Source organism: Drosophila subpulchrella, chromosome X (assembly GCF_014743375.2).
Source record: "Drosophila subpulchrella strain 33 F10 #4 breed RU33 chromosome X, RU_Dsub_v1.1 Primary Assembly, whole genome shotgun sequence".
Classification (NCBI taxonomy): Eukaryota; Metazoa; Arthropoda; class Insecta; order Diptera; family Drosophilidae; genus Drosophila; species Drosophila subpulchrella.
Window position 1 is genome coordinate 18,810,988 of NC_050613.1, and position 127,790 is coordinate 18,938,777.

General features: G+C 39.4%; 2 protein-coding genes across 3 annotated transcripts; one reads left to right on the forward strand and one right to left on the reverse strand.

Annotated features, from left to right (window-relative positions):
• Window positions 1-5,606: 5,606 nt before the first annotated feature.
• Window positions 5,607-112,313, reverse strand: LOC119555920 (rho guanine nucleotide exchange factor 10). Of its 2 annotated transcripts, XM_037867618.1 has the most exons (8): window positions 111,531-112,313; window positions 88,900-89,476; window positions 86,986-88,185; window positions 13,994-15,108; window positions 13,136-13,363; window positions 10,107-10,968; window positions 8,940-9,634; window positions 5,607-8,880 (listed from the first exon to the last, which is right to left on the reverse strand). In XM_037867618.1, the coding sequence occupies exons 2-8, from the start codon at window positions 89,438-89,440 to the stop codon at window positions 6,610-6,612; spliced, it is 6,912 nt and encodes a 2,303-aa protein (XP_037723546.1). In that variant the 5' UTR covers window positions 89,441-89,476; window positions 111,531-112,313; the 3' UTR covers window positions 5,607-6,609. The 2 variants fall into 2 exon arrangements, with proteins under 2 accessions (XP_037723546.1, XP_037723547.1); XM_037867619.1 differs by lacking the exons at window positions 86,986-88,185; window positions 88,900-89,476; window positions 111,531-112,313 and adding an exon at window positions 85,294-85,432.
• Window positions 11,875-13,020, forward strand: LOC119555921. The gene has a single exon (XM_037867620.1). The coding sequence runs from the start codon at window positions 11,967-11,969 to the stop codon at window positions 12,852-12,854; it is 888 nt and encodes a 295-aa protein (XP_037723548.1). The 5' UTR covers window positions 11,875-11,966; the 3' UTR covers window positions 12,855-13,020.
• Window positions 112,314-127,790: the final 15,477 nt, after the last annotated feature.

A 127,790-nucleotide genomic window follows, 5' to 3' on the forward strand; every position in this document is an offset into this window, starting at 1 on the left:
GATCGACGACAATTAAATATTAAAACGCTGAACGCGACGAGCGTTAGCTTAAAAATGAAATGGAAACCGCCGCCCGAAGAAGTCGGCAGAGGCAGAGGCAGAGGCAGCGACTGTGGCAGAGGCAGAGGCCAAAATGTTGCTGCTGGGAGACACGGCAGCAACAGCAGCAGCAACAGCAACACCAAGCAGCAGCAACAACTGCAACATCCAACGGCAGCAGCAACCTCGTTAAATTGTCGCTCGTTGCGGCTGTTTGCTGTTTTTGTTTTTGCGAGCAAACCATTTGTACACTATCACAAAATGGGGTATCATAAATAAATGAATACCTTTGGTATTTCAAGATTCCTCCAAGAATATATTCTGACATTTTTTAAGCTTTAAAATAGTTTCCATTTTAAATAAATATATATTATTATATATATATAATATTAAATATCATCCACAGAACCTGTTGAGTTTTGAGATTTTTTTAAGTTTTCAAAAACGTTTTTCCCAAGACTTGTTTACCATTGCATTTTGGCTTAAAAAGGTTCTATCAAAATAAAAATAATATTTTTGCTATCATCATATATCACTTTATAGACCTTTAATATGAATAGTTCCATTTTGAGTATGAAATGTAATTGATAGTAATGCCTCAACTTATTATTCCGCTTGGGAGTTTTCTACAACTATTATAAATTTCCAAAATTTAAGTCATTTTTTAAAAAACAATCCCTGAGTAGAGTATTTCGTATTCATCGGGAATTTGGCAACCGTTTTTTTTCTTATCAGCAGCGGCAAATCGCCAGTTGCTGTTGCTGCTGCAACATTTTTTTATTTTTGCTATTGTTGTTACTGTTTCTGTTACTGTTAGTGCTGCCGTTCGTGTTGTTGGAGTTTTTACTGTGACCGCCGCTTTGTTTATTTGTCTTTTAGGCCGATGTTGCTGCTGTGTCTGCAGCAGTTGCTGTTGCCGCTACTGCCACTGCTGCTGTTGCTGCTTTGCTTTGTTGCGTGTGCCGAGCGGTTTTTATTTCTCTTCTTTTTTCGGGTGACAGTGACAAGAAAATTGCGGCGATCGTGACTGGCTGGGAAAGCCAAAAACAACAAAAGTCCACACTCCCTACCGCTTTTCTTGGTGTTGTTGCTGTTGTTACGCAAATCACTTGGGGCAGGTCATGGCCTCATGGACAAACTATCAGCTCGCCGATTTTCGAACTGGGAACCATTACCACCACCGGGAGTTACGGTTATGGCCGCTGCTGTTGCCATAAACAAGCCTGATTTATCGATCCAATTGTCGCATCTGCCATTGTCACCCGCTTATTCTCTGGTACGCCCCTTCCCCAAATGGTCATTTTTTACATGTATCATTAAGCTTGTAAACAAACCCAATGGTCGTCCTTTTTAATAAATTCTCTAGGGAATAAAAAGATACACATTTTATAAGAAATGGCCTTAAGTGGTATATTCTTTAAATTCCTGCACTTTCAAATTCCATAACTTGAGTTATTTGATCCCGATTTAGAAGTGGGATATCTCAATGAGTTCGTGGTTTAATTCTTTTAAAATTTACATCTCAATTTTTAACTTAAAAGAGAGTCCAAGTTTTAGCCCATTTTCATGTTCTATTTTTCCGTGTTTCCAATGGATTTCAGAATGGGAACCAACAACTGGACTTCTAAATTCCATTACTCGATCTATTGCTGACCGATTTTAAAGTGGGATACCTCTATGAATTGGTGGTTAAATTCTCTAATGGTCTGCACTAAAATTGATTATTTAAGAGAGGGTCAAAATTTCAGCCCATTTTCATGTTCGATTTTTCCGTATTTCCAATGGATTTCAGAATGGGAACCAAAAACTGAGCTTTTAAATTCCATAACTTAATCTATTGGTCACCGATTTTAAAGTGGGATATCTCTATGAATTGGTGGTTAAATTCTCTAATAAGCTGCATTAAATCTGATTATTTAAGAGAGGGTCCAAATTTCAGCCCATTTTCATGTTCGATTTTTCCGAATTTCCAATGGATTTCAGAATGGGAACCAAAAACTGGACTTCTAAATTCCTTAACTTGATCTATTGTTGACCGATTTTAAAGTGGGATACCTCTATGAATTGGTGGTTACATTTTCTAATAATCTACATTAAACTTTTTCTTTTAAAAGAGGGTACACATTTCAGCCCATTTTCGTGTTCGATTTTTCCGTATTTCCACGGCTTTCAGAGTGAGAACCCCAAACGGCACTTCCAGATTCCATAAAATAGTTACTTCGCCGTAAATTTAAGTCTTAAACGATATCATTTGATTATTTTGTAATGCCTTTCTTTCTCACTTCAGGTTGGCAGAATCAACTATAAGTTTTCGGACTCTTTGGACACCATATCTTTTGGATGGCGGCGTATCTCGGCGGCTATTTCGGGTACCGGTCCCAATCGCCTTAGGGCCCTAGTATTGCATAATGTCTGGCCCAGACTCATCCGTCAGCCGGTGGCCAATGGCCGGCGGATGGGATGGCCAAGCTGCCATCGAGCTGCAATCTCGTTAAGCGTTAAGGGGGACAGACACACTTGCCAAGTTCGACGATTCAAAGGCGAGCGGTGGAATAAAGCGAAATGGAAATGAAAATGAAATTGAAATTGAAAATGGAAATAATAGTGTCGCCAACAATTAACACTAATAAGCTGGAGCATGATATGGAGCTGCGGTGCAATGTGCCGGCGTTTATGTAATGGACCAACTCGTCATTATCAGCCAACTTGCTTATTGGGCATTATAGTTCATTACTGATAGCATCGATTTGGCACGCCTGCGACTCTTTCTCCGTGACTTGCTAGTCGGACCTTACGCAAAACATGAATAACTCATTGCTCTATGTGGGGTCAATACACGAACTGGAGCTTCCAACGATTTTCAAATGCTTAATTTCCCGGCTCCGGCTCAGAACATCCCAAAAGCTTTCCACTCAAATAGGGCGAAAATAGACTAAGCAAAACTTTAAGCACAGAAAGAAAGTAAGGTACAGGTAGCATTACTTGCTAAATTCTTGTTGAAGAAAGCTTATAATTAATACAAAAAAGTTACTTGAACTTACTAAAGCTTAAAGATGGGATGAGTTTTAAAAAAAAAAGGTTTTAATACAAATTATACAACTAAACCTTGCTTGAATTCTTAAATCATAATTCAATCACAATTTCTTCTTTATAAAATCATCCAAGTTCCATCGAAACTTTCTGTATACCTAGAGAATCTGCAATTTCAAATGTATCCAATCCTCTGAAAGTACTTCCCTTTTAGCCCTGCATAGTCGCAATATTATAAATGCACTCACAAACTTTCGCTTTTTTGCCCTGCATGTGCATTGTCATTTAGGGTTACATAAAATGCAGAAATGCAACTAAAAGGTTTTGCTGTGCATAAAATAATAAGCAAAGTGAAAGCCTAGCTTCCGGAAGAAGTTAATATTAAAATATATAAACATCAATTACATCAATACTGTTTAAGACTACCATTCGTATAAATATGTTGTGTTTTGAATACTTTAATTTAGTCAGTAAAATAAAACAAAATTCTGATAATATACTTTGTGATAAAAAAAAACACGACTAAGAACCAAGAAAACAGCGAAAATGTGATTCCAGATTGTTGGCATTGTTTGTAGCTGTTCAAAACAGTCGGTCTTTTAGCTGTACGCCTTGATTTGTCCTAACTACGATGGGAAAACCGAAACCAATATGAATCTCAGTTTTTAAAAATGAGCCAGAAAGTGACGCTATCTTGACAGCTCATTTTCCTTGCTAATTTTGTGCCTGGGTGTGACGAAATGACAAAATCAATTTTTCAAAATGAGCCCGAAAGTGACGCTATCTTGACACCTGATTTTCTTCTCAAAATTTGTGCCTGGTTGTGACGATATCTTGACATACAATTCGATTTTCAAAATGAGTCCGAAAATGACGCTATCTTGACACCTGATTTTATCGCAAATTTTGTGCCTGGTTGTGACGATACCTTGACATCCAACTAATTTTACAAAATTGAGCCCGAAAGTGATGCTATCTTGACAGCTCATTTTCTTTCCAAAATTTGTCCCTGGTTGTGACGATATCTTAACATACAAATATTTTAAAACGAGCCCGAAAATGACGCTATCTTGACACCTCATTTTTATCGCAAATTTTGTGCCTGGTTGTGACGATATCTTGACATGCAATTCATTTTTTCAAAATTGAGCCCGAAAGTGACGCTATCTTGACACCTGATTTTTCGAAAAAAAATTGAGCCTGGTTGTGACGATATCTTGACATCACAGTGCATTTAAAACTGTAAATGCAACTTGGCGTTAAGCAGTGCTTCTCAAACTGTATTAATTTCAAGCGGAGCCGTGCCTCTCCAATATATCTTTGAACAGTGCTTGTCAAACTGTAAAGCCTGTTTAATGCACGCCCTAAAAGTATGCCGTAAAATTGTTTAAATTGCAGCCTGAAAGTATGCTCTAAAAGTATTAAAATTAAAGCCGCTCTTTTCAAATATAAGGTTATTCATTTTTTCAAGAACCCAAGAACTCTTACATAATAAAATAAAAACGCAGAATAAAAATATTTTTTTTTGTAATATTTTAATACATTTTCTTTGTTCTTGAATACATACAATGCTCTTATTTTTGTTTTCATCTTTTTTTTTGTTGTATAACACCGACAAAGCAACTGGTTTCGCTGTGGATAGATAATTCACAAACGATGCCGAATATTATGCCATCCAAGTACATGTACATGTGGGTTCCCCGGGGAACCCGTAAATATGTGTAGATATATAGGTAAATATATTATTTTCATATATGTAGATGAGTGCGTTAACGCGTATGTGTGTGTGTATGTGTTTCGTGTGTGTAAATATGCACAATGATATAAAAAGTTACATAATTGCATTATGCCTGACTTCTATATGTGTATCCAAAAGATATCGTTCACAAAAAATATCTTCGATAAAACATTTTGTTTCTTTTTCATTATTTTTAGCTAAATATTCTTGTTGTACACACGCACATGTATATTTTTATAAATGTAAATCGTATATAAGTATGTTTTTGTGTATATATAAGATGTTCCTTGTTCGCTTCATTACTCTTGTATATATATATATATCAATTTACGTGACAGACAAAAAAAAACGATTTGTTTTTTATTTCTTGAATGCTTGTTGTAAATGTTCACAAATACAGGCATTAGAGTACTACAAATTGGGGTTTTCCGCAAATGGGGGGTACGTTTAAGTCTAATTTCGTTATAATACATACATAAGGAAAGTGCTGCCAGCTGCTTCAGAGTTTTCACCTCGGAAAGGTTAGCAAAAACCCGAAAAGGAAGTGCCCTTCATGGTCGCAGAATGGGGCCAATTAGCCATCTGTATAACCATGTTATACACCATCCACAAAGTCCTGCTCTTTCGACAGATTCCCGGATACTTTAACAATGCTCTTTCGTTTTGTTTTAAATCTTATTGTACAGACAACATCATTCCCCTTAGCTTGTTGGCTTGGCCGCTCTCTTGTGTGTGTGCTCTACCGCTTATCGAAATACTAAATACTTATATCCTAAGTAACATAATGTGCTTACACAACTATCGAAAAAAAAACCACTTGTATATTTGGATATTCAGTTATGAACTACATACGACAAAAAAAAAACATTTCCCTAGGGCTAAGTTTCACTTCTTACGCGAGAGTCGAGAACGAAAAGAGATAGTTGGCTGTTCAAGTTTGAGAAAAAGCTGACTAAACACTAGGTTTCTCCAGAAACATTCGCTATATATACACCCCGGTGGCCGCTTCCGCTTCCAAATCGGAATCAAGCTTTTCCCAAAAGCCATCGATCGATTTTGACATCGGTTTTGAAAAAGTAATGGTAAATATGATTACAAAATTAAGAAAATGTAAGTTTCAGTTTTAAATGTGGCTTGGAAACTATCACAAATGATTTTCCAACGAAGAAAATTATGAGATTTAAAAAAATGAGAAATTTTTGAAGAAGCTAAATGCTTTTAACAAGAAAATGTAATTTGACTCACTTAAAAATAAATATTAATGATTTGATAGAATACATTTGATATGAAATCAGTACAGTTTATCCATAAATCCGTACATTTTGGAATATTTGGGTGCTTCGGGGCTGAGTATCCGATTTGGGTGGGAAACGCAACAACGAGGGCAGCTAATAAATATATTCGATATTCCCGCTTGCAGCAAACGCTAAAAGAATTCCACGGTTTTTGTGCCTAAACGTAAGCCTACGAGCTACAAACTAAATTTCGAAAACAATGTACACGCGAATCTAGAACTCCTTGAGGCTGCCGCCGCGCTTCAGTTTGGTCAGTCGCTTCAGACTGGCACCCAGCATGCCCCCCGATCCTCCAGCTGCTCCTGATCCTCCTCCTCCATCGTTGCCGGCACTGCGATCGCGCTGAATGAAGGATCCGCGGAAGCGGACTCGTCCGCGACCACGGCGCTGACCCTGCTGCAGCTGCTGTTGCTGCTGCTCGCCCACGCGGCGCCACAGCTCGGTGAGCGGCGGATGGTGCTGGTGGGGATGCTGCTGAAGGGTGCAGCAGCACACCAGCTCCTGCGATTATAACTTTTTCTCCCACACCACGATGTGGGCGTCATTGGAGTTGGCCGTGAGTGGCGAGCAGCTGGGGTTGCCCGACTGCATGGCCTGGCCACCGGAGCCGGAGGAGCCACTGCCTCCGCTGCCGCCGCCAGAGCTGCTGTTCTTATGGCTGGGCGAGCCACCTGCCCCGTTGTACCACATCTGGCGCCAGTAGCCGCGTCCGCCCATCAGGGTGATCACCGTTCTCGGTCCGTCGGCGCTCTGCTGCTGCTGCTGCTTGGTGTTCTGCTTCTGCTTCCGCTTCAGGGTGGCCACCGCGGCGGCCGGCTTGTCCAGTGAGCCCGGGTTCACTGCACCCAGTCTGCTCATTTCATCCGGCTTGGCCGAGCTGCTCAGCTGCAACTGCTGCTGCTGCTGTTGCTGGTGGTGGTGATGGATGTCCGCCGTGGTCATCAGCCCGTTCTCGGATATGTTGCCCAGATCGCTGCCTGTGCCGGAGGTCTTGTGGCTGGCACTGCTGCTGTTGCGGGACACGGATCGTCCGCCAAAGTGCCGGATGCCCATGCTCTCCTCGCTGCCCGACGAGGTGTACAGGCTGGAGGACTTGGAGTCCACGGACCAGTTGGACAGGTCCAGCGACCTCGGCCGCGAGGCCTTCATGCGCAATCGCCTATCCAGGGTGCACACCTTGCCCGGTATGGCCGCCAATTCTGGGTCGGAGCGCCGCATTCCCTCGTACATCATGTCCATCAGGTTGCCCTGGTTGCCCTCCTCCGCATCGTAGTCCTCCTTCACGAATATCAACTTGCCATACAGGCCGTAAACATCGCAGATGCCATGCTCGCCGTGCTGCGAGGTGTTTCCACTGCCAGTGCCCGAGCCCGATGCACTTCCTCCTCCACCTCCACTTCCTCCTCCGCCGCCGCCACCGGCTGCAGTGGCTCCCAGGCCACGGGGCAAGGTCTTAGACATCCGGTTCGGATCATCGCGGAATCGCTTGCGGTGGAACGCGGGCGAATTGGCCAGCGAGGCGCGTATTTTGGCCGAGAAGCTCTGGTCCAGCGAGTTCTGCTTGTCCAGCTTAGAGCTGCGCGGCGATGAGGCCGCCGAGTCCGCGCCGGGGGTGTTGGGCACCACCGCCTCCTCCGTCATGACCAGATCCCGTCGCAGCACCACCGCACCGTCGTCCAGCTCCTGGACGATCTTGGGATCCGCATCGATGGCCGGCAGCTGGAGATCGTCGCCCATGCTGGGCACCAGTGGAGCTGCTCCCACCGGCGGTGGCTTGTAGGCGGGATAGACCTTCGGAATCAGCGGCAACAAAAAGGTTATGGGTCCGAAGTGCGCGTGGCAGGACATGTTGATGCCACCGCTGATGATGGGCACGCCCTCCAGTCGGGGCAGTGGTATGGTCACGGCGATTCCCACATTGGTGCCCACCCAGAGCAGTCCCTTGCAGGCCATCAATGCGGTGACATACACGGAGCTGTTGTTCAGCGGCTGCTCCTTCTTGCCATCGTGTCGCAGGACACTGGAGGCTATGTTGATGTCCTGCAGGTGTTTGAATGTCTCCGTGTGGTACAAGCATAGCATCGTCGAGTTCTTCAGCGAGATCCACAGGCCGATGCCCGAGTGGGCCATCAGGTTCACCTGCTGACTCGCCCCGTGCTGCACCTCGAAGCTCCGCTGGATCTCGCCATTCAGGGCGTTCAGCACATACACCCGATTGCCGCACGAGGCGTAGATGCACATGTTGATGGGCAGCAGGCTGGGCACCACCAGGTCGGAGTCGCCCAGCCGAATGGTTTGCGGATCGCGCAACTGCCAGACGCCGTCGTTTCCGCGGCGGAAGATCAGCACCGTGGCCCCCGACAGCGCGACATAGACCGCATCGAAGTGGTAGAGGATCCGCTGCACGGCTCCCGGCACCGAGTAGCTGCCCAGCTGCTCCTCCTGCTCCGGATTCCTGGCCGAGTAGACCAGAATCTTGCGGCTATCGGTGCCCAGCCAAACCAGGTCGCCCAGCAGGCTGGCCGGCTCGTCGCGTGTCCGCAGCTGATCCAATCCCTTGACGAACTCCAGGGCAGAGACCTGCGTCTCGAAGAGATCGAAGGCACCCGCCTCGCGAAGATTGCCCGCCTGCTGGGGATGTTGGGCCAGGACGGTGATGTGCGAGGAGGTGCCATCGCTGCTGCACATCCACAGGTAGTTCAGCTGCTTGTGCCGGCGTCGCGCGTTTCCGCTTTGCTTGGTGTCATTGGCAATGCTATAGTAGCATCCACAGCGCACCTGGAAATTAGGATGGAAGTTATAGCTGGGACTCATAGGATTGGGACAAGGAAACCCACCTCGGTTTGATGCTGTGACTTGTAGACTGGCATCGCCTTGACAAAGAGCGGCATTTTGCGCGACTGCTTCTGCTGGACGGCCTCCTGCAGCTGCTGTTGCTCCTGCGTCTGCCGGGGATCGCCCGTTCCCGCGTGCGCATGCTGCAGCGGATGGTGGTGATGAAGGTGGTGAGCCGGCTGCGGATGGGAGCCGCCACGCTCCCAGGCCGGCGAATTGTTCGGATCGAGGGCCAGCTGGGCCAGACGCAGCTCCGTGATCCACTCCTTCTTCACCGCCGGCGTCTGCGTCTGGAATGTGAAGGTTTCCTCCTTGCCGGACTTGTGGCGTCCGGTGAGCTGTAGGCAACAGGAGTCCACCCAGGCCATCTCCTCGTCCTTGCGCTGAATGGAGCCCTGGATGAGATTGAGCACGTTGCGCGTGGTGTTGGCGTTCAGCTCCTTGTAGCTGCCCTTCAGGCTGCACACCAGGTCCTGGATGCGGGAGATCACCTCGTAGTCGTACATCAGCGTGCTCATCTCGCTGCACAGGTTGTCCGCCCCGTTGGTCAGCTGGGCGGCCGGCGAGCTGTGCGGGTCCCCGAAGCCGGGGAAACTCGAGGAGCCGCCTCCATGTCCCGGCAGGGTGCTGTTGGCATACGGACTGCCGTTGGCGCCACTGCTGCCGTTGGACTTCAGGCTGCCGCCGCGGTTGAGACCTGGAAAATAAATAAATAATGAAATAAATATATACATTTATACCCATTAATTAAATCTAATAACTTGGTTTACCATTGGAGCAACTCTAACCAACTCTTTTCTCTTCCCAAAAGTTACGCGAATTCTTTAGTTTGAGCGATCTTGAACCTCTTTTCTCATCACAAGGTTAAAAAAGGTTGTTAACGCGAATTCTTTAGTTTAAATCTTTTTTCTACATATAATGTGAACCATAAGTTCTCTTTTCTCAAGGTTCAATTAGCATGTTTGTTGGCGCGAATTCTTCAGATTGAATGATTTTACATTTAATTAAATATTTTATCTACATTCAATATGAGCTACAAATGCTCTTCAAAGAATTCCCCAAGTTTGTTACGCGAATTCTTCAGTTTAAATGATTATACATGATAACTATCTCTTGTTCAGGTATCTTAAGCCGATGACTGCTAGTATGATGGCTGTGAGAATCCTTACCGGCTGTGAGAATCCTCGAGAGCGTGGCCGATGTGCTGTTGTCCACGATCTCGACGTCGTTGACCGGAAACATCCACTTGAAGGTGAGCTTCTCGGTGGCCCCGAAGTCGTGCGACTGCTTGGGCGCCACCGACACGCAGATGACCTTGTCGTTGAGCAGGAGCAGGCGGCGCTGCTTGCACTTGACAATGAACCCGGCCTGGTTGAACTCCATGTGGGTGACGTTGTCCTCGCGGAGTAAGTACCTCGGCCGGTGGCCGCCGGCGGAGTCGCTGACGCTCACGCTGCTCAGGCTAAGGGATCGGGCATTGAATGTGCCCGAGATGTGGCCGAGCATCTCCTTGAAGGCCTGGTACTGCTCCGCCTCCCGCTTGCTCTCGTTGAGCAGCTCGGCCAGGAGTTCCAGCTGCGACAGGGCCAGCTGCAGCGACATCCGGTCGTGGTGGCCCTGCGGTGTGTACTTCAGCAGATCCTGCAGGAAGAGGATGAACTGGGGGAAACGCTGCACCGGCTTGACCATCAGCCCGAAAAACGACAATCGGTCGTGGGCGCTGATCTGCTTGACCTTGAAGAAGTCGGCCAACGCCGACTTGCGCTTCTCCTCCATCTTGGCCAGCTCCATGGCCGCCGAGAAGTTGTTAATGAAGCCCGAGTAGATCTCAAGGAGCTGCGGCTTGCCGAACGCGCTGACGAAACAATCGCCAATCTTCTCGTCGCGATCCCAATTTCGGACGCACTCCGCCAGCGAGATCCGGAACAGCTTATGCGAGTGCAGGATGTCCGGCAGGCAATGGAACAGGGTGGCTATCTTCACCGGGTTCAGCACCGGCGGACTGCACTCCTCCAGCGGTTTCTTGTAATCCTGCGGGGTTAGAACGGCACAAAGTGATTAGTTAGCTGATTTTGGGATAGCATTTCAAGGAGTTACACCAGCCTGCAGATTCATAAAATCCAATTCGCTGTTATTATTATGTTAAGGGTCTATAGTTCCTGAGAAATAGTACACAAGTCTATACATATCCTGAAGAATATTGTATTTAATGGATTTTTGTATATAATCTTTTTTATTTTCGTTTGTTTAGGATAGAAAACAAAATCTATCTTTAGGAATATTTACACCTAAGCTTTGAACTTGATATTAAGTTGCAAAGTACTTTGAAAATATAAGGATCCTATTTTAATTGATTTAATATATATACCTAATACATCATATTTGTATCGTTTTTTTCAGGATTGGTGCAACACCTTTCATTTGTCGGTTTACCAAGCTCTTTGCGTCGGATTTTCTATCGGTTTCTCACAGTTTCGCTTAGATTTAAATCGGGTTTTTGTTTAGCGAGTATTTACTTGTCTTGGTTTTTCTAATTTTGTAACTACATGTGGGTGAAATATGATTTTGGGTTCAAATTTGGGTGTGTATGTTAATTGGTTAGTGGGCCAGTTAGTGAGTGTGATTAGTTGGTTAGTTGGTTGTTTTATGACGGTGAAATCGGCAGTTATGGCATTTGGGAAGAGGATGGCATGTAAAGAGATCAAATGATTTGACATGAGATTAACATTAGTCGGTGGTTAAGTGGGGAAACTAAGGTTGTCTAACAACAAGGGCATGCAGTGGCATTACGTAACATACAATAATTTAATCTCAAAATCTTAATTTGGAAAAGTCTTTCACTTAGTTTTCAAATCTGTGGAGGCCCCATCCTGGTGTTTTATCTTTTTTCAGCTGTCACTCATATTTTCTCACCATCTAGTTAGTCCCTCTCCGAACTTCATCCCCATCATATCCCAACGTTACCCAGTCGTATCCACATCCTATATATATTTGAGATATATAAACTAGTTTCCTGATCATACATAACCATGTTGTCCCTTAAGTATCTCAACCTGACGAAGGACCAGATCCAAAAGCTTCAGCAGATGCTGAAGGAGGAGAGCAAGGATGCTCCCCAGCAGGATGCCAAGGAGCCATCGCCAAAGGACGACGATCCGCAGCCAAGTCAATCGAAGGCTGAGGCCATAGCCCAGGCCCTGGGGAATGTGCAGGTCTATGTGGAGGCCGGAAAGCCAGAGGCCTTCGTTCAGCTGAAGCAGCCCCTGTTGCACAAGTTCGAGGTGACGCCCCAGGGAGTGGCCACCGGATGCCCGGAATCGGACAAATTCATTCGGGCGGACTCGGAGGAAATCGCTCGCTGGCAGACGGACAAGGCGATCAACTTGGATCTTGTTACAAGAAAGGAAGCCGAGCAATTTGGCAAGATTCAAACAGACAATCGCACCGGGGAAACGTACATGATAGTGCCCATGGACATAAACATACTGTTCGATAAAACCACCCTAATGCCCGATGTGGCCACGAAGACCATCAGCGAGCACGATGCCTACAAGGAGGAGACGGGACCGGGACACACCTTCTATCTCTATCACGAACTCGAGGGGCATCCGTGCAAGCTGCCACAAGCTGCCCTGGATCAGAATCCCCACACCAGCCAGGTTGAGCCCGTTCCACCGGAGAATCGGATCGACTGGGACTACCACATGCTCGATTTCGAGGTGCCCCCCCTCAGTTTTCCCTTCGAACTCTCCTTTGACCCGGATATGGATCGCTTGGTGGGCGGCGAAACGGAAACGGAAATGGACATGGAGGAGGATAGAACGGACGAGGATTCAGAATGTCCAGAGCTAGACATGCAACTAGTTTCTGAGGATATCAATGATCTCGAGGAGTTCCTTGAGGATATGGAGATCTGAAATGCAGACTCCATCTCAGAAAATATGTTATTACTAACCAAATTAGATCTCAAGCACCACCCTTTAAAACCCCTCGATTACAAAGTTCGGTCCAACGCTGTAACTAAATCTTTGCCTTAAATTTGCCATGTTTCAAATTCAAATAAATTATATAGTTAAAAGTTAAGATCATAGTGATAATTCTAGATCTACTATATATCAAATAGTTGCTATGTATCTAAGCATGCAATGATCTAGGTAATCAGATTTTGTAACCGATTGAATAGGTACCATCCACTCACATTGACTAGTCGCTGCAGGGTGGCCACATACGAGTTCTCACTGTGGACAATGGCTGCCACGATGTGGCGCCTCTTCAGCTGCTGCTGGGACAATCCGGCGGGGGCGGGCGGCAACATGGGGACAATCAGCCGGTTGTGGGCGGTACGAGCGGTACCGTTGGCCCGGCTGCCCGGCGCCATCATTAGGTCCATGTCGAAGCGATTGGCGGTCGCCTCATCATCCTCCGACTGCAAGAAGATACACAGGGAGAAAATTGATAAGATATGATGATCATTTTGATGAAATTCAGTATAGATAGAATCTAGAGATTATTTTGGCTCTCATTTGCTATTTCGTAGTTTGGTATATTGCTGTCTTGCTCTCACTCAGAGTAATTTTAGGCGCTATCTCTTTCGATTTCAGAGAATTTTCTAAGAGGGCAAAATGGAACATACCATCCGAACTTCAAATTGATCCTTATGTGTTATTTATCTGTCTAGTTAGGTTAAGTTAAAAATTGAAAAGTATAATGTAGTTAGGATGCAATTGAAATTTCTTTTATATATATTTATTTTATATATTTGTTAAAATAAATTATAACTCAAATTGAGTTTTAAGTTTTACTCTAAATATTCACGTTTTCCATAGTAGATTCTGATCACAGGGACTGAGACTATGATAGTGATTCTGAGTTTTCTTACTACCAAAATAATCAAAGTGTTAAGGGTTACTTGAGCATTTTTTGTTTTATACTTCCATATTTATAATAAAAAACAAAAATAAATATATTATTTTAGACTTCAGTTGATACTTTGATTTTCAATATTTCCTTTTTAATTTGGCATATTTAAGAGTCGTTTCATTTAGAAATATCTCACCTCTGGCACTCCGGGCATCATTTTACTGGCTCCCAAGTTGGCCAGCTTCTGTGGCGAAGCGGCGTCCAGCGCTGCTCCTTGGGCCACTCCGCCAGTGGATCCAGCTGCCGATCCGGAGCCACCTTTTCCCGTGACCGGCGAGTTTCCCGAACCGGAATCGGGGGTGTCGAAACTGGAGGCCGTCGAGTGGCGTCCATCGCGGCCACCCACATCGTACTGATGCGAGGAGCCGCGCCTGATGGAGAACCAGCGGGACAGGCGTCCTCCAGGTGACTCACCCGGCGTGGTGGCCTCCTCCCTCTGGGAGGATCCACCCGATCCGCCTACGCCTCCTCCTCCTCCTCCTCCTCCTCCTCCGCCACTCGATGGCATGGTGCAGGCACTGGCCCTGCGCAAAATCATGTTACTGGTGGCGTTGTTGTTCTCAGTGGTCGAAGATCCTGGTCCGGATGCGGTTGTGGATGCAGATGCGGAACCTGTTGCGCTTCCGGTTGCGGCCGTGCGCCATTTGTCAAACGACAAATGCTGCTTGGCCTTGTTGAAGGTTGAACGCAATTGCGAATTGCGTTGATTGCCGGCACTTAGCGAACTCACGCTGCTGCTGGTCTGCTCCTCCTCGGTGAGTACGTCCTCCTCCTCCCTAGCACCTCCCTGCTCCTCCTTGTCCCTGTCCCGCTCTCGCTCCCTGTCCCGCTCGAGATTCCTGTCCCGCTCGCGGCAGGGCGATTTGGTGTCCCGCTCGCTGCTGCTGCCGCAGCTGCTGCTACTGCCAACGCCGACACCAACGGCAGCCTGGCCACCGTTGGCGCTGAAGCTTCCGCCGGCAATTGTGGCTGCGGTGCAGCCCGCTCCGTCCCGCTGCTCCCGCTGATCCCGCTCCCGCTGCTCGGCGATCCTCCGGCTAAACGCGCTGTGCAACTGGGCGGTGGTGATGCTCGCACTGGACGGCGGTGATCCAATGAACGAGGTCTGCTGCTGGTGCCGCTGGCTGAGGTGCGAGTGGTGCTGGTGGAGCTGGTGGTGCTGGTGGTGCTGGTGGTGCGAGTGGTGCGCTTGGTGGTGGTGCGGCTCGTCCAAGGTGTCCTCCCATGAGCCGGAGTTCAGTTTGTGTTCATCTGGAAGGGGGGAAAAGTAAATATTAATTTATTGTAAAACATATTTATCGGTATAATATACAAAAAAAAAGACTCTTGTTAATATAAATCTTAGAATGCAAACTAATTATTAAAAATAATTTACATTATCTTTTCGAGAAATCACTTTTTTTAAACGATTTTTAGAATATTTAGTACAAACTATATTCATCCAAATAACAAAAACTAGTCTAAGCTTTTTAAATATGCGTTAAAAGTATTTAAAATTGATTTCTAAAATGAAGTCGCTCTATAAAAAACTGAAATCTTTAGATATTGGTATGCTTCATTGAACAGTGTCAAGGGAAATACAAGTCTTAGCTATGTATAAGCACCCTTAAAAAGTAGATAAAATGACATTCAATATTCGGTAGTTCTCTGGGTGACGTCATTCCCCTTGAGCATTACCAATTATGTGGCGTTGGCCAAGTGAGTTAATTGCCAGCAATTGTGGGCCATATGCAGATGAAGTCGGCCGAAACGGCAGCACAAACAGGATTTGGCCATGGCCGTCATGTCTCTGTTCGCGATTACCGCCAATTTCTGCGGCGTGGGACTGGGATTGCGACTGGAAATCAGGGGACTGCAAAGGGACAGGGGGGGGGGGGAGGGGTTCGCATCAAAGCCAGAAAGCCGCCAATTCTGGCCAAGACTCATTCTGGCATCGTGTGGGTTACTTGCCAAGTGGCCATGGCCAGAAAGCCAGCAGCAACTCCCACACTGGGGCCACGTACTCCGGCACTCAGACTCAACAGAGCCACAACAACCACTCCGCCAGAGCCCCCAGAACCACTAGAACGGCATTAGAGAGACAACTGTCAGGCCCATGGAACACACTGAGAGAAACTGAGCCACACCTCTCGGCCATGTTGATAGGTTTTTATGTGCTATTCACCAATCTGGCCTTAAATAAGTAAGCTGTCATGCACGCACAGTTTCCAGCACCTAGCATGGCCACACTGCACTTAAAGTTATTGCATTAGTGTGACCAAATACACAAATGAAGCTTATTAATTTATTTGATTTTTGAAACTATTATTTCTATGTTTTTCTTCCAGTGCACCTAGAAGCCTAGCTCTAAACAAACATTAGGATGGCGATTTCGATTACGACTCCGATTGGGATTCAGATGGAGAAACACAACTACGGGCGCAGAAACAAAACAGATTCGAGACAAACTCGATGTCATGTTCACGACCATTAATCATCCAGTGGACGACGGCGTTGGAATGGGCATGTGGTGACAAGTCGGGTTCAGTTAGCTGTGATAATTGCAAATTCAGCTCAGTCCATCGCCCCCTCCACGTTCCCCGCCACCTTACGACTCTTTTAATCCCCTTTCAAATGTGTGGAAAAAGGAAAAACCAAAATAACAAACCAGAAGATAAAAAAAGGGAAGAGAAAATTGTGTAAATATTTTGCGCAAAATGTGAAAACATCTTCAAAATTACATTATATATACGGCCCAAAAAAGGGAGACAAATTTCGCTTTTACAAAATTGAGTTTGTGTAACTTTTTGAGGCGGCAGGAGGTGGGAAACTCGCTTCTCACATATTAAAAAGAGCAGTGGAAAATGGAGGGCGGAGGGGGCGTGGCAAGGCAGCGTTTAAGTTGATTGTTGGCAAACATATTTTCCTTCGTTTTTTGTTTTTTTTTTTGGCATACACTTGGTTTAACATAATCTGTAAGCACGCAAATGTGGCCGAGGGAGAGTTTATTAATTAATCTTAAATAACTTTCAAGGCGGGGATGGGGTGAGGGGGCAGAAATGGGAAGTATGAATTTGAATGCACTGGGAAAAATGTATATTAAATAATAATGCAACCTTTTACACTTTATGATGGTTTTTGGGTCTATAAATTATGTAAATAAATCAATTTTAACATATTCCTTTCAAAACAAATTATATGGGACCCTGACACACATTTCGTGAGGTTTTCCAAACCATTTTCCGATCCTTATTTTTGCCACCCCCACGCATGCGCTTGGAAATCTCCGTAGTTGCCGTTTATATAATTTATTTACCCGGCTTTCGGATTTCGATTTTGTTTGGCCTGTTACGACATCACGTATACGCACCGCTGGCTCATTAATTATCATCAAGGCGAAATGTGCAACAGTTAACGGAAACCGAAAAAACAAACTCCTGCCACGGCACGCAAATAGCAAAATAGAGACCCCTTTGGATGCATCTGAGCCACCTCCGCGACTTTTTGCATAATGGGAAATGATTGTGAAAAATTAATCATACGCCATGTGAGCCCGCGGGGGAGTCTCCCGAAAAAATCGCGATTCTCCCATGCAACATTTCGTTTACCTTACTTTGGCACAACTATTGCCTGTTTGGTCCATCAGTCAGTCAGTCAGTCAGTCACCGAGCTATTCATTCGCATTCAGATTCGCATTCGCTCGCTTATTCATTCCATTCGGTACCAATTGCCGCGAGTGATTAATGAGCCACTCATTAATGCCAATGCAGAATGCTCGAGCAACAAAGAAAAATCTCTGCAAATGCTAATGCTCACTTAAATTATACAAATTACACACATCCACACGTTGCCATATCTGTTTGTTCTTTATTGTTTTATTGTTTTGCCAACTCATTTCACGCCCACCGGGGCTCACAAGCCAAACCAGAATCAGAAACAGAAACAGACCCCAAACAGTCATAGAAACCAAGTCGGGGCGGAGTCGAGTCCATTGCTAATTGAAATGACAGCCACAAAGATTGTGTAGCCACTTTAAAAGCACAAATGGCACAGCCTTCGATGGGTCAAAGTCTCCGAATACCCTGGCCAAAGCCAAGCAAAAGCCACAAAATTAAACGTTCTTGTCTATATTGTGGCAAGACAAAGGTAACTTGAAGCAAATATGGCATCCTTTATGAGAAGAAAAGCCAATATAATAACCAAATTAAATGTTTTAGTCCACATTGGGTGTGAATTTAATTTCAAACACATAAGCCAGCAGCTCTGAAACAGTCTACCCACTGAACGGATTTATGAAAAGTTTCTCACCTGAAACTTTATAGAAAAACATTCGCACGGTGCAAGACAAAGTTTAGACATTTTAATACAATTATTCTAAACCTTTGGATAATTTACTTTACTAATATAATCAAGGACGTTGTAAATATTAAAGTTGTACAAGTTTGGAGATGTAATCGGAACTGGAAATGAATTAGTTTATAAAATAATAAATTAGCAATGAAAAACAAATCCCTTTCACTCACTATTATTTCTAAGCTAAAAATTATATCTAGACCTCTGGAGGCTATGGAACTTTTGGCCAAAATGAAAAGCCCCCATGTCGAGGGTATTACAACTGCAACTAAAAACTCGAGTCACACTTTGCGCTGCATTTGATGTGCCCTTCTTCTGCCCCGAGATGGTTCATAAATATTTCAGTCCAGCGCAGAATGCAGGCCAGAATGGTTAAGTAGCTGGAAACTAGTCACCTGCTGTTACGCCTCCTGTTCTACCGCCCCCCCCCCCCGATTCTCTGATTCTCCATTTCTCCAGAGGGGTTCTAATGAGGCCACAAGGCTTCGTGCGACTCTCAGCCACGAGTTGTAAAGTAATTTCGTGTGTGTCTGAAATTGAGCAGCGGGCAGCCAACGCCCCCCTTTTTCTCCCGCCCCTGTCCCCTCAGCAATTTCCCCTCCCCGCCCCTGCGTTTTCTCTGACTCAGAGGCAGAAATTCAGCAAAGTTAGCAAGTTTCCTAAGCCAGCTGCAGGGAAAAGCTGGTAGCCAGAGGAGTTTAAAAAGAGGCGAGGAACACAAAAGGGGTTACACAAAAAGAAAAATATCCCAAGGAAGTCAATATATCAGCTATAAACTCTAGTTGATTACTTAAAATATCAAATCAACAGCTTTTGCCATTTTATTAGCAGCACGCAAGGTCACACTGTACATTTTCTATGAAAAATGTGTGTGACCAGCTGCCAGAAAGAAGCAAATCCAAGTTGGTCTCAATCCTGCAGTGATTCTTAATTAAATTAGTAACTATCCTTAAAATTGCTTGAACCCATAATTTCTATGCCTTCTCCCTGTGTAAAAGTACAAGTGGAAGCTTGCGGAAGCTCATTACGCGCACCGCCAAAAAGGGAAAACCCAAAATCGTAGAATTTAAGGCAAGGGAATCTCACCCAGAAACCCCTTTGCTTTTCCCCCACACGTGGCCATAATAAGTGTGGAAATTGCTTTCTATTTGCAATTTTGATGGCCAGGACCAAGACGAAATCGAGAACAAGCTGAGTGAAAAGTAAGACGGGGAAAATAGAGGAGCACTCGGGAGGGAAAGTCAAAGTAGCGCGTGCCTTTGTCATAAACTAATTATTATAATGTAAATCATACACGCAGAGCCCACTTCTAACGGCGAAAACCAGCCTCCAATCCGAAAACATCGGACGGATGATAATGAGCTTATCCTGCATATTCATGAGCGGAAGCAGGTGATAATGAGGGGGCGGGAAAGGCGGAAGTGCCACAGAAATGCTGAGTTAAGCTGGAAAATTCTTCAGGTGCACTGCGCGAAACTGCACACAAAATGGGTCATCAATTTTTGTTTATATTTTTTTTTAATTTTTTCAACTCAACTAATAGTTTTTTAACTTCTTATTGCTTTTTAATGCCAAAAATTAATTACCGACTCTTAAAATTAAGTTATTAGTTGTAAAATCATTTTTAATTTTTTAGTTTTGGGGACGGATTAAAGATCTCTGCCTACTTTGATCACGCTCGATTCTTGGCCAAAACCATGCTGATGAGGAGAAACCCCAACCGATCGATCTATAGTCCCACCCCTCACTTTCTTTCCCCTTTTTCCCGGTTCTCAACTCGTTGGAGGATTGCGTGTTTGGGCCGAAAAAACAAAAACCGGGCCAGAAGAAACTGCAAACGCGGAATGGAAATGAAAATGGAAATGTAGGAAATGGAGATGGTCAAAATTAATGACATCTAAATTAGGCAGGCAGACAACAGAAACAGCGAAAGAAGAAAAAGATCGCGCAAGGCCTGGGTCTTTTTGGCTTTATCGGGCGAACCTGGCCAACAGCTGCACAAAATCGCAGCCGAGTGATAAACTTTGGCAACTTTACGACTTCATTAATAAAATTGAAAACTGTTAACTGGGCAACAGTCTGTACGCTGGCAATTAAAATTGCTCGAAAATTGGGTTAAAATGCCAAGTAGTCGGGGCAATTTTGGCCAAATGTTGTTGACTCAATCGCCGGTGAGCGGCGGAAAATGCTGTGGAAAATTGTTAGCTGTCTGTCTGTCTGTCTATTGGCCATAATAGATTTGCACTCACTCAACTAAAATCCAACTCACATCGAAGTGGAATTCTTTTCGGTGATTTGGTGTGAAAATTTAGTTTCCAGCCAAAGTGTTTTTTAGGTTCTTACAAATGAAAATACGAAACAAAGCTGAAAACTTGCCAGAGATTTTCGGAAAGGTGTTAATGTGCGAAGTTGTGGAAAAAATAAGGAAAATGGGCCAAACAGGCGAGGCGGTGGGTGGCGGTATGAGGTAAGACTTTCCCGGAAAAGCTGATGAAAAGCTGCAAAAAAAATAGAGCTGATGAACAGGTGATGCAAAAGAGTCTCAGGTTCGGAAAAGTTTAGAATTATTTTTCATTTCCTTATGGCAGAACCCTTTGCACAGTGAAGCATGTGGTAAATATTTTACAGAACTTTTTACCAAAAAAAAAAAAGTGGGGAACAACATTTTATTTCTTCACAAAACAAAAAATTATTTCATTGTTTTTACATTTACTTTAGACTTAAGGGAAACAATTTCGACTCGCACTTCACAATTTATGAAAATTTCTAACTATTAAAATCACTCAAAAAATTGTTCAGCACTTTTAATGTAACAAAAAAATATATAAAATAATTTTAAGTTATAGATTCAGAAAAATAAATGATTTCCTCACACTTTTTTTTTTGATTTAACTGATTTTAAAAGCGCACCTGGTTTTTTCTGCATTTCCGCACCGGTTAGAAAATCAAGACAGAATGCCAAGAAATTTGAGCACAACGCGTCGGAGGCAATCGTTTACGACTTGACCACATCTTCATTAATATTAACCACAGTTTGGTTATAGAAATTCGATTGCTAATTGCCCCCTTGCGATGGCCTTGCCAATGTCACTCAAAAGTTTACCGACTTCCCGACTTCCCGATTTCCGATTTCCCAGTGTGATTAACAATGGGCCCCTCGAGTAGCGAACTAGTTTCCCATTTCCCATTTCTCCGCATGCGAGTATTTGCACCGTTAGCCGTTGCTCGTTAGACAGGTGGAAATGGCAGTCAGTCAGTCAGTCAGTAGTCAGTAGTCAGTGGGTAGTCAGTCAAGAAGTCGCGCTGTACAGATATTCATTGTCCCACATGAATTATTTAGCTGCTGCCCTGATTGGATACACTCGTTCCTATACTCGAACCCGTGGCCCTGCGAAAGACGCCAGATCCAAATTAAAACCAACGCGTGGCATGTAATTTTGTTGCCATTCCATGGCCTTTTGCGCGACTGCATCGAGTGCACTGGGAGAAAAGCAACTAGAGTTCTCTATTATAACTATGAATACAAGAGCTAGTAATGGCAGTCTTGGTTTGAGAACATTGCATTGGTTTACCATCCCTAAATCATTCCCCTGTTGAAACAAAAATATGGATCCTATATCCTACCGTATATGAATCTATTGTGGAATTTTTAATTAGATAAACTTAAATATCAATTTCCTATTCATTTCAACTAGTTAAACCCTCTTGAAGCTTATTATTTTTGTATTCCAATACATTTTAAACATTATTAGTTAACTATGGTAAGGTATTATGGCTCTATTATTAGTTAAATCATTAGTTTTTGACTAGAAAAACTTAAATATCAATTTCCTTTTCATCTAAACTAGTTAAACCCTCTTGAAGCCTATTATTTTTATTGATTACAAGTATTCCAATACATTTTAAACATTATTAGTTAACTATGGCAAGGTATTTTGGATCTATTATTGGGTAAATATGGCGCGGTATTGTGGAACTATTATCTAAGTGCGAGTTCTTTTTTTCTAAATGTCGATCTGGGTTGGGGTCCGATGGGTCAGGCCATGGCCGAGGGTCTGATGAGGGCTCTGCCACAGTCTGGATGAGGGGTCTGGGTCTGGATATGGGGTCTGAGGCGATTCAAGTGGGCTATACCTCGCCCCTCCATTTTCCGCCGCCCCCTTGGGCGAAGTCAACTCGAGTCAACTCAACTCAATTGCTTTGGCAACTTGACGCAGGGCTGTGCACTTGACGATGACGATGAAGCCCTGGGATGCCCACCAGGGTCCAAAATGGTGCGGGGAAAATGTACGGAAAAGCCAGAAGAAAACTTCTCCCTCCCTCTCTCTCTCTCTCTCTCTCTCTTTCGCGCACGTTCGCCCCGTCCCTGTCGCTCCACCTTTTGTTGCCTATTTTAAGGCATTTCCTTGCAGGCCGCTTTGAAAAAGGAAACTCGTCGCGTCATTGTGCGATGTCTTTTTATTTTGTTCGCATACCCATTAATTGGGCTTAGAATTTCACGGGGTATGTTGGACAAGGCATTGACTTAGCTGGGCAGATTCCCAGTCAACAAAATTGTAACATTAGATTAATAAGCTGAGGTTGGTTCAATCAAAAAATATTCTATTTGCTTTGAAACCAAAAAGAAAAAACAAAGGGTTTCTAGCGCCTAGAACTTTTTAGTTTTGAAGAAAAACAAAAAAATGTTTAGGGTTACCAAGGTTAAAAACTAAATTGGAAAGATTTTGTGTGTTTTTAAATCAGCCTTTCCTAATATACTTTTAAAATAAGTGCTTTAGGCAAGATCACTTTTATAGGCAATCTCAAAATTTAAAAAAAAAAACTTTTTACTGGGTATCTTTTAAGTGTTTTCTTCTGGTTGTAAGTTGTAATTACCAGGGTTAAACGTTTATTTTAAAAATGTTTAAAATATTTTTTTCTTTTTTCTAATATTTGGTAAGGAAAGTGCGTTGAGCAAGATCCCTATTTGAAAAAATCTAAAAATTATTAAAAATAATCTTTTCCACTTTCGTAAATTACTGGGTATCTTATAAGTGCTTCCCTATGGTTGACAGTTTTCCCTCTGTGTATTTTTTGTCGCTGGAGATGCCTTTGCCTTCGCCTGTGGCAGAGAGCTGCTGGTCTTTTTTCGATGCAGCCGCAAATGCAGATGCAGATGGAGGGCACATGCCTTTGACTATTTTTAGCGGGCGCTGAGCTGAAAACAATGCTGGCGACTTCAAGTGGCCCACACCCCTGACAAAAACAAAAAAAAAAAAAAAAAACGAGAACCAAAAAAAAATAAGATCGAATACAAAAACGAAGGAAAACCAGGAGCTAGTGGAGCATCGGCACAAGCGATTGCCCCCAGAGCTCCGACTTAATTACATTGGCCAATGTCAGTGGGGGTTACTCAAAACGGGGGATTAAACTTTGGATTTCCAGGGAGGAATTTGAAAGGCTTTTTCACTCGGAAATTAAATTTCCAGAGCAGGATGGCTGTTCCATTGAATGCGTTGAAAGGCCACAAAAAAAAGTCGAAATTTTCAGCAAACTGCAAATGTTTTTCTTGCATCCCCATAACAGGCTTCATCAGGTGGCATTAATATTAATTGCCTTGCTCAGTGATTCAGTTCGACAATGGCTGTCAAAAAATTGGTGACCTCGCGCGCACAATGGCGCCCTCTGGCGGCGAGCGCTATTCATTGAATTATTCAATTAACAATAGTTGTTGACACTTTTCATTGATTTGGCACTTTTCGACATTTTATTCGCTATTATTTTCTCTGACAGCATTGCGGATTTCGCTTCTTTGAAGAGATGGCTTTTTAGACTCTGGTGACCTCATTTTATTAGATATTTTTTCCATATTCTCAGACACATTTTTTCATCATAACCTTTCGTTGTCATTTGTTTTTTAGAATTAAATTAAATTAAATTTCAATTACATTATAAATGGGTTTCGTAATATTTCCCTTCCCCTTTATTTACAAATCTATAAAATACTTATTAGAAGTTATTGAGTTGTGAGAGCCATATTTTCTCTGACATTAGTTTCATTTTTTTAAACATTGATTTCATATTTTGAACCTTTTTTTTTTAACCCCAACCTTCTGTTATCAAACTTTTTTTAGAATTAAATCGAATATCATAAACAACAAAAGTGGGTGCCCTAATTTCCCGAAATCCATATCTTTCCCTCCCCCTAATTAAAAAAAAAAACCAATAGAATACCTATTAGAAGCCAAATTGAGCTGAAAGAGCCATAAATTATGACCAACTCGTCGCTGCACTTTTAATAACGCCCTTATCGCGATGATATTCCGTGATATATTAACACCTCGCCGCGGGTGAAGATATCTTAGATGTCTTATCGCCAAAACGTTTTGTAAACTGTTTGCTGTTTGCCTTCAAAACGAAGTTGAAGTAGAAGCAGATAAAGAGCGGCAATCGTTTTGTTTAATTTGCGGGAGGAGGAAGTGCAACAATTGCGAAATGCGAGTTTTCCTCGCATTTCATGGGTTTTCATCGCCTTACAACTGGCGTTTCGATTTCCATTTCCATTTCCATTCGGTTGGGTGTTGTTTTTATGGCTTTTATGGCTGTTATTTCTGTTGGTTTCTTTTCGTTTTATCGGGGCTGCATTTGGTCTCTTTGTGGCTATTTTTTCTTCACTTTTTTCCAGTTTCAGTTTATTTATTTATGATATTTACACAGAGCAAACACAGCAACGCCACAACAACTGTTCAATCTGTGACATGGTTTCACTTTCATTGGCTCGCTTATCAGCCGAACGAGTTTTCCTTTCTGGAATATTGTTGGCGGCGCTCTTTCGTATATATTTTTTACATTATTTCTCTGTTTTTTATGCCGACAAAGTGGCGTAAATGCAGTGGCAGATGAGTTTTTGAGCTTTGGGTGTCGTTCCCAATTGGCAATTGCAATTTGCATAAATTGTCCGTTCGTTGTCAGCTGTCGTCGCTGCAATTTGTGGACATTTTTATTTAAAACAAAAAAATGCCGGCAAGAAAAAGTCCAAAAACAACTGATTTTTTTTTTTGGTTGCGCCATAATTATGGCCAACAACATAATTTATGTGGCAGCTGAGAGATGATGAGCCGACGAGAAAAAACTACAAAAGCCAATATGGCTTTAATAAAATAATAAGACACAGTAATAATTGATCATAAACGTTGCGAAGAATGCAGTACACAGAAAGAAATGATAGTGAACTTTTTATAAAATCAAAGGAAAATGTTTAATATTTTTGGAGTTGCATATAGATGGTATATTTAATATCTGGGATGTGGTAATATTAAAGTTAGAATTTCATTAATTGAATTGATCTGAAAAGACATTTTAATAGATTTTTCTCAGTGCACCAAGTGGCAGCTGAAAGTCGAGTGCTTTATTGGCCGTGGTTGTTGTCAATTTGCGGATGGCCAGTGGCCAAGAATGCGCCGCAGTTCAAAGTGAAAGTCGTCGTATCTCACAGGTGTCTGCCCCCCTCGTCCCCCTTTAGCCCCACGCCCCTGGGCCACCTGTTAAGGGCCAAACAAAAAAGGGCCCCCAAAATGCAGCCGAATCTGTGACTCATTTCTAAGACACACTTTCACAGCCGTCGCGATGGATAAGCCAAAGACAGAACAGTAAATTCTTTGAAATATAATCGGAAAAATGCATAAAAGGTAAAAGCGTATTTCCCTTTACAGTAAAAATTCCCAAAAAAAGAAACTTGACTTAACGGTTGCTGTGTAGAAACATAATTACTGAAGATAATGAATGCAGCCGTTAATGGATTTATGTGAAACACAAAATAGATTATACCATAATAGAATTATCTGCTAATTAATTTAGGATTTTACTTCGATAGTTTTTCCCACATTTAACATACCCCTTTACTTACAACTTGAACTTCCATGTGTGTAAATCGAAACCCATCGGAAGTTGGGTCTTTGATCTGCTTTGGTTTGGTTTAGCATTTCCCCATATCTATCTATATTTTCTTTTTTTTTTCTGTATTTTTGCAGTGCGTGAGGGCGGCGGTGACTTCCCTGTTATTATATAACAATGACAGAGGGCAGGGGCGCAGACAACAAACGGATCGTAAAAGGCATCATCGAAATGCATTTCCATTCCCAGCATTTTCCCCCGTTTTCCCCCACTTTTCAGCGCTTTTCCGATGCGGTTACTTGGGTGGTTCCGAACCAATCTCAACCGATCCCATCCGATCCCATCCGATCCAATCCGATACGATTCGAGACACGCAGTCTGCTGTCGTCTTCCAAGCCATCTAGTTTCTTGTACTTTTTCAGTACTTTTCACTTGGCCTGCCAATGCCCTTTAGTCCCCTTTGTTTACCCAGTTTGATTTGCTTACTCTACACACGCCGGTTTCCTCGACTTCACAGATTGTGCATAATTCCCTCGATGGAAAGTGGCACCCACAACATAACATCATATTGGGTTTCACGTTTTGCATCTCCAAGTTTAAGTTTAACACCGAGCCCTATGCATTTCCATATCAATTTCTCTGTTTTGATTTTCATTTCCATTTCCTTGATTTGAGTGCGTTAGCCTCTTATAAATGGTTGATGTACCGTTTATATAAGAAATATTAACAACTATATCATATTATGGCATTACGAATCTATACTTTATTTTTCTAACGAAAATATATGATATATAAGCCTGTAAGCTTTCGATTTACTTTTTTTATAATACCTCAAAAACCTTGATACACTGTATAGTTTTTAAATGTAAACACACATATAGACCATAATTCTCTCTGGCAACTTCCTTTAATTTCATTTCGATCACCGCCCGATCAATCGATGTGATCACTGATCAGCATCCACAGCTCGGGGCTACCTCGTTTCTCTTAATTAGCAAAATCGTTTTCACATATCCGGAAGAATGAGGGTATTCGGGGAGCTGGAGGGGGAGTATGACAAACCCCAATCCGAAATCGCTTTAAGCACATTTAATAGGGGCACAAATGCCGGGTAAGAACTAATACCATAAATATTGTTTCATTTTTTTATCCCATTTGTTTATTATTTATTTTTCCATTTTGGCAACAGGTTAAGCGAGCGGCGAATGGAGCAAACTCGTTTGAGATCTATTAAAAGATGCCGAGTAAGACCAACAAAAAATGGAGTAAAAAAAAAGTAAACGAATACAATGTATTGCTAATATTCATTAATGGCTTTTGAGCGACTGCGACACATTTGCCGAACTTTTGTCGTTAATGTGCACAGATGATACCGATTGATGGGACTTTCGACACAGGCTAGGGTATTTTGGGCCTATTGTAGGTACAACCAAGTTATTAAAAACATTTTTTAAGGATCGTTTATCTTGAAAACATTGAGAAATCATTTTTAATGTTTGGATAATAATTTACATTTTATATATAACTTAAATATAATAAAACAATGTTAGAAATATTCAAGAAATATTTATGCTGTAATTTAAAAAAATAACCAATTTTCCAAACAAATGATTGAATACACACTTGGATACCTTTAAAAATATTCAAAAATTGTAAGAGGAATATAAAAGGGAATTTTCTATGTCGCTTCTATATTCAATTCCGAGGCTAATCCTATCTTACAGTTTGATGACTTTGCGTGGAAGCTGCCGATGGTAAGAACGGGAACAATAAACCAGAAATTTTATGATTGATTCCCCGTCTCTTTCGCCGCCTTTGGGCCCTCTCGCTCGCACTGTCTGGCGACATGTGGCGGTGGCAATCAAAAGATTGCAACACGCACCGCCGATGACGATTACGATTACGACGATGATGGCGATGATGATTATGATGATGGCACGCACAGGCGACAAACTTGACCTTAATTCGCTGCCTATCGCTTGCCTATCGACTCGACAAACACTAAAAAAATAATAATAATAATAATAATACTGCGTGTGGGGGCTGCCAAAAAAAAAAAAAAACACAAAGAAAGAGAAGCGAAGAAAATAGGGGCAACAATGAAGAAATTGCCACATTAGTGGGCCACTTTACCTTTATGGCTCGTGCAGAAGACACCTGTGTGCCACCCAAAAAGCACCCGAAACCACTGAAAACCACCTGAAAACCACCTGAAAACCACCTGAACCACCTGAACCACCTCCATCTGCAATTGCTGTCAACGTCAAAGTCTCTCGAGAGATTTTAAGAGGAAAATTCAGACGGCTTAGCTGCCAGCATGTGGTCAAATGCAATAAAAGAAGTATATATATATTGCCCAGAGAACTATGTAAACAAATGAAAAGTGTAACACACAACCTTGAACGAAAAAAAAAAGAGATACTTGTTGTGCAATCCACAAATAAAACGAAGTCGAGAAAAATGTAACAGTGGGTGGTGGCCGATTTTGTAAAAAGAATTTCGTTTGGCGATAAAAACATAAACAAATACCCGAGTGGCGCCACTAATAAACAAAAATAAACCGATGTGAAACTAATAGGAAAAGAGCAACAATGCAGTGATAATTCAAAGTGTCAGTATCTGAGTATCTATGAGATACAGTGCGTTTTGAGGGCATAAATTAGACAAGGTGTGAGGCAAATGAAATATAATAGGGCGGGGGAATCGGTTTTGGTTTGATCTTCAGCTGAGATTATTAGTTCATAAGTTAATCAACCATTGCTTTAGTTGACTACCGAATTTTATTTCTTTACTTTTATTTCTTAATTTTTTTTTTTAATCATATCATATATATTTATACACCGCATTGGAGCAGATGTTTCTGGCTAAAGTCGAAACGATTATCCGGCGCTGGCTGAGCAAACAAGCCATTCAGAAATTCAACAATTCAATGCAATTACTTAACATTCGTCAGTCGACTCGGATACTCAGATACTCAGATACTCAGAGACTCGACAACAAGTTGCAGCAACCGTTTACTTTTCTCATTTCAATCTGGTTGTTGACTTTGAAAGTTGCCGCCACTTGGGAGACGAATTTCGAGGCAGGAGGGTGACTACCTGGCTTTACCCGGCTGCCATTTCACCAAACATGTCGAGTCAACAATGCAACAAATCGTTTATCGATCAACAATCATCGATGCTGCAGGTGCGTGAGCAGATTGAACAATAGAAATGCAATTGGCATTGATCGCAAATCGATTGGGAGAGTCCCCGTCGCCTTTCAACATCAATAAACAAAAATGGGGAATAGCAAATAAATAGCTGAGATTCGACTGCACGATTTCTAACAAATAGCATCGAATTTCGGGGGTGTGAAAAACACCGAGATACTTAATATTTATCGAGTGGATCAATCGGATATAACTGTTAGCTATTCAAACCATATTTGATAATTTGGCTTTAAGAAATAATCCTTAGTAATAATTGTAATATTTCAATTCCATTCTATTTATTCTTTTATAATAGAACTTGAATAGTATTGAAAAGCACCGAGATATTTAATATTTATCGAGTGGATCAATAAATCGGATATAACTCTTGGCCTTTCAGACCTATTATCCTGTAATATTTAAATTCCATTCTTTTTACATTCTTCCACAGAACTTTTTATTCAACATTTGTTATCACAACACATACATTGTTTTTCTCCAGTGTAAACCACATTCTACACAATCAGTGGGGCTAATTGAATTGGTAAACGCTTTGGCAAAGAGTTCACAACTCCAACGGGTTTAACACAGCCCCCAGATAATTAGCATAATTTTCCAACTTCTTGCAACCAAACTTGTTGAATCGATGCGCTAAATGAGCAGACAAACTGTTTTTTAACTTGGCTTTTGGCCTGGACTTTGGGCCAGGTCATTGGTAATGGCGGGGGAATGGCTTCATTAGCCGGCTTAGCCCCATGAAATATGCAAATGCGGCATTTTCCACATCAGATGATCCGACGACTAGCTTCTCCTCTCCGGGACTCGCTTACATAAGTCCGAGAGGCCCCTAAAAACTCGACAAGATCATGACATAATTTACAATTAATGAGCGCGCGCGTAGGCTCGAATAATAGGTGTGCGAGCCAAGATATCATGTCAATTTCTAGGTCCACAGAAACTATTTCACTCCAGGTGGTTAAGTTAGGGAATATAATAATAATATGCAAATTATCAAAATATTTACACGGGGAGAGGGGTGAACTCATTTCCATTAACAAGGGCAGTTAGTGTAACTGTATCGCCAGGCTTAATAAACAGAATAGCAGATTTCTAGTAGCTGGTAAACATTTGTTAATGGCTTCATGGGAAATGGGCCAAATGAGAATGTTTGAATAAATTCCAAAGGTAAATAAAGAGCTATAATATTTGTGAATACATTTTTGTTTTTTCATTTCCAAATTCAACACTTTATTGAATAATGTTATTTAATATTTACTCAAATCTCTTCGCCTGAAATGAATTCGCCTTCAGTTGGCCAACTAGCAACTGCCGTAAGACAAAGGAAACTTAATTTGTGTGGTCCAAAAATAGCAACAGAGAAACAACTAATTAGATTGAGCCGCCTCAGCACTTTGGTTTGGGCTCTTCTGGTTTTCTCGTTTTCTGGCCAGGATGGGATGATGGTATGATGGTATGATGGGATGATAGTCCACGTCTGTCAGTGTCAGCCGCCGGAGATTGGAGGTTTGAGGTGTGGTGGCCCAACTGCTTAGGCATGTAAATGGGATAAATATTTGAGTTTGGGATCAGGACCCGAAAAACAGGACGAAAGGACCAAGGTCACGGCTCTGGGTTAAGAGCACAAAAGTACAATGGGGTCAATCAGTGTGAGGGGTTGCGACAGGATAAGCCAGTTCATGTGTCCTCCCAAGAAGAAGAGGGATTTAAAAGAGTTTTAAAAAATAGGCGGTGCTAGAAGAAATATGCTAAACTTACAATATTATTTAAAAATGAATTTTATTTTTCCCTCATAAAACACGTTACATTTTTTGAAAGTCCAAGTCAAAGTTCTTAATAAACAACTTCTAACATACCCACAAAACCCTCAATAGATAGTTGGGAAAAACCTAAAATCACATTCCCCTCCGATTTTTACGACCGACAACCATTATCTCCATGTGAAACCGCCTCAATCATCTGCCATCGCCAGCGATTTTGAGTGGAGAACCCTTTGGGCTAATTAGTCTCATTATAAGTCAATTTCTCAGCGATTTAGCTGAAACTAATTTCCACTGGGTTGGCTGACTTACAAGACCTCAAAAGCGGCAACAAGCGAGCAAACACAAACACCAACACAAACACACTGGGTAGTAAAACCAAAAAGCAGGCCGACCGATTTTCCCTGCGGCTGTAAAATGTAAAATAATTTTAAATTATGCCTAATATAGAATTGTGCGCTCCGCGGAGAACTGTGCTTGTAATTTTGGAAAATTGTTACAGCATCTCTGGTCTCTGGTCCCTAACCCGCCATTAAATAACACGAAATTATTATTGCAAACGGAGAAAAAGTCTAGGCAAAAGTAAAGGGAAATCCTTTAAGCTTTTCGCGGAGGGTTGGCAAAAAAGGTAAATTTAGCAGGCGAAATTACTGTAGGGCGGCTGCCTTTCTCGTTCTTGTGTTCTGCAAATTAGCCAAGAAAATTCGAGCCTGGTTTTTTTTTTGAGTGGGGGGTTAGGTGGTCGCTCTATAAGACCCTGCTTAGTTGGGTCGCCTTTTTCCCGCTTTTCAGGCGTGGCTCGTAATTGAATTTCCCTCCTGTCCCCATTGGTTTTTCCCCCAAGTGCGTGGCTCGCGACAAACAATTAAAACATTGCGCCAAACGCACCCACAGAAAACCAAAAAAAAAACCGGGAGGAATGTTCTTGGAACCCCAGCGAAATGAAATGACAAACGTTGAGCGAATGAAACATCCGAAATTAATGAGAATGGCACACATGGAACAATGTTTGGATGGAGTCGGAGAAATACCCAAAGTTTTTCAGCAGAAGGTGAGGAGATTCCGTGGCGAGCCGAAACTTGGGTCACGAGCTCAATTAAATACCGAGAGAAAATTATGGGAGCCTTTCTTTTTTATGATAATATGCACACGTGACAGGGCCTAAGATTATAAAAATCAAGGTATAAAAAATCTTCTAGAATCCATTATTTATTGCTAATCTTTACCTAATTCATCATCTGTTTTCATAAAGTATTGCTTGCATAATTGAATTTCCTTTACAACACATTTTATTTACAGTGTTGGGAATACCAGGTTGTACAAAAAAAAAAAAAAGAAAAACAAAACCCAAAAGCCAAATAGACCATGACAATGTTGTCTCAATGTTGTAAAGGAAAAACGAGAAAATAACGCGTATGTTGTTCTTTTTTTTTGGGTGTGTTCGGTTCTATAAAACCGAACCCAAGCCCAAAGCGAACCCGAAACCCCCTTGCCACTGCCTCGAAAACCAACACACATGACTTTGGGTAGTTAACTAAAACTTATCCAAGTCCATGCAAATGCGTAGAAAGAAGACCAAATGGTGGGGGCTGCCCCGAAGAAGGTCTTTAATGTGTGTCACAAGTGCGGGGATTACAAGGAGGGGGTTACGACGAATGGGGACTTACTGATACCAGGGGGGGTTACGAGGCGGGAGGTCAGGCAAGTTCGGGGGAAATATCAGTTTTCAAATGCGCAAACATTTAAACGAGCCAAACGACAACGAAACATGGCTAATGCGTTGGGTCAAAAATGCGGAGAGTTACGGGGATTGGGTTAAATAACGGGGGAGGGGAGTCAACGCAGGTGCGTAATGCGGTCGCTGTTATAACTACAGGTACAGGTTCAGCTCAGGGTCATGATCACTAAAATGTTCTTATTAAAAAAAAATTTTTTTTCATATAAAGACCATAAGAAAATTAAATATTTGAAACCTATTTTAAATATTACAATGTTTAAATTTAACAATTTTTATAAAGACTTCGTATTCCCCATAACTAAAAAAAATATCAATTAACAAAAACATTAATATAAAATATATTTAAGTCCCCATTTAATCCTAGTAATTTATAATAGACAACATATACATCACTTGATATATGGATTCCTGTTAGCCAGGTTCCACTGTAGTTGCCCACTTTTCGTGGGCTTGGCTGCAACAAGTGAAAAGTGGGAGATACAGATAGAGAAAGAGAAAGGGGAATCGGAGCGATGGAGATGGAGATGGAACTAGGGGCTACAGACAACTGTTGACACACGTTGCAGTTTGGCTTAATTAAGATAACCCCGGTGTTTACTCAACTCGGTCGGATTAGCCGTGTGGCGCCATCTGGCGGCGTCGTTAGACGAAGAGGGAAAGTCGACAAATGCAAATGACCGACAATAAAATTAATTACTTGCTCAAAAAACTGATCAGTTATGGTTTATGTCAAGATTCCATTAGCTGAAATACTCTTCCTAATTTACTAGGAGACTTTAGAATTTGTTCAAAGCAATACAATAACTGGTATGGTTCGACGAAAAAGTAATCATAAATACAATACCAACATAATGGACAATAAATATTTTAAACAAATTTTATCATCTTGTTGCAGACCAACTAATATTTTTCTTTGTCACTCAGCTAAGTCCCCTTGAATGGCCTTAGAGTTACAGGCAATTTCCCATCGCGGCCTTGACTCACCTGCAATGACACAAACAGAAGAAAGATTTTTAATTAGTTTCCGGCAAAGCAGGTAAATTGGTATTTAAAATGCAAGGTCTAGTCAAAGGTGAGACACTCAATTATCCTTCCCCCAACAACCTGCCAATTACGGCAATTCCGCCCCCGCATTTTCCACTTCAGTTTTTACTCAACGCCGCCCACGAAAGATGCGTAGAAATCAATGGGCGAAAAGCGCGCGAAACGAAGTCACAAAGATACAATATACAAAATACAAAATACAAGATACAAATAAAATATAAACTCAACTTAAACGAAAGCGAAATTTTTCTTCTTTTGTTCGGCGATTCGCTTTTTTCGGTTAATAAGATTAATTTGCAGTCGTCATCGAAGTCGGTATGCCTAAGGCGCTTACAAAAATATCTTATGCTTTTCCCACATCTCAAACCCAAAAAAAAATATTTAAAAAAAACAGAGAGGAAAAGAAAAACGTGGGCGACATGCAAATTGAATTGAATGGCATTGTTGTAAGGCACAACATATGTCATGTCCAGATGTTTAAACAATTTGGTAGATACTTTGCATACACACAGTGCGTTTCGCAACTGCAGTTTTAGTTTCAAATGTCCCCAAAGATAAACAAGCATTTGTGGAAAGTGTGCTGTGGACAAACAGTCATCGAAGGCTGTTCAAAGCACGACTGCAATTGTGTGAAATTCCTGGTAATCTAATAAATGTAAATATTGAAATATTTCATATTAAAGCGATACCAAAGAAGTGTATGTATTTGTCTAATAAAATTGGCACTATGCTTTCTAAGCTTTTTCATAAAACATAAAATATTTTCTAGTTTCTTTTTACATACAAAAAAGTAGCTTGTTTTCCGACTCTGGTTTTTCAACAACTTAATCCTAGCGGCTTTGCACTTTCGGCACGCACTGTTCGTTGACGGCCACCGGCTTCACATAAATAAATATAAAAACTAACCAAAAATTAATGACTTTGCGGCGGTGTCTCTTCGCTTTTTTATTTATTATTTAACTATGCAGCGTTGACAAATTGCATTTCGTTTGGGATTTTCGTGCGTTTTGTGAGATTCGTTTCGCTTCCAATTTTTTTTACAACTCGAACGTTGTAAAGAATTAATTAAAAACAAAGCAATATGGTTGAAATTGGACAAAAAAAAGCGGTGGAAATAAAAATGCAAGTCGTTCGAGTGACTCCCACGACTGAAAGCGCGGCTCAAGAACGGAAGAAATATTGTATTTAACAAGACGCCCCCGACATTGACATTGGAAGTTTGTCATAAACACGACACAAGATCGAACACAGATAAAACAAATTGCAAAAACATGAACAAGCGCAACTAACTTGACTTTGAATGGACAGAAAGACAGAAAAAATACAAAAACAAACACCGACAAACGAGCTGCAATTGAATTCAGTATTTGATATTGATTGATCTCGGCTTAATTGTGGAAAAACGTTGCAGGAAATGTTTTATAGTTTCAGCGGAACTGAGCAAAGGCAGTTAAATGGTCACGTGTTCTCATCGATATCATATTTGGCTAGACAATTTTAGTAGCTGCATTTTAATTGCATTTAAATAGCTTAAGTTATATTAAAATTAGTTTCTTTAAATAACAAAAACCCCAAAGTATCTTATACGGTATGTATCTTTGAAGTACACATCTCGAACCGCATTTTACAGCTACAGATACTAAGGGGGATATTGAGATACAACATTAATAACAATTATGCGGCAATTTCAATGGCGCGGGCGGGACTAACGAAGCCAAAGACAATATTCAAATTAAATTCTAATTTAGTAGCTACTAAAGGTCGCCTCAAGTTGAAAGTGAATTTTAAGCGTTTTCGGTTTATTTCACCCAGACGTCGACGTCGACGTCGACGCCGGCAGTGGCAGCAAATTAAACGCTCATTAGCATATTCCAAAGTCGGAGCACCAAAGCGATGGGCGGCGGAAAAGGGGCGGGGCGGACTGGGGAATGGGAATTTGGGTATGGGAACGGGATCCAAAAGGAGCCCAAGCATGCGAGCACGCACGGAATCACCTCTCAAAGGCAACTACAGGCAACACTCCCTGCAGCGAACCGCCATAGGAAAATCATAGCATATCTCAAAAGTTTAACAGCTTAAATATGGTTTTAAAAAAAGGTTCCTTACTGAAATCTGTCAAACCTACACTTAAATATACTTTAAAATTGTTAATAATTATACCCAGAAAAAATGTAGAACGAATAGTTTGAGAACGAAAGTTCTTAAAAAATTTACGTATTAGTTTTAAAACTAACAGTTCGCTTTTGAATAAAGAATGTTTCGTACTTAAATGAAGAGTTCTTTCGTTCTTAAAACAATCTTGTGTCGTACTTATGCTGTTCGTTCTCAAATCCATCCATTTCGTTCTTGAAATTTTCGTTCTTGAATAAAAAAAAAGCGCGGTTACCGAACTTTCAATATCGCACGTTTATACCGAAATATGCAAATTTTTCCCCTAGTGTATAATATTGTAATATTTTTAACAGTGCAAAGAACACATAGATGGACGTCCTAAAACAGCAGTATGAGATAGATAGCTGCGACAGGAAGTGGTTTCCGCTTTGAGAAGGAAAGAGAGGGCCTTTGACAATTACTAGTGAACGAGGGAGACGGGACGAGGCGGCAAAATAAATTAATTTGCTTCAACCGCTTACCTATATAAAAATATATATAGAAATATATATACATATATACCTCCTTCCATATGGCATACTTTTTTTTTGAACAGGATGAAAGGGAAAGGTAGTGGGTGCTCTTTCTCCTTCTCCCGAGTGCTTTTGCGGCCCCATTGCGTGTCATTCAATTTACATTAATTTAGTTGATGTTACACTCGCGGCAAACCAAAAAGAGGGCGGCGGGCGGCGGTCGGCGAGTGGGGGCGTGGCCGCGTCAAAAGCAATTTGATTAGGCCAAGCTCAAGGAGGCGGTGGAAGTCAAAGTGAGTCAAGCGGATTGAAGACAGTTTGTCAATCACTCAAATCCAACCGCCAGGAAGAAAAGGGGCAAGACGGAAAAGGTCGAGGAAAATGAGAAAAAAAAGGCAGGTTTAGTTGGGAAAATTTGTTCATCAAAAACGGTAGGCGCCTGATGTGCATTAATAAAATGTAACCAAAGAACAAAAAACTATCAAGAATCTTCTCTTTAACCCTATCGTACTTCGGAAACCAAAGTATTTAATGAACACATTTTAATGGCAACCCAAATGATATCCTTCTTTGTTTTTAGATCTGTGTTTACACAATATAACACAGATTAAAATCTCAACACAAAATCCGTTAAACACTTGAAATATTTTATTGGTTTACTCCAGTTTAAATATGATCGTGTTGTTTATTTTCAGCTGAGTTATTGGCAGACTTAGCCAGAGATATCAGTATCGAGATATCTATAGGGTCAATGGCTGACCCCCACCCCTCTTAACCCCTTGTCGCAATTAACTGATTCAGCTTAATAAATAAAACCAAAAATTCTGCGAAAATAGTGGGGGGAAATCGAGGGAGTATTAAAGAGAGAGAGAGAGACCCCCAGAAAAGGGGGAGTTGTAGATAGTCTTCTGAAAATTTCGAGGGAACTCTTTCGGGTTCTTCAGAAATCCGTTGTTTAATCGGCTGGAGCGAGAACCCGCGGATATCGCGATTTCGTCAATGAATATATACCCATAGAGTGAGTCATATGGTCAGTCCCCCCTGGACTAACGGTACAGCGGATAAGAAAAACAAAAGGAAAGTGTGATAGGGGGGGAAAAGAAATATGTAGAATTGCAAAGGCAAGCGAAAAGAAATCCTAAAAAGTAAGACAAATGAGTGACAAAAGTGGAGATTGATTGAATTCTCCGGATCAAGATAAGCAAATCTTCAAGAAATATGGAGATAGGGTATTCCCTTCGCTTAAGCTTATTTTTCACCGTTTTGGAAAATTTTTTCCAAGGCATCAAGCAATTAGTTATGAATTTGTCGTATGTGCTAAAAATATTATGGGTACTTTTCCCCTTCAAAAAAATAAATCGACTAATTAACACAAACTTTTAATTGAGCTCTACAAAAAAGTTTAATCCACAAAGTTTCAGGTGCAATAGTTTTGCCTGCATGAAAAACATCCACAAATTAGCACGAGCTTTTGTTCTATGAGTAGTATAACTAACTTTAATACCGACATTTAAATAAGCCCTACAAAGCTAAAGGTCATTTAAAGAGTGTGTTTGTTTCATGACATAAGTGAAATCTACTTAAAGTGTGCCGAAAATATACCCAATTTTTACTTAACCCCAAAAGCACTTAGTTGCCGAGAATTTGTGCATGCTGAAAGGCTTACTGCCACTTGAACTCTGCCCAAAATGTTAATTTTTTCACATTATTTGCCGTTGTTTAACTTTTATATATTATTTTTCTTATATATTTTTTTCGTATTTCTTTTGTCGCTGCGAACAGATTTGAGTCAAGGACGTGACTTTTATAGCAAGTTTGCCCTTCGGCAGTTCAACCTGCGATTATTATGATGATGATGTAGCTACTTCTCCGGCTTTTTTCTGCTTCTTCTTCGACCACCTACTCAATGGGTTAACAGTTGAAGAGTTGAGGTTTGTTTATACACCGATAATTGATAATTGAAGGGGGGTCTCCAGCCAGCCATTCAAGTTCAATTCGAAATTGAAACCAGTCGCAATATTCCTTTTTTTTGCACCTGTTGGAGTGACGACGACTCCCCATTGAAATTGATTGCGAACTTATCAAAAAATTCAAATTGCATTTCAGGGGGTTCGGTCTTTAATTGCTGCTTTTTTTTCGTCACTTTTCTGGTATTACATGTGTGTTTTTGTGTTAAATTGCTGGGCTTTGTATTTCATACGTACAACATTTTTCTTGTTTCGACATTCATTTATCCGTTTTTGTTTTGGAATGTGATTTTGTCGACCTGTATTTTTTAAGGTTTTTTATTTGATTGGCTTTGCTTAGTTTTATATATATTTTTATTGAACGTTTTCTGTATCAAATTGCTTTGTATTATATTCTGCAGCATTTCAAGCTTTTGTATTATATTGCATTGTACTACTTCACCTGGTTTTTTTGGGGCAGGTTCAAGTGATGGGTGCAGCTATTATTTGTTGTGTAAAGGGAGTGTTTTTTGGAAAGGGTGCGGAGGTTAGGGCCTGCCCTCTCTTTTTCGCCATTATTTGCCTCTCTGTCGCTCGGCTTTTCCACTTTCCACATCCATCATCATCATCATCATCATCGATAGCGGAACTCCGCTTCAAAGGATGTTCTGGAATGGAATGAAAACTAGCCAAGCGTGGTCACCACAGCAGCCCGTCTCTTTCACTCGCCCAACACCCCTCTCTTTTCAACCTTATGGAGCCAATTATATGCACATTTGCTTGCATTGGGGTATAAAATTCTCGATTACACATAAAACACAAGTCGAAAGCCTTCCAAAGAAACTTGCTAAATGCGTAGGTATATCAAAATTAAGGAAATGCAAAAAAAATCCCAATGAAAAAAGGGTTTTATTTGCATTTTAGATGGACTGCACCGTGGCTTAAGAGAAAAACTGTTGCACTTTTCATAATGATTTTCGATTTCGCCAAAGCACATTTTGCCCAATTTTTCCACAGCTAATTAGTTGCCCAGTGCAAATTGGGTTTTTTTTAATACTTTATGTTTTTAGGTCAGCCCAAGAAAGTCGATCAATCATCAAGAAAAAGGGGAAACGAAAAATACAAACAAAGCTCGGGAAAAAAAAGAAATGTTTCCCAATGCGTAGAGAGCAATAAGTTAGTGGGCCTAATTAAGATCAGGCCTGAAATATATGGAAATAAAATAAAAGGCGGCAGTTGCCAAAGCAGGAAAATATTTCGAAATGGGATTAATTGGCTCACCATATAAAATCGAAACTAATAATTGGGATACGTAAGCAGAAATGCGTAACTGAGGCTAGCACACCTCATTAAATGCGAGCTAGTACTAGTAGTATATTGAAAAAATCTCATAAGAAAAATATACAATTTAAAAGATTTAAATAAAATAAAACATTTTAGCATGGTTGCTGGGCAATTGTCAAGAAATCACAACAGATTTCTACCTTCTGAGATGATAAGAATAATCTCGATGACCAATCCAACCCATCAGCTGGAACTTCCGCATAGCCAACTCCGTCTTTTTAAACAGAAAACATCGCTGACTGTTCATTGCACTCCGAAAGTCCATATAGATAAAGTAAATACCTTGGCGAGGCCCAGAAAACCTTCGGCCCAAATTAGTAGGGGTCACGAGTACACCCATTAGATGAGGCGAGAAAATGGGGGGAATCGACATTAGTCCTTCGCTTAGTTCCCAAGAAAAAAGCACAAATAATAATCATAATGAGTGTGGGCACAAAAAAAATACAACAACATCAAGAGAAAAACCCGAGAACTGAGAAAAGCAAAAGCGAAAAAAGCAAGAACTTAATACGCTTTAAATGAGTCGCAAACTGTCATAAAGTCGAGTGTCAAATGGGTTATCTGCCGATGTCTGGGGGCATAAAGAACCGACGGACGGCCAACGCAGAGTTCTCAAGATCGCAGATCGCGGATCGCGGATCGGTTCGGCAGAGGAAAACTTAAAAAGGGAAACACATCACATCATATGTATGTACATATGTGCACATCCCCCCCTTGAAGCTTAAAACGCTCCGCGTTCAAGGTTAATTGTGCAATAATTTATGAAACTTTATGAAATGGCAAATGCGACAAAACAAAGCAAACAAATTAACATACACAGCTGGCTGCTTGGCCATATAGAGTCCGCGATACAGATACGGACCCAGATATACAGATACAGATACAGATACATTTACAAACGCAAATGTCCAGATACAGACACTTAAATCATAGATGCAAAACACAAAAATTATAGTTCTTTTTCATTTAGTTCGCCTTCATTGTTTCGCATGGCAAGCATTTAACAACAATTATCGCCATTACGAACATTTATTTAAAACACCAAGATACGGGCACGTTTGCCATTAAATAGGGTGAGATATTATAATGAGAACAGTGCGTCACATTTGATAATTAATATCGAACTTAGCGTACAATTGAACCAAGTAAGCATCATACACATGTCGTCTTTGAAGCTCTTGTTTTGTAGAAATATGTAAGACGATCAAAACATTAAAGATATACGTATATTTGTTGACGCAAGATACATTTTGAATGTAATGATTGAATGTAAATGATTTAAATTATTATTTTAAATTTACATTCCCGAAACGGACTGTAACGCGTGCGGCATCTGCATACAAGACATTTTGAGCATTTTGAGTCACTTGTCGATTTTTTGCAGGCAAATGAAAAGCGCCAGCGCCAATTAATTACGATTACATTTTCGTTTTCGTTTTTATTTCGAAAGAAAAACCATAAACAATGCGAAAAAAAAACAATAACACTTATAGATTCGTTTGCATATATTTGTATAATCATCACAATTTTTGCACCATTTAAAAAGCTATGAAATAACCGTCACAACAGTAACAACAACAAGATTTTGGCTAAACTTCCGGATACGAAAGAGATGGGTGATCTGTGGGCCAAAAAAAGATGGCAATAGCTGCCAACAAACTTTTTGAAGGTTCAAGGCAACATTTTTCGTACATTTTTCTTCGCTTTGGCATTAAATGATATTTAATTTGCATTTACCGCGGGAAATCAGGGGGTGGGCGAGCGGATTGTGGATTGTGGGTGGTGGTGCGGTGGCTGCCGAATGCCCAATTAAGTTTGACGAGCAGAGAACGAGGCGCAAGATGACATCCGTTCGAGTTCAAGAAACCGCCGACAGCTGACGGCAACGAAATCGCCACTGACGCACCACCGCACCACCGCACCACATTGGGTCCAAATAATTTCGGTAGTGAAATATAAGAAATCATAATGGTATTTATTTGGTTGGTATGTTTAAAAACTAATTTTTGAAATGTTATTTTTGGGTTTAAAAACTTTCAAAATTTCTTTGGATTCCCATAGATTTTTTTAAGAATAAGAAAACATTTGATATTTATTTGGTGGGTATGTTTAAAAAAATAGTAGTTTTTAAGATGATACTTGTGGAATTAATAATTTCCAAAATTAGTTTAGATTTTTATAAGCATGAGGAAATACATTTGCTAAGCCCAAGAATCATTTTTGAACCACTGTGCAGGAATTTCGAAAAATAATAATATTCCCATATAAACATCTCTTTCGTCACAGCCACAAAGATAAATAAACAATTAAATTAGCCTTTAAAAATTAAATGGAAACAAAAATATGGTATATTTAAGAAAGAAACAATATAAGGGGGCATAAATTATGTAAATTGTAGATGGAGAATTTTACAGTATGTACATGTATATATAAAAAGATACCTTGTGCAGTTCTTCAAGGCTGAAATGTTTTTTATATATCCTTACATTTATTTTACCTAAATGGTTTATACTGTATAAGGAAATCACTTTAATTTAAATGTTATGTTTACTTGTGATCTTTTCAAAAACCTATTACAAACTATTTCTACTTTAAAGTTTCCTCTTATCAATAACCTTTGCTCCACTGTGGCTTTGTGTCATGTCATAGGCATCTTCACATTGTTTTTTTTGACAAATTATGAACACGTTTCGTGCGTGTTTCTTCTGCGGACAGTGGATTGTAGATTTGGCATTTCAGATTTCGGATTTCGGATTGTGGGGCATCGAACCTTTGGGCAGTTGATAAGATCGATGGGAACAGAGTGGGGGGGGGGGGGGGAGTAGATAGCACTCGGGGACCTTCAACCCAAATCGCTGCGGATGGTCAGAGGTCAGTGAACTGGGAACTGGGATTACCCAACAGCGGATCGGCTCGCTATAGCCATTAATGCGAACGAACCGAATCTGTATCTGCATTTCCTCCAATTGTAGCCATGACTGATAAAAGTGAAAGGCAATTTGTGAACTTTTCAATGCTTTTGTCTATTTTATGTGGTACCCCCGATTTTTTCTGGCTGATATATTTTGTTGTTGTGGGTGACCCGGCGGCGCCGAGGGCGGGGTCGCAAGGTTACCCTTAAAAAACCGAAAATGGTTTTTAATTAAAAAATGCAGAGAGCAGAGGAGGGAGGTCGGTCAGTTGTTCAGTCGTTCAGTCCCTTGTACACTCATCGCATCGCATCGCTCCACTAATGTCAGCTGCATCTCCCCATCTCTAGCGGATGAGTCAGTCGGCCAGTGTATCTGTATCCGAGAGATATACATTTGTTTTGGTCTTTGCCAAGTTCTTTTCAGACCGTCAATAAATGGCCAAAAGCAGCAGAAAGCCAGAAATACAAAACAAACCGAGAATCGTACAGTACAGCCGAGGGCAAATTAATAGTGGGTGTACGATCTTGAAGGTAGATGATCTACCGAGGTATAAAAAATGATTTTAAGAATGCAATTGTTTGCTTTCATTAGCTTTAAAAATATTATTCATGTAACATTCCATTTTGTAGGCCATAAATTGATTATTATTTGGAAAATACTTGGTATAGGTAATAAAATTATACGTTACTTAACCATTTTAAAATACATTAATATTTCATATTTCTAAAAGATAATTTCCCAATTATTCTTAAAGAACGAAAAGGAGCATATATCAAATAGTCATTTGAGAATATGGTTCTGCAAAATATTTTGTTTTTCCCTGGAACTATTTCTGCCCCCCAGCTGTACGCACTTATAAATGTGTGTGTGAGTCATGCAGGGACTGCAGTTAGACAAAGATGAAAGGCAGTGCGGAAACGAGAGGGAGAATCGAATTGAATGTTCTACCATGAGTCACTTTTTTGGGGAATGGAATGGAATCAAGGAGGAACTCTTGCCGAGATTAATGGATGTGCTTCATTCCCTCGAAAACCGTTAACAAAACCCACTTACCAAAAGATCGGCGAATCGAGATTAGCGAAATTATGGAATTACTCACCTGAAAAGAAAGAGAAGACGGCAATTAGCACAAAATATTCGCAATACAAAATGCAGTCAGCAAATACAGTTTTTGAGTAAAAGTAAAAGCGCAACAAGTTGCGTGTGGGCGTGGCATGGAGGGAAAATAAATAGAAAAACCAAGAAAATAAACCAAGGAAAGACTAAAATCAAAAGTGAAAAGCAGCTTCAAGTCCAACGAAAGAGACGGGGCACACTTAGGTGGAACCAAAAGTTAATAACTTAGACCCAAATGAAAGTGAAAAGGGCAAATAAAAGTAAAAATAGAAATGCAAATGGGGAAAATAGTAAGGCCAGGCGAGTGGTTAAATGGGAAAAGCGCCGAAATGGGAAAATGGCCATCGAAATGAGGCCGACTGACTAAATTACAAATCAATAAGCAAATACAATATGCACGGTCAGACAGTGCGTTTCACTGTCATAAGTCTGTGCGGCACGCAAGCGGCGGAGTCGTAAAAAATATTTGATTACTTCCCAAAACAATAAAATCGATTGTTGTCAACGTTGAGGTGGTAAAAGTCGATGATCGATGTACAACAAAAAGTTTGATATGTTTAAATTTTAAAGTCATTTTAATACTCCTTTTATAAGACCCTTAATCTAATGACCACAACTTACCGATAATTTCGATAACTCACAGTCGAAACCTTTTAAATCGATAATTTCGATTTCATTTAAATGATTACTTTCGTAAGGCTTTAAATACAAAAAAAAAGTTCAAGGAAATATTGCTTAATAGATTTAATTATGCCGTAAACAAACAATGTGGTAAAGGACTTCGAATGAAAAGCTCATAAAATCAATGGGAAAGCCGGAAAAGATGTGTACTTAATGCCCTGTCAGTGGGACAGTGGAAGTACGACCTTTACGGGTCGTAAACCTACACACCGCCCCCGACTTGCGGCTTCGATTTTGGTTTATGTGACGCAGACAAATAGTAAAAATAGTTGTCAACTTTTCTCCCACTTGTGATGGACTATTCTGAAGTCAAGGGCCGCGACGCGATGACAGAATGGAATGCAAGCCTTTAAGGGAAAATCAGCCATCAAGGCAGGAGATGGCCAAAGGAAATTCATTTTGCACTGGCATTTTTCCATCAGCCAAGTGACAACTACCAAACTTCACAACATCCCAACTTCCCCGGGCTGGTGGATGATTAAGATGACAATCCCAGAAACGAGAAACGAGGAGTAAGTATTCGCTGTGGACGGTGTGGATGAGCGGAAAAAGTCGAGACAAAATGGCAAATCCAAAGAGTTTTGACGCCGACAATGCGCGCATGATAAAAATAATCATAATGCAAACACCGAAAGGTTGTCCCCGCGAAAAGATTCAAAGATACAAAGATACCGAGATACAGAAGAAAAGCAACATTGCCGAGACAGATGGATGGATAGATGGTATAGATGGCGGAGAATCGGTGGGAAAATGGATGTGCGGAATACGTGAATAGAATTTGTCATCATCCATTGAGATGATGCAACGTAAATGGCATCACAGGAACCAGTTTTCACCAAAGAGGAGAGCTAAATCAACTTGGCCGAGTCAACAAACCGGGGTTTTCATAAATTATTTCACCTTAGAAATATCTACCATATTTCTAGTTTTAGAGGTTGAGAAAAATTGCTATTACGTTTGGGTAAACTTTTTACTCTATCTGTATTATATTAATATATTACTAATTTCACTTCTGCTTTGACTTTCAAAGGATCCATTTTACTTCACTTGCTTTACCACCCCAATAAATACTTGGGGTTAATTAATCCAACACAAGTTCAACTTGAAAGTCAATTCCTTGGAAATTTTCGCCAGGGAAACTTAATAACAGATGAGCTGCAAAAGTGCCCTCAGATCTTGGGGCATTAACTTAAGGCGATAGATGCAGTCATGTGAATAACTTATCAATTTGTTAATTAATTCCGGGCTAAGAGCAACGAAACAACGAAACGAGCAGTCTGAATTGGTTGTCAAGTGCAAAAAAAATCACTTAATTGTCGTTTTGCATTTTACAATTTTCCCTTTTTGTTTTTTGGTTTAGCGGGCGAAGAGGCTTGTTTTTGTATTTCTTACAATGGCTGTAAAAAGTGCCACCCAAGTGGAAAACAAAAGGCGAGCAGCACAAAGGCGTTGAGAGCCAATTAATGGGACCGCCTCAATAACCGACTGTCGGAATCAGTAATTGACAAAACGACTGATTGACTGACTGACTGACTGAGGGACTGACTCACTGAGTGACTGAATGACTGACTGAATGACCGCCGACGAGTGCGTCAATTGGCATCATCGTTAAAATGATAGAGAGCGGCAATTCTATCAGCGCGTGCAATTGTCAATTAAAGTGCGAGCTGCAAGTAATTAATGGCAAGCGAACAGAGTCCAAACACCAGCCACACTATCAAACTGGGAGACTTCATACATACTATGGGAACTCAAAAAATACACCGAAAAAAATGCATATATATATTGGCCTACCTTAGGCAGTGTGTCAAATCTAAAAATGAGACAATATTTTTTTCAAATTCAAGTAATACTCCATTTTTATGTATCTACTTGCTATGATATTGTTAAATAATAGGGCTTCTCATCTTTATTTGTTCAGAGAAAACTGCTCATGTTTTTACGATTACAGTTATCACTCTTCAAATGTACTTAAGTACACAAAACAAGTAATCATTAACAACTTTGTTGAGTAATACTCTACCAAACGAAAGTTTTTATATTTTCCCTTGCGGGGTTCTGTTTTCTGATGGCTGCTACATGAAGAAGAAATGTTTATTGGAGAGCAACTTTTTTAGTCAAAGGTTTGTGACTATATTTTTAGAATAATTCCCAATCAGCAGCTGTGACAGCTGTGCACAGTTCCGTGAAATAAATAATAAATTGAACATCGGATTCATTGCAGGGCAGATGCATCAAGGGAAGTTGGCACTTTGTCCGTGACTTTTCAATTGCTTTCTCCGCTGCACTTTCTTCCCCATTTCCTAGCCAGCCATCTTCGAGTTTTCCCGAGTTGTTTATGTTGTCGCTGGCATTGATAATGAACAACTGTGGGTGGCTTTGTATTTATACGTCTGTACATAAGTATTGCCCCTTATCGCCCGTCATTACAAGACAACTTACAAAGTCAAGCGCAGGGCAGGAAAAATAAGGGGAGCGAAATCTGAGGTTTCACGCGTTTTGAAAAGGTTCCTTGGGTTCTGAGGCACTAGCACAAATTGCGCGCAACTAGTTGCAATTAGAATCGGTTGTGGGCAATCTATTCACCATCTGCAGCTGCTTTTCCTGTAAACACCACCCTCAAATTGTCCAGCCAGCGAAAAAAATTGTCATTAGAGATTTAGATTAAATATCAGCAAAACGTTCGACAGGTTTTGTTCGCAATCAAATAAATACATATACCTATTATAATCGCTATCGCTATAAAGCAGTATGGAGTCCATAACTAAAGCAACTACTTATATTTCTTGATAAAATACATATTTTCCATTCGATATTATTAAAAATTACTTTAATGAATTATAATATATATATATTTAAAAATATAGAAAAACGGTACTGACAGGAACTATGGTTCAAAAAGTATGACAATAGTATAAATTGTATTCCACTTTTTTTTACCTTACATCTTAAACGGTTATACTTTTCATGTTGAAATAAGTCCAAGAAAGTATTAAAAAGTGACAAGTGAGTGGTACTATTATTTTACCCTTGGGTGTACGTGTGTGTGCCGCCCCTCTTCCTCTTCACACACCCCGTTTGCAGGCACATTCGCATTGGAATTGTTCTCATTGTTGTGTTATTTGCTGTTGATGCGTGTCAAGCAGTTGGCTCTGTATCATAGATCCCATACCCCTCAGAACCTCCCTCTATGCACCCTCTTCCCCCCATCCATGTACTTACATATCACCATATATCTCCATTCCACTTCTCAACTCCCTTCAATTTCCAGGCATTAGTATGATAAATGATATCGGAGGGATATCGGTAGGAGGTTCTCCGCAATTCTCTACAATTCTCCCCCTCATTTCCCTCAGTTCTCGATTTCCCTTTTTGGGTTTTTGGGTCTATTGTCCACACTGTTCCATGTTTCCTCTTTTTCACTATCACTTTAGCTATCCCCCTATTTTGCTGCCGATAGCCAAAATCGAGGGTGGCATCTATAATACTGCACAAAATTATACAGCTCATATGTGTAGCTTAAAGATAAATTGGATGGTTTTTTTATATATACTAAAAAATTACAATGCAAAAAATATAATAAAATAATCTTGACACAAATACCATACCCTTATACCATTTAAGAATATTATTTTTTTATTTTATTATTCAAGCTGGAAATTTCTCCCAGTGCCTGAAGGGGTAACGCGGAGCTCTCTACTTTATGATCCATGAAACTATGTATCTACATAGCATATCTTTATGGCTTCTTACACGCTCTTCGCTATTGGAATTGTAATAAATTTCGACTCCCGGTAGACATTTAAATATTTCCGTATTTTCGAAAAGTAAACTTCTTCCGAAATTAATTCGAAGAATACACAAAGCTAATGATTCTTAAACGTTAATAAATGCAGATAAGGGTTAAGGCTATGATTTGGGTGCGAGTTTGGGTTCGTTTAGTTTGGGGGGCTTAGTTCAAAGGCCACCGATTAAAAGGTATTTAGGAAGGTCGCAGTGGGCAAATGCTTTATGTTTAGCCAACAAAACAGATATTATGCAAATTCCACTCGAACAACGCCCCGAAAAATAAATAACTAACCATTTATGTGTTTGATGAGCGATTCAAAAATTTCAATTAGCGGACTTAATTATTTTCCTATTACAGCAAAGATTTATGCAGATGGGAGGGGCGCGGCCAAAGGTCGACAAACAAATCTTTAAAGTCCAGAAGCACTCGGAGCCAGAAAAAGCCAAAAAACAAACCCTAAATAAAATAAAACCCAAACGAATTCAATTCAATTCGATTCAATCAACAAAGGAACAACACCGAAACAAAGTTCAAGGGCATTTACAACTAAGAAACGATAGGAAACAATTTGTTGGCGCTTGTTATTATCTGGCAAGGCCGCCGAAAATCATATAAATCAATAAAAATAAAGGGATTTGGTATTAAATATTGATTGAAAAGTTTGCTTTCCAGAAATCGCACCAAAGTGACATGGGCTTACATGGGAAAGTATAGATTGGAGGACAACGTGGGTAAGGAAAATTGATTTACACCAATTTTCCCCCTTGTCGAACTTTTCTGTTTTGAACTATGTATGTAGTCAAGAAGCGGAGGAAATCGAAGGGAATTGGCCGGGAAATTGGCAGGGAGACAGGGAGACAGGGAGACAAGTGGGCGTGGCACTCGAGTCGATTACTGTCCAGCTCATTTGGCAGCCAATTAAGAGTAAATCTAAGCTCCCAACTCCGGACCCACCTATCCACCTATCCACTTTTCCCTTCTCCCAGAAGACGAGGGCAACCGGGAAGAATAAGATGTGTGAGAATGACGAGATTAATGAAAGGATGTAAGTAAAAGCAACTGGGGGAGAATTAAGTCCTTACTACCTAAGACTCTATTTAAAGAGCCATTGAAATCGACCTAAAGCTACACTATACTTCAGAAGCAAATTGATGGAAATGTCAATATTATTATTATTATTATTATTATTATTATTATTTATTGTTTTAGGCTTCCTAAGGCTACAAGTTATAAAACTTATAAATTACTGCGCTAGTCACAACTGATAAACAAATTTAAATTTAGACAAAATTGGTTATAAATCTAATAACGTACAATATGTAAACATTACAAATTAGACAATCTTTATTTTAAAACCAAAGAACACTCGTTTTTTATTCATTTACTTCTTATGTGTTGTTAAGATTTCCGGAAAGATTTCCTAAGACTCTGTTCAAAGACCTAAAAAATTTATAGAAGTGGTTAAAACTCAAGTTATAAATATAAATTAGAAAAATAATACAGTACCATCACATATTATTACATCAACCATTCCTTTAAAAGCCTTTAATTTTCCCAAGTACCATTTTCTAGACAACTCAAGTAATAAACTACCATTTAAGAACCGAAATGCGTTTTTAATAAGCAGTAAATCATCCCTGGCATTTTCAATTACTCCCGACACCTATTCGAAATTATGAAATGTCGTGATGGCCAACTGGACAACTGAGGACCAGGGCCAAAATTTAAGTCTCAGTTAGAATGAAAGGAATCCCGGTTGCATGTCACAAAAGACTCGCACTCGGCACTTGTTGGCACCACCGAGCCAACTTGGCTTCTCGGGAAAATTCCCGCTTTGACATACATTTCCCAGAAGCGAGATGGAAAAACGGCCTGGGGTTTCGGGTGTGTTGCCAAGCCAACCTATTAGCCCACTCCATCAGGCTCATCAGAATCGCTCGTCATTAGCATGGGCCGCTCAGGGGGGCTCTGCCTGCTGTTGTGTGGCGTAATTAATGGCTTTCCCACCAACCACCCAACCACCCAACCAATCTATCCACCCATCCACACATCCACCCACCGCCTAGGTGGTAACAGGTTACCAGAACGAGCTAACGGTAGTACTTCTTGGTAACCGCACTCAGTGGCGTCTAATTGGTTGCAGGGGAAAAATTGCATTCATCAGATGAAATGATGGCTCAGATGAAATGATGGAGCAGTCGATATCATATATACGTACTTATGTGCCTGTATGTATCTATATATCCCATATGCACTTACATTTATATATGCTGAGTTCCCCCCGATATATTTAGATCAGCCGTCAATCGATTGCCCTGACCCAAATTACTATTATTTTTTTGGCCTCTGACGATAATTGAATTATGGCGATTTGTGAATGAAAGCCTTGCAAAGACAACGGAATATTCAACAATTTTGCAAATAAAATTTTACAAGCGGAAAGCGGAGATTCGCTCAATAATTTTCGCTGCATGCCACGCGGTACGCATCATTTAAGTGAAAATTTTATTTATTGTTCAAAAATTCTGAACAAGTTTTCACGGACCTAGGAACGTTCTTAATATTTTCTATTTATTTTAAAAAATTAATGTCATGTCTATATCTTAGTAGTTATTTATTTTTGATTTAATAAAAAGAGTATTGATATTTCCCATCTCAGAGCTAATGGAAACCTGATTAATTGACGATGCAAATCGTGGACTTTGCTTGTGGGTGAATGACTGTCAAAAGGCAGTCGACGAGGCTGTTAATTACGTGCGACTTGTGGAAAAGGTTAATGTTAACATTTGTTTAACATTTCGCAGCCCCTTCGACGGGCATTTGTCAAACATTATTTCTCGGGCTCTATCCCCCACTTTTGAGCCAGGTTTTCGCTTGGCATTTGCGCCTGCGCTATCGCATGATTGATGATACCAAAAGGAGCAGGCCCGGCGACAAAAAACCACAAAAAACCAAAATAAAATACCCGTTGAAAAACAAAAGTTCACAGGCCCCCCAGCTGATGAGGAAAATACCCAAAACAAAAAAAAAAGTAAACACAAAATTAAATGAAAAACGACTTTTGATGACTAAGGAACGGGAAGGGGGAGTGTGTGTGCCGGAGTGTGTGAACTGTAGCAAAGTGTCAACGACAAAAAATAATAAATAAACAGCTAGGGTCGCAAAATTAGTAACTCTGTCAGCAGATTTTTAATTGGAAAGATTTATGGTGCATGAATAGATACGGATTTACATGGCATTTGAAGGGTTTCTCTAACTTTTTGTGTTCAAGTACACAGTGTTTGTTTTATTGTATTTTCCTGTAATATTTGATCTATTTTCAATAATTATTACCCTCTTGTTTTAGTATCTTGTAAATGTTTTTTAATCATAAAATATATATTTTAAAATATACAAATAGAGTCCAGGCATTTCTTTCAACACTATTATTGCCACCGCAGCTGTATCCCGAAATTTATGTACTCGCATGTAATGCACTTAACTCTTTGTTGACAGATATTTTCGTATTGTTTTTATTGCTGGCCACCATTAACCCATCGACCAACTGACTTTTAGCCGAAAAAATACCTTTTGTATGTATGGTACGTACGTTTGTGTGTTGTATATATAGAAACAAGACAAAAACACAGCTGAAAATTTGTCGTACGTGGTTGCCCAGTTGGTGGCTCTCCGCCCCCTAAGACTGCCCTTCCACTCCAACTCCCCCTTTTTCCGCCTCACGATATGCAAAATCACGTAGTGAGTGAGTGTGTGTGCAAAAGAAACTGTCATAAAAATGAGATAAAAATCTCATGGAAATGCGACAGCGACTTGAGCTGATCTGAGAGTTGGAGCCTGAGACAGAGATTGAGATTGAGCTGAGAAAAGGAGCAGAGAAGAGCTGAGAAGTAAATAAAAAAAATCTATTAGCAAAAGGCCATTAGAAAAAGCATTGCATTTATATTTATTAAATTAATCTTTTTATTTGTTTAGAAACGTGCTTTTTATAGAATCCCAGTTTTATCATCGCATGGTCACACTAGGAAAATAACCTATATTACACTTAAATACTCCGTGCATGGTCGCACAAGTAAAAACCTTACAACGCTTTAAAAAACTTAATTTAAATTTAAGCTTTTAGTTACAATTCAATAAGTAATATTTTCTCTCAGTGCATACATCAGCGTAGACGGTGGCAGCCCAGAAGATTTACGTCTGTTTGTGTCTTTGGGGCCGGGCAATAAAAAATAGTTGAAAACAATTTATAAACAGCAGCCACAAAAAGTGCCGCCGACGACAGTACTCTTAATTTTTTATGCTTTCCTTGATGTTTTTAATGCGCGAAACATGCAAAAATTCGGCGCTATAATGGGTAAAAAATAAAGTGTATTACATTAGCGGCAGCGACAGCTGGTGGTCAAGAGTTCAAGCACCCTCCCACCTACTATTTACTGTTTAACTGTACCGCCCCACCTTTTCCGCCTATCTGAATAATAATCAAAACGACGCAAATGTGGGCGAAAATTGCGCCTGAATTATTACTGTTTTTTCGCCGCAGCTAATGCAAATAATATGGACGAGCTGGCCGGCCTACTAAATAGTATTATGACTTAATTAGCGCTTAACTTGAATCGATCAAATATTAAATCAGTCAATCAATTATGCAATTTTCCAGCTATACAAGCATGAAATTTGCGGTCATTTTTTCTTTGGTAAAGTAGATTTACACTAAATGGTGCAATTGTAATGAATATTAATTGAAATTATGGCATAGTTATGGGATTTGTTTGTGTGATTTGCATGAATTGTTTAAAGTTGCACTTTCTAATTAATCTATCAGAAACCTAAAAACTCCTAATTTCAACTCGTTTTTGTCGTGCATGGTCACACTGCGCTTTTTGTAGAAAACATAAATAAATCAAATATATTAAAACGCATTTTATGAGCGTGTTTATGGACTTATTGGGATTCCAAACAAGATTCTATTACAATCTGACGACTCCCACAACCAATGGACTGTCCACATGGGAATTCTCTGGCAGTGGTCCCACATCTATGGGCACACACTGTAGTTGGAGAATAGGATTTGTCACCATTGTCCTCTCCTCCCGGAAAAATCTACACCGATGTGTTGGGTTGATTTACGATCTGGACCCACTGACTCAACAGGCTTCCTCCGGCGCCACAGTCACATACATACATATATAGATATAAGAGCTGGATTCTAATGCTCGGCTCGACTCGGCTTAAATACAAACACAATCCTGACCCCTGGCCCCGGCGACCCCCACAATTGAACAATTGAACGTGGGAATATTGAGCTTCCCCACATCTCCCATCTTCCATCTCCATCATCATCAGCGTCATCTTTTGTGCGGCACTTCTTCCATCGTAAATTACAATTTGTTGGCCAATTTTGGTCGATCTGAGCCGAAGATTTATCGGCCAAATGACATTAAATTCAAGTTTTCCTGAGAACTTTTTCACTCTCTTCCAGTTTACTGCTTGCCAACTTGGATTTAATTTGAGTTTTATCGTTCATCTTGGCTTTATTTATTTATTTCTGTTGCTGTTTCTGTTCGGAGCCAAAAGCTTTCAATAAACAGAAAACAGTTAAATAATTGTCAAGCAATTACAACATTAAAAATCGATCAGATGCAATGAAGAATAAACTGAAAAAAGCTTAGCTAATATTTCTTCTTTTAAATGCACAGTTTACTTACTTAAGACCCGCAGCATTTTGTCCAAATATCGGGGGAGTGATGTACAAACACATTTATATATATATAAATGGTGAGTTAATGAGCTCAAGTGATGGAAATGTGGGCGTGGCGGGGGAAAAAACAAAGCGAAGGGAGCAAAGACAATAATAAAATCAAATGAAACTAAATTAGTTGTGAAAATAATGTTGGGGAAGATTCCGTCGATCCTCCGTTTTCTCCGCCCGCATGCATGCAACAAAAATATAAAATTTAACTGGACATGCACTGGGGGAAAATTCGGGTCGTATAGAAAATGCACATATGAATAATTTTATGTAAAATAACAATTTCGTGGTTTGTGAACAAACATTGCAATTTGTATTGCATAGTTAAATGGATACAAATCTAATATTTAATACTTCATAAATTTAGAAAGACCTTGATTTTATGAAAAGTAATCAATAAATCTTTTTAAAAACAATATCAAATCTGCCAAATATTTATTTGTAGTTATGTTGGTTTAAATAACTCTATGGCCGTTGCTTTAGGCCTAAAAATTGAACATTTTTTAAACGATTTTTTTTCTGTGTACAGCTAAAGGGAAGGCCATAGACCTAGACCTGGTACCATTTCCCATCAATTAAACTGACAGCAGCATGAGACCATTACACGCTCATCAAAACACTTAACACACACACACACACACCCTGAGTGGGTGGGGGTGGTGTGGTTGGGCGGGGGTTGTTGTGGGTGGGCAGGGGGGTGGTGTGGCGCTGCATTTGCCGCTGCAAGTTAAGCAGCGTTGACCTTTCAACTAAACAAACCCCCCGATGACCAGCAGCACGCACACAAAATTATATGAACTGCTTCACCTTTAGCAGCAAAATAAAAGAAGACGCCCGTGTAAATCACCAAGAAAGGTACCAAGAAGCTAGGAAATCCGAACTCTAGTTGAAGGTCGACCAAAGATATCATTAAGAGTTTTACTATTTGTTCTTTTCGTTCGTAAAGATCAAATTAAGGGTAACAAGCAGAGAAATCATCTTTATCAGAGCTTCTCGGTGGCGTGGTGTATTTATAAGTTTTTAATAAAATGCAATCAATATAGGAAGGCAAGGAAACACGAACTCCAGTTGAAGGTCGACCAAAGATATAGTTATGAATATCCTTATTTTTATAATTGGTTCTAAAAAAATCAAATAAGGGAAAACGTCTTAATTTTAATCAGAGCTTCTTGGTAGTCCTGTATATTCAAGGACTTAAAAGTCCCCCTCTTTAAAATTCAAGTTCAGTTTCAACCATTTCAAGAGCAATCCATCTAATTAATACCCATTTTCCCATTTCCACCTCTTTGATGATTTTTTTTTTTACCCTTAAACTCGGCAGCGTTCACTTAATTGAAAATAATCAAATTCTGAAACGATGATTGGCAGGCATTTGTGCGATTTCTTCCTCCACTTTTCCCGACAACTTGCAATTGAAAATGGCCAGGCGAATGTGAATAGGAAAACTTTGACCGTTTTGCCACTTGAACTGCACTTGTTGGGGCAGTCGCGCGTGCCAGATAAGCCTACAGAAAAACTAGCCCCCTTATCATCCCATTACAGACTTATAAGTATGATATTTTTCAATGGGAATGTGTGGGTCCCTTTGTGTCACAGTACAAAGTTCCCAAAGCGGATTAATAACGCTAAGAGAAAAGTTTGCCAGCGAATGGAAAGCAAGAAACCGGAAAGGAAACATGATATTAAGGAGCACAACTTCGGAGCTTTAGCTTAAAAGCCTTTGGATAATGCTTTCGATTGAATTAAAATCCATTTGTTTATGGAAAATTCTAAAAAGAGACACAAATTAAATTACTCACCTTTTCCGAACATCAACTCAGGTCCAATGGAAAAACATATTAAAGCCACAGCTTTCGGGGGAAATGTTGATTTCAATTAACTTAATGCCCCACACAAATTAAGTCAAAGAAATTCCCAAAAACAACAGCGACAACTCTAATTTTTTTCCAGTTTTGTTTTCTTTTTTTTTGTTGGCTGCTAATGCATTTCCACACGCAAATGAAATCGAAACCTAAAAATCGGGTTAAAGCAAACAAACCAAACTAAAAATCCAAAAAAAAAAGATGCAATCTGGGGGCATGGGACCCTACACATGTTTCCACATTCTGTCGAATGCCGGGGAAAATTGAAAATTGTCAAAATTCGAAGACAACGAAAAATAGATGCAGCAACGGCGACAAAAAAAAAAGAAAGACGACGGCGTGGAAAACAAATTAATCAATGTTAAAGGGATCGAAAAATGGGCGGGGTAAAGGATGAAATCGGGGAAATGGGAATGGGTATGCGATGCAATTCCATTTGTTGCGCTTCAATTTCAAAAACTAGAAAACCCAAACATGAACAAAATCAACAAACGACCGAGAAACTACAAAAATAAAAACAACTTTCGTTTTCCTGCGCTTAGTTGAAATCATTAAAAAATAATCATCTTTCTGCTGGGTTTTCGTTTAATGTATTTTCTGCGTTTTCCACACACTTGTGCACTGACTTTTCCAGCCCACTGTGTGACCAAGTTTCGGTTCGTGCTAGAAAAGCAAATCACTTTCTCCGGTTGCTCGGTTGTAGATCATTGGGCCTGGATTGCCCCCATGTTTTTTTTTCTGTTTTTGTTTCTGCTACCTGTGATTCAATTACTTCTAAGATTCGGTGACACACCAGAGATGACGCAACTTTCTATCGCTCTATCGCTCCATCTAACCCCATTCTGTCCGACTTTTTTTTCGCTCAGTGCACCACATTGCACGACTTTGTTTTGTTTTGATTTCGGTTTCGGTTTTCTATTTCTGTTTGTCGCTCAATTTCCTATTTTTCAGGTGCCGAGATGCTTCGGTTTTTTGTGATTTCGATACCTGGTATTCGTGGAATTAATGGGTATATGGGGTTCGTAATGATGGATCTACGATCTACTTCCGGGTTAAGCAGAGCCCCTTATATCTGTTGTTTAATAAATGTTATGTATTTGTGTTTCCAGTCTGATAAATGTATTAAGTCTCAGGAAAAAACCAATACCAAAATTAAAATTTAAATTTTTATGTTATCATCTTAGGAACTGATATGACTTATGTATCTCCTACTTATAATATCTATCTAATAGGTCCCCACGCAACGCAAAAGCATTTACCACAAATACTTCAGCCTACAAGGTGATAATAATCTGGAATATATATTTAATCTCAGGAAAAACATAATACCATAACTTCCGAAATGATTTAATTGATCAGCTTAGGGATTGAACAATGGCTTATCTATCTTTCACTTATAACACTTATCTTATATGTTACCGAAAATAATATGTTCCAAAATGTAATTCTTCGTCATCCAATTCTCGACCACTGAGTATCCCCAAGTCGTTCTGGGCACCTGTATCTTTTTTTAAATAACTCAATTTGTTGCCGAGCCCTGTCAAACGTCAGATACGTCTTTTCCTCTACTCTTTGAGTTCCTTTTACCTCACTGCGCTACGTAAACACCCAAGATACATATATGTATGTAGCCCATAGATGCATATACACACTCCCGGTTTCTTCCTGTTTACGTATGTTTGTAGCTGCGTATTCGGTTCGACAACAAATGCCAAACATGTGTGGCAAACGTGCGACATATTGAGCATTCCTCGGAAACTGAATCTGAATCTGAATCTGTATCTGAATCCGACTCTGAATCGGAATCCAAATCGCTTGTCCCGCTGTGCCAGGATGGATGGATGGATGGGCGGTGAAAACAAAAACAAAACACAAGAGGTGGAGGGCACATTCAGTGGGTTAAGGAATCGCCAAAACAGCGGGCGTTTAACTGCACGTTTCCTGCCATTTAATTTGATTAAAGCCTGGCGAACAAAATTCAGCCACGAGGCAAATAAGAAATATGACGTCCAAGAATCCACGGAGGGTTGAAATAAAAACACAAAACAGAAACCTCCGATCGAAGGCCTCAATCTTGAGCTCTTTGACTTAAAAAAAATTGCAACAAAAACCTTAACCTTCAAAGACGGGCGACAACAAACGAATCCAATTGCAATTCTTAGACTCAGATTTTGGTTTGCGTTTCTATTCGTAGCCTCCAGTCAGAGTCGAGCCGAGACGAAAAGCTGCACTATGAAGTACAGTGATCAGAGATCATACCCTACCTATGAAGAGTTCGTAAGATTTAGTTGATATTTTATGGGGGTTTCATTATTTTAGTGCTTCTCTCATTAGCTCTTTTCTGGTTCCTTTGATTATCCCGTGTTCATCTGAGAAAAATCTTTGCAATGGCAACTTTCCTTTGAAAGGAACTCATTAGGGCCCAAACACAAAGTATAATCAACTAAGAGCCATGCACTGCGATTAATCAGATATTTTAGCTAATGGAAGTGTATTTTACAAACAAAAGACCACTGTGCATCCCCCTGTAGGAAATATAGAGGGAATATCGGGAGGGTTACGGGAATGGGAATGGGTACCAATTGCAGGTCTTTGGATGCGTTGCATTTAGTTTTGTTGGTTTAGCCGGAGGCCAAAATTGAAAGCGGCACGAAGTGCACTTGATACGTTATGGTCATCGGGTTGCGGCTAAATTTCTGCCCATTGCTTTTATTTGGTGTGTTTTTGCTGCATATTAATATACCCTTGAAGTGGGTATAACGCCATGTATATCTTTTAAGGATAGACATATCTGTATCTATCGTTTCTGAATTTACTTATGATGGAACTTTGTATATTGCAGCTTTATAAGAATTTTAGATATCCTATGAAAGATAAATCAGCATATAACGTGATGTATATCTTTTAAGGATAGAACTATCTGTACAATGGATTACAACTGAGCCGTTTCTGAATTTAATTATGATGGAACTTGGTATATTCCAGCTTTATAAGAATATTAGATATTCTATGAAAGATAAATCAGTTTTAAATCACAGTTTTTAGTACAATAGTACAACTGATCAGTTAGTGATACAAATTTTAGTTAAAAATTATTTACAAGAATAATACAGCTTATTGCTGCAAGTGATCAGATCTTTACCATACCATATTGTTTTTTGATTATCCTATAAATGTAGTAGGAGCAATCGGAAAAATTATACTAAAAATTGTATTATCAGAAATAAGGTAAAGATAGCTGAACTTCCAATAGGGTATTTAAGCCATCGATTTCCAAACAGAGCGTCACTTTCCTTCCCCATTTTCGGGTTTATCCCTGGGGCTATCTGATTTTTTGCTTACCCCTTTAATGGAGAAAAGGGTTTTTTATTCAGTGGGGGGCAATTGCAGCCACACACACACACTCACGATGATTTTGATTTCTTTATCGCTTTCGTTTGTTTTTTATATCTACCTTTTTTCACGTTCTTTCTTTCTGGCAAGAATAGTTCCAGGAAAAAATTAAAATGCAACTGCGTGTTGAATTTTTAAATATGCAACTTGGATTTCGGGCGTTTTTTCGAGGGCCAAGAAAAATTACAACAATAAATAAGGGTAAGGGTCTCGAGAAAAGAGGCGGAAGATGGGGCAAAAAGGGTTAAGTGTAGGAAGCTCTCTTTCGATCGTTGGATCGTAAATTAAGCGAAGAGAGGGGGAGCAGAAGGACTGGAGCAATTATCAATAAGAAAGAGAGGAGGCAATGAAATAAACCAAGTTTAATTGCACACAAATACACAGAGTGTAACACTGGCTTACAAACAAATTAGTCACAGTTCGATTTTTAATCTCAGATCGGATCGTAATCTCCCATGCACTTTTCTCTCCTTCTCCATCTCTTTCTCTTTCTCTTTTGGGATTTGTTTTTACCTTTTTTGAGCCGACGATGATGAGTTGTTCTTGTTTCTGTTCTTTTCTGTTCTGTTCTGTTCTCTTCACTTCTTTTACTTTTTTGTTCTCCTTTCTTTTATTGTATTTTACTCTCTCCTTTTTTCTATTCTAGACGATCGCTTCGTTTTTTTTCAAGTCACTGCACTTTTGTTTTGCTGCCTTTTTACATTTATTGACAGCTGTGTGTTGTTGCGACAAGAAAACCGCATAAAAACAATAATAATTTGCAGCACGTTTCGGGCTGTTTCTTCGGTTCGCACTTGTTGCTTGCCACAAAAAATAATACGAATTCTTGAGCACTCGCGCAAGGCAAAAAAAAGGTTTCGTTTGACTCGGTGATTCGAATCAGCAGATTTTCGAATTCGATTCCAGTATGATTCTCAGCGATTTAGCACGAATGCAGATGCATTTTCACACAATCGTTTTTCAAAAATATTCAAACGCAGGCGCGCGAACGAACCGCTCACGACGAAAGTTCGAAAGCAACAGAAAACGCAAAACAGAAACCAACGGTCTCACGCCGCACGCTCTCTCTCTGCGGGCGAGCGCTCTCTCGCGCCAGAGATGCCCGCTGGCGGGGGCAACAAGTAGCTAGGATTCTGGGAGGGCAGCTGGAAAGTAGCTAGGCCAAGGTGGTTGGACTAATAGAAAACTGCAGAGTTTCCAGGCTGTTGAAAAATGGGATCCCCATACTTTTATTGTTCAAGGTGTTGTACCATTAAGACAAACAGAGACTCTACTTAGTTTTTATGGTGAAATGCGGTATACATTTTCAATTAACATTTAATAGGAGTTACAATTTCATAGGAAGAAACGCAGTGTCTGCATTTGTCGCCATATATTCTTTAAAACAGTTGCTTCTGTAACTCAATATCGAATTAATTTTTTGTCTGATTTTCTATGTACATGTATTATATTATTTGTATTTTGTACTTAATCCACTTGAAATGTAGATTTTTAAAATTAAAGCAAGATACATATAAGCTTTCTTTACGTACATTACCTTTTAGTTGCGTTAGTATACAAAAATACAAAATTTGTTGAGAGATTATGCTTAAGGAACTGTTATCATTATTAAATAACTCTCGGGAGCGAGCCTGGCCATAATACAGCCGAACAGACAGCACTGCGACGTTCTCTCTCGCGCTCGTCAGATACAGTGGGCGCCTGTAAATTGGTACTGCCAGCAATGGGCATGAATATTCCACTATTGAGTATTTTGCGCACTTTTCAAATAATTCGTCATCTACAACTGATGCATTTGCTTAAATAAAACCAAAGAGATTTATTGATGGACAAATGTTTTTTCGATTTTTCCTGAACTATTTACGCGGTTCAGCTGCACTGGCCGCCACTGTAGGTGCCGGATTTTATGAATGAAATTGTTCTTGTGAAGGATGGTAAAGGGGTGGGTGGTAATTAGATAATGGTTAGTTTCGGGGAATCGCCAGAGAACCACCAATTTAATTCGCATTGAGTGACATTAAAATACTTTTTCTTTCTGTATTTCACTCGAATCTCGCCACATTTGCCAAAAACTAAGGATTTCTAATAAGTTTATTAGCTACCTAATCATTAACGATTTGAATGGGTTTCCTCGTGATACAGTGAGCCCATTAAAACCAAGTGTATTTAACATATTTTTGATAATTGAAATGATTTTCTAAACACTAATTTTTGGCCAGGGAAATTATGTTTCCCAAAGTCATTAAAATCAGTGAGGCTCTCACTTGAAATGGGGTATAAAAGGTGAAATATTTTACAATTCAAATTAATGGTTCAACGTTACAGAAGATTATTTAAAAACCTAAAGAACGAACAATATTTAACCTACAATTTTTGCCAATTCCCCTTCTTATTTTAATATTTTTTTACGACGCAGACGCAGCCGCTGCACTTCGTGTGAGAGAAAGGGAGAGGGAAAATGAGAGGAGTGCACCGCACCCGCATGTGGAAGAAGAAGAGCCCACAGAACAGTCGCGTCTGCGCAAAAAAAAAACTCCACCGACAGAGACAGACAGAGATGGAGATAGAAAAGAGACATAACGAGGCGGGCAGTGCGGCAGAGGGAAAGGGAGAGGAGATGGCGTTAGCCGATTGAGAACAATAGCACCGGAAATTGCTGCATCTGTTGTTGTTTTGTCGCCGTCGCCTCTTCTTCTTGTTCCACTCTTTTTGCTCTTCTTCTTCTTCGGCATCGGTTTGCCACACCCCCCGCCTTCTATTTTTTTTATTTTTACTTTTTGGCTTTGTTTTCTTTGCTAAACTGTCGCTGCACTTGAAGTTCGCCCCATCCCTCTCTCGCCCATTGTTCCTGTTCTTATTTTCCACAGAAATTCTCAATTGCGGCCAGTATAAAACAAAAATAAACAAACAAAGCGGCCACAAAAAATATATACATACGGACGTACACATAAGGAGTAGGAACAAAAAAAAAATAATAGCGAAAAGGCGTTGACAGACGAGGCAATTGGAAAATCAAGTGCAAAGTGCAACAGTTGCGTACAGTCACGTCGCGAATTATTGCCTCACACTCGCTGCCCACAACCACCCACACATGCAAAGATGCACTGCGGAAAACAAGGAAAAGATCACAAAGTCAATGTTGTTGAAATTTAAATATGGTATTACAATTTAGAATAATAATTATAGTCCTATGTAAAACGATTTTTTTCTAACTGTAATCATTTATTTATGTCTTGAAATCGAATATTTACTTGAGATGTGTAAAAGTATTTTTTCCAGTGTACTTAAATAAGAAAGGCCCCCCCATTTCACTTCCGTTAATGTTCTGCGCATGTTTGCCAATAATTTTGGCAGTTACGTTTCCGAACATCGTCACATTGAGGATGCTGTTTGCCGATGCTGAGCGCCTGTTATTAAAATTTTGGAACATGTTCCCTTTGATGTGTTCGTTTTATGGAACTCGATATCCTTTGAAGTGAAATCTAACATTATATCGATACAAGGGATTTCAAACTATTAAGTTGATTTTCTATAGTTTATGGAATTATTAACAACTTTAAGGCGCAGATATTTATAAATTTTATCTGTTTAAATTTATACATTAAATAATTATCATTATAGATTCAATAAAACTATGATATTTCAAATTTAATGATTCCGTTACTCAAGTCATTAAATTGGAAATCTCATATATTTATCACTTATCACTTGTTCTCACTCATATTTATCACTTATATGAACTAAAGGTTTAATATAACTATTATTATCCAATTGTAAACCCTCCATTTAGCCAACTGCTTATTGGTTCAGTTACCCTGTAGTTCCTTTAACTATTCCCTGTAAACTGGGCTCCAAGTTCTTTGTCTTTGTCTTCGAGTGCAAACAGTTGGGACCACGGGGCGTATGTTTGCTGTGTGCGCAGTGATAACATGATTAGAGCTTTCAGCCCGGCAATGAATGCACCTGCATTGTCCGGCCCCAGAGATCCAGGTAAATATGTATTTAGCAAGTGCTGCTGCTTCTACGGATTCACCTGACGGACTGAGACAGAAATCATGGAGATAACTCTCGCACACATCTCTGCATCTCTGTTCGTTCATTCATGTAATTTCGCTTTTAGTTTTTCCTTTTTCCTATAGTTTGATCTCCACTTCTCGTCCACCCCTCAGCTGGCTGTTAAAAATTAAAGATAATTATGATTACCAACAGACAGAAGCAGCAGCAGCAGCAGAAGCAGTCGCACTTGAAGTTGCCAAGCAGAAATCATTCATGCAGGCAGCCCCACACAGATACGAATACGAGTATCTTTGAGATACAGATACGCATCGGACAGCAGAGGGCCAAAATAAAGGAAAAGTCTGGCATTCGGACTACGTGACACCCATTGTACTGCAAAATGTTCAATTTACAGGCCTACAAATCACCAGAAGGATATAATCTTTGTAAGATGATCTTATGGTATAACAGGGATATCTTAAGGCTTCATGATAAAAATATTTTGAGATTAAAACATCAGATAGCTGTGAATGTTTGTATATAAATATATTTTGAAATTTTATAAAGAAGTAAATCAAAAATCAATAAGAAATCCTGAAAACTGCATAGTATTTCTAAATTTAAATGACATGATATGCAAGGCTTTGAATACCTAATGTACCCCAAGCTGGGTACAATTGCTGGGTACAAAAACGACGGCCGACTGAGAGACAGCCTCAGTTCACAAATGATTATGATAAAAAAACACAGCCACAGGAACGACAACTCTGGAACAGGTAAAGAACATCCATCGTTGTGTTTTATATGTTTTGTTGTGCCCTGTGTTGTTGCGTGGTTTTTCTTGTCTTTTTTGTTATTTAGTACTATACGCATATAAATAAATTGAAAACAAGAGAGAATATGGAGAGATATACCCTGGAAAGTGGGAATTTCGGGAGATTTTGTTTTTGAATTTAAAGGTAAACTTGATCGACCTTTAATATTACTCACATATGTAGCTCCTAGAAAACGATGTTTTCAAGAATATTTCTAGGAAGAAACCAAGATTATGTGTAGTTTTAGGTATAGTTTATTACCAATATGAATGTATGTAAGATATAATACCCTTGAAATACATCCTACAGGGCAGCAGACAGTTGAAAGGCCGGAGGAGGGGCGGGATAAAGGGATCCGAGGGTAAAGAGGCTTAGACAGGCTCACATGCTGATGAACCGGCGCTGATAGCGAACCCCCGACGAAACAGGGGCGTGGCCCAGTAGGGGCGCTCTCATAAAGTGCACAGAGAAAAATGTATAGCCTTTGTAAAGGCTTCTTTTTGCTTTTAAAACTAATGTTTATTTTTCATATTATTTCCGAAGTTGTTAAAATGATTGCAGTTCTTTTACATTAGGTTGTATTTAATCAGCCTGAGTAATATTTTGTAACCCCAATTTTTTAACTCAGTGTACCCAAATACATATACTATAACGCCACAGGCGCAATGAAATTTTTGGCTGGTGGAAGAAATTAAGACAAATCAAACAGGTTTCTCGCCGGTCCTGTTTCCCCGCGCCCCAGCCCACTTTTTTTATTTGGATCCAGCTCTTCAAACGGCGCACCGCCAAAAGGTAGAAGGTAGTATATACTATACATCAGGTAGGAGCCGATGTTACCAACGACGACGACGGGGAAGGAAAATGATTTCGTAATTAGAAAATTAACAAGTCATTTCTCAATTGCGGCGGGGAGGGAAAAACCCGTGTGATAATGAGTGTAAAGGAAAACGACCCTTGGGATCCGACATTATAGAGCCGGGATAAACCCCTTTTTCCGGGTAACCGCAGATAAATCAAGGCAAAAACAAAGCTCGCGGTGACAGGACGCCGAACCCACAGATAGCACTCGAAATGCGTCACAATCCCACTGCATTCAGGCGCAGAAAGCGCACGTGTTAGGGACCCGGGACCTCCTGATTTACTACGATTAAAATATCGACAGGGTAAACAGCAAAACAACTGGTGCACCGGGAATACAACAAAAAAATGAGGTGGGGAAAATAAAATGAAAACTAGAAACAAAACTAGGAAAAGCGACGGGGAAAATTTCAATGGAAATCGCAGTGAATATATAGCGCTGAAAGGAACTGCAGATGCTATCGGGCTAAAGGGGCCTTGACATTGACCAGCTGACGTCTTGGGGAAAATAATTACTAATCCGTGGCAAACAGCTTTTCATACGCAAGCAGATGAGAGATTAACTTGTTTACTTTCAGTAAGCATTTATTTAAAGGGGATCTTAAGTCAGACATATTCTAACTAGAATTCGAACACAAAATAGCTATATATAAGGCATACGCGCTATATTCCAATCACGTATCTCCTAAGTTTTATTTATTAACTTCGTTCAGGAAACTTCGATTTGTGTTGCTATTTCAATCAGTCCTTTCTGCTGACCCTTTTATTCATTTCCTATAATTTAGTCTCGAGCTTCGACCAAAAACGAGCAACATCAAAGCGGATTCCTTTCGGTTGTGATTAATGATCCGCACCGCATCAGCTGTCAATTGGCCATCAAATGGCCCACCGAGAGCCAGAAAAAAAAGGCGGCCCACTTGTCAACCCATTTCAGAGTTCCCCTCTAAAGTCCGCTGATGCATCCAACATAAATATGCATTAAATCTTCGCAAAAAAGAAAAAACAAAACGGAAAAAAAGACGCCCAAGAAATGTTCTCTGGTTCTCTTGGCCCGAGGTCTGCATTAATGCAATATTCCCCACTCTATCGCTTATTTTATTTTCCATCTCATTTTTTCCGCCTCAAGACTTGACAAAGGTCCCGAGACAGACGAGGATCCCTATATTTCAGGAATGACCACACACACAGGTTGGCCATGGACATGGGACAGGGTTCTGTAAGCGGTATTTTCGCCCTCGGTCAAAGGTTTATGCGGGCTCGTAATCGATGGATGGAGATGGAGTGATCCATTCTCTCGAAGACCCCGCCCCAAAACTTTCAACACGACTATCAAGTGGGCCATAAAAAATGCTTCTAGACTCACGCATAAAATTTTCAATTAATTGGCCTCGGGTAGCTGGAGAAAAAGTCTGGGAGGGATGTCACCTTACTTTTCGAATCGAACGCTAATTAAAAACCCATGAAAACTGTGATCTAAGGTGGTAGGGGGACTAAGATGCCCACTTATTAACTCGGTTAGGCCCCGAATGATTTTCTCTCATTTTTCAAATTTGGTGACCCAGAACTACACTCGATTTTAAAGTGGTATATCTCAAAATTTTTGTGGGCATAAAGTCTATAGACTTCAGCCATTATTCTTTCTATTCAATTCCAGAAGAGAACGGGAGGCGCCCTGTCATAATTATGGCCACCACTTTGGGGAATGAAATGATTGAAGTGCCGGGCCTGCATTTGCATAATGAAGTCATTGGGGTCACCACTTCACTTCAGATCACTCTGGATCACTTTGGATCACTTTGGGTCACTTCACGACGCCACACAGAGCGATGTTCTTATCGATGCTCCACTCCACGAAAGTGTGTTCTATAACCGAGCTCAAAAAAAAGATCTGGCCCTATTATGATCATTGTTATTACTATTACTCTTCAAATGCTAAGTTGTCCCAGAATGTTTGATTTGATTTTATGCATTCTTAACGGGGTTTTCCCAGAAATCGTCTCTGTTTTTACAATCCATATGCGGCCCCAATGAAAGTGTTATAAATATGTATGGATGGTGGAAAAAGAGGATGGGGCAGATCGATCGGCTTTCCAAGTCGTGAGCGAAAGTGAAAATATTCGTTAATTGATAGTGGCGCTCAGATGAAGACTTCGGAATAGAAAAACTTGATTTTAATATGAGAATGTTTCATTAAAGAACGAAGGAAGTTAAGATTAAGGAAGTATCTATAAAATCTTGCCTAAAATATATGATTTGACGATATCTAAACAAATTAGCAGTAATTAGAAAACTATTGTCCAGTTTAAAACATGCATATTTTATGAAGGCCTTTTTTCTGTAGCCCCTGTTCTTAGACCGATCAATCGAGAATAAAGATGATCGGCTGATCGCATCAACAGGAAATCGAATGCAATTAAATGGGAATCGATGGAAAAGTCTCGCATCCACTCGACCAAAATAAGTTCGCGTTGCACGAGCTGAAAGCGATGCACAGAGAGAATAAATAGTTAAGCCGTTCATTTTTGATTTAAATAGTTTAACCTCTCAAGAAACTGCACTTCCAGATTCCATAACTTTAGTTATTTTATCCCGACTTTGAAGTGGCATGCCTCTATGAATTTGTGGTTAAATCCTCTAACAATCTACATTAAAATTTGACTTTTAGGAGAGGGTCAAAACTTTAGCCTATTTTCATGATCGATTTTGCCGTATTTTCAATGGATTTCAGAATGGGAACCCAAATATATCTATAATCCATAACTTGACTTATTTTATCCCGATTTTGATGTGGGATACCTCTATGAATTTGTGATTGAATCCTCTAACAATCTACATTAACATTTTCCTTTTAAAAGAGTTTACAAAATTTAACCTGTTTGCCAGTTAGGTTTTTCCGTATTTCCAACAGCTTTCAGAGTGGGCATGGGATTAAAATTTTTTTTCGCTGTGTAAAATGCTTGGGAACAAAGCGTTACCCATTGATAAGTTTTTGAAACGGAATTGCTTTTCTTGCTTTGCCTTCGCTTAATGAAAATTGGTTTTCGGTCGGGATTGTTTGTTTTCCCAACACAAAAACACACACCACAAATTGCCAGAAGCGCGAAGATCAGAACGGAACCGAAAAAAAAGAAGGAAAATACAAAAATATTACAGAGACGGCCACTGAGCGAGTGGGGAAAATGCAATTCGAATTCCATTGGACATGGAGATGCAGCGATGGATCTAGATCTAATTCAATTAAGATCCGTAGATCCATAGACAATCCCCAATCCCCAGCGCTAACTGGCGCCCTCGATGGGGTGGCCCGTTCTTTCCGGACTTCAAATGCGGCCGCATTTTAATTTCGTTTAATTATCATTAATAAAGCGTTGATGAAAGTCGAGTCGGGCAGAATTGGAGCTGCTCTATGGCTATACGGCTATGGGCAAGATCGGATATGGTTTGGCCTATAAGATTGCTGCAACTTTGAGTTAGAAATCAGGGTCAGCAGCTAGATACGGCAAAATACATTAGCCACAATGCAGCAATTATCTCAACATTTTTTTTCTAACTAATATTATCTTGGCTTCCAGAATAATATGACTAGATAAGCATATGGAAATCCAACTAGCTCTTATAAATGCATAATATTCAAGTGTCTCCCACCTGCATCCATGGCCATTTATTAGATGCTCCACTACCTCTGGCAGAACCCATTCATCTCTCTGCTTGATTCCCTCTTTTTTTACCCCCGACTTGTAGGTGTTAATTCCCCCGAGTCCCTGACGAGGGCACACAGTACCTTCATTAGCGACCAGACCAGGTCTTCCACTCCCACTCCCACTGCCACTCCACCTCCTCCTCGATTTACCGGCATTGTCCTCGGCACGACTCTCTTTTCACACCTTTCCCGGGAATAATCCACATGGAGAATCAGAGAATCGGAGAACTAGAGAACTAGAGAACCCAGAGAACCCAGAGACTAGAGCAGACAATGACAACAAATGAAATCCATACATAATCATAATACATAATACATAATAATAAGCACAATGCGGCCAGAAGTCCCCTTCCCACCAGACCTTTCCATTCATATTCTAATGGGCCACTTAAGATGCACAAGCGAAAAAAGAAATAAATTTCTATATGCGATGGAAACCAATCCAGACAATGGAGTTGGAGTAACCCAAATATTTTCCACATTAAGCTTAAGTAGCTTTGCTCATTAAGATAACACAAAAATCGAAAAAAGCGAGGGAAAAGTATCGGCGTTTAATTGCTACTCTCTGGATTATGTAATGTCTGGCCAATGGATCCCCCTGAAATCCCCGGGGAATCCCCATTCCCGATTTCCCTATGCCCGCGGGCAAGGTGTGCGAGTGCTCCACTTATTAAATGGGTCAGCCTGCCAGAAAATCTCATCCACAGAGCATCTGATCAATATCAGAAATCCCATTAAAAGTACTTGCGAAATCATTATCTCCAGCTCCAGAAAATCGGGAATGGAGTGTAGTTTTTGAAGTAGGTACATACGTATAAGTTATAGATATAGGGCATGGGGATCTGAAAAAACAGGCGCCGTCTGGCCGTTTGGGAATGTTGCAATATTTTTTTGGTAATTGCTGGCACATGAAATACTAAATGGATGGGTTAATGGAAATAAAAAGAAAAACTGGCAAGGGGATTATGGGGAATAGGCACGGGTACTTTGAATAATATGCAAATGGGTCAGGAAAGATTAGATCGGAAAGGAAAATGGAATTCATTGCCCAGAAGTTTTCCCTGAAAAGGACGAAGGCCACTGCCATTTATGCACTTAGAATGGAACAAAGCTCATTTTCCTTAGAATAGTTTTCCACCACCTCATTTTTCAACTTAAGAGCTTAAGCTGCCTTGTGCATGCAGAACTTTGGAATCGCTTTTCCTGTCTGTGTGTTAACCTGTTGAGGCCTGACCATTTAAATGGCAAGTGGCTTAGACTAACGAGCTGTGGAAAAACCAGGGGAAAATTGAGAATTTTCCAGGCACGTGGACGATGCTGAAGGAAAAACGGGAGCAGTAAGGCCGAAGACAAGACAGCGCTCGGCATTCACGTGTAAGTCTTCGTCTAAGCCGGAAAATCTCTGGATGTCTCCTTCGTTTCCTTCGCTTCCTGGAGGAAAAACCCACTAGCCACTAGCCTTGCTGCTCATTTTCCGAACCGAAAACGAACGGACAACGAGAAGTCAATTCAATTAAAAGCTCGTGTTTCATTTTAAGCACGCTCCCAGCGGTGGGTATCTTCCAAAAGTGGGCGGTGGGCTGTGGGGGGTGGGCGGTTCAGTGGGCGGTTGTCCGTCGGGGACAATGCAAAAATCCAAACAAATATTGCGGCTTCTTTGGCAATGTCAATGGAATAATAAGCGTAGTATAAACAACGACAAATTGCTCTTTTACGCAATAAATGAACAACAACATTACACGGCAAGAAAAAATTGGGACTAGACCTCAGTTGTTCAATTAAAATGAAGGGAGAAATACCAATATTGGAGACCGATTTTTTACCCCTTTTTGAAATTATGACATTGTCAATTTATTTAATTTTTTAATGTTAATTATTAATTGATAATATTTGTATATATTTTATAATCATTATAAATTTATAGAAACATGAACACATCAATTAATTAAAAAGACAGCACTCTCCCATATTAAATAGGAACATTATTTTGTTTACATTTTTAAAGACTGCACGGTCACACTGAGCCTTTGGCACTTTTAAGGTGTGACCAATATGTCAAACAACGCAATGTAAATTCCCATTACATCAATCAGTTATTTAATTATATTTATAATATATTTTGTAATCATTATAAGTTTATTGGAACATGAAATACTCGTATTTAAATGTTCATATGTACCAGCAAAAGCTTCATCATAGATTTAGTATCTGATAAAATATTACGTGCTACACTGTTTCTCGCAGTGCATCTCCTTATCCGAACCGCATGGACACGAAGAGCACATACACGTTGTCGGGACACGTTTCATGCTGATTTCGCCCCATTCTCCCCCTTGTTGCCCGGAATACAGAATCGAGCAAATGACGCAGGATTCAGTTCCTAGCACTGATAACAGCATTAAATTCATGCCAATTGGGACGCTTATTTGCTGCAAGCGTAGGATGATGATTCACGGTGGAGATATCGGGGAATATCGACGGATGACACATGGTAGCCAATGGGGTAATTCATGGCGCACTAAACGATGGGGAATCCTGCTTAGTTATCGCCATCGGTTTTTATGCGTTACTTCTCAGCCAAACTCATTATTTCAATTGAAATTACCAAACAATGCGAACATAGTTTCAATGGCTAGGTCGGCCATCTGCATATAGTGAGAACAATTTTCTAGCCCCGAAATATATCGCGTGGGCCTATAAGTTACTATGTGGCGCCAAGATAAACAAAACTAAAAAAAAATTAAAGCATTCTTAAATCATAAAACTACCTTCAAAGAGTAGAGCTGCTCTAAAATAGTACTTATTTTTAAGATACTATTCATGCAGATATGATTTATTTCCATAACACTAAGCTAGCGAGTATAAAGTACATGCCGAGGAAATATTAAGGAAAACACTGGAATGCAGCACTTTCAAAAGTGCTGACAGCTCCTGGGTGAGGGATTAACAATCCAGAGTCGCATCGAGAATAAAAATAATAATTATGGCAAAACAGGCGACATTAACAACAGCTCGATTCCATACCCTTCTCGCCACATATTTTCACATGCACAGAAAAAATTAAATGGTTTTGGTTATAATTAATTATAATTGAATAGGAAAAATATTTAATTTCAATTTCTGCAGCTTGCAAGGTCACACTGAGCCTTCGGCACTCATAAGGTGTGACCAATATATCAAAGAACGCAATGTAAATTCCAATGACATCAAATAATTTAGCAAAGTAAGGACATATATATTTTTTCTGCGTGTATGAATGTCTCTATATCTATATCCACATGCATAATAATGCACGCACCAAGTGGGACCGAGTTGGAAACAGAATTTGGCATTTGGCAGTGAAGACGGTGGATGGAGATTGCCGATCTGAGGATGGAGGTTGCAAGTATATGGGGATGGCAGTGACCGACCCGCAGACGGTCCGCAGATTTCTTCTTTTCTCGTCTTTGGCGCGCTTTGATTTTGCCTGCTGCTCGTTTTCAGCTAAAGTTCAATGCGCCCCCTGACAGGCCCCTGCGCGCCCTTTTGCAATGCCTGTTCAGTTCCGCATAGTTATGCCGCGGTCGGGTGCCCATTGTGTGGATAGGACTGGGGTATATCGGTTTGTATGGGTTTTTTATTTTAAAGTGTTTGTTGCAAACTGTTGTTAAGTTATACATTTATAGAAATCATTTTTATTAAATGAGTGAAAATGTGAATTTCTTGTTTCTTTCTGCAGGCTGCAAGGTCACACTTGTACAAAACATGAAATAAGTGTGACCAGCTGGTGAAACAAAGCAAAATTGAATTGAATTCTTAGGATTGAGGATGAACTGTTGGGACTCAGATTGAGTTTAACTAAACTAACCAACTGAAGGTAGATTTTTGGAATATTAAAACAGGGTATTGGGGCAGTCGATCCCCCTTCCCGACCTCTTTTTTCGCCGATTTGTTTGCTCGGCGGTGTCACAGCAGGTTGGCTGGTGGCTCCGGCTTATCAGCTCTGCGATGTGGCTGCGGTCTGGATGATTTCTGATTTCTGTTCTCCGGAAGGGGCAGGCGGTGGCTCAGGGGCGGTAGGTGCCACATACAATTGTCGGCCGACACGCCTTGCGGTAATTATGTAAATTACCTATCAACAAGCCAAACAACAACAGCAACCAAGCCAATTGCCACAGCGACGACAACTTATCAAGCCGACTTCGGTTGCTTTTCATGGCCCGCGGTATCGAAAACTTAGATAAATCTTACTCTCGGCAAAATGAGAAAAGCTAGTAAAACAAAAAAAAAAAAATTATGAGTTTGCATCGTTCATGTCCGAGAGTATCTGGCATTCAAATCGCCAAATTGGCAACAGCAACACCAACAACAGAAACGAAAAAAAAAACTGGCCAAAACAAAAACATTTTCTTTGCCCAAGGCAGAAATAAAAGGTAAAAGAGAAGGTCGAGGAAAATCCAAAAACAGCAATGCACAAAATTTATAAGGCCAGACAGAGATGCGAGCAGATCATGTGGAAAAATATACATATATATATTTTTGTAGGTACCCATTATAAACCAAACAAATTCCTGGGGTCTGGGTCTGGAAAATCTTGAAAGTCTTCTTCGTATCGATAAACAAAAAATTATTCTAATAGCGAAAAATTTCGCTGAAAATGTTCGATTAATTAGAGATCAAAGCGAAGGGGCCAGACCGAATTGGAAATGTCTCTAAGGCACGCAAGCCGAGCTCATCGACCGATCCATTGACCAACTTAGACCCGTCTCTCCAGATCCCTCTTCACCCTCATCTGCCCCCCTTTCTCCGGCAGTATCCCCCTTTCATCTGGGTTTTTATCATCTCCTAACGAGCCGTGAAATTGTTCATGTTAACTAATTGGTCCTGACGGTCAACGGACAGTGTGAAGACCATTGATCGGCCACAGTGATCACAAAAAGTATGCAGACCATCTGGTGAATTTGCATACATTAAATCGATATATTATATCCTTACAAATTGTATTACATTTTTGTATTTCAGAAATTTTAAAAATTTCTGAAGACAAATGGCAGGAACTATATTCCTTGGGACTATATTCCATATGGCAGATATAGCTTACTTTTTTCAACACACGTTAATTGGCGAAATTCAGAGTAATCCGATTTTGATATACGACAACTTGGGTGGAGGAAATCACACTTAAATGTTGACAGCTGCTCGTAATACATTCATCGATTTGGAAAATCTGCTTCGCATTGAACAATGACAACTCTGTTTCAGTTTTTTCCATTTCAATTATTTATTTTGTGCGTCCGTTGTTGTTTTAATGGAACTTGGCATAGGTTAGGATTGTTGGCCTGGCTAAGGTTACACATTCAGCCATCGAGGGTTAAGGTGCGGGCGATTGAAAGGTCGGAGGGGCGGGGCTTAACACCTGGGTGGCCAACCTGAAATCAACGTGTGTGGCCGCCAACACAGGTAAAAGGAGACAACTAATTTCATCTTTCGATTGAAATTGAAATCAACTCGCCGCATCAATAAAAACCTTAAGCAGGAAAACGCTTGAAACTTGAGTGTGATCAGCTCAGTGGGTTCGATAGATAGATAGTGTCAGGAAAATGCTCGTACTCGCACTGTGGGAAAACTAAGAGGAGCTTTAGATAGTGGGGAAAAATACATAAAGCCAAGATTCATAAAGTGTGATAATAAAAGGAAAACCAAAACTAATAATCACCATAAGTTGAAGTAAAATATATAATTCCACAACTAAAATTAAAAATATATTTGTAATAACTGTATACTTTGGTATCTTTCCAACATTTTAAAGAGTTCATAGCGTAAGATTTCATTTTTTGGCAGATGGTGATTCACGAGATGCTTATAAATCGAGAGGCTAATTCCCACGTAAAGAAACCCCACAGTATCTGCTAGATTTTTGCCTATTCGTACTTTATGGGTGCCCAAACAATAACAATAACAATTTCCTGGTAAACACAAGTCCCGGGTCGGAAATCGTTAAATGTATTATTATTTATGGGCCATCGGTGGGATATCGATGTTTACAGTAGTGATATCAATATTTTGCACATATTTCGGGGGTGTGCGGTGTGCGGAGATCTGTTCAGTTGGAAATATACGTATATACCGGGAAGCCAAACCGCAAGCTATATAGTTGGCTGGTTTACCCTTTTTGACTTTTCCATCCCTCTCCTGAAAATTGCCGATGCAAATGCAACCCTCGTGCGGGTCCTGCAATAAAATAATTTCGTGTAATCCGGTGCGCGTGCTCTCAATTATTGTGAAGCGATTTCGTGAGTGAGGAGGGTTAAATCCCCGGGGGAGGGGGGTTTTTGAAAATTGAGTGGGGGTAGGTCCATCAGGTCCTAGAAACGCGTGCATTCTCGAAACAAGTAGGCCCATAGGTTTTAGTTTCATACTCTTTCCTGCTTATGAGTTCTCTTGGTCTTCGTGAACATGACTTTTTAAGATCTCTATAAGGAATTAAAATCAGAAGCACCAAAAAACTCAAAAACTACGTTTTTAATTCTTGGTTACCACCCTACAAATACCCCTTAAAAATAAAAAAAGTTCTCTTGGTTTTCGTGAACATGACTTTTTAAGATCTCTATAAGGAATACAAATCACAAGCTCCAAAAACTCAAAAGCTACGTTTTTAATCCTTGCTTAACACCCTACAAATACCCTTTAAAAATAAAAAAATATTTTTGCGGTCTTATATTGTCAATCTTAAATACCAAACGCTGTGAAAAATAATGTTATCTATATATTTAGAGCTATCCACTCGAAACTAATAATCAAAGTACAGCGAAATCCACTTAATGACCCTGTAAAAAATTGTTATTCAATAAATTGGGGGTCCCCTAGTTATAGATAAGTGTAATCCAAGAGATTTTTGTATTATCTATAAATCAGATATTAAAGTAAACCATTTTTGGAGTGTTTCATCTACATTTCTCAGTTTAAGGGCATTCAGTTGTCGACAGCCCCACACCTTGAACTTTGTGCTCGGATTATTGTTTTCCCTCTGCCATTCAGACACACACACCCACACAGTTGCACTCTCACTAACACACGGACAGACGAGCAGTGGAAAATTCATATTTTCACATATACGTGAGATGTGAGCTGTGAGCTGGTGCATATATCATTCGTGTTGGTTGCACTTTGAGCTGCTTGAGCAGTCGGGAAATTCTATGGGCACTTTCAATGGAAACGCAAAAGTGAAATTTCCTGCTCTTAATTACGTTCTATTTTTGGACACCGAACGGAGCGGAGCAAACAAAACAATTCAGACAGGACAAAGGCGAAATTCTCCTTTTGCAAATCGCATTTCATGCCATCTGATTACGCCTTTCGATTCCATACACTCTCGTATACATCATATATGGGTATATTTTTGGGTTTTTCTGTGTGTTCTGTGCTTTATTCTCTGGCCAGCTTTTCGGCTTTTAAGCCCCCAACATGTGAGCTGAATGTTAAGTCGCAGTTCGGAAATTAATTTTCCCGTTTTGGCCCTCTGTGATTTTTGCCGCGATTTCGTATGCCTGAGTATTTGACAAACACTTGACACTCAACATGCTCCAAAAATACAACCGAAAATCAGGAATAAGGAACTGTTTGTTGGAGTGAAATTCCTGAGCGACTTGACAGATAAAAGGATTCATAATGCAAGAGGTACATGGGCATGCAAACGACATCAAGGTTAAATTTCTTATTCTGTGGTTATTTTTGGGGCTGCAAGTTATCTCGGATGATAGGTGTCCTGGATGCAAATCACAGTTGAAGTGTCGAGAACACTCTGAGAAATCATTACCATTGGATATTTTCCATTAAAGGGATTATTTCTGATAAGTTAAGATACAAGAAAGGTATAGGAATATCAGTTCCCATAGTTATTATTTACAAAAGTCTACCATCAGTCATGTCAAAACCACTCTTTCAAACCCCACAAAGTCTGCACAGTAGCAGCTGTCTGGGTCTGGACTTAAATCTGGATCTGGATCTGGATCTGAATCACTGGCACAAGTGGGCACAGCTTTCAAGAACAGCGAACCCCGAAAAGAAAGAAAAAACGAAATCCCTGACACCGATCCACCTCCTCTCGATTCAGAAAAGATCGTGTTACAGGCGTGCTTTTGACGCGTTTCAAAAACAAGAACCAGCAAAAAAAAAAAAAAAGCAAAACTCTGAAGAGGGAAGCAAAACTTGAGTGACTAAAAAGGGGTTCATATTGAATGCCACGTTCAGGCTCAAAGGCCATAGATCTGGTAGTACATCTCAGGCAGCTGGAATACATCATCGATTGGCTTGAATATCGATTAAGCGAAGCGGAGGAAAACAAATACAGCCAACCGAATTAAACAAAAAAAGAATTTAATGAGTTTTGAGAACAGTGTTTTGTAAACAATAACTGCGGGGCAAATGGTTCATAATTTTTGCAGGTCAAAGGACATTAAACTCTCGAAACGTGGGCCATTAGACTTCCTGTGTAAATAAACAAATATTCATTCATATTCTATGAATAACAAAAGAATAAAGGGTGTCTTATAGGACGTATTCAACATACCCTTTCCCATACCCTTTTCAAAACTATGCTTTTTAAATTATCTAAGCTTTTTGAAACTAGAAATATCCATAAACATGGAAAACAATTTCGTATTTTAATACAACTTTAATTGCATTTTCCTCGCTTTTCCCTTTGTTGTGAGAACATTTTCTATTTTCTGGTTTTACTATTTCCATGATATTGCTCTGCTCTAGTGAATCGTTAACTTCATTGTGCTTCAGCTATTCTTCAAATTTCTTTTCGTTTTTTTTTGCAGATCCTTTCCACTTTGTGTTCGTACTTGTTTGTTTGTATTCCTTTGTTGTTTGAGCTTTCTGCATTTGGTTTTACTTGCCCCATGCCTTCTGTTAGGTTTTTTTCGCCATGACGCACAAACAAAACAAAAAATAAGAAGAATAAGTAGGGAAGGTTAGACCCGAAACTGGACAATGTATTGAGTACCCTTTCTCAAAGAAATATTCCAGCGCTATCATCTTTGTACTTAACAGATTTTGTAGGCTATTGAAATATTTAACCGAAGCTTAAACTAATTATGCAAGTCGCTTAAAACAATTCAAGATTAAAATGTTAGACTTGGGAACATTTAAAGTAAACCACCTATCAACTTTTCCTTGAAGATGTAAAATGGATCTTTGGATAATTTTTTCTACTGCCTGCAAAAACTACGGTTAAAATGACGGTTAAAGTGCCGGTTAAAATTACCCAAAATTGGACGATGTATTAAGTACCCTTTCTCATAGAAATAGTCCAGCGCGAAAATCGTTCTACTTTAAGTACTTGTTGCAAATGTTTAGCCCTTTTTTAAGCTATTGAAATATTTAACCGGAGGTTAAACTAATTATGAGTGTAGCTCAAGACAACTTAAGATCAGAATGGTCGACTTTACAAAATCTAAAGTAAGCATCCTATTCACTTGTAAATCCTTGTGCATCCTATCCATGTAAAATGGATTTTTGGATAAGTTTTTTCTACTTCCTGTCAAACCTCCGGTTAAACTGACGCCCAACTCTTTAAAGGGTATGTGAATGGTATGGTAAGGGAGCCAAAGTGGAACCGACTGCAAAACTGCTGTCGGGAGCTGATGTTTCTGTTGTTAATTCATGGAAATTTATGTTTTAATGGCAACCACAACTGCGAACTGCAAGCGCAGGCAAATTGCGAGCGTCGGCGGCTGCGCTTTTTGGTTTCTCATTAAAAGCGAATTTGCCTGGGCGACAATAATAGCCACTCGTGCAACAACAAAGTCGCACTGACCAGCCGAATAACCCAACAACTGAACAACTAAACTGTGTTAAATAAGCACCCAGGTTGTTGTGGTTGCCTTAGTTGTCGTCTGAGAATGCGGGCGGAAGAGTGAGGGTCTCGAAAAGGAGGAAGTGGGGCGGGAGGACCCAAGTGCGTGGGCAGCGATACCGAAACCGACACCGAAACCGAAAGTGCAACTTGCAACTTGCCACCACAAAAAAAAAACTGACTTTGATACATATACATACCTACTCGACTACAGTTTTACTTCTCTAAAAGGCATTTTTAGAGTCCGATTTGGTAATACCAAAAATTAAAAACTTTAAATTCTAGTTGTTAAACTAACCTTTGGTTATATTACAAACATTACTCGACTGCAGCATTACTTCTCTAAAAAGCATTATCAAAAGCAAATACTATAGATTGGGAATATTTAAAATGAAAATCATTATATTACATCCATTAAAGCACAAAATATACTGGTTAATGGTTAAAATGTAAGTAACCTCTAGTTATAAGTTAGCCCATCTACAAAGTTAATGCTTTTGCTTGCCAAAATTGTAGAATTCCAAAGAAACATCCTAGTGAACTATGTACTTTCTTGAGACAAAAGACAAAATGTTCATAAATCGACGTGGTTATTGGACAGTTGGCCCAGCTTATGGAGGCCCCACTGTATGTAGTTTTTTGGCTCAGTGATGTGGCCTGGGCGGGCCAGCAGCACAAATTGCAAAGAGCTTTATGACACCTGCATGCAATTACATGGACATTCCATTCTCGTCCCCCCACAACGAGCCGCAATCAATTATGCAATACGTATGTACGGCCATACATTTATGTACCACACAGTCTCGATAAATGGGATGTGTGTGCATGGGTATATTCATATTCCATCCGGTGGAAAATTCACTAGACTCACTAGTAAATAATGTTCTCGACAAGGATAGCAAAGTGGAATCGAGATTAGATCGGGGCGTTCATCGATTAATCAAGTTGGATGTATTTATTATAATTGCCTGCCTTTGATCTCATGAAATATTAAACCATTTTGCAGTTTAATTTTTGTTATTATTTCGCAGTATCTAATACTTTTTTTAAGTTGGTCTTAGATAATACTTGTAGATTAATGGTTATAACTCTTAACAGCGTCTTTATATGGTTTAAGTCTGAAGGGCTCTTTGTTTTTTATTCTTGTTGCTGACAATCTGCCAAGAGACCCTGACTAAAGTTATTATATCTACCTTCAGCTCTTCAGGGAGCAGCATTCGCTGCGCTGCAACAAAGTAAGCCAAAGTAAGAACCAGAACCTAGCATCTCGGTTTTAATAAGCAGGAAATAGTCGCCTGTCTTTGGCTTTCTTCGTGTTTTCCTACATCTGCTGCTGATTTTCAATGCACTTGGAACATTTTTACTGAACTAAGTAAGCAAAAATGCACCATCTTATCGATCTAACTAATTTTTTTGATGTGTATTTGCTATGATTTGAATATCAAAGATATGAAATGGAATATTTTTGGTTATAATATATTTTTCCCATTAATGTTCTATACCCTGCTCTTGATTATAATGTGATGATTCTCATTTTGTGACTGTGTGATATTGCTGCGGGATCTCGTCTGGAGGCTGTCTGTCATCGCTGGCCGCTGCTGCTGACCAGCTATCCATCTGTCCAGTTGTCCAATTGTCCAGTTGTCCAGTTGTCCAGCTGTCCGGCGCTCGTCTGCTTCCGGCTCAAATGCTCTCCAGGCCACGCCCAGGCTCACGGCTCGGACATAAATCATGTTGTTGACCAACAACGGCAGCCGCGGCCCACTGTCATCAGCACTCAGCTTTTGGCCACGTTAGGAGATCGAGAAAAAGCAGCAACAGCAACGGCAACAGCAACAACAGATGCGTGCCAAAAACGTTTTGTGCCACAAAATGCTGGCCATACGCTTTTTGGTTAGACACATTCGTCGCGCACAGCCACATTATTTTTTGCACATTTTTCCATATAGTTTATTTGCAACTATTTCAAGTCAATCCAGTTGCTGACAGTCGAACACAAAAACTTAATTAAGCGCCCAGAGTGGGGCAAACAAAATAAAGTCGAGTAAACAAAATGGGTGAAGCGGCCGGGAGGAGGAGCGGGGATCATCGATCTGCACTTGCTTGGCCCAGTTTGCCGCTCGGATTCGGATTCTAATTCCAATTTTCGATTCTGAGGCGAAAGTAATGCGGCTGGGTCAACGGTGCGTATGCGCAATGCGGCTAAACTGACTGGCCGTCGGCCAATTGGTGGAACTTGGTGGGGGGTGTGGGTTAAGTGGGCCACTGGTGGGTTAAGGGGGGAAGGGGGGAAGGGGGGGGCGTACTTGGAGGGAGTATCTGACGCATACTTGCCGCCTTAATCTCAGGCAACTGATCAGCAGCAGCATGCAACCGGCGACGACAGAAGACTTTGCCACAACTTAATTTAATTTTTTTTTATTTTGTTGGGTTTTTTTTGCCTTTGCATCACGTAAAGTGGAACAACTAAATGAGGTGATGATGGTAGGGAGAAGGGGCCAAGACAATTGGCCAACTATTTGGCGGCTTTAATTGGCTTGCACAATGCCACCGAAAAAGTCACACGACACACGAAAAGTGATGCTTCAAAATGCTACAAACTATTTTGAATACCAAGCCATATCGAAATATATATAAAGTCCAAGCTAAGTAACCTAAGACAGAAAGGTACCTAATAAATAAACATATAATATATTTTCATTAACCCATTTTTAGAATGAATTCAATTCATTACAATAGAGGAATCTTTAAAAAATCAATTTGTATAATGCAAAAAGCTGCTTAATCTTGGCACAAAACTAACAAATAAACCAAAAATTCTAAATAAAATTGTACTTTTGAGATACTTAAAATTAAAAAAAAAGTACAAGCCGTTCCAAGCTCCACTGTGTCCGCGCAGCATTCGTAAATCTCGTGGCAGCCACAAGTTGCAGCCTGGCTTAATGGTGTCAACACCGAAATCCAATTGGCAAATGTGGATCTCGTGGCGCCCGGCCACGCCCCCCGCCCCTCGCCCCAGCGACAATTGTCCAAGAAGAGTGGAAAAAAAGAGCCGGGCTAAAAATTTATGGCTTTCAATTGGCATTGACAGCGATAATTGGCCGCGTGTGCCGAACTAAGCCAAGTCAACACGGAGCCAGAAAAGAGGGTTACCAGATGCAAAATGATGGTGGCTAACTAGCAGGGGGGGGGAGGGGTCTTAACGGGGCCCAGAGTGCCGACATATTGACAGCACGCGGGCAGAAGCAACAGCGGCAGCTAAATAATGTCCAATATATATTCGGCCATTAATCATCTTGGCCATGGCCTACAAAAGTAATGTATTTAAAACAGCCACAAACAGCGGCGGCCACTTTCCTTGCAGCCCCAAAGAATCACTGGCGAAATTTATGGCAGCAGATAATTGATTCGCGACTTTTAATCTAAATGCGAATGGCTAAGAAAATCACAGCCTCAGATGTGTAGAATAATAATATGATATATTATAATATAATATAATGTAATATAATATAATATAATATAATATAATATAATATAATATAATATAATATAACATAATATAATATAATATAACATAATATAATATGATAATATGATTATGTAATAATAATATAATACAATATAGAATTCCAAAGACTTCACTAACATTATTTGCCTTTTAAAGTAATACTTAAACGCTTTATTCCTACCGATTGTGAAATTCTTTATAAATATTTACAGAAGACCGCAAGACAAACGTCTTTTCAAGCAGAACCCACAAATGCTCCCAAAAATAACATTAAAAACATATCTTATTTTGAAACTACTTTTTCTGTAACCCGCGAAATATGCAATCAATCTTAAGTGGCGTTTTCAATCACTTTTCTCATATCTCATCATGTAAATTAACCGATGGCACTTTTTCGGGTTTTTTTCGCCTGATATTTTTTGTTTGTTTTCCGTTTTCGATGGCAGTTGTTTTTCGCTTCCCCCAAAGTAAGTACAACAGTACGTATGAGCATTGTCTGCGTTGTTTGTTATAATTTCAGATAAGTTGAGATTGCCGATTGTCGGTTACATTGTTTTCTTGTTGCGGTTGTTATTATGCAAATTTTGGCTAACAACCGCTTACAAAAAAAAGCGACCATAGTTGGGGGTGGGGGGGGTTTGGTTTGAATTTTAATTAACGTTGCGCATACGCCGCGTGGTACACCCTGCAACTGCCATCCGAGGTGTGTTCGATGCCGTTGGGCAAAAAGTATGCCAAGTAAATACTGTTTTCAAAACGAAATAATGAGCACACTTTTTTTTTGGGGTTTTCTGTTTGTTACTTGGCCATTTTTTCGTTCCTTTTTCTCGAATGCTGCCTTTTTTGTGTGCTTAGATGCAGGCAAAGTCTAAACACTTTCACTAAAAATCCACCAAAGGCTACACGAATTTCGTGTCGTACATGACAAACTCTCAACGCGATTTGGTGGGGGGAGGGGGGTGTAGAGGGGGTGGGGGAGTGGGTGGGAGGACAGCTAAGTGGCTCAAACCGCCGATGGCTCATCCTCGAGTTTTGGGACAAGTACTGTGAAAATGGCTGTAAGACTAAGCTAAATGTATTTATTTTTTAAATTTTTAGAACAGGTCATACAGATTTAACTTTTAAATTTTTAAGTTTTATATAATATATTTATATTCTATATAATATATATATTTTTTAAGTATTTCAAAACATTTTAAGACATTTTTTTGTATTTTTCTGAATCTAGAAACAAATAATCGTTTAATAAATATTTTTTAAGTTTCATTAACCGTTTAAGAACTCATCTATTGATCATGGATTATTTAAAAAAATTTATTTAATATTATGTTGTGCTTTTTTAATAACTTAAACCTTAAAGAAGGCTTATATTAATTTCTAAGAATGGAGAGAGATCAACCATTTTATACAAACATGTTCCGATAATATTATTTAATATTAATTATTCAGATATCAGGCTGCGCCATTAGAAGTAAGCCCCGTTGACACAGATCACTTATTGCCCAATTTCGCTAGCCCCAAAGTACTTAACCCCACAAAATGCCGACCAACTTGACACCCCCAATACCACATAATTCCGCCGCAGACCAGCGATATCCACTGTAAAATATCGACAACGATAACCGAAGAAATGGCTGTGGATGTTAAAGTGGAAGTGGAAAAAAGAGACTCTCTGGCGACATTGATTAACGAGTGCTTAGTTAAAGCGGCACTCAAACACGCGCGGCTAATGCCGCAGATGCCAGCAATAATAGTTGCAGATACACCAGCAACAGCAGCAACACCAGCACAGCGGCAACATCGGGCACAGCAGCAACAGCAGCAACAGCAGCAACATCGGCAAACAAAAAGCAAACAAAAGTCAACAACAATCGCGCACAATGACGGGGAAATAAGCGACAACAAAAGTGCAATAATAATTCTCTCCGTTTTTATTCGTCTTCATATTTTTATGATGAATAATTGAATGGAATCTAGGAGTAAGTTTTGAAGGAGGGCGCACTATTTATTGCCATTGCCATGCATCTGTGCAAATACTTTGAAATATGTTTATTAATTGCCAAGTGAACACCCTTCAACCCGCCGTTAATTTCAAGTTAGTCTGTTGCTCCGGCGGTACGTATATAATTATTATTAAATACATATAAATTCGTGGGGCATATGCGACTGGGCATTGACCTGCACTGCCCCAAAGTACGGATATACAGCTGTTTTAGAGTTATTTGAATTTACTCACAAAGGTTCTTATAAACAAATAAGAGTTTGGAGAACATTTAAAATAAATTTATCTCGTTCTTTTATGCCTTGCATAGTTTTTATGATCTATTGCTAAATGCAACATTTGTGGCCATTTAAATCAACAATGCCTCTTGAAGTTGTTTAACTTCTGCTGAAGTTGGCTTTAAATATTATTGCTTATTTTATGGCTGTTGCACATGTGGCTTCAACTTTGTTATTTTTGGCTGGCACTGTTGATATTGTCTCTGGGAAATTGTGTGCCTAAATGCTATGTGTTTGGTTCAAAATCATATTTGTTCAATTAAATTGTAATGGCTTGAGTGAGTTGTAAAATAATCACACAATTTGTTTCCTCGTAAATGAGCTCTTGATAATGCTTTCCATTATTGAGCAATCAAATATTTTCACCCGCTGTTAACCTATTTATTTACATTTCAAAACAAAATACCACTTGCCGAACTTTGATCTTGTCACATTATTTAATTAAATCAAATGAATCGGTTATTTATTTTCGTTTCCGATTTTTCTATCAGCTTTGCCCTTTTTCACTTCGCTTTAATCTCATATAAAAATAGAACTTAATGCGTTTATTTTTGGCAGTCGCTTTTTATTTGTTTTGTTCTTGTCAAGAACAACTACAAATCACACTATTAGTGAGTCATGCTGGCCAACAAAAAATTACGCACAGAAATAGCTAAAACATTTTGTGGAATATAGGGGGTATATTCTGGCATGATTCATCTGGCCAACAGCTGGTATAAAATTGTAAAAGTGTTTCAGATTCGATTTGGTCGAGAGAACAGTCATATCTTAGCCAAATAACTCACTTGTGCATTTTGGGAATTTTTTTCAAAATATTTTTAGTGCACTTGGCGAAATGTGTAGGAAATGGTTACCCTATATTTTATAAAGAATATATTTTTTTATAACTATACTGAGGCTTGGGAAATTGTTGATTAAGAAAAGTGATACTGGGGAGAAGCATCAATTAAATTCTTAACTATACAGTACTCAAAAGAATCTGATTTTATATTTTGTAAGCTCCTTTTTTGCCCAACCATTTGCAAATTATTTTGGTGTTCTATATCTTAAATGTTTTTGAGTTTACCCACATTTTAGTAGCACAACTCCTGCGGCATGTTGATGGGGCAGGCCCAAATTGCTGTGTCTTCTGAGCAAATGTTGCTGCTGCTGCGGCGGGTTATCCAAAGCGGATTTAATCAGTTGAAAGGCCATTGTTTAAACGAAAAACGCACTTGATTCCTGGCCTAAATTTCACAATAACATCACAATTTTCCCCGTGCGATATGTCTTACTTCTCAATCACATTACTCGAGTCTGAGGCTCCTTTTTTGTATTCTCCCCCGAAAAACATTGGGCCCAAAATGAGGTGATCGTATTGTATTTCGGGGCGAAAGAGAACACAAAGCCCGCGTTTTTGGCACACACGAAAAAAAAAGCATGCGGCATCCACGACAAGATCGATTCTACTGAAACCGCATCCATGAATCCACCGCCGTGGCGAACGTGAATGGAACGTGGAGCCCGAAGCGCAGCGCAACCGAAGTGGGCAAAAAGCCGAAAAAGCGGTGGAAAAAAAAAAAACCAAATTCGAAATCAAACAAAACGAGACTGCAAACTGTGGGCTCTACGTAGTAGCCCCTCTGTAGAGGACTGTAGACTCTGGAGCGGAGCTAAAAAGCGGACTCATGGATCGTATCGCTGGGGCCGAATTGAATGGAAATGGGAATGGGAATGGGGTTCGCTCGTCGTTCGATGATATGGTGATGTGATGCCCGCTCTGCATGCAAAGCCGCTGATAAAAATATATAGAAAAGCTGCGGAAAAAGGGGGGCGTTGCTTTCGGTCCAGGGGAGCGATAAGCTAAATGGTTAAAAATGGAAAAAATTGAAAAAAGCAATGGAAAATGTGTTCGCTCTTCAGATGGGCTCCATCTGTGGGCAGCCTTGGAAAGCTTTAAGGCGCCATCTAGCGATTTTAACAAGCCTATTATGACGCCACCTATTGTCGCTTGTATGGGTTGTAGAAAAAATATATGCAGTTCATTTTGATGAACTTTAATAAAAGCTATATTCATAATTTAATTATAACTAAGGAATATCAGTTTAAGAAAAAACAAAACACTTTTCAATAATTTCTACCATTTCAAACATTTAAAACCTTTCATTTAATAATGGGAAATGTTTTAAGATATTTAGTACATATTTAGAACACGGAAATGAGTTCGGTTTATAGTAAAGCTCCACCTTTAGTAAGGATTTAAAAGCTGAAAGCGCCTTCTATTGGAAGTTGGCTGAACTTTTGAACTAGCCACCTATAGAGTTTTCGTAGTAACTGGTATTCCTCGTATTCCCAACAGATGGGGCCACTGCTAGTATTCCTTATTACTTCAAAACATTATGTTTTAAAGGAATGGAAAATAGTACAGTTTGCTTTCTCTTTATCTCAAAAGTATCTAAAAGAAATGTCTAAAAATAGGGGTAGCATAAAGATTTTTTAAAGAAACGAAGACAAACTGTTATAGCCTTTGAATTAAAATGTGTTATACAAACATTTTAGAACAACTATGATGTTAATGTTTGTATAACACATTTTAGATCAAAGGTTAAAACAAGCTAGCTTTCCTAACAAGAGGGATATTTAATAAACTTAAGGACCAAGTTTCTCAAGTATTTTCCCAGCTTTATAGCGAATAATATCGTAAGATTAACCCAAGGAGTTTGTCTCGTTAAAAAGGGGAATTAGATCCGTTTTTATTCTAGTTCTAAAACAGAGTCACTCACCTGATAAACCCGTGTCGTTGATGCTGGACGTTGAGGTGGAAAAACCTGGTAGCTTTCGCCAGCCCTTGCGACTCCAGAAGCTCCTCGCCTTCGATTCCGTGGCGGTGTTCTGCACCGTTTGAACTCCATGGCCACTTGGCAACCGGTGATTGGGTCCCGGATCCTCGGCCGCCCGTATCCTGGCGCAGCTGAGGATCCTGCGGCCACAGGAGGCGCGGGTGAGGAAGCTGCTGCCACTGCCACTTTGGCCACCAGCACCACCACTCCCACCACCAGTCATTCCAGCCTCGTCGTATACAGTGGCCGCTCGCTGGAACGAACGACAGCTCTGGGTGCCCACTGTGGGCGTTTGCCGGGCGCACTTGATGTGCTGCGTTTTGCTCAGCCGCAGGCTGCCAATGTAGCTGGCCCCACTGCTGCCGCTGAAGCCGCTGTCCAGATCGCCGCAAGTGGTGGTCAGCAGCTGCTCCACCCCGGGAGCTCCTTTGGTCCGCTTCACCCCGTCGCCCCCGCCGCTATCACAGATATTATCCGCCGAGGCGGAGGTCAGACGGGCCAGAATCGTGGGCGGTTGTCCACTGGCTGCCGTCACACTCACACTCGGCTGCGGTGGAATGATCTCGGAACCAGATATCGATCCCGATCCTGATCCTCCAGATCCTCCAGATCCTGCCACCCCTGGCGGCTGCTCCATGGACTTGGGCGGACTCTCCGGCATCAGCATGGCCTCCACACTCAAGTTGAGCTCCCCCAGTATCTTGTGATGCCGATTCTGCACTCGACGCAGCTCCTCCTCCACCAGCGTTTGGTTCAGCGAGCCAGCCGAATGGGAGCCCACTGTGCCGCGCAGATGGTGGCCACTGGTGGTCTGCAGGGCAGCCGCATTGATCTCCTCGTAGAAGTTCTCGCTCTGACCCAGACCCGCCTTGGTGGTCATCTTGTGGTAGCGCGTCTGGTATGACTGCAGCGTGGCCGGACTCACCAGCTGTTTGTTCTTCTTGCCCTTGGACAGTAGGGCCCTTATGGAGTTGGGCGGTGGATCCGCGGATGGGGAGGAGGAGGAGGATGAGGCGGTGGCCGCCACTGACGAGCCTCCTGCTCCGCCGCCCCCGGCTGAGGAAACGGCACCCGGCACATTGGAGTGCCTCATGGCGGCACCGGGCTCATAGTAAGCATACGAGTAGTCATGATGCAGGTGAACTGAAAAATAAATACCAGGGGTTATTAAATAGTTGTATCTTTCCCATTTTAAAATATTTAAATAATTTATTATTTTATATATTTAAATTAGGCCGAATTACTTAAACTTTGCGCTCTCTTAGGAGGGGAACTCATCTTATTGTTACAAACACAATTGTATTTATTTGAAGCTGTTGGAAGTCACTTGAGCCAAAATCCTTGGTTTGAGCTCTGTCTTGTTCCTCAAAATTTTAGCGAGAGTTTTATATATATCATTTATATAAACTAGTCCTGATTACCAAAGCTTGAATATAATTTAACTTGATTTGAACTTGAAATGGTTTTGCATAAATATCAGATGTAAAGTACCCACAAAAAATATAAAATACATACACAGAGAGAATTATCCAAGTACATTGTTCTTGAATTGAGAACATTCATTCTTAAGAACCGTGTAAGTACATTTTGGTATCAATATTCTCAATATTAGAACGAAATGGTGAGAAGAGAAAAGTTAAATTTAGTTAATTTATCAACTTTTTGATGAGTAATCTCTAATGACTGGACTAATAGTTTATTTTTTGAGATATACAATATAAATACCGCCATTTCAACTTGATTCAAGCTAAATAAAAATATTTTCAACTTCAAAAATGTCGTTCTATTTTAAGAACATTTTCAACTCAAATGAGAAGGACAGAATTTTCTCTGTGTATGTTTACTACTATTTTTTACCAGTGTGGTGGTGGTGCTGCTGCTGGTGGCCCAGGTTCCTGCCCAGGGTCTTACTGTGCCGCGCCGCCAGCTGCTTGAGATGATGTGGCGATGTCTCCAAGGTCGCAGACTCATTGCAGATCTCTATGGCATCCGGATCTGGATCGGGATATCGGGGCAACAGCTGTCGTCTTCCGGGAGTATTTCCCGGGGAACCACCACCGGTGGGTGGTGGATAGTCCGGCGGTGGTGGGAACTGCAGGCAGTGCTTAGCCACGCCCCCGTGCACCGCCTCCAATTGGTGTTGCTGCTGTTGCTGTTGCTGCTGTTGCTGTTGCTGTTGCAACTTTTGCTGCTGTTGCTTGAGTCGCTGCAGTTGCGTCTGCTGCTGCGTGTAGTAATTCTGATTCGAGTGCTGTTGCTGCTGTTGCTTTAGCTTCGTGTGGACCAAAACCTTGCCGACCACGCCCCCGCCCCCGACCACGCCCCCCTGGCCCGTCGTGGGGGCGGCCGTCGAGTTGCTGCCATTGTTGCGTCTGCTGCCCAGGCCCAGGCTCTCCATGGCACATGGTGTGGCTGCTGCCCCAAAAGCTTCGATCTGCAAGGAAATTAATAGCAGAAAATCAATTAGGAAAATTTAGAAGAACAAGAAGGTCTAATAAACATAGAGCAAAGCTTCCTACGTCATTAAATTGAGTCGCGAATTCTTGAGGATCACTTTTCTATTTTTCCAGTAAGTGCATGAGGACTTTTTGCGAAAATTGGTAAACATAATGGGACCATTGCTTCGATTGTTTCGCCCATAATACTGATTTTTTGGGGAGAAAAACAAGAATCTTAGTTTTTGGTGAAAATTCGATATTTTTCATTGCCCTTTTTTGATGTAACTTGGCCAAATATGGTCTGAAATCTAAAAAGCATACCGTTTTGGAAAACTAACAAGCTGGAAAATAGATCGCAGCAATTTTCTGGCTGTTCCTAAAGACTTCAATTTTTCGCAAATTTTCACTTTTTTTGTAAGGGGTAACATCATCATTTTTTGCTAAAATTGGTTAAAAATACAATTTTTAGGGTGTGTATGCCAATTGATTGGGAATTTTATTACGAGTTCAACAAGGTATAACATTCTATTTTTGGACCTTTGCTTTTATTGTTTCGCCCAAAATACTGATTTTTTTTGGGTGGAAAATTAAGATCTTCGTTTTTGGTGAAAATTTGATATTTTTCATTGTCCTTTTTTGGTGTAACTTGGCCAAAAATGGTCTGAAATCTAAAAAGCATACTGTTTTGGAAAGCTAACAAGCTGGATAATAGATAGCAGTTAGTTTCTAGCTGATTCTAGGAATTTAAAATTTTTTCAAATTTTCACTTTTTTTGTAAGGGGTAACATCATCATTTTTTGCGAAAATTGGTCAAAAATAAAATTTTTAAGGTGTAAGTGCCAATTGATTGGGAATTTCATCACGAGTTCAACAAGGTATAACATTCCATTTTTGGACCTTTACTTTTATTGTTTCGCCCAAAAAACTGAACATTTTTGGGTTGAAAAAAGCATTTTATTTTATTGGCGAAAATTCGATATCTTTCATTGTCCTTTTTTGATGTAACTTGGCCAAAAACGGTCTGAAATCCAAAAGGCATACTGTTTTGGAAAGCTAACAAGCTGGATAATAGATAGCAGTTAGTTTCTGACTGATTCTAAGAACTTAAAATTTTTTCAAGTTTTCACTTTTTTTGTAAGGGGTAACATCATCATTTTTTGCGAAAATTGGTCAAAAATAAAATTTTTAAGGTGTACATGCCAATTGATTGGAAATTTCATCACGAGTTCAACAAGGTATGACATTCTATCTTGGGACCTTTACTTTTTTTGTTTCGCCCAAAATACTGATTTTTTTTGGGTGAAATATATAGATCTTCGTTTTTGGTGAAAATTCGATATTTTTCATTGTCCTTTCTTGATGTAACTTGGCCAAAACAAGTGCGAAATTTAAAATACGCACTATTTTGAACAGCTAACAAGCTAGTTAATTGATTGAATAAAAATAATTCGAATTGTTTAGTTTTACTTGCATTTTACACCATTAAAAATGTTTAAGCTTAAGCCTAATAAAAAAGTGACATATTAATGAGCAGTTAAAAGGAATTACAAATTGCAGCAGCTGTTCCTGGCCGTCGGGTGTCAATAAAAAAGAAAATAAATAAGTTCCTGGAACTTTGACCGCTGAACCGGCTTGGTAAGTGTGGTATTTGGCATTCGCGCTTCAAGATGCGAGTTCAGAGAGCCATTCCCTGCCACAATCCACATGTCGCCGTGATTAATTGCCGCTAATTCAGCAAAGTCTCTACTTTCGATGGCCAAAGGGTTGCAGACGTTTTTTTGTGGACTCTCTTCAAAGGCCTAGCCGAGCGGTAATTGAAAAACCAGGCTAAACGAGAAACGAGGCTGGCCACAAATGAGTCAGGTGGAGTCGAGAGCCCGATGATGGATCCGCAGCTGTCACAGGTGAGTATGCCACAAATAAATGGGCTAAGAGCCCCGATGCGGAGGTTAAATCAAAGCGTGAGTCGAGGGACTTTGCTTATGAAATCAAATCAATCATGGGGTGAGTACTTCGAAATACAAATACATATTTTAAGGGGTTATTTTTCACAAAGGGTATTTTGCGAACTGCAAATATTTTAAGCTGATTAAGAAATATAATTTAAATCTGGTTCGAGGAATGCGAAGCCTTTAGGGCATTGCCAATAATTTCAGCTATTTAACTACGAAACCAGGCAGCTCTCCTACCCATCGTTTGCCCCTCCTGACAAATGATAATGTCAGTTGTTGGGCAAGATTATGATCAAGATAAAGGACAGAACTCCAGGGAATGCCAGGGAGTTGCAGGAGGAGGAGGTTCGATAATGTGCAGGGGAACATAATAAAGTTGACGATGATAATGCCACCAAGTTATGAGTGGATATCCCAGGCCAAGGATTGTTCGTGGTAGCAGACAGAGATTCAATTGGTAATTTGAGTAGAGGTCCATCCCGGTTCTGGTTCTTGTTCGCGTTCTTCTTCTCCCGTCTCTCTCTCTCTGTCTCTATCTCTCTCTCTCTATCTCTTTCTCTCTCTTTCTCTGTCTTTCCTTCTCTCTGTGTAACCTGAGACAAGTCTGAGAACTGGACACGATCTCGTTGGCACAGCAGGTCCCCAAATTAGCGTCTAAATTTAGCTACTCAACAAATTGAATTGGGCCCAGCGAGGGGCATCCGAGGCTCTCTCTCTCTCTTTCTCTTTCTCTCCAGCATATCCCCCTCTCTTTCTCTCCAGCATATCCCTGTCTCTTTCACTTGCATATTTTTTAATTCTTTTTTTTTCAGAGCTCTTCCCTGGGTTTTAAAGCTCTGCGTGCACTTGAAGTCTCGCAAGGGTAAAGGTGGGTATTAGGGGGATTAAGGGCTTCCAACTTCACGGGGGAAAACATCAAAAAACCCTAACGCATGCCATTGTCAACAGTCAGATACAACAACAATAAAAGGGGGGCTTGGGGGAGGGGGCTTAGCAGGGTTGGGTCAGTAGATATAATGCAAAAGTGGGAGTTTGCCAGGGAGTAAACCACTCGAAAGGCAGGGCAAGGATTCCCCTGGAACCTCTTGAGCTCCCCTGAAGTCACCCCCCACCACCCACCTCTCACCAAAAACAAGGAAAAACCCCTCTGATATTCTCCTACATATATATAATAAAGGTATATATCCTATAAGGGAGCCTTAAAGCTCCTGGCTACCCGGGTAAACTTTGTGTTTGCCGACGCTTCAACCCACTTACAAGGATTCATATATGCGTGGCTGTTATTTTTTATACGCTGTATGCTCTCTCGTTAGTTTGCTTGCTTTTGTTTTGTCTTTTCCTGTTTTCTCAACCGTTTTAACAATTTTAACATGTACCCTGTAACCGAAGGTTAAAAAGGGTATGTGATTCATCTTTTTAAATATAAAATAAAAATCTTTAACAATTTGTAAGTTCCATCATCTAGTCTTAAAACAATCTTTCATTATTAGGGGTTATATTATATTATAACTACTTCGTATGTTCCTTATAACACCGTCTTTACAATGGGTATCTGGTACGTCTGGTATTTGGCCTGGCCACCCCTGTTTACTTTAGCCTTGTTTTTTCATAATTTTCCCTCGACCCTCGAGCACATTTTCCATGCTTTCCCGAGGAAAGTGAAGCGAGTGGCAGTGATGCGAGCGAGGAAAAGCGAACAAAAGCCATCAAGCTGCGTCTTCCGCAGATGCGTTAAGGAAGTCTCGACTTCCTTTGCCAATATTGCCGTTGCTCAAGTGACTTTCGCTGATTGATTGGATGGTGACCCCGATGGAGCACTTAATTAGAAGCACACGCATACGCGTTAACCGAAAAAAGGAGTTGCTGCAGCTGCGGCAGTACTTTAATGGGGGAAACGAAGGCCCCAGCTACCGGCACTCGGAAAAATGATATATTCTTGCATGTTTTTAATGGCATTGTCTCATTACAAAATGTTGGAGATTAATTAATTGATAGCCGTATTAACTTTAAAACATTTTTTTTTTATCCAGAGCTAACTTAACTAGTAAATTGAGAACCTTTTCTATATAATAATAATGTTTGTGTAGAAAACATTTTTATATCAAATTAAATATCTATGAAATATGATTATTTATATAAAAACCCATTATATTAAAATATTTACTTTTTTGAACTGTTCATCCAAGCAAATATTATTAAAAAATAAAGCAAATTAAAATACTAATAATCTATGTTTAAACAGCATTTATTAAAATAGTATTGGTAAAATAGAAGTGGTAAAATAGTAGTGGTTAAATAGTACTGGTAAAATAGTAGTGGAAAAATGGTAGTGGTAAATTAGTACTGGTAAAATAGTAGTGGTAAAGAGGTAGTAGTGCAATAATAGTATACAATAGAATAGTAGTAGTGAACTAGAAGCAGTGAAATAGAAGAAGTGAAATAGTAGTAGCTAAAAAGAAGTAGTGAAATTTAGTAGTAGTAACAGTAGGCAATAGTAATAAATACAAAAAATTTTAGAGAAATTTACAAAAAACTTTTTTGAATTCTTCGTTATCTCTGATATTTTTTCGCAGTGTACACCTCCCCTTGGGCGTCCTTCGAGTGGCTGCGTGGCGCGTGTTTTCTGCCACAAGGGGCCGGGCAACAACAGCAAACAGAACAGAACAGAACCGAACCGAACAGAAACGCATTGCAATAATTATATGCTGAGGCAGAGGCAACAACTGCAGCATTTGCAGCATCAACCCCAGCAGGCTGGCCCCTGCAAAAAGTGTTGCATGTTCTTCTATCATATTTGCAATTTATGTGTCGCCAATTCACTCAGACTCCTCCTCCTGCCCCCCAGAGTCCTCTGGATTCTGCAGCGGATTCCCCCTCCGTTTATGGCATGTTGATGCCCGAGTGCGAACAAGTAATTAGAAAACATATTTCGAAATTGTTTCGCCATCCGTTTGTGCAACTTCGCGGCTCGCAGCTGTGCAGAATTCAAGGGGCAAAAGATTCCACGCAGACATCTCGTCTTAAAGTTTCCCGGGATTCCACATAGAGCCTCCTATTTTATTTCTACGAAATTCACCTTTTGATCTTGCCTTTGAGAATGTCAAAATTTATTCGGTAAAGAATTTTAAAGACCTTTAATGAATTGAAATATTAAAAAAGGTAATTTTGATTTAATTGTTACTTTGGGAATTAAAAGATGGTTACAAAGCTTAAACTTTTAAACTCATCCCAATTGCTAAATCAATTTCGTTATAATTCTCCCCTGACTTTACATGTCTTTTTATTGCAGATTTAATACCATTTAAATGAATATTGTTTTTTTTTCTTTGCAAAATGATGACCCTTTATAAATCCTTTCAGAGTATTTCCTTTGAAATTGAACGTTCCATTCGAGCGCTTGCCCGATATTAAATTGATATTCCTCTTTTAAGTTGACCAATTAAAGGGGATGAACCCCCCTTTTCCGCCAGGGGCGCAGCATCAGCCCCCTGTTCGTACATGTGCTGCGTTTCCAGGCATCAAAAAGCTGGCTTTGGGTGGTTTTCCTGCGCTGTTGTCACTCGCTTTCGTTGATTGTTTGACTGGGTGCATTGACTTGCCAGTGAACCCCCTTCTCCCCCTTTTGGGGGGAAATCCCCCTTGAAAGCCAGCCCCTGATCACCCACTTTTCCCCCGCATTGCGTGCCTGCATTGTCAACAAGTGCGAGTGGAATAAAATCCCGGGACAAAAAAGGCGGACAGGCAAAGTGAAAGGAGAAAAATTGTTAAAGGGAGTTGTAGAGAACACAGAATACGGAATACGGAATACGGGAGTTTTTTCCTTCTTTTTTTTTCTGAGCGGAAAAGGAAAATGGGGGAGAGCTAGTTTCCCCTAAGTTGCATCCTTACATCCTTCAACATGATTTCCCTCCATTTTCCGCATTTTTCACCGTGTGTGTGCAAGAAAGTAAAATGAAAGCATCCGAAGGGAGTTGAGTTGAATTAATGGTAATGATGATGTCAGTGATGTGAGAATAGCTACGTACCTTTTCAAGGTATTGTATTTTACTTATGTTTAATAATATTGATTTTAATAAAAACCTCTGTTGTTTGTATTACTGTTTAAAGTAAATTCGTTATATAAATATTCTATAGACTTTGATAAATTTGAATCCATATATCAAAATATTTCCACTTTCCTTATTAATGATAATGATGATACTGTATCTTACTTATATTGAATTAAATCATAATATCTTCTATTTGTATTGCCATACAAAGTAAATATTTTTATAGATATTGTTTAATTTAATTTAATCCATTTACTAATACATTTTCACCTTGTTTTCATATATATACCATCACTGAAGATGATGATGATTTTGTTTTCGGTCTGTTTTCCCCGCTTAGATGCTGTGGGGATAGGCATAGATAATGGCAGCCCCGATGTGCGCTATCTCTAGTTAGCAACTTACCCCCTCTACGCCCATGTGGGTTCCCCTTTGAAACTCCCCACTCCATTCATTCTCTTCATTGGCCAATAAACTGCATTGGCTTTTGGCGTGTGCAACTTTTCCTGCTCGGGATTTTATTCCTCTTTTTTTTTAGGCCTGATTTGGCGTTCGGCTTTATCTGTGGCATTAGCCCGCTTACCACAACCCCACTTTTTTGTTGGATTCTGGGCATGCTAAAGTGTCGTTTTCATTGGAACATTTTGTCAATTGCTTCGCTTTCACTTTTGCCCAGAGTTTCCATTGAAGTGGCCTTCGATTTTGTGGAGAGTTTGGCGTTTGCTTAAAGCTGCACTTCAAGTTTTTAGTCAGCGAATATGCAGCAGAATTGAACAGACAAAAGAAAGTGGTTTAAAAATATGTAATAAAAACTCTTGGGGATTTTGGAAGCTGAAAAATAAATATTTCAAAATCAAAAAATATTTATAGTTTCTTAAATGTCCTGAAAATATAATCTAACTTTAAGTAATTTTGAATCTTTTTCAAATATTTTAAACTGTTCCACAATAAGTCAAATTAGAAACAAGAATATTTGTAATGATTTTGAAGCTAGTTTTAAGGAATGTATTTAAAGACTAAGCCCAACCTGTTTTTCTTTAACAACTTCCTTTGGGGAGCCTAGGTGATGCTTATCATTGCCCCATCTTCCTAGGGATTCAGGGTCAAAGATCTGTCATTCCCCTTGGTTTTTCCCTTGGTTTTCCCCCTGGCGTATATACACTTGACAACAAATTATGCGAAATGTGAGTTTCCCCAGGGAGGTTTCTTCGCCTTTTCCCCGGGAAGGATTTTGCGCCGTGTTTCGTAATTTTGTAAAGAGAAAACTACACATGCTCCACATAATTACATGGCTGGGGATCGGAGTTTCGGGGTTGGGGACTTCGTCCATTGTTTCCACCACGAAACAATGCCACATGCCACATGCCACGCACGGGATTGGGCATGGGTCACCTTCGCTCCTCATCATCTGGCTATGAATATGAATCTGAATCTGAAACTGAATCCGAGTTTTTGCATCTGCATCTGCATCTGCCTACGTCGCCAGCTTCATTTTCTTTATTTTGTGCACTCAAGCGCCTTTTACTTTGTGCATAATTTCTTGAGCCCATGTGGGGGTGGCATGGGTTGGAGTTTTTCGAGGGGTTGGCGAAGGTCATTGGCCCGGGATTTCCCGGCATTAGATCTTGGGATGTGCCAGTGGTCAGCGGATGTGAATTATGCATAACCCTGGTTAAACTTTCTTCGTCTTTGGGGGTTTCTTCCAGGAGTAATTAAGCTTGGCAAATCACAGGAATAACAATTCTCTACTCTATTAATTCTTAGAAAGGAATCTTAAGAATGAAATCAATATTTAAGATACCCATTTATGAGTTATTTCTTTTATAACCTTATAATACTTTTTCTAGATCATGTCATTTTATTATATTCTATATTATTTTTATTTAACTATGATATTTTTGATAATAACAGTTTTATTCCTTAACTTGTATCATTCATAGGATATTAATAATACGATTTAGTACGATACATTATACAAAACCATATGTTACCCCCAGAACCATTCGTTCTGGTTTTATTGTGCTCATCCATCTCCACGTATTCCAACACCCGTGTTTGTGTGCTCCATTAAGAGTAGCTCTTGGGCATGAATGAATGTCATCATGCTCGTCATCTCCATCGTCAGTATCCCACTTCCATTCCCCTTGATAAGGACAAGTGCTATGCGAACCGGGCTCACATGGGACGACTCCGAGCCAAACCGAAACCCTTTTGCGGAAAAGCCAACAACGCTGGGGTGAAAGTAAAAATTACACTTGCAGCGGGTGGCATCCCCCCCCCCCTCCCCTCATTTTTTTTTGTTTTTTTCCCATTTGTTGGGATTTTTTATAATTTTTTTTGCAAAACGTCAACGCTTCTCGCTTTGACGTTTGTGGTCCTCGCATCCGAATGACAGGGGAGATGCCCCGCGAGTTCGTTAAACCTTCAAGCATCGAAGTTTTCATATTTCTTCGCCAACCAGGAGCAACTAAATCCTTGCTAGCTGGTTTCTCCTTGTTTTTTGTATTTTTTTTTCTAGCCTACGGCGGGTCGCGACTCCCTTACAGATACTTTGATGCCAAGTGCTGGGTAGCAGCTCCCTCCCGAATCCATGGTAACACTCGAAAAGTTAGTGGCGCTGACAAAGCTCACACGACAAAAGTCAATGACTGTTGTCCAGGGGGAGCGGGTCCTGGCTTGGATCCACATCCACATGGATCCTCCGCCTGGGGGTTAAACAACCCGGCGAGTGCGTTGCGTTAAAATTTAATTAACAACCGACAACACACGCACTTTTCCAGCGACGCGGGAAAAGCTGACAGCACTTGACACCTCCACCTCGCCAATTGATATGCACCGGATCCGCCATTTTCTAATTGCAACCAACACCTTTCACAGACCTCCCAAGCGTTTACAGATCAATTAAAGTCTTACAAATAGTTTACGATCTGCATTTCCAAGCCCAACCGACGAAAAAGCTTATAATGCAGTTAAGAGGATTATTAGCAGGAAAGTTTTTGAAGGCCTGATAAAAAGGTGACCCAAAATTCCAAGTTAGGAGACCCTAACCTCTAAATATTTACAGTCTGTAAAGTCTTACAAAGATTTTTAGCTTGGCATTTTCATAACCGACCCACCAAAAATGTATAATGCACTTAAGAGGAATCATTAGGAAAGTTTTTGATGTTTCGATAAGAAGGTGACCCAAAATTGCAGTTCAAGACGAACCAGCCCTAACCTAACCTCTAAATATTTGTGATTTATGTTACTAAGAATCTGCATTAAAATATTAATTTATATAATAGATCATTTTTTAACGCATTTTTATCTTAGCTATTAGCAAGTTTCCAAGGGGCTTCTCCCTAAAAAATGGTTAAAAGACTTTCTTCACATTTTCTTCACACGCACTCAAGTGTGAAGCCATTCGCACACCATCGCCAAGCTCTCTGTCTTCTCTTTCTGAAGATCCCAAAGACTTGTCTACTAATTGTAGCTTGTAGAGTCGGATTGCAGGGTTAGATGGGTTTATCTAACACCTGTCAATTGATTGTCAATCTGACACGCGATCGAGGGAAGTGTCATTAAAAATACTTTTCAAGTTTTCAGATTGTCGGCCAACGCTTGCGAGTTTCTCAGTCTCTCGAATTCTCTAAGCAATGAATCTCTGATGGGTGAGAAAAATATCACATAGAAAGGGGGTTTCTATATGGTTCTGCTGATATAAAATATATTTTTATGTAATTTAATAACGATCAAAAATTAATAGAATGTTGCCAAGTTCACAAAGAAACAATAAAAACCCCAAGGGCATCAAGGCTAAAATCAAACTTTCTATAAGTAAATAAAAGTATAAAAAGAAGCACCTGATTATTTTTGTATCCATCACATTGGAGCCCATTGTAAGAGAGTAAATATTTATCAGAAGACTGTGCGCATCATCACCCAAACCCATAATTAAGTATAGTTTCGTGGCTGGCATGCCAACCGGGCATCGGCTCACTTGACACCTCCTAAATGATGTCCTGCCCCGGGGCCAGGGTCCCAGTATCGGATCGCACACGAGGATCCCAGTCCCGAAACTCATCTCGGACATTGTCCGCTAATTGATTTTGCCGCTTAAGTTTACAACGCGTAAATTTCCCGCTGAAATGCAACCGAAACCGCATCGAATGCAGTCAACTGGATGGAATGGGATGGGATCTGTTGAGATGGGATGGGTTGGGTTGGGGTGGGATGGTAGGGATGTGATGCAGCTGACCTCGAGTGTCCACTGTCCACTGTCCACTGTCCATTGCACAGTTGATGGTAATCGGCTTATGACCGCCTGGTTATTGTGGTCTCTCCGCCCCAGAGTTTCCCCCTTTTCAGCTGGACTTTTGGTTTTGTTTTCCCCCGCTTTTTTCTTTATTTTCTCTCTTTTTTTTTGTAAATGATATGCGTGCAAAAGTGACAGCGCTAATGGGCAGCAAAGACTGTCCTACAGTTGGGATCCATCTCAAAGTACACTGGAAAAAACAGCCAACCATTCCTAAGTTCCAGTTTCTCGCTTCAATAGGCTGATTTGTAAGGAATCAATAGTACCTGAGTTTAAAAAAATTTTTATTTGAAAAATTTAAAACTATCAAATGGTTATTAATGATCTGTACCAATGCTTTCCGAAATGAAATCCGAATATCATTTTTACATATTTTCAAGAACAGTTTTTTAGAAAGATCTCTAATTTTTTAAAACACTCTGGCATAATCTTTGCTTTAAGGTAAAATAAGGAACCTTAACATAGAGAGAAATATCAAAGAAAATTGTTCTTGAATTGAGAACATTCGTTCTTAAAAACCGAAATGGTAAGAAGAGGAAAGTTAAATTGAGTTTATTTAACAAGTTTTAAGTATACACTACGGACTGAACTAATAGTTTATTTGTTAAGATATACAATAAATACCGCCAATTCAACTTGATTCGAGCAAAATAAAAACATTTTCAACTTAAAAATGTCGTTCTATTTTTAAGAACATTTTCAACTCAGAACGTCAGAATTTTCTCTGTGAAGGCTTTTCTTTCAGTGCACGCTCGCCGTGGTCCATCTGCCGCATCCTAGAGCTTGATGAGACCGAGGATGATGCGCTCAATCAGATGCGCCCAATAAACTTTGCGGCTACTTGGCATTGTTCGAATGCCGCAACTTCAGTTCGGCGGCTCCAGGAGCGGATTGGGGGGCAGGAGCAGAAGCAGGAGCGGATCGGGCCGGCCGGAATCCCTCACTAAGTGGCCAAGTGGTGTCCCACCAGTTGTTTGTCGGTTGATTGCTGTTATGTGCTGGTATGCAGCGCTTAACACGCCAAGTCAATTAAATGTTCGCTTCCGCAACTTGGCGACTTGGCCGAAAGGAAAGTGTAGCAGCCAGCGGTCGTCAGGAGGACTTCAGTTGAAACCAATACACTGAGCGAAAACATTGTGGCACTCAAAAGTCAAAGATAGTTTAAATAGTTATTTTTGAAAATTTATTTAACAATTGATCTTGGCAAAAAACAAAATTTCAACATTTATTTGACCAATCTTTTGTAAACATTAAATTTAAATGACCATTAAAATGAAATTTTAAAACATTAATTCTCTTTCAAAAAAAGAAAACGAAAGAATTTCCTTAATTAGTACTATTTATTTTCTGGAATTCCACCTATTGCCTGTTGGTTTTCTTCCAGTGTACAACTGGCTTGCCACTGGCAACTCAAAGCAGCAACAATGAGCTCCGTGTGCAACTCATGTTTGATGTATCACACACTTGGACGTGGAATTGGATGAGGATGGGGATGAGGATGGAGAACCGAAGCCAAGGATATGGATATGGATGTGGATGTGGATGTGGATGGATGTGGACGCTGGGCAAAGTGTCGATGAAGTGTTTATGGCCAAACAGCAAATATTCGCGGAGCAGGAGAACAAGGTGCCTGCGTTCCTTTATGGCCAGCCATTGTTTTTAGCATTGGAAACATGTATCGGATCGGCCTTTTAAGCTCAACACTGGCTTGTGGTTGTGGATATTGATCTGGATCTGGGTGAAAGTGATACACTTAAGTGTGTGCCGGGCTAATTGATTGACCAGCAAAATGGTTGGCATTCCTGTTGGTTGAGAGTGCTTCAGCCTCATTTAAATGGATTTTCGTTTTATATCTTACGCAAGCACTCAAAGTAACTACTACTAATGAGTATAATTTGTTAAATAATAAAATAAATAATAATAAAATAATAACATACATATACAAAAATAATACATTTTACAACACTTTTAGACCTGTAATTTTTCCCTCGAAAAGGTTACAGAACTATAAACTATAAATATGAAATATAAGTGCTAACTGAAATATTTAAGTATTTCGGCCATTTGCGAAATGAGTTCATTTGGTGGGCAAAAAGAGGGGATATCCCCAGATGAGGCAGTGACTCGGCAATTACCGCACTCAACATTGGACATTCAATTCGCGCCGCGTCATCGTTTGCAGCCATTAGAAGCCGTGGAAATCGCCGAGGAAATCGCGGTGGAAATCGCAGTGGAAATGCAGCTGAAGTCATCGCAGCGGCATTAACAATTAATGTGCCACAGCTACTGCTGCTCCACTTGGCTTCACTCCGCTGCACTTCAATCTCGGACAGCTTTCGGCCAACTCTCCACACAGAAAAAAAAAATGTAAGGCGATTCTCCTTAAGTCTTGCCAAAAATAAAACAATACTTTTATTTTTTAATATTTACTGTTCGGATTTATAAGCCTTAGCTTTTCCAAATTAAATAAAAATCAAATAAAATCGATGGGATGCCCACTTCAGTGAATTGTTCTCAGTGCATTAACCCTCCTTCTGCCAGACGTTCATTAAAAACGTTTAAGGCGTCGGGTAAATTATAGTAATTGCGCATACGTCGCGTTAGATGGGCATGACAATAGCAAATTGTTTGGCATATGACAAAATGACACCACTCCCGGGGATTCTTGGGTTGGCCAGAAGAAGCTGCCATCATCTGGTTCTGTCTGGGGAAAATGGAAAGTCAGGGAAGCGGGAAAAAGAAGAGTAGAAAGCTCAGCAAGGATTTTAAACAGACCCTTATTCCTTATTCTATAAATAAAATACAATATATAAATATAAAAATTAAAACAACAATCACTCTTCTTATAATGTTAGTTATATTTGTGGTCTTAAAATATTCAACTAAATTATTGGGGTTACCAGAGCAGATCTTATATATCAATATATCAAAAAAGAAAATCAATTTTTGCAGCAACTAAATTTTCCCACATTACAATTTACACAAAAATCCCCATTTATTTACGTAGTAACGAACGCCCCTACGCGGCCCTTTTTTTTTGTTTTGTTGGAATGGCCTGTGGCACACATAAATTAGCCGGCACTAAAGCGAGTCAATTTCGCTGCACATTATGGCTCAAATTATCAATGCCCATAAAGTATTTCCTCTTTGGCCCAGGGGAGGGAAAAGTTGGTCCACCAAAAAGCTAAAGAAAAAGGCTGCCTCCACACAAAATGCGTTCATCACGTTTCCTCTTTGCCGCTTTTCCTTGTGTTTTTTTCCGCCCGTTTAGTACGAAATAAATTTAGGGAAAGAGTTTCGTCCTCTGAGGGAAGAATCTTCGGGACGGGAAATGGGGGCGGAAGACTGCAAGCCGAGACGCCCACAAATGCTAACAAGTGAGCGAGACGGCGAGATGGCGAGAAAGAGAGAGAGAGAGAGCGCGGAAGATGCAGCGAATCTTCTGGCTTCACGCTTAAAAACTTTACCTTCCTTTGCACTTAAAAAAAGTTTGGGGATCAGACAAAAACCTTTTAAAATCCTTATAAAAAATACCAACTCTTTTTATTGGATCTAAAAGCCTTTAAAAGAAAAATGTTAATACTGTTTATATAATCCTTTATCAAGTTTTAAAAGTGCTTTGGTAATCAAAGCTTCTTAAATACTTAAAAAAATTATAAGCAACTGAGAATTGATTTATTTTTTGTGTAGCCATCTTTGTGTTCCTGCTTTTCTCCCGCAACACCGTTATAAATAAATGCACGTATTGCCATTACATTTCATTGTTCAGCCAACAGCTGCCAGCGAGCCCCGAGAAAAATCCAGTCCAGAGAGTCTGTAACCCCAGTCCCCCTGTTTTTTGGTCGAAAACCCCCTCTCGAGCCCCGTGGGCATCCCCATCCTGTTGCCTAAATGGCGTTAAATATGGCATTGATGATCATTATCAGTGAACCGACTGAGTCCGCATCCCGTGTTTCCCCCCCTTTTTGCCATTTTTTGGTGTAATCCAATAGCCCCATCACGTCCAGAGCTTTATGTTGAGGTGTTAAAAATGTTTTCTTTGGTTTTAAAAAACTTTTCATTGCTTTTTTTTAGGGATTTTTTTTTTTTTTTGGTTTCTTTGCAGGCGCTAATGAAGTCGGGCGGCTGGCTGGCAATTCAAATCGTAAAAAAGAAAAGAACGTTTCTCGTCACGAATTAATATTTGCCATTGCCTTGGCTACACCTCTGGTCGCCAGGGGCGGGGTTTCTACATGGGGACTGGGACTCTCCCCTTCGCGAAGTGGCAGCCCGTCTAATGAATGCTCCTCCAACGCCTGTTGCGGCTGCTGCTGCTGCTGCTGCTTCATTTCCCGATATCGGGAAACGCCTACCCAGAGGCTCATTTATAATTTTACGCGAATTGCCAGAGATATGCCCCCTCGGGATCCCGATCCCGATCCTGATCCCCCCTCGAGTCCACAGGCCTGGCAGTTGCAAGTTCACGATCGTGCTGCACGTTTTGTGGTGTTATTTACGGATTCTCTGCGAGTGCAGAGGTACACAAAGAGAAAAGATGGTAGAGTTAGGTTTTATATTTATGTAGTTGCAAAATGTAATCGTTCATCTTTCCCCAAACTTTAAAATATAAATGTCATTCAAATGCCTCTGATGCAATATAGTGCTGACAATTTTTCGATAGATTAATCGAAAATATCGATTGGGGTTCTTTTGTTACCTTTTCTATAATATATCCCTAAAAAACACTTACTACTATGAATACAATGCCTCTGACAATGCAACAAATAATTTATCGAAAATATCGATTAAGGTTCTCTTGTGACCATTCCTTAAATATAGTATATCCTTAAAAAGCACTTGCTACAATGTGAATTTTACTTTTGAATATTATTGTGGATCTTTGTTATTTGTTTGAAACAGCATCCAGCATTTTTTATCTATATCTGTTACTTGCAAAATTTAAAGATTCATATTCTAATGAAAAATCCGGAGAATTATCATATGTTATCGATTTTCTTTCTGTGCAGATACTCGAACTCGCAGTCGAACTCCTTGCTCGCCTAACAAGTTGCCGATTGGCCTGCTCCCGCTCTTAACCCGCTCTTAACCCCCTGCCGCCGTTCTTCTTGCACATTAACTCCTCTGCCAATAATCATAATAATTTACGACCACCCAACAGCGGATTTCGCATTGCCAAGTGGGAGAAGCCTTTTTGTAGTCACTTTGTTGCCGTTGCCGTTGCTCGAGCTGCAAAAGGGGGCGTGGCTCATCTGCATGGAGCAGACACATCTCGAAATGGATTCACAGTAAATTTAAATGCGGATCACAGTGGGCACACACAGTGGAACACACAAAAAAAATGTATTTAATAATTAAATACAAAAAGTTTGCCATTTTTTATTGGGTCGAGTGCCCTTTTAACCCAAGCGTGATCCATCCTCGAGTGCCCTACGCACGAAAAACTAAAACCAAACTTTGGCCAACTTTAGTTTGGCACTCGATCGACGTCTAGACACATTGGTCCATTGAGAGTTGGCGAGCGGAAGTAAACAAATACAATGCACTGCACAAAATTTCCCATACATCATAATGGATTTTAAAATAATAGTAATATTTAAATATTTTTAAAGGCAGGGGAATTTTGCAAAATAGTTATCAAACCAATAGCTTATTTTTATTTATTTTTTAAGTGTGCAAATTTTTCTATTCCAATTTAAAATGATTTTCCAGTGCATTGATAAAAGTTTTCCGATTGATTCCGGCACAGCTTTAGTGGGAATAATGGTTTGTGGTTTTTGGATTGAGCGTTTTTGTTGAAAGAATGGGTGGCTTCATTAGAGCTCAACTTTTTACATATTTGTTTGTCTGCAGCTGCCGTTTATATCCCATTTGTTTTCTTTATTTTAATATTTGTTTAATTGCGCATAATTAATTGATTTATAAGGCATTGTTTGCTCTGGCATCTCTCTTTTCTCTTCCTTTTTTTTATAGCTTTTCCCCTGCCATTTCAGAAACCCTTTGACTGCGCATAACCGCAAAATTCATTTCAATTTGCGGTTTAAGTGGATGCCCAGCAAGCGCCAGGCACCTGACCCAAACCGAAACCCGAACCCGACCCCCGAACCCAGACCATGGCCCATACCTTGGCTACCTTCCCATCTCATTTGATTGTGCGGTTAGTTTTGGGCCCGTAATTAATACAATTATGTACCGGCAACAAATTGAAATCAATTTCGTCTGATGGGACCAGCATCAGGCAGCTGGAATTCGCCATTCAGCAGAATCCCTGTTCTTATACTCCGACTATACTCCGGCCGGCGGGGAAAGCAATTTTCATAAAAGTTCCTCATCTCGGCTGTCAAAGGATCCAAGTGCCGCGGGAATCGCTGCCTCCATGAGTGAGAAAATGATATTTAAGTGAATTTTTAGCGAGCCTTAAACAGCACGAATGGGAAACACCCTTTAAATGAAAAATTAAATATAATACAACCAAAAAAGTAAATATAAAATAGTATTGTGTATGCTTATGATTTCATTATAATCAAAAACTAAAAAGTATTTAATATTCCTTACCTAACCCCAGGTTAACAAACTTTTTGTATTAATAATATTTAATCACTTTTAATATTTAATCAGTGTTTTAACCACAGGTTAAATGTAGTATATAAGAATTATAGTGTGACCTTGCGCCTTATTTTGCATCCAAAAATAGTACCTATCATTTCTAATATTTAATCACAGTTCTATATGAGGTATTTTAAGGTGCAGGTTAAATTTTCTACGGAAGGCTTAAAATAGAACAGCATTTGTTGCGCGTTTTACTCATTTTTCTTTCTTTTTTTTTTTTTGACCAACACGACAATGAACAAACGTTGACGGCCAAAGCTCCTGTCTGCCAGTTTTTCAATTCTCGTTTTCGAGCGCCACCAGCAAAGTCAACAAACCAAATTGTCAGAGTGTATGAAAAGTGTTGACAAACACGCGGATGCCGATGGGCGAGTGTGGGAAAGGGGTGTTTGAAACACCCGAACAAACAAAGGACCGGCTGCCAGCCCGTGTGGAGCAGCGGGCAAAAAAATGATTTAAACAAATGAAAGGAGAAGAAAATAAAAACAAGAGCAAAACGAAGCGATTACATAAATTCATTAAAATTAAAATGTTTGCCAAATGGAAGTCATGCAAACAGCAGCCACAAACAAGCAAACAGAAGGCACACAGATAGACGGAAAAGGACTGGGCAACTGGACACCAAGGATGCAGGATGCAGGATGCAGGAGTTGCAGTTGGAGCTGAAGTTGGAATTGGAGATACAGATGGAGCTGGACCATCTATATATAGATGGGGGCCGGCATATGCCAGATGTCAGTTGTCGAGGACCCAACGAGTCGAGACGAAATGGAACTTATGCAGAAAAGGAGTCGCATCTCAACTGAAATTAAGCAAAATGCAAACGAGTCAGCCCAGGCAAAAGTAACATCCAAAAATATTCGACCAACAGATACCTGCTACGCTGATTCAATGATGTTACTTTTGAGTACAACAAATCTGAAATCCCAGAAAGTGCCCAGTTTTTCCAGTTTTTATAATCTAGTAGCCTGTGATAAGCCAATATTAAATTTATTTTTTATTATTTAATACCTACCATCAAATATAATTTCTACATCAACTAGGGGAAAAATGTATTGGTATGTAAATTAAAGGGCAAACAAGTTAAGATTAACAAAAAGCCCCACTTCTGAAGATTATTTAAATATACACTTCGGGAAATCGGAAACATGTCTAAAATATCCAAAGAACTATGTAAAAATATTAGGACGAACTAAATTAATTAAACTAAATGCCTTTATGACTTTGGTGAAGTGGTTAAACCTAAGAAATCAAGACTTTCGACCAGTCAGAATCCATTCGAGGCTGTTGGCCAACTCTGTTGCCAGACAATTCTAGGTCTAGATCCACCGTTCTTGTTGCCATCCCGTAAATCCCCCTGCCTTCTCCATATTGGCAACAATAAAACACTGTGAATGACAGACAGAGGAGTTCACAAGTTCAAATGCAGACGCGGCTTAGACAACAGTCCGAATGTCCAACGGGGCACGATGGGGTTGGATTTTCAGATTAAAGTACAGTGGTGCCTCACGAATTGGAATGGGTCTTAACTTTTTTTCATATTTTTATTTTTTGTTTAATTTTTTTACATTTCTATTTTAACAAGACTAGAAATTACAGCATTAGTCGCTTTAAAAAATAAATCAATAAGAGTGAAAAGTGTTAAAATCATGGTTTAAGACTTCGCCTAAAAAAGGTTCGAATTCGAATGATTGGCTTTATAAACAAACTTTTTTTTAAAGAATAAATGATTTTAAATTAAAAAAAGAACACTGAAACTCCGGAAATATTTAAAAAATATCATTCTTTCGCTTTTTTGGGGACCACTGTTCTACTGGGCATATGTATGTTATGTAATTGTTTGTTTGTACGTGGGCCAAATTGCAATGCCATTTACAGGAACAACTACAACTGCAACAGCAAACTTCTTTTCAAACTCCTTCTCCTTTTTTTAAGCTTGTTCTTCATTCGCACAAAATGATGCGTATAAAATGCGCATAAATAAAACGGTTGGTAGCCCACAAGGAGAGCCGGCATAAAATGGAAAACAGCCAAAACCCGCTTCGAATTCAAAATGCTCTACCGCTTATAAAAATATATGACAAATAAGGGTTATATTTTCTAGTTGTTGACAGGATTCAAGGTTAAAATCGCAATAAAGATACTCAAATGGTTTAAATACGGCTTAAAAATAAAACAATAAAACAACTGTGGTCTGTGAAAAAAACCTTAGATAGTGTTTATATATTACAAAAGATGGATAAGAAATACTTCAAATCAGTGAGAATGTTGTAATGGTATAGGACAGATACAAAGTTCGTGACAAAAGGACTTTACTGGCAGTGTATCGGGGGCTTAAGCTAAACGGTACTTCTTCAAAATACCCTAAACAAAAAAGGCCGCGAGGAGTAGCGGATAAAAAATGCCTGCGAAGGCTGCGCATGCGTGGAGCTTAAATGCTTTTGGCATACGTCAAGTGCCAAGCGTTTCTGTCTCCCTCTGATGGCATCTCCCCGTCTCTCTCTCTGCCGCCTATCCCCCTCTCTCTCTCTATCTCTGTTCCTGTCCCTGTCCCTGTCCTTGTCTCTTTTTCCTGTCCAAAGTCGCATCCGTGTCTGGGACTTTGGCCCGTGAGCCGAAGTGACGTCTCGTTTTCGATGTTGCCACGGCAACAAAATGTCATTCGTTGCGCCCGTTGCACGCATTCCTGCACCCATCCCCATACTCCCCATTCAAGTCCTTGCACTGCAAACAATTTGCAGTAGTTTTATATATTTTTAATATTTTTTTATATTTTTTAAAATAAGAAATGGAAAAACAACTTAACATTTCAATTTGAAGACTGACTTCTTTTAAAATCTGGAAAAAGCATTTTCACAACTATCTATATAGAACTAGTAAAAATGTCTAATGCACTACAAACAATTTGTGGTAGTTTTATATCATTTTAATATTTTGTTATATTTTTTTAAATAAGGAATGGAAAAAACAACTTAACATTTCAATTTTGGACTGTCTTCTTTAAATATCTGGAAAAAACGTTTTGAGTGTAAAAACTGTACTGTACTTTTTTTTGTCTTAGCTGAAATTTTCTCTCAGTGTGCATATCCACTACGTTTGGCGTTTCGCATTTTTCTTTCCGTTGTCTCCGGTTTTATTTTTTTTTCACCGCTTCAATTAGAAATTCATGATTCGTGGCGATTTCTTCATGCCCGTAACGGGCTGATGAGGCAACTCTGCTGTTTATTTTCACTGCATTAGGGTTGCCAGGTCGCCGGGAGGGCGGTGCAGGAAATCGCACCTCTGCCGGTATATTGGATAAATTGGGTATTTGGTTTTGGGGAGTGGCTCAATGGAAATTTATACCAGTCGAGAGATCATTATAAAGTTTAATTTCCCCTGTCCGTTAGTTGGAAGTTAGCTTCTTTTTAGGTTCTTTACTGTGCGGGCTCTCAAGGGATTACTTTTTAGTTGAGTTGGTCAAATACTTATCTTTCTTTTCGGACTTTAAAGTTGAAACGAGTTCAGTGACAAATGCAATTTAAATTTAATTCGTGTGTTTTCATCCCAGCCATATGTATATATTGCACTGTTTTAATTTCTATCGCCAACAATCAGAGCAACTAGGCTGGCAAATTGCATTTTATTAATACACAGACTCTGGCTGTCATCGCTCATTATTATCGTCATTATTGCTCGCATTTTGCATTCGAAATGAAGTCATTACAACGCGAAGTCCTCCGACACTCATTACATAATGCTGATAATTTCATTAAATCCGCAATCGCTCAATTCCTCAACGCCAATAAAAATGCAGCACAGACACTTGATTTTCTCATTTATTGCTGATGAAGTGGAAATGAAAAAGCCGGGCCAATTTGTCGTTTCAGTTTAATGGCGGAAATTGTTGATTAATTTTTTATGTTGCCAACTCGAAAATGGCTAAAAATGAGAATTAGATCGTTAAGAAGCGCTAACATTGTAGTCCATTGCATTGGGAAATATTAAATTTATGGACCAAGAATGGATCAAAACATGGTAGGAACGCCAAAGAATTAAAAAAAAAAGATGATTAGTGGTGCCATAAATTATTCTTGCACAGCTTGACACTTTTAATTTCTTTGCAGAGTAAGTTCAAGTTGAAGAATCTTCACTGTAGCCGACCATGGGAAAGGGGGAAGTTGTTTAGAGCAGGACTAGAAGCCGGCAAAGTCCCCTCAAAAGGGAGCGGCAATAAAAAGCCATTGAAGTCAACTCTAGTGCAAAAGTCAATGAAACTTTTATTACCAACATGCCACACACACACACCCCGCACACCCCACTTAGCGGCAGGATTAAGGGGGCAGCCCCACCCCACAAAAGAAGTGCAACAAACGACTTTTGTTTCAGGCAAAAGTTGCGTAAAGGAAAATATGTAAAAAAAAAAACATGGCGCAGTGCATCACACTCAGTCCTACGCCTCTAGGATTTTAAATCCTCCCTAACCAGGAATGTCAACTCTGAACTTTTTGCAATTAACCCACGAGAAGTGGCCTACATAACCACTAAGCTTATTTTCCGCCCCCCCTTTTCAAAGGATTCCCATTGAATGAAACTCTAAGGAAGACCGGAATATTACCGGGATATTAATAAAGCTGTTGGCGATTTAAGCCTTAGAAATATTTCAAGTCGAGAAAGTACCTGATTAATTCTAATTCTATAAGCCAAAAACCATCCCTTTAGTTTCTAGTAAAACAAGATTTTCAAGCCATAACATAAGTATTAATTAAAATTTAATTAAATTAGCATTAAGACCCTATTCATCAGTTTATGCTTTTAAATTCAGCTAATCAAATTCAGCTATTCAGCTATATCGCATAAGTTGCGATAAATTCCAAATACGCTTTACTTTATTAGCCAAAAATCAATAGTCCTTCTTTTTCTAATAAAAAAGATTTTCAAACCAAAAATTTAGTATTACTCAAAGCCTAATAAAATTAGCATTAAGTCCCTATTCATCAGTTTATGCTTTTAAATTCAGCTATTCAGCTATACAGCATAAGTTGCTTACCAAGCTTGGGGTGTTATAATTTTCCAAAAACATTCAATTAAAAAGCATTAATTTAATTATAAGTGCGTTGAGTGACCGCTGTTTCGCCCCAAAGGTCTATAAACTGGATATAAAACTCACCAGAAATTATGAAGTTATCTCCCGCTGTTTTGCATTAGATTCCTTTGGGGTCTCTGAACTCTCCTGTCTCCAAATGGCACTCGAAATGTATATAATTTAATTGCGTAATTAAGCCGCCGGCCTCGACTGCAAATCGAACTGCAATTTAAACTCTAGGGAGTGCTGTTTATTTTTCTTTTTTATCCATACATTTATTTATCTTTTTTCGTCTTCGCTGCGGGTGCATTTGCAGGCTACTAGTTTACTGACAGTTGGCAGTTTTTGATGTCGTTTTACTCATGTTGCTGTCGATCTCATTGAATGCCCACTGGTGTCTGTCGGTTTCTTTAGGTTTCTTTGCATTCTATCATTTTTTTTCTCTTACACAGAATTTTTGCAGCTTTCAAAATAAGCCTTAAATACGAATTTGGCTTAATTGGCATTACATTCAAATGGTTAAAGACATTTTTCTGTGGCACATTAATTTTTGCGGCATTCCGGTTGCACAGCTTTTTTCTATTTAATTGTGGCTTTTGTTGTACACATTTGTGGTATTTTGATATTTTTCATTTTCCACTTTTTATTGTTATATTTACTCTTGTGCTTAACTAAAATCTCTACTTGTTAAAAATAGTTTTTTTGTATTTATTCTAGGTAATTGTGCTGTGATGTTTAAATGCAGTGCAAGTAAGAAACGTCCATATTGTAATTCATTTAACTTTCTTTTTAGTTTTGATATTTTGTTGTTGAAGTTTTAGAGTTATCATCACAATTCTAAAGTTTTTATACATATGATTTTAATTTTGTTATAGCCATCACATTTATAATTTAAGGGGGGCATTTAATAAATTTTGATTTTGTAATTTGTATTTGATCAAATTTATTTAAAAACCGATTTGAGTTTTTGGTCTTCAAAGTTATCATCACAATTTTATATTTATATTTTATCCTTCTTCCATTGTTTTAATCTCCATTTTTTAATTGATGCTGCAAAAACCTAAAAAGGACAGAAAAAGTTGATTATTATGAGTCCTTTAAACATGTCTTCTTTCATTTTTCCCCAACCTTTCTGTCCCCATCCATTATTTATTCTCTGCCCTATAACGTCGATCAAGTCAACTTGGGGGGACCATTAGAGTGGACCGCGAAACACTTAAAGGCCACTTAAGCCGCGGACAACCCATACCACCCCTCCCATCTCCATTACCTTTTGCTCTTAACTTATCAGCATGGCAATTTTTTGCCTTTCCCCCAGACGCCCATATTCCTCGTGTTTGAAAAGTTCTAGGTCGAAATTTTAGTTGCCAAAGGAACCAGCCGTAAAAAACCAAAAAAAAAAAATAGAAAGAAAAGTTTTCAAACGGGCCAAGAGAAGGAAGAGCAGCTTAAGATGAAATAAAAAGCGGCAGAAAATAACGATGTTGAAATCACTTTACTTACAAAATGCAATAATATGTACAACTTCCCCACCTTCACTCCACTCCAGACTATAAACATACACGGAGAAAAATTTGATTATTTGGGAGCTTACAAATCACTCGTTTTCTTTAGGCTTAGAATAAGATTTATGATGATATATATCTTTATATTTATTTATAAGAAGGTCTTGAATCATACTTATTTCTTTACATCCTTGTAATCACGTGTTAGCACAACGTGCTAGCACAAAAATATATATTATATATTAGTTATATTTAGTTTTGATTAGTAAACACATTATTTCTGTTATAATGTAACTATCCATTATAATGCATTTTCTATATGTTTATATAGTAGTGTTTGTGGTATTGCAATAATGACTACATTTTAGAATGAAATTCTATAGGGTATTAGGTTTTCCGAGTGCAGCTTCTTGCCACTCCCACTCCACTCCCCCATCAGTGCAACATTAGTAACGTTTACAGGCTTTTGTTGCGCCTCCCCCTCAAACTTCGAACTTTAAACTAGAGATGGGCGCGTGATGAGCATCTGAACGTGTCACGAAGTTATTCTAAGATTTTTTTGAATTTTTTTTAATTATTCGTATCTATACACATTAATAAGAAGCAATCTTTTTTTTACAGATGTCCATGTTTATTTTAAAACATAACTTCGAACTTTTCTCTAGAGATGGGCGCGTGATGAGCATCTGAACGTGACACGAGGTTATCCTAAGATTTTTTTTTATTTTTTCTTTCTATTCGTATCTATACACTTTAATAAGAAGCGATCTTTTTTATGGATACCCATGTTTATTTCAATAGAAGACATTTCGTAACGCGACCATCTCTAAGTAAGCCCCATTCTCGCAGCTAGTTCTTCTGCTTTATCTGGCTGTTGGTATGAAAAAAGCCAAAGGGCATATGTACAAGATATGCAAAATAGGAGAAAGGGAGATGGCAGACGGGCAGGGGCGGAGAAAGGGGGGCGAAAGGGGGTGGGAGAGAGCGTGGAGAGGAGCAAATTGAAAGCCAAAGCGAATTGCCATTACTTAGAAGCGCGTTTCAAGCTTCATTGAGCGCTCTGGAAAAGCGTGGGAGGAAAAGTGGGCGGAAGGGGGGCGTTGGAAAAGGGGGGTGGGAAAAGGGGGGTGATGCCATTGCAGTTGTAATAAGCAATTCATGCAACTAAAAGCCGACAGGCAATGTGTCTAGCTAGCAAAACCACCAGCCGCATTCTCCAAAGAGACACTGAAAAGTGCTTAAAAGCCACAGTCTTTGTACTTCAAACTAAATATAAAACAATTTTCATATTAAATGAGGCATATTTAATCCTTTTGCGGTATAAAAAAACCATATCATATGATCATATGTATATATTATATATAATATTTTTCATATGGAATCTGTTCCTGAAAATGTAACGATAAGATCCTCCTGGCAAGGTGCTCTGCTGTCTAACTGAAATTTAGGCAGGGACGGCGCCGTACCCCCTTTACATGGAGGGGTAGGGGGCCTGTTAGCCCCCCCCCCCCCAACCAAAACCCCCTTTTACCACTAGTTGTCAACCAACTTTGCGTTGTGCAAAAGTCAAATGCGCTTATAACACTACACAATACCAAAGCCGCAGTTTGAGTTCGAGCTGCCGGTGCTGCCAACTTCCAGTTTCAGTGATGCCAACTGTAGATTTTCAAAATAGGCCAGCCAAGGAATTGCTTTTAACATAACCTATGAGATTTACTTTATGAGACCTTTATGTAAACCAACAATAAGGGATAGGGAAATTAAAAGAATATAAAACTATCCACATCATAAGAACATACAATATGTGCCCCTCTTAACTGACCTTTTAAGATATTAACCAAAAAAAAGAACCAGCCAACTGGGCAACTCTGGCCAACAGTGGAGGTTGGCCACCATGGGCGGCGGGGGGTCAGCAGGGGGTCAAGGGGGTTGGAGTACGCCTGGCAGTGACAGCGATGGCGACAGTTGCACTGCAGACTGAGCTTACGACTGCCGGTCGACTAATTGGTTTACTTATGGCCTTTATTTTTTTTTTTTGCAGTTGCAGTGGTTGGACCCGAAATGCCAACAACACTTTTTAAGCCATAATTGCGGGGGAGGGGGCGGGGGGAAGGGGGACTCCCCCGCATTTCCTGCGACTCAATTTGCCAGGGGAACCGACCAAGCAGTCAAAAAATTGCAAAAATTACGAACCACACACGAGTTAACAATCAATTAAGGTCCGAGTTTCCTGCGATTTTATTTATTTATTTTCGTTGTGTTAACCCATGCTAACCCGTATACTTGCGCCGTGGAGGCGCAGAGTCAAAGGGTTAAGGGGGCGTGGCAATGTCTGGGCTTATGTTTGCATTCGCCTTTAACCGTTAACCCGTCGCCTTTTGCCTTTGACGAAACTCCTTGCCTGCCAACAACAGCGGGTGATTACTTATTTAAAAACTCCATTAGAACACGTTCAATTTCCAGGGGGCGTTGGGAGGCTAAGGCTTAGGCTTAAGCCCGCAAGCTGTCGGCCATAAATGTAATCCCAAAAATCAATATGATCTTCAATGGGAGGGCCTAAAACTGCACTTCTATAACACCAGTTTACAAAAAAAAATTGATGAAATACGCACTTCAGGAAACCTTTGTTTTCCGGTAGGATACATCTCCCTGATTAAGAAAAGGGCATTTAAAATTTTTTCTATGGTACCAATTTTTTTTTAAGTGTAAAAAACTTTTTCGCACTTTTTTATTTTCTAACTCGAGTTGTGACAAACCGAATTCGGTCATTAAAGACTCATTTTACAGGTAATGGAATGCCCTTTAACTTTCTTATACACATCATTGAGTTCCATTCATTAGTTTAGAAGCTACACTTCGTCAAAGTTGAAAAAGTTGGAAAAAATGCAAAAACGCTGGCATAAATTGCATCTTTAAAAATACACGCCTAAAAACCGAAATTAGTTTTATGTTGTTTTCTTAAAGGCTGAACTTTAACGGAGAATATAAGCCATTGATCACGACAATCCGTTGGTAAATCGATTTTTTACAGATTTTTAAACGTATATACCCAAGTTCAGTGCTCGGGAGCAGCGGCCGTTAAACATTATTTTAAATTTTCAGTGTTGAGGAACGTAAGATTTTGGTGCAAGTAGTTATGCATAACGTCAGTTTTTTTGCTATTAGTGCTTGGCAAGCTAAAAAGTATGCGATTGCAGTTACAAGGAAATCATTTTCATATATTTTTAGCAAGGAAATACCCAGGAAACTGACGTTATGCACTACAACTTGCACCAAATTCTTACGTTCCTCAACACTGAAAATTTAAAATAATGTTTAACGGCCGCTGCTCCCGAGCACTGAACTTGGGTATATACGTTTAAAAATCTGTAAAAAATCGATTTACCAACGGATTGTCGTGATCAATGGCTTATATTCTCCGTTAAAGTTCAGCCTTTAAGAAAACAACATAAAACTAATTTCGGTTTTTAGGCGTGTATTTTTAAAGATGCAATTTATGCCAGCGTTTTTGCATTTTTTCCAACTTTTTCAACTTTGACGAAGTGTAGCTTCTAAACTAATGAATGGAACTCAATGATGTGTATAAGAAAGTTAAAGGGCATTCCATTACCTGTAAAATGAGTCTTTAATGACCGAATTCGGTTTGTCACAACTCGAGTTAGAAAATAAAAAAGTGCGAAAAACGTTTTTTACACTATAAAAAAAATTGGTACCATAGAAAAAATTTTAAATGCCCTTTTCTTAATCAGGGAGATGTATCCTACCGGAAAACAAAGGTTTCTTGAAGTGCGTATTTCATCAATTTTTTTTTGTAAACTGGTGTAATCCACAACTTGAGTTTTTGGACTCCGATTTTGAAGTGGGATACCTCTATGAGTTTTTGGTTGAATCCCCTAATATTTTACGTTCAAATTTTTCTTTTGAAAAGAGGGTCTAAGTTTTAACCCATTTTCATGTTCGATTTTTTTCCTATTTTTAATGGTTTCCGTAATAAAAACCCAAAAATGAACTTCCAAATTCCATAACTTGGGTAATTGGATCCCGATTTTCAAGTGGGATACCTCTATGAGTTAGTGGTTGAATTCTGTAATATTCTACATTAAAATTTACATTTTTAAGGAGGGTCTAAATTTTAACCCATTTTCATGTTCGATTTTTCCGTATTTCCAATGGATTTCAGAATGGGAACCAAAAACTGGACTTCTAAATTCCATAACTTGATATATTGGTTACCGATCTTAAAGTGCGATACCTCTATGAATTCGTGGTAAAATTCTCTAATAATCTACATTAAAATTGAATTTTTAAGAGAGTGTTAAAATTTCAGCCCATTTTCATGTTCGATTTTTCCGTATTTCCAATGGATTTCAGAATAGGAACCAAAAACTGGACTTCTAAATTCCATATCTTGATCGATAGGTCACCGATTTTCAGGTGGGATACCTCTATGAATTTGTGGTTGAATTCTCTATAAATCTACATTAAAATTTGTCTTTTAAGAAAGGGTCGACATTTTAGCCATTTTCACATCCGATTTTTTCGTATTTCCCATGGTTTTCAGAAGGGGATCCCACAACTGCGCTTCCAGATTTCATAACCTTTGTAATTTTATCCCGATTTTGAACTGGGATACCTCTATTAACTCGTGCTTTAATTCTCTAGGAGTCTATATTGCAAATTTTCTTTTTAAAGAAGGTCACAATTCAGATTCAGGTCAGAATGGGAACACAAAACTGCACCATAGCTTGAGTTCTCCCTTGTTATTTCCTACTTAAGTGTCTCCGATGGCAGACTTACACTTTTGCCAAGCGCTGTCCTTTCCACAGCCAGCTCATTTCTCATTTTCCCATTAACTTGAGCAAATACTATGTCATCATCAAACAAGCCAAGAACGAAGGAGAGCCAACTGGGAAGCAAGGCAGTTTCAAACTCAATTTGCTTGAATTTTGCCAATGAAGATTTTTGGCCTTACCACTTTTACGAGTGGCTGAGATTAATTTCCGTCTCGAACCGGCAATTAGTGTAAACTTAAATATATTAAACAAATAGTTGGCAGTCCTTAGTTTAACTTTCTAGCTCCAAATGAAAGCTAATACCAAATTATTTAGACCTTCAAAAATTAGATTGATTTCAAAGCATTCTTTAATCAATTATAAAATAATAAAAGTGTTAAATCTTTTCAAAATTGAGATAGGGCAATACAAAAATTCAATTAAGCCAAACATTAAATTGATATTTGATATCGTTTTTCCTCCGCTTCGTGGACTATCTTATAAATCGCCGTTGCCATTCTGATGCGTTCGGCTTTGTATTTTATATGCTGCTCTTGGAGCTCAGAGTTTTCTATTTGGTTTTTTGGATGGGGGGATTTCGAGGGGGTTTTGGAGGGGGTTTTGGAGGGGGGAAGGGGAGGGCAAACAGCTTTAGACACTTTAACACATTCCTCTGGGAATGAATACTCTCTGGAAGAAGCCACTAGCGCACACACAGCCAGACATTTTAGTGGGCCTTCAGCATCGACATCGAAAAGTCTCGGACTTCGACTTGGCCGGGGATAAAGAGGTGCACCGAAAAAAATTCGAATCGAATGTAAACTAGCAAAAATACCTAGCAGATTACTCTCCGCATTCCAAAATAATATTTTATTATGTGAAAGTTCCCCAAAAACATTACTTAATATCAATATATATTAATTAAATCTAATGTAAATTTTGAAAAAGACCTTTGTCATCATAACAGGTTAAATAATATTATAAAATAAATAATATTTAAAATAATGTTTTATTAGTTTATGTATTCCTTGTCAGAACTGAAACTTTTCTAAGTACAATATTTAATATCAGCAAAATGGCTTGTAACTTTGCCTACGCTTTTTTCAGTGCCAAATGCCAAGAGAAACATTTAGACGACTTTCCAAGACCGGTTCTTTTGGCTCTATGAACTCGCCTTCGTCCGCCTCGTACTAACTAGAACTTGTGGCCAAAATAAAAGGCAAACATAAAGCAGCAGCAGCAGCAAGGCAAAAAACAAAAGCAAAACAGGGAAATGGTCAGCTAGTTGGCCAGTAGCACTTGGCCAACGGCCCTGTCCTTCTGCACCTTTCCGTTGGACGGATTTATTTTAGTTAATAAGCGAAATCAGCGGAAGGCCTCTCAAATTGCCTGCATTTTTCGGTGGCTTTAAAGTTTTACATTCGTTAAATAAAGTAAAAGTCCTGAGTACTTTCAGATACTATTTGAATATTTTATAACATCATATTTCATTTAAGTGTTATTACTTAAAGTTTTTTCTAGCTACTATTGAATATGAAGCTACTATTTAAATATTTTATAACATCATACTTCGTTTAAGTATTCTTATTTAATGTTTTTTCTTTAAAGTTGTATATTCGTTAAATAAAGTAAAAGTCCTGAGTACTTTAAGCTACTATTTGAATATTTAATAACATCATATATCATTTAAATATTCTTATTTATTATCTGTTATTTTGATTTAAGCTATGTATACATGTACGTTTTTCCTACTCTTCTTTATAAGACTTTTTTTTTGAGAGTACTTTCCACATTTCTTAGGCAATCGACTAAAAGTATTATAATAATAAAACATTTTTTGATAATCATACATGTTTTTTTGTGAAAATCAAATAGCATATTCTTACTTCTCTGATTTTTTGGCTCTACTTTCGAGGTGCCCTAAGCCTCTTTTTTACACCCCCTGCTGGAACTGCCAAAACATTTCGACAGTTTAACATTCGGCCTTTAACCGTCTGTTTTTTTGAATTGATTTTTTTGTTTGTTGACTTTTTTGCAGCCTTTGTGCGTGGCGGTGGCTTCCTTTGATGATCGATCGCTTTTTAGGAGCAATCAGGCAGCCGGGAAATCAGAGGACCCCTCACCTTGTTGGCCAACTAATTAGATTCGCTCAGAATTTCTGGCTAATTGAAAGGTGAGTAGTGCGCTTGAACTCCTGTCAGAGGGAAAATTTCAGGAAAAGCTCGGCAGCTTAAAGGAAAATTTCTAAACACTAAAATTTCTAGGAGTTTCGTTGGTTAAAAGCATATGAGTAACTGGGGAAATTTGAAAAGCTCATTTTGATATAATTTATAATTTTCATATAATTTGTTTTTAAATATTTTATGATTCCAGATTTCTGTTTTTCTGAAGTCTAGAACATTTTGTATATCTAAGCCCTGAAAATATTGCAATCCCAAAACTCTATATCTAAACAATGGTTTTACCCCGAACAAAAACTGCACGTTCCTCATCTTAATTAAAGGAGATCCTAATGGCCAAGGACGAACAAAGGATTCTGCTGACGGCTACGCGACATTTCGAGCCAATTGCTTGAGAGACAAAAGAGTCAAGTTATTGTTGTTAATATAAAAATAGTGGAGTGCGCACAAGGGAGTGAACTCCCACTCAAACATTCACAACTCTGACATTTATGTATTTATATATTTTATGAAAGTGTCTCAAAGAAAAAACACAAAAAACGTAAAATGCAGGGTTAAAAGAACTAAATATCTTTTCCCTTTTAAAAGTTAATATAAAGCCTTTTAAAAATTATTTTTGTTTTAAGAAATTTTTTTTATTTTTAAAGCACACTGATAAAAATAATGTAGCAAGTCCCAGAAATTCATTCCAACCTAAATATTTTTTTTGTTTCTAATCTATGCGGCTTTTATTTACTTTTAATAGAAAAATATTTAATTTAACGACTACAGTTAATTAAAAGATTTTAAAATATGAATTTAATCGAAGTTATTGCTTTTGATGACGTAAAATATTTAACTAATAAATGGCTTAAATATTTTCAAATGCCATCACGTAACTCATTATGTTTTGTATATAGCATTGTGTTTTTGCATTTAGCTCACATGCAGATTTTTATTTTTACTGTACCATTTTTTTTTATCAGTGCAATAAAGTACGAACAACTTTTGGGATATTTTTTTCGAACCACTTTTCCGGGAAAGTACTTATTTTTGGCGGCTCTTCCGTTTTTTCGCAGGTGGCACCTGCCACGTGACCACAAATGTCCTGCGGCATTCGCATCCTTGGCGACTGGAAAACCTGCACTTACGTTTTCAGCGGCGATCGGTTGACAACGGCAAAGTAAATTCAATTAACTGGAAACTAGTTTGGCACATAAACAAAAATCGCAACAAAAAAAAGCAAAAGGAAACAACGAAATTAAAGGAGAACCGCACACACACACACGCACACACAAATTTCAAAATATTATATTTCACTTGGCTTTATTTTTCCATTGGCTCTTTGGAAAACTGGAAAGAATTGTTGTTGTTTCTGATCGCGGCTTAAAATCGACGCTCTTCGTGCAATTTGCGCTCTCCTCGAAGAGAGCGCCAGGCTGGGGATAAGGAGAGGAGACGTCCTCGCGCGAGCAGCACCAAAATCCAACTGCGGCCAAATCCCACGGACGCAGCGACGTCCCCACGACGACGACGCCGGCAGCGCCGCCAATGCAGTTCGCTCGCCACAGGCGCGGGCACAAGAATAGTGGTTGAGCAACCGAAGCTCTGAGTGCTCATATTCATCCTATTAACAAGATTAAGACCATAATTGAACGGTAGTCGTTTGAATTAAGGACTTAAAACTTTGGAATAACACAATACCATAAGAAAAGCTTAACTTTTAACTAAATTTTAATATAGTTTATATAAATTTAATTAAAAATAAAAAATCAACAAGTTAATTCGATAATATGTTTGACATTCTATTGTAGTCACTTTCAGCCAAAATACCTTATAGAGCAATTTTGTTGCTATTGATTTAATTTAAAATCTTCGAAATTTAAGTTACCATTGCCTTGCCCGCTGCTGTGCGCCCGAGTGTGTGTGCGAATGAAGTGCAGAAGGAAAGGAACAAGAACTGCCAGCTGAAACAAAAACAAAAAGCAGCAAAAGCAGTTGCAACAACAACAAGCTGATGCAGTGCAGTTGTAGTTGTAGTAGGAGTTGGAGCTTGAATTGGAGTTTGGAGTTCCAATCAGACGAAAAGCAACTAGCGACGCGCGCGCTCCTTGTCGCCTACTCTATCTCTCTCTCTCTCGCTCTCTCTTTGTCTCTCTGCCTTGCATTACGTATACGCCAAACAACGTAAAACTTAAACCGGCATTTTGTTAGGCGCACGTTTTGGGCCTACGAAGAGAGGGATCAAAGGGGGGCGAGAGAGGAAGAGAGAGCAGCAAAGGAGCGGATCAGCTTAAAGGGGGCCATAAACTTTTTTATAAAACGGGTTAGAGTTTCTGATATATCATTTAAAGCCCAACTAAGTAGGCAATGGATTTTGAACCAAGGAATTATGGGTGCAACATTCTATATTTTCTATCCAAATCGATGGGTTTTATATGTGTATTTATAAAAAATAAAATAGGTACAAATAAAGGCTTGTCTTAACAATCAGTTCTCGATACAGCCAAATATCATTATAGCTCAGAGCGCACAGCATTTCCACTCTGTTGTATAAAATGTTTTGCAATTTTCTTAACAATCAATTTGTGCTTAAAATATATTTACCTTTATAAATCTTAAACATATTCCTTACATATATTCCTTACATTTTGGCCACATCCAGCTGAATCCGCTCCTGGAATTTTAGCATTTTCGCGTGTGCAGGAGGCAGTGCAACAACAGCAACCCCATCGCCGCAGGAGAGTGCATCGGTGTGTGTGTGTTAGTGCGGTGTGTGAGCTGCAGCTGGCAGCGAGCTTCCTACTTTATTACTGGTTTCCAACTTAATAAAATATGTGGAGCGCTTGATTTACTCCCAACAAGGATGCACAAGGGTTAAGCTAAAAAGGGGAGAGGGGGCCAAAAGAAAGAGCGGCCAAAGAGAGCGACTTTCTTCGCCAGCTGTTTCGCAGAGCTTCTCCCGTTGCTTTTTGTTTTTGCCACGCATTCGCCGGCTGGGATCTCTCTCTCTTTCACCGTTCTCCGTCCCTCTTCCACCATCTGCCCTCTCACTCGCGCACCAGCTGTTGCTCCTTTAAGCGCCAGCGTGCCCGAATACACTGAGAAAATTTTAGTTTTTGAAGATGTATATGCAATACTACTGGGAAAGTATTATGAAACAGGAGGCATCTCAGAAAAATATATTTTTTAGACACTCCATTCAAAATCCAATAACATAAATCTAAAAAATATTAAATACAAAAGATGCATAACTTAAAAATCTTTAAAAAAATCTATTTTATTTATACAAATGTTAAAACTGACAGAAAATACTTTGTAAATAATATAAAATACTTTTGAGAAAATGAGATAACTAACATTCAGTAAGAACATACTAAATAAAACATATGTATAACTTTGAAATCATGCATTTAAGAACGTAAATATTTATACATTTCTATTTGAAATTTGAAAAAAAAAGTGCGCAAGGTATGCTTCCCATGTTGTCTAGTGTAACTGAAAGTCCGTAAACTGCCATTAAAATCCTTCAAGTGTAACAACGGATTGCAGTGTGAGCTGTGTGTCTTGTAGTTTATTGGAATTTCTTATTAATAAGCGCCTTTTATGTGGAGCCGGGCGTTAGTGCCGTCCCAGGGGCGACATTAACGTTAATAATAATAAAATGTGTAATTGCACACAGGCTGGAAGAAGAAGAGCTGGCCAAGAAGAGGAAGAACAGCAGCTTCTTCTAACCAACCAGTTTCGCAGACATCGCAAGGCCCATCCTTGCCCCGACTTCTTTTTTTCTGCAGCCAGAGGTGTAAATCATTTTCTAATCGCAGCCAGCAGATCACATGCACACGCATCAACAAGCCAGCGCACTATGGGGAATTTGACCACTTTTTGTGGCATTAATTAATAACTTAAAAACGAAGCAACATTTTAAGGTTTTGTTTTTTGAATTAAGTATATAAAATCCAAAGGAAGTAAATTAAAAAATATGGGCGTGGTCCCGCCTTTTTTTTAAAGAAAAAATTTTTTTTCTTTTTGTCAATCAAATAAAAAAAATTTTTTCTTAATTTTTTTTTATAGAAGACCAAACTGAATTTAAAAAAAAATGTTGGCGTTTTTAATTTTTTATTTTCTTAATGAAGTTGTAATTTTTTGGTTTGGTATTACTATAATTCTTAACAAAAATACTAAAATCCTTTATATCAACGGTTAGTAAGTGTAATGATGTTGTAAAATAATTTTAAAATAATCGTTATTTAATAAGCAATATAATTGCACACTGTTTCTCTTAAGATAACATCGAAACTGGCATTTACCAGACAAAAATGCGAGAAATATACTACATTAGGTAGAGGTCTTTAAAGCTAAATTTTAGAGAAAGTGCGCAAAAGTGCACTTTTATACTAACCGAGCTCAATGAGAATTAAATACTCTACAAGATAAAAAAGGTTTCAGAGGTGGAAACAGCTGGAATCGCTTTGTAGCTCCATTTAAAAATATAAATTAACCTAAATATTTTGTTTTTTTTGAGGTTAGAGCTAGAACATGAATATACGAGCACCACAATCAATAAATACAATATCAAGGTCACAAACACAAAATACAAGTTCCTTTTATTGGATGGTATTTCAAAAACTTCAGTGCTATGTTTAGTTTTACACTTTTTGACAATTTAAACTATTAAGAATAATAGGCGTTTTACCAGCGCTGCCACCTCGTTGAAATAAAAACAGGCTTTAACAGCTGATAACTTAACAGTGGGGCGCACTGTTAAACTTTTCTGTTAGTAACATTAGATATTGATGTTATCCTTATGCATTGTGATAAACAAAACCAATTTTTAACGACTTTTAAAAAATGGGTTTTGGCCAAGAAAAGTGGTCAAATTCCCCATAGTGCAGCGCACAAAGATACACACACACACAGATACTCTCGGCACACACAGATACTCACTCACACAGTGCAAGCAGTTGGACACTCGAGTGGACTTGACTTTTGTTTTTGGCACTGCATTTACTTTATGTTTACGTTGTCGGGCTAAAACTTTCCAGCTTTTTGGTTGCAACCAAAAAGACAATATTGTTGTTGTTTTTGAGGGGGTGGGAGGGGGGGGGGGTGGTTGCAATGGGGTGAAAAGGACAAGAAGGGGGCTGAACTGCAGCCAAAAGTCGAATGCAATCAAAGACCCAGCGGAAACAGAGGCACTTGCCAGGCTGTCGGCGTCACCAGAAATGCAAAAGTGCTTTAAAGAGATCAGAAAATATAAAGAACATTTCTAAAAATTCATAAATTGTTATTTAAATATTAAAAAGAATTTTATAAAAAACCTCCACAGAGAAACTTCTGGCGTTCTCATTTGAGTTTAAAATGTTCTTAAAAATAAAACGACATTTTTGAAGTTGTTTACTTATCCAAAAGTTTATAATTAAACTAAATTTAACTGTTCTCTTCTTACCGTTTTGTTCTTATATTGAGAACATTGATACCAAAATGTACTTACACGGCTTTTAAGAGCGAATGTTCTCAATTCAAGAACAATGTACTTGAATAATTCTCTCTTGTTGGTGACTTAAGCTATAACAACTTAGAAACCAAAGCTGGAAAACACTTTTAATTGTCAGTACAATCATCAATTAAATTTGAAAAAAAAGATCAGGGTTTTAAACATAAGGTTAATAAGTTAAGTCTTAAAAAATATATTAAACTTTGAAACACAGAAAGGCGGTAGAAGGTAACCTTTAGTTATTTCCCATTTTCTCTGGTTTCTAATAGAATATCCAGGAAAACCATAAAACTTATGGGTGACATTTGTGTACAATGCAGCCGGGGGATTTTATTCAATAAATTCATCGAATGCTTTGTGGTCTTGGCATTTCGCAATCGAAGTGGCTCGTAAAAATCCCTGAAAACAAGGTCTGATGTGTAGTTCCGTCTGGATGGGAAAACTTTGGCGACTGCAAAACTTTTCCCCTCCTTCTCGTGGCATTTTGTGTCTTAATTTCTGCATTATCCTGGCCATCTTAATTAAGCTGGCTGTCAGAGGGCGCCGCCCAGCCACGCCCACCGCCGTCTGCTCATTTGTTTGCCGCCATGTTTCGTGGGGTGTTTGGCATTGTTTTTGTGTTTTTTTTCGTTGAAGCTAGTACACGCTGTACAGAACTTCCGGTTCCGGTGCCCGTGGCACATTGCGTATCCACATTTCAACTATTGCCATTGTCCTCGCGAGTTTATTTGAAAGTATTATACTTCCTGTCTTTCCTCAGCTTTTCGTTAAAGATTCAAGCAAATGCAGCAGGAATTATACAATTTTTTTAAAAGCTATTAAAAGAAATCTTATTAAAACGCTTATAAAATATACACATATGTACACACAACAATATTTTATGGGCAAAAAAACCATAAAACGGTGTGTATTTTAATGCTGCACAGAGAAAATTCTGACGTTCTCATCTGAGTTGAAAATGTTCTTAAAAATAGAACGACATTTTTAAGTTGAAAATGTTTTTATTTTACTCGAATCAAGTTGAATTGTCGGTATTTATGTACATTGTATATCTCAACAAATAAAAGTTGTTAAATAAACTCAATTTAACTTTTCTCTTCTCACCATTTCGTTTTAATATTGAGAACATTGATACCAAAATGTACTTACACGGTTTTGAAGAACGAATGTTCTCAATTCAAGAACCATGTTCTTGGATATATCTCTCTGTGTGGGAGAGTAACTATTTTGTTGGTCAAATTGAGAAATCGATGGATTCGGACTATTTATTTATATATTATATTTATTATATTAAAACCCCCAAGGAAAAAATTACGTATGCGCCATGGCTAACCACTTTTGCTTCCATTATCTGTAGTTTAGTTCTAAGTAATTCCAAGGAAGGTATTTGGTAGGGAACCCAAACGAATCACCGGTGAGATATGGCAATGGCCTTTAACAAAAAGTGCCCACACCTTTCTCCCAGCTAATTCTTAATTGTTTAATTAGCTTTTAACAACTTGGCAATGGCCATCAACCGAATCAAAGCGATTTCATTAGTTTTAGCACTTTTATGGGCCATTTTAGAAATGCAAATCGAAAATCCAGCACACAAGAGCTCTCAAACGGAATGCGGAAAAGAGCTTGTGTGTGTTTGCTTGTTTGTTTGTTTGTTTGTTCCTTTCCCCTTTTTCCACCATTTTCGGAAAAAAAATGTGGAACGAGTGAAGGCAAAAGATTTGAAAATTCGTTTTCCTTTTTTAAGGGTGTGCAAACAGCGCTCTCAACTCGCTTATTTCAATTAAGTTTGCCAAATTTATTTATGCATGCGATTGCACTGGCATAAATAATTCTGAAAACAAGACAAGACATTGTAAGTCAATTTATTACCTATTTTCTAACACTTTCTTTTTAATGTAATAGTTTTTGTAACATTATATAAATATTATAAATAACCATTATGTTCTAAGAATATTCATACAAATATTTTTTTATTTGTTTTTATTATTATTTTTTAAACATATATTTTAACAAACTAAGTTCTGAAGCGGAGATAAGATTCTTTTTTTTCGTATGCTTAAATACTTTTCGATAGACCCTAAATTTAAATAGAACAAGCAACACCTCTCAAATAGTCGGACATAACTTGACTTAATTTTTTTCAGTGCATCCATGTGTGTGCCCTTATTTATTTGTGGGCGTGTGTACATTGTCAACAAGCCCGTTAAACAGTTAACAGGCACTAATTGTTTTTTGTTTTTTTTTTGGCTTACTTGGGCCAACTTCTTTTTATTTATGTTTTGATTGTTGATTTATTTTTGTTTAGTTCCCCCTTTAAATGGCACGCTGGCTTTTAATCCTTGGCGGCGGGGTCATAAAGCGATCGTTGCATCTTAATCCTGGCCATGGAACCGCCTCCTTTTCGCCAGTCG

Excerpts from the sequence above, each read along its gene's own strand:
- LOC119555921 (XM_037867620.1), top strand. The coding sequence starts at position 11,967 with ATGTTGTCCCTTAAGTATCTCAACCTGACGAAGGACCAGATCCAAAAG.
- LOC119555920 (XM_037867618.1), bottom strand. The coding sequence starts at position 89,440 with ATGGAGAGCCTGGGCCTGGGCAGCAGACGCAACAATGGCAGCAACTCG. Across the intron at positions 10,969-13,135 it reads CCCTGCAGCGACTAGTCAAT|GATTACAAGAAACCGCTGGA; the intron begins GTGAGTGGATGG and ends CTAACCCCGCAG. Across the intron at positions 9,635-10,106 it reads CTCGAGGATTCTCACAGCCG|GTCTCAACCGCGGCGGCAGC; the intron begins GTAAGGATTCTC and ends TTTATTTTCCAG.